The following is a 144,179-nucleotide window of genomic DNA, read 5'->3' on the forward strand; positions in this document are numbered from 1 at the left end:
GCCACAACCTTCACCTCCACGCAGAACATGACCCCTCCCACCTCACCTACCACACCCCTTCCCCTCTATCACATCAATGGCTTCCTCCAGCCAAATCCACTCATGCTGGCTAGATCGTGTCCCAACATGCTACCTATGAGCAACACTACCGTTGTCTGGAACATCGGGCAACTAGTCCATGTCAGGGACTTATCCAAGACCTCGTTGTATCTCCTGAGCTGGTATCGCAGTTGTCTTAGGATCACCTAGGATGAGCTCAAGCGATAAGAACCTCCTGCCATGCTGATACCACCAATCAAGGTACTTATGAGAAGGTCCTGGATCCGTAACAACGCCAAACTATAGCACGTGATCTGCCCTGTTGGCCCAATAAATGTGCCAACTCTATAGTATCAATGGAAACCAACGATCGAGCCCCGTCCATCCTTCGACATCAGAAAATCTATGTTCAGGGCAGCACGAGGCCTACCCTGAATCCCACCAAATTGAGGAAGCACCCGATCTACTGGATGCCACTCAATGACAGCAAAATAGATCAATGCTATCACAGCCCTCCACAACGCCATATGTCGTAGCTCCAATATCTCAGTTGTATGACCTGCAAGGCCTCCGCCAGACTATATGGCATCCACAAGAACTACGCATACAAGTACTTATCGTTAGTCACCACAAATAACAAAAGATGCAAATATAACATATGCATGGAAATGAAAAACCATCAACCACAAATACTCACATCCCCGGGCTGGAGTAAATCAATTCTCAGCCTCCAATTCGCGACACAAGGCCCCTTGTCGCTCAAGCTCGGCTAATAACCTAACCGCTGATAACCACAACATTTAATTAACAATAAAGTGAAATGCTAAAAAATGGAAAAAAGTCTGCATAACTAAAGAGAGATGACCTCAATGCCAACGGCTAATGAAAAACATCAAACACATCCGGCCGGAATCCAGGAAACCTTCAGAAGATCTACGACTGGAGGAGTTGCAGTAGACCAGCCACTTGATGACATTTTTGTTCGCCACACGGCACATGCACCTGTATAGCCATAACAGTGCAGCAGACCCCCAACTGTACTGACCCATGTCCTCTAGCCTGGTGACATACGGTAGCCCTCGGATGTGGAGGTGGGTACCTGACTTGTCCCCAAACAGCTGCATCGATAGGAGCATCATGATATACGCACGTGCATACCTCCTAACCGTCTCTTTGTCTGCTCCCTGCAGAAGCTCACTAAACGTCTCCTGAAACCATGTGCACTTCACTGTGAACTTGTCGATGCGATTTGCAGGAGGTAATACCCACATCATCACCTCAAACCACACCCATGTTAGCCGGCAACCCTTTATATATCGTGGAAAGTCTGTCAGACATCCGCTAACATACTGATCGTCGATCGATAGCCTGAGCTAGTATCCTACATCCTGGAGGATAATCGTGCACTCTCCAAACGACATGCGTCTTAGGCCTCCATCTCTCTATCAATGCACTAACTAACGGCTCGTCCAATCGAAACAAACTCACGTTCAGTCTTGCAAGATGGTAAAAATTGGCCATCTACAAGTACAGAACGATCCTGTCATCTAACATCATACTGTGTTGCCGTCTTATGCTGCTGATGCATCGATGGGGCTGCATAACGATAGAAAATTCCTTCTCAATTTTGGCACACAAAACTGTTCAATGCATAAAAACTTCTAACTACCACACACATTGCATGTGCTAACCTTAAAAACACGTTTAAAATAACGCCCAACCAATTTTTCATTCGTAAAAACACTAATCACTTCGTAATTCATGATTCAATTCATAAATCTATAGTTAACCCAATTCATAAATCTATAGTTAACCTTATTCATAAATCTATATCTAACCCTACTCTATAGTTAATAACTCAATCTAACATGAACTAAATTCAAATACCCGCTTTTTATTTTTTTTAATAATCCCAAACTAACATTTCTAACCAACTACAATGACTACTTTATTTCAAAAAAAAAGAAAAAAAATCACTAACCTCGACGTGGACAACACCAGCAATATGCGCGACTCTATGTAGCCGATACAGACGATTCGGATTGTCCTCCATGTGGTCAGATTCGGTTATTCCCAGTTTGCTTTCAAAGATTTTTGGATCTGGTGGTGGGGTTGGGTGTGCGGTATGTGGTTTCTTAGTTCGAATGAAATGAATTCGATTTGTATATATAGAGAAGATCTATGTAAATCAAATCTATTAGATTCGAATTATGGAAGACGTTGGATACATGTAAATCGAAATAATGAGGTTCGATTTACAAAACCAACAAATCAAATCCAATGTTTTCGAATTACCTTGGGTGTTTTATCCGTTGGCTAAATCGAATCTTCTTAATTCGATTTACATCTATTCTTAAATCGAATTCATTGCATTCAATTTATTACCATCTTGTTCATGAACGCAATTCGAATCAATTTGATTCGATTTTCATACAACAAAATTTTTCACCTAATTCGAATCCAATGGATTCGATCTACTATGTGTTTCATTAAATCGAATTCAGTCAATTCGATTTATATAGAAATGTGCTTTGGGATTTTCACGTTACATTTTTTGGTTTGGGACATCCAGATAATATTGGTGTGCACTTGGTTTATTGAGGTAATTTGCCCTAATTCTTATATACTATTTACAACATTTTTTAATTTTAGTGGGAGCACTTGTCTCCACAATTATATAAGTGTATCCACTCCTGTACACTATCCTTTTTCCTTATCATTCTTTATACATGTATAATTATTATTGTCTCACTGTCACTATTATATTACCTTATTTTATTCACGTTATTTGATTTCTTCTTCTATTTACTCCAACCGTAATTAATTACCACTATGTATCATTCTCGTAACTCTCATTTTTGTTTATCACTTTGATCTATAGCTAGTCATTGTGTTAATTTTTAAGTTGTCGAAGATTTCTTAAAAAAAAACTTTTTTTTGTTTGATTTGGATATCTAGATGTATAACTATTATAAAGATATTTATTTTTCACATTTACTTATTAAGTCATATTTTATTATTTTAAGAAAAAATTTAAGATATCAAGCATTTCAAATTTTTTATTCAAATTATCAAAATTTGTCAATAATTATAAAAAAGAATATCAAATATATTATATCTTCTTACTATTTTAGCTACTATCAACATATACAATTAACTTATAAAAAATCTGACATTGTTAGGTAACTCCTCTACTCTCAACACTACTTGTAATAATTCTTAATTTTTCTTTGAATCTAATATGTGAGCTTATATTTCTCCAAATAATAAAATTTTTTAGGTTTTTTAAAGTTTTGTTTAATTTAAAAAAAAGCAACTACCGTAACACCCTAACTTTTAGCATCTCATGATCGCACTAAAAGTTCGAGCGTCACCTACCTCTACTCCTTCAATGTCATACTATATTTATTTAATATTGAGCCTTTGCGAATACGACCCGAAATCCTTAATTAAGAAAACAGAATGTTTTGACTTTTAATCACACACACACACATATATTCACATATCATTATATACATAGACTAAGAACATCAATTACAAATCCTACTCTTCTAAAAACTAAAAATAATAAACGATGAGGGAAAAATAAATTCTAACAACTCAACTCGTGAATATAATCTACTATGCTCCTGTAGCTCCACTTTAAACCTTCGCACCTGTAGCTAAGGGGTAGAAATAGGGAGTAAGAACTTGGGAGTTCTTAGTAGGATCGGGGTAGTTAGTTAAGTCAGAATTATCACAGCTCAATTTAATTCATAGCCCAACACAAGGACCTAGAACAATCACCAGTTATAGAAGTTCAAATTAACAAGCAATGAAAATCACAAACACACTCAAGCAATCAGAAACAATTTACAATATCGAATCAAATGCAAAATATGCAAACAAGGATAATGCATGCCTACTCCTATCGCAAGTAATGAGCTCATTTATTGGTTTCGACCCGCACCCGACGCAATCCGACTCGCAAGTCAGATAAGGCATTCCAACGGCATAACCTCTGCAAGGTTCCAACCTCTTGCAGGCGGTAATTCTCCAGCTGTAGTATGCCGAGCATGACCTCTGCAAGTACTTGCAGGCGCTGATTCTCCAGCTGAAGCATGTGACCCATGTTCCTGGAAGCCATTCCACATTTACGGGCATCCCCGCATAGTCATACACATACAAAACCCATGGCTTATTAACATTTATTCTTCGACACTTTAACCATACTATCGTCACCCTCTCGTGACCTCCCCATAATCACACGTGCCAATCTATCTTTTCTTTTTCTTTTAAAACCAAAACCACCTCTTTATGACATTCTCCAAAACCTTTAAAACAATTTCACTTAAACCAATTCTTCTTTCAAAAGACAAAGAAAAACCATTTATTAGTTAAACCTCTCGGCAAAGCCTCTAAACTTTAGGGGAGCAACAACCAATCTCTGTTTTATCCTTAAAATGAATTCTTTTCAAAATAAATCGAACTCAAAACATATACTTTTCTTAAATGAACTAAACTCAAAACATAACTATTTTCTTAATAAATAAAAAATTAAATAATACAACTTCTCAAATCCAATCTTTTTCCAAATAACATTTTAAACAAAGTCTTAAATTTTATAACAAAATTTCGACAGTATCTCCCATAAAACTCGGACTTGCCACCCTTCTCGGGTCCTATCCAAATTATTTCTCAAACTCTTTCAAATCGTTTCCAAATAAATCAAAACCATTTCTAATATCAAAATATTTATAAAATTAATCCAGTTAAAAATCTAACTGCTTCTAAAATAAAACCATTTTTATATCTCAAATCATGTCATTAATTCATCAAATCATTTCTTATTGAAAATCAATGTCATCATCAAATCTCGCCAATTTTAATCAATAATTCTCATTTACATACAATAGTCCTAAAATCATCAAAATAACCCCAACTGGGTTGTTTTTCATGGCCGAATCACAATTCACAAGCAATAACAATAATTCAACATAAACTCATTCAAACTCAAACAATAATCAACTAAATTAACATTCACTTATCAAATTCACATTTAATTATTATAAAGTTACCAAACCCTACCTCTGTATGAAATCAAAATACTCGAGACTCTGAAGAAGCTTTCTGACTAAGCTGCTAAAGAAAAAAATGTCAGAAATTATTTGTGCCTCCTAGAACTTCAATTAATCAAACTTAAAAAAAAAGGGAATTACATCACCATCAATTTCTACCGAATAAAAATAACACCAACACGTACTAGAGAAAAATACAAATATTTTTACCGAATTATATTTTTATTAGAATTACGAATCTCAAAAAATTGTTCGAAAGATTTGGTGAGGATTATGGTTCCATGAAAGCTCCCTCTCTCTCTCTCGTCTTTCTTTAATTTCTTCTCCTCGCGGACAAGTGAATGAATGAATGAATAGAAAGGAATATGTGAATATTATGGTTAATAACAATTTGTAGTGTAAACCTTATTAGGTGTCATAGCTGATCAATGAAAGAAAGCATGTGTATGTCATGCTTTTATATATATATATATACACACTAAGCCACGCTTCTAATTTTCTTTCTTTTGCTCCCTTGGAGGCTGCGGCCAAATGATGATGATTAATAAAAAAAAAGGTATATATATGTTATTAAGTGTCCGCATATCAAGGATATATATATAAAAGCCAATTTTTTTTTTTTTTTCAAATGGCTTCGTTAGAAACTTTTTCATATGTATATATAATGGATTCATATAATAATAATAATAATAACTAATTTAATTTTATCTATTAAAATAGTTTTTGATAAATAATTTAAACTAATAGAATAAGTTATAATTAAAATAAATTTCAATAATCATAATTTTTTTAATTACTTTTGTTAAAAAAACTCAATATAATATAATAACTCATAAATAACTAATTATTTAATTTTTAAAAATTTGAAATAGGTGTTACAACTACTATATTATTAGCTTTTTTCTAATATTTTTAAAAAATTAATTTTTATGTTTTTAAATTATAAATTTGAGATTAAAAATTAAAAAAATTAATTAATAAAAATAAAAATATTATAAGTTATTTAAATTTTTTTGATATACAGAGTAATTAAATTTAAACTAATTTAGGTATAATACTAAAATCATTACGTTGTTATTATTGTAACAATCAAGATAAAATTTTATAAATTTTATTTATTTTTTCAATCTTATTTAATTTGTAGTAACTATAAAAAATTATATCTAAAGCACTCTTCTCTCGCATAATTTTAATGGCTAAAATAACTTTTATTTTTTTAGTTTTATATTCAACATCTTAAATTATCTTTAGTTTAATTATTTTTTTAAAACTTTTAATTTTTATTTTCATAATTTTTTTTCTTACTAGTCTTTATTCACATATCTATCATAATCTCATTACCACTGTTATATTGGCTTATTCTCTCTTCCTTCCTCTTTTTTTTTTTTTCTTTTCCTTCTACCTTTTCTTCCTCGATCACAATTAATATAACTCTTATGCGAATCATCTACACTCCTATAAATATAATTAAGGAGTAAATTTAACTTCTTCTATTATGAGTATTTTTTTATTATTTGCACAAAAATCACATCTTTTTTATTATAAAATTTAAAAATTAAAGTTAAATGATAACAATATTTTTTGGATTAATAAAATTAAAATAAAGCACAAAAATAAACATAAAAGCTATAAAAAATAAAGGGCTCTAGAGAACGATAATGTTAAATTTTATATCATTATGAATGAGAATACTATGATTTATTATAATATATCTTTTTTATATCACATAACAAAAAAGTGAAATTTATATCTACTTTTTATTATTTATTTCATTTATTTATGACTTTTTAAATTAGACTTTATAATTATCGAATCATATTTGTTTTAGCCATAAAAAAATAGTTATCTAGTCATTTTCATTTTTTTATTGGAGTACATCTATTACATCATAATTTTAATAATTAATGTAAATTTAAAAATTAAATAAATTTATATTTAATAATTTCGATTACATTCAAAAGTGAAACATATTTACTTTATAATTAAGAAAAAAACTTAACTTCTTCTATAATAAGTATTTTTTTAATTATCTAATTTATAAAAAGTCACATCTTTTTATTTATTTTAAAAGTTACAAAATTAAAACTAATATTAGTACTTTTTTATTAATAGAACTAAAATGAAATACAAAAATAAATCCTGAATAAACATAATAATACAAAATTTTAAATTTCAAAATATAAAATGTTTATAAGATAAAAAATACTTAAACATCATTTTTATAAAATACTTTATGAATGAATGAATATAGAATGAATACATATAGACGCAAAATAAACTTTGATATTCTAATTTGAAGCTGTCCACCACTACAAAAATAAAATACAACACATAAATAAACAATTTTAAAAAAAAATTCAATAAATGACATAGCCAATACTCTTTATTAAGAAAACTCAATAAAAAATAAGATTATTAATTAATTTTTACTAATCGACCACCTTGAATAATAGCCATAGAGTTTTACTTTCTCTTCAAATTAGTATTATTCCAATATTGAGAAGATTTTGAGGTGTTTGGTGGATATGAATTAGGATCATATGGAAGTATTTGGTGGTAGGGGACTTGTGAGTATAGTGGTTGAGGGTCATATTAAGGAGAAAGTTCATACGTATATGGTGGTGGTTATTGACAATTATAAGGAGGTCCACTATATCCATTAAATTGGTATGCATCATGAAATGATTTTTGATCATAGTACATTGGAGGTGGTTGTTGCCATGAAGATTGATTATATGCTTGAGGCTCCTCCCACCTTTGATTGTCCCATCTTTGATGCATGTTCTCATTGTAATTCCTATTTTCTACAATATAGTTATAACCACACTCATAGCTAAAAGGGTGAGAATTCATAGTAGGAATAGAAAATAAAAACAAACACTAATAAGAACTAATGAAAATAAACTTTTAAAACTAGCAAAAACTAACAATCAAACCAAAAATCAAGCATATTCATAATATTCACATATATACAATAACCAATAATAAGCACACATATACAAATACTCCCCGGCAACGGGGCCAAAAACTTGATGAAGGGAAATCGTCGGTTAGAAATTTTCACAAAAGTAATTCCGTCGAAATATAGATCCAAACCAAACAAACAACTCTCAATCAAAGTTTAATTTTGTTTGTCACTTAAGTCAAACCCAATAAAAATCGAGAGTATTTAAACTTTGGGTCATCTCTCAAGAAATTACAGAAAAGTGTGCATATTATTGGTTATGGTTGTATTTTGGGGTTTTTGTAATAAGGGACAAGAAATGTAAATAACAAAATAAATAAGCTAACAACTAAGAAAGGTCTTGGCAAAGAATGAGAATTAAAATTCCTATTCTCATTATCATCCTTAATTGTGATGGTAATTGTCTCTTGCTCTTATTTAGTCATCCTCTAACAATTGAAGGAAAGTCAAGTGAGAAAGGTCAACTCTAATCTACAAGTCCTAATCAAAGATTAGATTTAGTGGAATTCAAACCAACTAGCAATTCTCAATCACCAATCAACAAAAGAGTTTGATAACTCAAGAGTCTACAATCACTCAACCTAAGCCAAGAATACAAAATTTTACACTAAAATTCAACCAAATATTTTATCAAATACTTTGAAGGCATAAAAGGAAAGCATGGTAAATAGCAAGAATTAATAAAATCTATGACTATCAAATACAAAATAATAATAATAAGGTTTAATTACTCTGCAGGTCCCTATAATTTCACCGAATTTTCAATTAGGTCCCTATACTTTTTTTCTTTTTAATTGGGTCCCTAAACGTGATTTTTTTTCAATTAAGTCCCTGTTAACGTTTAACGTTAAAAAAACGTTAGTGAGTTGTGAAATGACTTATTTACCCTTTTCTTCTCCCTATAAACAGATCTGTGTCTGAGTTATTTGAGGTTTCTCTTCTTCTCCATTTTTCATTTTCAATTTTCATCTTCCCCAAATTTATGGCTCAAAGTCAAGGAACCTCATTCATTCTCTCTTCGTGAAGCTGTGTTTCCAGGAGCTCCAACCCGAAGCCAAGAAGACACCTGTGTTTCTGTGGAGAGACAGTAACTACCTGCCATTCTTCATCCATTTCTGACCATGGTAGGAGGTATATTACTTGTGGAAAGATACCAGAATGCAACGTTTTTGAGTGGATTGATGATTTTGAGTGGAATGAGGTTGATGACGGTGCAAAGAATGGGTGGCCAAAGGAAAAGGAAAGGCGTGTTCACTGTTTTTGTAGTGACACTCTCAGTCTTCAAATTTCAGGAACAACAAAAAATCCTAATAGAAGATTTATTTCTTGCCCTAACAAAAGATGCAAAATTTTTGAGTGGGTTGATGAAGTTGGTGCAAGAAGTAACGTGTCTGCTGTTGCTGTTGGAGTTGTTGGAGCACAAAATTCTGCTAAGTTAGAGGATGAAATGTGGAAATTGGATGCACAAGAAAGAAAGATAGACAGACTAAACATGGAGATAGAGAAATTAATTGTTGAAGCCAGAGAAATAGATGCTTGTGTGGGTAGATTATGTGATGAGTTCAATAATCTCCAAGAACAAGTTGGGAGATTGGATGACAATATGAAAATTCAATGTAAAATGCAATATATGCTATTTATGTTTTTGCTAGTTTTAATAATTGGAATGTGGTTTGCAAGATTTTAGAGTTATCTGTGCTATGAAATTCTATGTAAGAGATTCTATGCCTTCAATCCAACTAAGCTAATTATGTTTAGTTTGAATGAATTTTGCATTTTGATGTATTTTGTGTGTGTATAACAATAAAATGATAGTTGGGAAGAAACTTTATCAATGTGAATATTTAAAGTTTCACAATTGACAACAACTTGCAGAAAAAAATGGCCAGATAATATGCCACATATATTTTCATTAAATAAGTGTTCTTGTACCCCTTACTTACACAAAATATCACAGCATAAGTGGTCATATATGGCACATACCTAGTCTAAAATAAAGGTCCAAGAAGTACAATAATTAAAAGTGGTCTAACCTAATTCCAAATATCAAAATAGTAGTCCTATCCACATAATAAACAGTAGCCACAGAGACACAATTTAAAACAAAATATACTATATAATAACAACCCCAACAACCCTAACTATAAATTTAATCATACTTCAGTCATCAGTTAGGTCTATATGTAAATAGGTGTCCCTTTTTGCTTCCTCACTCCTAACTTTAGCCGCCCACTTCTCCTCACACCAAACACCTTTGTCTTGGATAAAAGTTGAGAAGATGCTCTAGGTGGTTGCTGAGAATTTGTACTTGCCACAACTAGGAGAGTCTGGGAGACTGGCCCTTCAAGAGGTAAGGCTTGTTGTGAGGTGGCTGTGGTTGGAGCCACTGCACCGGTGGCTGTGGTTGGAGCCTGAGAAGCTGAAGTTACAAGTATGGGAGGTGGTTGAGTAGAGGCAGCAACAACAGGTGTGGTGGGTAGCTGTTGTGAAGATGCAGGTGTGATGGGGAGTGGTTGTGAAGATACAGCTCTACCCCTTCTTCTACCCCTTCTGCTGCCCTATCACTACATTAATAAAAAAAGAAACAAAATTCATTTAAAACAGTATCATCACAGCAACAACAACCAACAATCAAGAATAAGCAAAATTCATCATCCAATGCCATATTTTTAAAAATCTACTCCTATGCTTGCTTTTCTTTTATATATTATTTTTCAACCATAATAGCTCCATTCAAGTATATAATTACAAAAAGTTTTATCATAATAGAAGTCATTTCAATTTAGCATACATCCAGAACATGAAAAAGAAGTAAGGCAATGATTGTAAAACTATCAACACAATTTATTATTTAAACATAGAAACTATCATTGCTTTTCCTATCTTGCTTAAAGAAAAGAACAGAAAAGAAAAGTAAACAAAAAATAAGTCCAAAAAGCTTGTTATTAGCACCAATCAATTTAAAAGCAATGATACAAGATGAATCATCCAATGAAAAGAAAACAAACAAGAAATAAAACCCCAAAGAAAAGAGATATAGATATTAGATACCAATACTACTCCCAAATTAGAGCTTAGGCAGCATATTAGCATTACTTTTAATGAGTGGGTGTGGGGCTTTCAAAGACCAGACCAATGTGATCAATATTTTCAATTGACTTAACATGAGCACATAATTCACTTTGACCAAACAATAATATGAACACACAATTCACTTAATGTACGCGCGCACACACACTTCACTTTAAATTCAATACTTCATCATGATCATCAGCTATATCCATCTATGAATGATCATGACTTTGGAGAGCATGATATATATGTTCAAACCGGTAATGCTTATATATTCAAAAAAGAACCTTCGAATTATGCATCTTCCAGAGCAATTTGCAAACTTGAGAGTAACGCTCCAAATCAATTAACGCTGTTAAGAGAAACAAAACTAAACTATTGCAAACCATTAAATCAAAACAATTCCTATACATAAATATTGATATTGTAAACCCTAAATAAACCATTAAATCAAAACAATCCAGAAATTAATTCAACAAATACATAATCAACCAATGCCATAATTTTAAAGAAATAAAATTAGCATAAATATTAAATTTTAAAACTGAAAAAAGAGACTTTTTTTTACCTGTTTGCAGACAGTTCGAGTGCAGGGAGAATGAGTAGAGGCACAACGCGGGAACGGGAGGCCAGGCGCTACGAGGCTCGGCACGGTGCGGCACGGTGACGCCGGACGAGGGGCTTCACTGCGAGGGACGGCGACGCCTTGGACGAACAAGCGCAGAGGGAAAGAGGCGACGGACAGCACACCACCACGTGTTCGTTGCAGTTGATGCCAGACACGGACGCCGCCGACGGACCGACACAAAAGACGCAGGAGACACAGGAGACGAGAGCAACTTAGAGTTTTTTTCTTTGGGATGAAATGTGAGGGGTGCTTTTGGTATTTGGAAAAAATTCATATTAGTTCACCTGGCCACTCCAGCTAAATGAGAGGAATATTCTTTTTTATAAAAAATATTCTGTTATGTTAAGCATTATAATGACGGCAGGGACTAAATTGAAAAAAAAATTAAGGTATAGGGATCCAATTGAAAAGAAAAAAAAGTATAGGGACCTAATTAAAAATTCGGTGAAACTATAGGGACCCGCAGAGTAATTAAACCTAATAATAACAACTCAAATAAACGTCAATAAATAAAGAAACATCAAAATTGCATTAAAGAAAATCAAGATTCAACAAGAGTTCATAAACATAAAAATGACCAAAATAAGAAATTAACAAGAAGAACTAAAAGAGCAAAGATGTAGCAACAAGAAATTGTAAGGAAACTAAATCAAAACAACAATTAAAACCTAAATATAAGAGAAACTTAACTAATCTAACCTAATTCTAGAGAGGAGAGAGTGCTTCTCTCTCTAGAATATAACCTAAAGCATGTTTCTATCTATTCCTAATTGCCCCCTTCATCCTCTTGAATTTGGCCTCTAATAGCTCCAGAAATGAGTTAGATTTGGGCCTGATGCAGCTCAGAAATCATCAGTCACATTTTCTTTAATAAGTCGCATGCTGCTTGTCACGCGTACGCATGGGTCACGCGTATGCATCGCCTTGGCAGATTTTCTTTTCACGCGTATGTGTGGTTCTCGCGTACGTGTGGCATTGAATTTAAGAAATCATTGTTTCTTCATGAATTCTCCACTTTGCATGCTTTTTCTTCACTTTTTCAATCCACTCCTTGTCTTATACACCTGGAATCACTCAACAAACATATCAATGCATCAAATGGAATTAAAGAGAATTAAAATTAGGAAATTACGAGTCTAAAAAGTATGTTTTCAACCAGAAAGCACAATTAGGAGAAATTCATAAAACTATGCTATTTCATTGAATAAATGTGAGAAAGATTTGATAAAATTCACCAAATTTAATATAAGATAAACCATAAAATTGTGGTTTATCAGGGCCAAAGATTGTTGAAGTCTTGATTGCCGTCCCACACCATTCCTAGCGTGCCACGCCTCTTACTTTCATTTAAGTTGGGTCATTCAAGTAGGACACACATTTGGCATTCCACGCCAATCCTCAACATTCCACGCTATTGCTTCAATTGTTCAATTTTGGTGCCAACTTCAAGGTGCCGTGGCATAGCAACATAAGGCCTTCCGTACTATCTTCCGCTAGACCAACCATTGCATTTGGGAGTTTAATTAATCATTCAAATTGGTGGAATTATGGAGTAAATTTACTTTTCTAATACTCATGAGTTGTGTTGAGTTGAATTGGAACTTAGACTTGGCATTGGATGAAAATTTGAAATGAAGATGAAGGGCAAAAGAAGGAAGTATAAAAGGGAGAAGGAAAGCCTTGAAAAGGGGATTTTTACCATATTTTTCACTTTCAAACATTTTGAATTCTGTAATTCCAGAGCAATGAATCACTAATGCCTTCTCATTGAGGAGAAAAGCTCTGTTAATCTCTAATGGAATCAATTCATTGATTCTCTATCTTTAATTCATGTGTTATTGCTTCTTAGAGAGATTTTTTATTTTTAATGATTCAAATCCACTGAGAGGTGGTTTAAATCTGGGTTGAATTTCATGATCAACTAAAAGGGTAATTTATGGAATTAAGCTTGAAGATCCTCTCTCTCAATTCCTATGACCTTGTGTTTAGATTTGATATGTGACATATAATCAACTAAATTTAGATCTTAAGAGTTGTGTGGCTCTAAATCAGAGACCAATCTTTATCTCTTCTCATGAGCAATTAGATCAAGACATTGGCAATTGATCAAGTTAAAAGAGGTTTAATTACCAAGAGATCGGAGCTCAACCACTTAAGATTTGCTAGATATCAATAATTACATGATTAAGATAGAGTTGAGATCTATAATTTTAGAGGAGTTAACAACTTTGAACCTTAATGTTCACCATCATATAATTCTCTTATTTGCTTGATTTTTGCTTTCAATTATTATCTTAATTCAATTCTATAGTTTAGATCTATTCTTTGTTCATGTGCTTAATCCATTTATTACTTTTAGTCATTTATCATTCAGCCATTTACTTTCTCGCTATTTAGTTCCAGTCATTTACTTTATAGTCATTTACTTTACAGCCACTTATCTTTTTAGAAAATGGATGAAGAAGCTCATGAAGAGTTTATTCTATTTTTTGCTTATACAATATTATTGTAGTAGCTTAGTGATTATTTTCCCTCGCTTTTAATTATATTTTTGTAAAGAGTGATAGGATTCGTGATTGTAATGTTGTAAGTTATTTGTATAAAGGACTTTTATTATTTTGTATTAAGTGTTGTAATTGGTTTAGTATGTATGTAAATTTTCAAGAACAAGTATTTCCGATTTTTCAAAGAAAACATCGATACGATTTCGGTTTAAAAAGGCTCCTATTTTATTATTAAGTATATGAAATTTGTCGTAATATCCTAGCTATCAGAGTGGCACAGCCAGAAGCGTGACATTCTGGTAGTAAAGGTGTTACAAAATGTGCATACCAAGATGATTTATTGTGCTTGGATAGTCCATGTGGCACATCCAACAATACCCCCGTATCAAAATGTAGCCAGAAATATAGGAAGGGAAATCAAAGAGATACAAAAGCAACACGCCGATTGGAGAAAAAGGGAACTAGCAATGTGAGGATTCTGGAATCCAAGAGGGAAACAACCAGCTACTGAGGAGGTGGGAAATGATGAAGAAGAATGAGTGAATGATGATTAGGGTAACAATGGAGATTAAAGTGGTCACATTCTTTTATGTTTTTTTTATTTTTATTTTTTTATCTTTTACTTCTTTTCTGTTTTATCTTTCCTTTTACATTATTTTTGTTTTCTTAGTTTTATTTTGCTCCTTCTTCAGCTTGCTACACTCAGCAAGCATGACTCATGTATTACAAAGAAAATGTGAAGAAAAGGGTTAAGCAAAACTATAAAAAAAAGTATGACTATTTGGGTATGGAAGGCCAAATTAACTGAAATGTTCAGCACAAAGTGAATATCACTGTTTGGGACTTCAAACTAGAGGATTATTATGGAACCATCACATTTGGCAAAACCTTGAAGAAGCAAAAGCAAATAACTAAATAAAAACTAAGTAAATGAAAAAGGGAAAGAAAGAGAAGGCAAAGGCTCTGAGTACCACTGACTGGGAAAGCTAAAAAGAAAATATAAACTCAAAGAGTTCCCTGGTCAAGTGTTTATGGTGTTTCTGTGTCGAAAAAGTTTGAGACAAAATATTTAGTCACAGCTAAACTCAAGGTGCAAAGCACCTCCATGAAAGAGAGGCTTAAGGCTTTGAGCACCACTAACCGAAAAAGCACCCCCCCCAATGAAATGAGCACAATGGCGTGCACTCCCTCTCTCTACTTTGCGAACTCCTTCTCTCTCCTTATTGCGAGCTCTCTCTCAATACCTCCCTCTCTTCGGCTCTGCTTGATGGCAACAGCGGCTCCCAGCCCTCAGGCGCTGTCCCTGATGCATCCGCATCTTTAGTTTCTTTTCCCTTAGATTTTCATTCAATAAGCTAATGATTATGGTTTAATAAGCAATGATTTCATGCTTTAGTGAGCACTACTTTGAGTTAGTTTTGAACCATATCACTAAAGAGAAATAGTAAGGATAGAAAGAGCCAAGCAACCATATCACTAAGGAGCAAGGGATGGAGGAAGCAAACAGTGAAGCTTTTGAACCAAGCAACATGCCATGCATCTAATGCATGAACCATACGTTCAACGCATGTAAGAATTGAAGCCCCTGACTTGCTAAGAAAGCCATATGTCTAACGCATGGTGTGGTGCGTCCAACACACCAAGAAAGTGCACCTCTAATAGCCAACCAAACCCATGCGTCTAACACGAGAGCCTGCGTCCAACGCACCATTTTGGCAACACACCCATGCATCTAACGCACAGGCCTATGCATTCAATGCATGACCAAATTGTCCCTCCAGTGGCTACCCACTCAATCATGCGTCTAACTCACTATGCCTTGCGTCTAACGCATGGAAAGTAGAGGCCAAGGGTCCTTAATTTCAAGCCCATGCGTCCAGCCCAAGGAGCATGAGTTCAACGCATGCCAAAGGCCCAACTCCCAAGGCTTTGAATCCCTCACTAATCCTTCCAAATCCTTCACTAATCTTTCAATTCTTTAATCACTTAATTGGATGATTCAAGATTAGCACAAGGCCATGAAATCAAGCTTTGATTGTTAATTATGAAGAGAAAAATCAATGGTTTAACTTGAGAGGGAAAACCATTTGAGAAGACTTAATTAGATTTGATTTGATTTGATTTTGTTTTCTTTTTTATTTAGTTTGAATTCTAAATTAGTTTTAGGGTTAGTATTTAAAGAGAAAGAGACGCACACGTGCTCCTCCCTTCCTTTAGCTATTTTTAATTCATTGTTTTTAATTTTCAAGCATACTATAAGTCACTAATCTCCTCAATTAAAGTTAGGAGCTCTGTTGATCCTAATTGAATAATGTTATAGCTTTTCTACTTTTGATTAATGCATTGATGCTTTCGTAAGAAAAGGTTTTTGTTTTTCATCACAAGAATTTGAATATATTGAAAAATAAATCTAACCTGACATGAATTCTATTATCACCTTGGAAAAGTTGATCATTGGAATTAAGCTTGAAAAATTCTTCTCGTGATTCTTTAAGTTTTAAAACTGGATTTGATAAGTGACATTGAATTAACTAGGTTTAGTTCTTAAGTATTGAGTAGCGTTAAATAAGTGAACGTACCTCACCTCTTATCATAGTCAATTGACCAAGGAATTGACAATTTATTAAGAAACGAGAAATTGAATTACCAAGGGATTGGAATTTGGTTATTTATGGTTTATCATAGATATATCCTTGCATGATCATGGTAGAGAATGAAAAACATTCTTCTTAAAGTCTTAACATGTTTGAAACCTTAACTCTTTTAATCATATTACCTTCCCAACTGTTTATAACTAGCTTTTATTTTATTCATTGTTTTTATGCTAAATACTTCTAAAATCCTAGTTTTTGATTGTCTAACTAGAATAATCGATTAACCATTGCTTACTTAGTCTGTTAATTCTCGTGGGAACGATAACCCACTCCCATGGTATTACTTGATACGACTCGGTGCATTTGCCGATAGTTTGGAAATAATCCATGATCCTTTTCCTCTCCTTGGTCTCTTGATGAGCGGATAATTTGTACGCTTTTTGGCATTGTTTTTAGTATGTTTCTAGTAGGATTTAGTTAGTTTTTAGTATATTTTTATTAGTTTTTAGTTAAAATTCACTTTTCTGGACTTTACTATGAGTTTGTGTGTTTTTCTGTGATTTCAGGTATTTTCTGGCTGAAATTGAGGGACCTGAGCAAAAATCTGATTCAGAGACTGAAAAGGACTGCAGATGCTGTTGGATTCTGACCTCCCTGCACTCAAAGTGGATTTTCTGGAGCTACAGAAGTCCAATTGGCGCGCTCTCAACGGCGTTGGAAAGTAGACATCCTGGGCTTTCCAGCAATATATAATAGTCCATACTTTGCCCAAGATTTGATGGCCCAAATCGGCGTTCAAAGTCACCTTCAGAATTCCCAGCGTTAAACGCCGGAACTGGCACCAAAGTGGGAGTTAAACGCCCAAACTGGCACAAAAGCTGGCGTTTAACTCCAAGAAGAGTCTCTACATGAAAATTCAATGCTCAGCCCAAGCACACACCAAGTGGGCCCGGAAGTGGATTTTTATGTCATTTACTCATCTTTGTAAACCTTAAGCTACTAGTACTCTATAAATAGGACCTTTTACTATTGTATTTTCATCTTGGTTCTTCTGGTTCCCTCTTTGGGGCCGAAGCCAATGATCACTCTTGTTCTTATGTATTTTCAACGGTGGAGTTTCTACACACCATAGATTAAGGTGTGGAGCTTTGCTGTACCTCGAGTATTAATGCAATTACTATTGTTCTTCTATTCAATTCCGCTTGTTCTTGTTCCAAGATACTCATTCGCACTCAAGAACTTGATGAATGTGATGATTATGTGACGCTCATCATCATTCTCACTTATGAACAAGTGACTGACAACCACTTCTGCTCTACAAGCAAATAAGGCTCTAATGTTTATCTCTTGGGTTCTTTAACCGGAATCTTCGTGGTATAAGCTAGAATTGATGGCGGCATTCAAGAGAATCCGGAAGGTCTAAACCTTGTCTGTGGTATTCTGAGTAGGATTCAATGATTGAATGACTGTGACGAGCTTCAAACTCCTGAAGGCGGGGCATTAGTGACAGACGCAAAAGAATCACTGGATTCTATTCCGGCCTGATTGAGAACCGACAGATGGATAGCCGTGCCGTGACAGGGTGCGTTGAACATTTCCACTGAGAGGATGGGAGGTAGCCACTGACAACGGTGAAACCCTTGCATACAGCTTGTCATGGAAAGGAGTAAGAAGGATTAGATGAAGACAGTAGGAAAGCAGAGAGACGGAAGGGACAAAGCATCTCCATTCGCTTATCTGAAATTCTCACCAATGGAATACATAAGTATCTCTATCTTTATCTTTATGTTTTATTCATATGTCATCCATAACCATTTGAGTCTGCCTGACTAAGATTTACAAGATGACCATAGCTTGCTTCATACCAACAATCTCCGTGGGATCGACCCTTACTTGCGTAAGGTTTATTACTTGGACGACCCAGTGCACTTGCTGGTTAGTTGTGCGGAGTTGTGATAAAGAGTTGAGATTGCAATGAGCGTACCATGTTGATGGCGCCATTGATGATCACAATTTCGTGCACCAAGTTTTTGGCGCCCTTGCCGGGGATTGTTTCGTGTATGGACAACTGACGGTTCATCTTGTTGCTTAGATTAGGTATTTTTCAGAGTTTTTAAGAATGAATTCTAGTGTTTCAAGGTGATGTTCTTATCATCACCAAAGCTGATTGATTCTCATCAATTTAGCTCTTGAATGCAATGTCCTGCTGAAGCTTGGCTATCCATGTCTAATTCCTTTAGACTGAAGCTTTAGACTAACATTGCATGATTCCTGGAATTCTCATTAAGAATTTTGAATCCTTTATTTTACTTTTCCACTTAATTTTTGAAAAAACCAAAAAAATTACAAAATCATAAAAAAACCAAAAATATTTTATGTTTCTTGTTTGAGTCTACTGTCTTATTTTAAGTTTGGTGTCTTGCATGCATTGTTTATTTGATCTTGGTTCTATTTTCAAGTCAATAGTACAGGGAACTGAAGATTCAGAACATGCAGCAGAGGAATTACACAGAAAAAGCTGGGCGTTCAAAACGCCCAGTGAAGAAGGACAGACTGGCGTTTAAACGCCAGCCAGGGTGCCTGGTTGGGCGTTTAACGCCCAAAAAGGTAGTGCATTGGGCGTTAAACGCCAGAATGTGCACCATTCTGGGCGTTTAACGCCAGGATGGCACAAGAGGGAAGATTCTGTTTTTAATTCAGATTTTTTTCAGGTTTTCAAAGTTTTTCAAAATCAAATCTTTTTCAAATCATATCTTTTTAAGCATATCTTTTTAAAACATAACTTTTCAATCATATCTTTTTAATCACATCTTTTTCAAAAATAGTTTTCAATCATATCTTTTTCAAAATCTTTTTCAAAAATTACTTGATTTCTTTCCCACTCTTAATTTTCGAAAATCAATTAAAGTTTTTCAAAATGTTTTTAAAATCTTTTTAATTTAATTTTCGAAATTTCCTCCCCTCTTCTTACATCCTTCTATTTATGGAGTACCACTCCTCCTCAATGCACAATTCGAAATCTATCTCACTAAGTTCGAATTCTTCTCCCTCTTCCTTCTATTTTTCTTTTTCTCTGACACCTCAAGGAATCTCTATACTGTGACATAGAGGATTCCATATTTTATTGTTCTCTTCTCTTTCATATGAGCAGGAACAAAGACAAAGGCATTCTTGTTGAAGCTGACCCTGAACCTAAAAGGACCTTGAAGCGAAAGCTAAGAGAAGCTAAGGCACAATTCTCTGTAGAGGACCTAACCGAATTCTTCAAAGAAGAAGAACACATGGCAGCCGAAAATAACAACAATGCCAACAATGCAAGGAAGGTGCTTGGTGACTTTACTGCACCTACTCCCGACTTCTATGGGAGAAGCATCTCTATCCCTGCCATTGGAACAAACAACTTTGAACTTAAGCCTCAATTAGTTTCACTAATGCAACAGAATTGCAAGTTCCATGGACTTCCATTGGAAGATCCTCATCAGTTTTTAGCTGAATTCTTGCAAATCTGTGACACTGTCAAGACTAATGGGGTTGACCCTGAGGTCTACAGACTTATGCTATTCCCTTTTGCTGTAAGAGACAGAGCTAGGACATGGTTGGACTCACAACCTAAAGAAAGCCTAGACTCATGGGAAAAGCTAGTCAATGCCTTCTTGGCAAAGTTCTTTCCACCTCAAAAATTGAGTAAGCTTAGAGTGGAAGTCCAAACCTTCAGACAGAAGGATGGAGAATCCCTCTATGAAGCTTGGGAAAGATACAAACAATTAATCAGAAAATGTCCTTCTGACATGCTTTCTGAATGGAGCATCATAGGTATTTTCTATGATGGTCTCTCTGAACTATCCAAGATGTCTTTGGATAGCTCTGCTGGAGGATCTCTTCATCTAAAGAAGACGCCTACAGAAGCTCAAGAACTAATTGAAATGGTTGCAAACAACCAATTCATGTACACTTCTGAAAGGAATCCTGTGAACAATGGGACAAGTCAGAAGAAAGGAGTTCTTGAGATTGATACTCTGAATGCCATACTGGCTCAGAACAAAATATTGACTCAGCAAGTCAATTTGATTTCTCAAAGTCTGTCTGGAATGCAAAATGCACCAAGCAGTACTAAGGATGCTTCATCTGAAGAAGAAGCTTATGATCCTGAGAACCCTTCAATGGAAGAGGTGAATTACATGGGAGAACCCTATGGAAACACCTATAAGTCTTCATGGAGAAATTATCCAAATTTCTCATGGAAGGATCAACAGAGACCTCAACAAGGTTTCAATAACAATAATGGTGGAAGAAACAGGTTTAGCAATGGCAAGCCTTTTCCATCATCTTCTCAGCAACAGACAGATAGTTCTAAGCAGAACCACTCTGACTTAGCAACCATGGTCTTTGATCTAATCAAAACCACTCAAAGTTTCATGAATGAAACAAGATCCTCCATTAGAAACTTGGAGGCACAAGTGGGTCAGCTGAGCAAGAAAGTTACTGAACTCCCTCCTAGTACTCTTCCAAGCAATGCAGAAGACAACCCAAAAGGAGAGTGCAAGGCCATCAACATGGCCGAACTTGAAGAGGGTGAAGAGGCAGTGAACGCCACTGAGGAAGACCTCAATGGGCGTGCACTGGCCTCCACTGAGTTCCCCAATGAGGAACCATGGGAATCTGAGGCTCAAAATGAGATCATAGAGATTCCATTAGACTTACTTCTGCCTTTCATGAGCTCTGATGAGTATTCTTCCTCTGAAGAGGATGAGTATGTCACTGAAGAGTAAGTTGCTAAATACCTTGGAGCAATCATGAAGCTAAATGACAAAGTATTTGGTAATGAGACTTGGGAGAATGAACCTCCTTTGCTCACCAAAGAACTGGATGACTTGTCTAGGCAGAAATTACCTCAAAAGAGACAAGATCCTGAGAAGTTCTCAATACCTTGTACCATAGGCACCATGACCTTCAAGAAGGCTTTGTGTGACTTAGGGTCAAGTGTAAACCTCATGCCTCTCTTTGTAATGGAGAAGCTAGGGATCTTTGAGGTGCAAGCTGCAAGAATCTCACTAGAGATGGCAGACAACTCAAGAAAACAAGCTCATGGACTTGTAGAAGATGTTCTGGTGAAAATTGAAGACCATTACATCCCTGCTGATTTCATAGTCCTAGAGACTGGGAAGTGCATGGACGAATCCATCATCCTTGGCAGACCCTTCCTAGCCACAGCAAAGGCTGTGATTGATGTGGACAGAGGAGAATTGATCATTCAAGTGAATGAAGAATCCTTTGTGTTTAAGGCTCAAGGATATCCCTCTGTCACCATGGAGAGGAAGCATGAAGAGCTTCTCTCAAAACAGAGTCAAACAGAGCCCCCACAGTCAAACTCTAAGTTTGGTGTTGGGAGGCCACAACCAAACTCTAAGTTTGGTGTTGAACCCCCACATTCAAACTCTAAGTTTGGTGTTGGGAGGTTCAAACATTGCTCTGAGCATTTGTGAGGCTCCATGAGAGTCCTCTGTCAAGCTACTGACATTAAAGAAGCGCTTGTTGGGAGGCAACCCAATGTTATATTTTATCTATTTTCTTTTGCTATTTTATGTTTTCTGTAGGTTGATGATCATGAGAAGTCACAAAATCAATTGAAAAAGCAAAAACAGAATGAAAAACAGGAAGAAAAATAGCACACCCTGGAGGAAGAACCTACTGGCGTTTAAACGCCAGTAAGGCTAGCAGATGGGCGTTCAACGCCAGAAAGGGGCACTAGACTGGCGTTAAACGCCAGAAAAGGGCAAGCACTTGGCGTTAAACGCCAGAAATGGGCACCAGCCCGGCGTTTAACGCCAGAATTGGCTCAAAACGCATTTTTGCATGCCATTTGGTGCAGGGATGACTTTTCCTTGACACCTCAGGATCTGTGGACCCCACAGGATCCCCACCTACCCCACCACCCTCTCTCTTCTTCTTCACCCATTCACCAATCACCTCAACACCTCTTCCCCAAAAAACCTTCACCCATCAAATCCTATCTCTCTCTTCACCACTCACATCCATCCTTCATAAAACCCCACCTACCTCACCATTCAAATTCAAACCACTTTCCCTCCCAAACCCACCCATAATGGCCGAACCCTACCCCTCCCTTCACCCCTATATAAACCCATCTTCACTCCTTCATTTTCACACACCCTAAACACTACTTCTTCCCCCTTTTTGGCCGAACCACACAACCTCCTCCATCTCCTCCATTTTCTTCTTCTTCTCCTCTATTCTTTCTTCTTTTGCTCGAGGACGAGCAAACCTTTTAAGTTTGGTATGGTAAAAGCGTTGCTTTTTGTTTTTCCATAACCATTTATGGCATCCAAGGCCGGAGAAACCTCTAGAAAGAGGAAAGGGAAGGCAAAAGCTTCCACCTCCGAGTCATGGGAGATGGAGAGATTCATCTCAAGGGTGCATCAAGACCACTTCTATGAAGTTGTGGCCTTGAAGAAGGTAATCCCCGAGGTTCCTTTCAAACTCAAAAAGAGTGAATATCCGGAGATCCGACATGAGATTCGAAGAAGAGGTTGGGAAGTTCTCACCAACCCCATTCAACAAGTCGGAATCTTAATGGTTCAAGAGTTCTATGCCAATGCATGGATCACCAAGAGCCATGATCAAAGTGTGAACCCGAACCCAAAGAATTGGCTTACAATGGTTCGGGGGAAATACTTAGATTTTAGTCCGGAAAATGTGAGGTTAGCATTCAACTTGCCCATGATGCAAGGAGATGAACATCCTTACACAAGAAGGGTCAACTTTGATCAAAGGTTGGACCAAGTCCTCACTGACATTTGTGAAGAGGGCGCCCAATGGAAGAGATATTCAAGAGGGAAGCCGGTTCAATTAAGAAGGCATGACCTCAAGCCCGTGGCTAGAGGATGGTTGGAGTTTATCCAACGCTCAATCATTCCCAGTAGCAACCGGTCTGAAGTTACTCTAGACCGGGCCATCATGATCCATAGCATCATGATTGGAGAAGAAGTAGAAGTTCATGAGGTTATAGCCCAAGAACTCTATAAGGTGGCGGACAAGTCCTTTACCTTAGCAAGGTTAGCCTTTCCCCATCTCATTTGTCACCTCTGTTATTCAGTAGGAGTTGACATAGAAGGAGACACCCTCATTGATGATGACAAGCCCATCACTAAGAAAAGGATGGAGCAAACAAGAGACCCCTCTCATCATGAGATCCCTGAGATGCCTCAAGGGATGCACTTTCCTCCACAAGACTATTGGGAGCAAATTAACACCTTCCTAGGAGAATTGAGTTCTAACATGGGACAACTAAGGGTGGAGCACCAAGAACATTCCATCCTCCTCCATGAAATTAGAGAAGATCAAAGAATCATGAGAGAGGAGCAACAAAGACAAGGAAGAGACATTGAGGAGCTCAAGCACTCCATAAGATCTTCAAGAGGAAGAACAAGCCACCATCACTGAGGTGGACCCGTTCTTTAATCTCCTTGTTCTTTATTTTCTTGTTTTTTTTCGAATTTTCATGCTTATGTTTATCCATGTTTGTGTCTTATGATCATTAGTGTCTTAGTGTCTATGCCTTAAAGTTATGAATGTCCTATGAATCCATCACCTTTCTTAAATAAACAATGTCTTAATTGAAAAAGAGAAGAATTGCATGAATTTTGAATTTTATAACAGATTAATTATTTTGATGTGGTGGCAACACTTTTGTTTTCTGAATATATGCTTAAACAGTGCATATGTCTTTTGAATTTGTGGTTCATGAATGTTGGCTCTTGAAAGAATGATGAAAAAGGAGACATGTTACTGAGGATCTGAAAAATCATAAAAATGATTCTTGAAGCAAGAAAAAGCAGTGAATACAAAAAAAAAGAAGGAGAAAAACGAAAAAAAAAAGAGAAAAAGAAAGAAAAAAAGGAAAGAAATAAAGTTGTGATCCAAGGCAAAAAGAGTGTGCTTAAGAACCCTGGATACCTCTAATTGGGGACTCTAGCAAAGCTGAGTCACAATCTAAAAAGGTTCACCCAATTATGTGTCTGTGGCATGTATGTATCCGGTGGTAATACTGGAAGACAGAGTGCTTTGGGCCACGGCCAAGACTCAATAAGTAGCTGTGTTCAAGAATCATCATACTTAACTAGGAGAATCAATAACACTATCCGGATTCTGAGTTCCTAAAGAAGCCAATCATTCTAAATTTCAAGGGATAGAGTGAGATGCCAAAACTGTTCAGAGGCAAAAAGCTAAAAGCCCCGCTCATCTAATTAATACTGATCTTCATAGATGTTTTTGGAATTCATTGCATATTCTCTTCTTTTTATCTTATTTGATTTTCAGTTGCTTGAGGACAAGCAACAATTTAAGTTTGGTGTTGTGATGAGCGGATAATTTGTACGCTTTTTGGCATTGTTTTTAGTATGTTTCTAGTAGGATTTAATTAGTTTTTAGTATATTTTTATTAGTTTTTAGTTAAAATTCACTTTTCTGGACTTTACTATGAGTTTGTGTGTTTTTCTATGATTTCAGGTATTTTCTGGCTGAAATTGAGGGACCTGAGCAAAAATCTGATTCAGAGACCGAAAAGGACTGCAGATGCTGTTGGATTCTGACCTCCCTGCACTCAAAGTGGATTTTCTGGAGCTACAGAAGCCCAATTGGCGCACTCTCAACGTCGTTGGAAAGTAGACATCCTGGGCTTTCCAGCAATATATGATAGTCCATACTTTGCTCAAGATTTGATGGCCCAAACCGGCGTTCAAAGTCACCTTCAGAATTCCCAGCGTTAAACGCCGGAACTGGCACCAAAGTGGGAGTTAAACGCCCAAACTGGCACAAAAGCTGGCGTTTAACTCCAAGAAGAGTCTCTACACGAAAATGCTTCAATGCTCAGCCCAAGCACACACCAAGTGGGCCCGGAAGTGGATTTTTGTGTCATTTACTCATCTTTGTAAACCTTAAGCTACTAGTACTCTATAAATAGGACCTTTTACTATTGTATTTTCATCTTGGTTCTTCTGGTTCCCTCTTTGGGGCCGAAGCCAATGATCACTCTTGTTCTTATGTATTTTCAACGGTGGAGTTTCTACACACCATAGATTAAGGTGTGGAGCTCTGCTGTACCTCGAGTATTAATGCAATTACTATTGTTCTTCTATTCAATTCCGCTTGTTCTTGTTCCAAGATACTCATTCGCACTCAAGAACTTGATGAATGTGATGATTATGTGACGCTCATCATCATTCTCACTTATGAACAAGTGACTGACAACCACTTCTGCTCTACAAGCAAATAAGGCTCTAATGTTTATCTCTTGGGTTCTTTAACCGGAATCTTCGTGGTATAAGCTAGAATTGATGGCGGCATTCAAGAGAATCCGGAAGGTCTAAACCTTGTCTGTGGTATTCTGAGTAGGATTCAATGATTGAATGACTGTGACGAGCTTCAAACTCCTGAAGGCGGGGCGTTAGTGACAGACGCAAAAGAATCACTGGATTCTATTCCGGCCTGATTGAGAACCGACAGATGGATAGCCGTGCCGTGACAGGGTGCGTTGAACATTTCCACTGAGAGGATGGGAGGTAGCCACTGACAACGGTGAAACCCTTGCATACAGCTTGCCATGGAAAGGAGTAAGAAGGATTGGATGAAGACAGTAGGAAAGCAGAGAGACGGAAGGGACAAAGCATCTCCATTCGCTTATCTGAAATTCTCACCAATGGAATACATAAGTATCTCTATCTTTATCTTTATGTTTTATTCATATGTCATCCATAACCATTTGAGTCTGCCTGACTAAGATTTACAAGATGACCATAGCTTGCTTCATACCAACAATCTCCGTGGGATCGACCCTTACTCGCGTAAGGTTTATTACTTGGACGACCCAGTGTACTTGCTGGTTAGTTGTGCGGAGTTGTGATAAAGAGTTGAGATTGCAATGAGCGTACCATGTTGATGGCGCCATTGATGATCACAATTTCGTGCACCATCTCTTCTCTTCTCTTCTTCCATGGTTCACTTTCTCCTTCTCTGTTCACGTTTGTGTGTGAAAGTGGGTGGCGGCACTGAAAGAAAAATGAGGAATGGTGAGTGTGTGTAATGAAATTAGGATTAGGGTATGTGTGTTAGGGTTAAATTAGGATTTTGGGTAGTGTATGAATTTTAATAAAATTAAAGAGTAAAGTAGTAATTGAAAACCAAATACAGTTCAATATAGTTACTTTTGAGAGTATTATTTATTTATCGATTTGCAAAAATTATTTTCAAATAAGTACTCTAATTTTAAATTAGAGACAACCAAATAAATTTTTCTTAAATCATAAAATAAAACTCAAAATCTCAATATTCAAATTAAATCATATAAAATTTTTATTATTTTTCAACTACAAACGTTTTAAATTCTAAATAAGAAAATACCCAATAATTATGAATATTATATGAGTTCTAATTAATTTTAAACTTAAAATCTCATAACTTTGATTTAATTTCTTTTGGTAGATAACTTTCTGAAAATAAAATCATAATTAAGTATAATAATTCACAAATAACACTGTACTTAATTTCTAAAAATCCGGAGTTTTACACCAGTAATTTCAATATATAAATTACTGGTATTGACACACATTCTGCAGAATCTTTTCAGCCACACCAAAGAGCTCATCAATTTGTAAGCCTCGTAAATTTTTCTCTACAAATTGTATGACTCTGAAAATTTAACTCGTCACTTGGACATAGCTTCTTCCATTAGCCATTGGAAGTAACTCCAAAAGCATGTTAGAATTAAAGTTATGAATATTGGAAGTTTATGTTTTAAAACTGAAAATCTGGTTTGACAGCTTTGAGCGACAAAATCTAAACCTTTATAACTTCCAATCCACAACTCCAAAACTTGTGAAATTTGGTGGCAAAGAAAGAGACATTGTTGCGGAATTTACAATCCACAACTTACCGGCAAGTGCATCGGATCGTACCAAGTAATAAACTCAGGTGAGTAACTATCGATCCCATGAGGATTAACGAATTAAGCAAACAATAGTCAATTGACTATTCTAGTCAAACAATCAAAATTTAGGGTATTTTCAATAACATAAAAACAGAGAATTAAATAAAAGCAAACTAAATATGGTTAAGAAAATAATATGATAAAGATAGTTAAAGTGTTAGAGATATTTAAATTTTTGGATTTAATATTCAATATCAACTACCTTAATCATGCAAAGATTATGTTTATGACAAACTCCAAGTGATTAAATTCCTATTCCTAGGAAATTCAATCTCCTCTAATACAACCAACCTGAATTCCTTGATCACTCAATTGCACTAGAAGGTGAAGTTTAAATTCTGATTTATAAGCCACACAACCCTAAGAACCCAAAAGTATAATGCAGTTATATGTCACGTACCACATTAAGTCCAGATAATTAGGAATTATGAAAGATTGGTTTCAAGTTATAATTCTAAAGATATAACTTTTTCAAGACTCCAATAGAATTGGGGTTGAATTAGAGTTATTTTCCAATAATTACTAATTTGTAGGATGAAGAACGAAACTATTTCTTAAACTTAAATCATTACATTAATCAAGAGTAAAAGAATAAATAATTATTAATCTATCAAAGTAAATAGAATTCCTAACCTTGACAATGGAAGATTAGTTGTCCATACTATTGTCTATTGAATTTTTATTACTATATATATATATATACACACGTGAGTGTTTTCATTTGCAATTTTATTTTACTCATTTTCAAGCTTCTCGATTAATAATTCCTTTCAAATATATATTATATATAAATCCACCTTGAGTCGTACAACTTTATTATCATTGACTTATGACTCGAGTATAAGGATTTGGATATTAGCGTGTTACAGCGCTAATCTTAGCAAGTGCAGCAAATCGCCTCAAGTAATACTACGGTGAGTGGATATCGTTCCCACGAGGATTAAGAGATTGAGCAAAAAAACTTCTAATTGAATCTTCTAATTAGATCAACTGACCTTTGCAAGAGGAAGGATGTAAATCTTGAAAATAAAGAACAATAAAATAGAGTGTTGGTGTGAATGAATGCTTATGAAACAAATAGAGAAATAAACAGGAAATAAAGATGTTAAAGGCTTCACAGATATTTAACATTCAGAAAAGGAAATCCTCATGTTTATTAACTTTGATTTATGCAAAATACTTTCATGACAAATCATATATAATCAAAATCTAATTCATTAGCAATTAAATTTTTTTTAACTTATTTAATCGCCAATTTCTCGATCAACTATTTAAGAAAAGAGATTAAGTACAATTTCAATTTAACATTGCACAACTTTCAAAATACTTTCTTAGCCAAGTTAAAAAATTATGAGAAAGAATTTTAAGCTAATCCCAATGTTAAATTTTTCAAAATAATAATAGAATCCAAGATAGAATTGTAATATTTTTCAATACTTCTAACTTTTAAGATAAAGAATGAAACTCAATTTTTGAAAAAGTATTAATGCAAAAATCAAAATAAAAACAATCACATTACCAATCCATGATAATCAAACAGAGCTTCTAACTCTTAATAAAAGAGAGTTAATTACTCAAGATAAACAAAACTAAACTAATAAAAAAGATGTTGGATGATAGATGATCGAGATCCGAAAATCCTAGATGATCCTCACTGAAACCATCACTTATTAACAATCTAAATCCTAACCTAACTTTTAAACTTTAAACTAAAACTAATATCTTCTCAAAGGATAAGATAACAAAAATAACAATTCAAAATTTAAATTCAAAGAAAGAGAGGCAATCTATCCAAGAACAGGTCAATCTGTCAATCTGATGCTCTAGACCAAGTCATGGTAGTTCAAGAAGAAACATGGCTAGATTCTACACAACTATGCACCTCTTCTTCATTTATTAATGAAGAAGTACCAAATTATCAAGTTTATAAAGATCCACTGCCAAAAACATGTGAAATGCTACAGAATGGTTATACAGGAGGTGAATTCTTCTCTGGAATGTTCACTGAAGGGAATAGTTGGCAACTTAATGTATTGTCACATATTCCAGTTGTACAAGGTGGTTATTCAGCTGATAATTGCAGTCAGAGATTCAATTCACAAATGATTCCTATAACTTTAAGTATTAGATTCCTTGTTTGGTTTCCTGGTAGAATGTGTAAAAATGTTTAGGTTATAAGTTCCTTGAATATGTTTAATGTTAGTCTTGAATCTTTAATTTCTTCCACTTGGATTAGTTGATTTAAAATTATATATGTAATTTTTTTAGTCATTATTTGAATTACTTTTTTAAATTATAATTTAAAATTATATATAAATTTTGTAAGGTTTTAATAGAAAGATTAATGAAAAAAGAGAAGAATATATTTTGAGTTAATTTATAGCCAAGTTTAAAAAGGATGGCCATATTGTACAGTGGTGCTCAATAGCGTAGTCATATCTTCAACTATTAACATGCTTTAGAAGTGTAGCTATATCTTTAACAATTGACACGCTTTAAAAATGTGGCTATATATTTACTAGAGGGCATGCTTTAAAAACATAGTTGTATGTCTGTCAGAGAGTACACTTTAAAAGCGTGGCTATAAGGTTATACATATGGCTTTGTTTTTAAGCGTGGCAATAAATAAAAATGTGCCAATAGATCAATAAAATTATAACGATAGAACAACTGGCATATTTGTGAGGATGTGACTCTTTTAAAAATGTGTCAATAACTTAAAAAGTATGACGAGAAGCTATCATACACTTCTTTTATTTTTCGATACGTTTTAAAAGCATGGTAATAAACTATTTTTTTATAGTGAGATTTGATTCTCATCAAATTTAAATTGATTTTTGGTATATTTAATAAAAGGAAATATTTGTAAAAAATTAATTGTATCAATTAATTAAAGAGAGTGATCTACGTTCTCTTATAAATGAAAATGCTATTAAATGTATATTTTTTGTTTATTGTTTGTGATTTTTGGCTATGTATCATTACTCAGCATACAAAAATAATGATATTGCTATCATCATGAAAAGACAAAATATTTCAATATTTCATACTTTTTAAAAGTAAATCAATTCATTACACAAATCAAAGAATTGGGTTCAAATATAAAAAATCTCAGGACCTATCAAAGACGATGAGGATTCTCATCCTGAATAACTATCTAATCTTAATTGTAAACAAGGAAACGGATTCTAAATACGAATCAAATATTAGTGGCAGATTCATTTTGGCTTGAATCGGATATCTGAGAATTTTTCTTGTGCTGCTGCTTAGAAACCCATGATGAGAAGCACCCAATTGACTTTGGAACTACTCTTTCGGTTGTATCAATCTTCATGTTAGTGTTCTTCTCTTCTCTTTCTTCTTGTGCTCTGTTCTTATTCTTGTTCTTCATCTTTTCATTGTACACCTTCCTCATGACGTATGTTTCAGCGAAACCAAATCCTACTGATGAAGCCATGGCGCCAGCAACAATGATTGTACTAATACCGGCAATTCAAGATTTGTAGTTGTAGAAGAGTTTCTTGAAGCAGGAAGAGAGATGAGTTTGGCTTTTATAGAGTTTGAATTGGCTTTGGAGATGGATTAAGCCATAAAGGAAATTATTATAATTAAAGAAATTAAAGTCAACAAGTATGGATGCTTTTGTTGACTAAGCGTTACGTGATTGGCGAAGGGTCAAAATTTTGACAACGATAAAGGTAGCTGCCAAACAAATCAGTGCGGTTCCACGAAGAGACATATATCTATGGTGTGGCTTCCTTGCACCATCCAAAAGGAAATTAGTAAACCTCTCAAGTTAGTGTGCCACAAATTCTGTGTCACAATTCGCAAGTTTTTATTACCCTTGAAATCTCTAATTGTTTAAATTGCCTAAAATCTCCTGATTGGAAGATTAAATTAAATTATGGAATTAAATTTGGACTCCTTGAGAGACCCAATTTCATCAATTAAAAATTGAAAAATCCAACTGAATTAAAAAAAATTAATCTACCTTATGTCTTAAAAATAAATATTAAAAGTATTATTAATAAAAAATTTTAAATATTTTATTTTAGTAAATAAATAATAAATATATTAAAGGTTTTTTTTAAAAAATTAATTGATAATCTTAAAATGTGCTTTTAAAACACAGATTAATTCAAATTTTGAGGAACTTTTATGTACACTAAATGAGCAGTCCTTATTACCTTCCACAAGAGATTCCATCCCTTGGTAATTTATTTGGTCTATAGCGTTGAGCTCTAGCTTGGACTCCAATCCTTATTTTCAGATGTTGACCAAAGATTTATGAGTAGTCAAGAATATAGCAAATAGTTTGAGACAAATTTATAACAATTATATTATTATTTATTAATATTAATAATAATAAATGTTGTCATAAATATGTATTTTGTTTCTGAAAATTATTGAATAGAATTATTTCTATTTTCTTGTTTTATTAAGTATTTATATAGTAATATAAATTATTAAGTATTTATATTATAAATTAATATAATATAACATTATTAAACTAAACACACTTTTCTTAAGAGAAAGAAAATTAAAGAATTTTACTAAGAAATCAATTTCTTTTACTTAATATATTTAAATTTTTTTAATTTTAAATTTTAATTTTAAATTTTAAATTTTATACCATAAATTTTAATATTAAATTCTAAATGTTTTAAAAATGAGATTAAAATAATAATTTTGTAATAAAAAAATATTACCTACTTAAAAATTAATAGTTATATTTTTTTTTTGGTTTCCTATAGTATTATGCAACTTGATAGATTAAGAACTAATCCGTCGTGAATCTGAATTTTATTTAAAAATTTGTTATTGATCAATAAATTACTGCACACATAAAACAAAATTCGAACGGACCACTCTAACTCAAGTTAGTTAATATTTATATAAGAAAAGTGTTAGAGGGCTAATAAGTTTTGTTATTTGTAGTTATTAATTAGTCATTATTGATATTTTTAATGGTACGAAATTTTATTTATAATATGAAATTATTTATTTTTTTTACTGGTTAAAAATGTTAATTAAATTTTAATAAAAATATTGTTTTTCTAGAATTTTTCTATATATAATTTTAAAATTAAAATAAAACATTGTTTCGATTATCTTTTGACCCTTTCCAAAGGAACAGTCACCGTTGGACACCCAAGACCATGTAGTACGATCAAACGTGGCAGGCTAGGAACCCACTCGTATATTTCCTTTGGCCTTTTGGGTGATGCAATAATACCAATTAATATTGCAAAATTTTTTATCCCACCTTCGCAAGCACCTACGTTATGAAAAGTGTTCAAACTATGGACGGCTTTTCTTGCTTGATACCCAAGCCAATTCAACTGTATATAAAGTTAACCAAGGGTATCTTTCTTGTTACTGAACAATACATCTACAACTTCTTAACATTATTGGTTATTGATACTCTGTATTGAGACCTTTGTAAACCTTCAATTACTACTTGACTATTATTATTTTTATTGTGATAGTCATGGCTTCGATAGGATTTGGTACTAGTCTCGCCGAAGCATACACGATTCGGAAGATGTATAAGGAGAAGATGAAGAAGATGGAACAAGAAGAAGGAGAACGAAAAGAAGACGGGAAGAGCAGCAACATGAAGATTAATAATACAATCACAACCAACAGAGTTCCGAAGGACGAAATTTCTTCAAGTGGGTGTTTCTCATGGGTTTCCAACAAGCAACAACGCAAGAAAAACTCACGGATATCTGATTCAAATGATGAATAATGAATCTGCTACTGTTTGGTTCATATTTTGAGATCCGTTTCATTTTGTGCTACCTTGTCAAGCACATAACAATAACTGGTTATTTCAATTTGTCATCTTTATTTATTGATCCTAATTAAATATTTTATTATGTAAAGACTAAGATCCATTTTTTAGTTTTGAGTAGTATTGAAATGAAATATCTGTACGTAGCACAGTGGTTCTTATTTATGTAAACTGAACAATTCTTTGATATATCAGTTTTTCAGCCTATATAACATGAAATAAATTTTATGTTGATCTTATAGCAATTCTGACAAATTCTGAAGTACGTGTTGGTTAAAAATTTGGCTATTTCCTATTATATACAGAGGCTTTTGATTTTTTTTTTTTAACTTGTTTATAGTATTTTTTTCTGTAACAATAAATCTTAACTAAAAGTAAGAGATACCATTTCACCATAGAATAGTTAAGGCATAATTTGCAGAAAAAAAAAATCGGTTTAATGGTTTATGAATTGAGATAACATTGAGTCACCAATTGATCTATTGATTAATTGTCATAGCTATTTTAACTCTAATCCACTTATAAAAATTCTATTGATTAATTGATTAGAACTTGTTGTTTGGAATAATTCATTTTAATTAATTTTCTTTGTTAATAGAGATTAACTTATATTGATTATGTTACATATGTGTAGAATTTTTTAGAATTTTTATGATCTTGTTTGATAAAAATAAATATTTAGATATTATAATAAAAAAGTCTAAAAATTAAATAAATAAAATTAAATATTAAAAATATTTAAGATTTTTTTTTAAAGATATTAAATTTATTCATTATAAAATGAGTAAACATATGTCTAAGTTATAGGACAGTAAAGAGAGAAAGTGGGGTTCTTCCAGTAAGCACTAATTGCCTCAATACATTAGCTATACTAACAAAAAGAAACTGCAATAAAGAAACAGAGAGAGAATAGGAAAGGGAAAATAGAGGTTGAGTTAAAGAGCGATGACAGATGATCTTTGGTCTTCACCAAGTAATTTCAACGAGGCTGAATAAATTTCCAGTGAATCTGAGTTCTGATTCTCGAAGATTAGTCTATTTTTTGCTTTCCAAATATTCCAACAAAGACAAGCAAGAAGATCTATCTTTCTCCCACCTCCATGGCTATTTTGCAACGCTGACAGTGACATTTTCCACCATTGACGGAAGCTTGGAAAGTTGTGGTTGATCGTGTTAGTGTTGAATGAGCTCTGCTCCCAGAAGAACCTCGTTCCAGGGCATTGGGTCAGGTAGTGATTGATGGTTTCTTCTTCCAGTTGACACCTCGGGCAGTTAGGGCTTGTGGAAGGGAATCGTTGGTGCAGAAGGGATAAGACCGGTATCCGTTCGTGGAGGCATTTCCAAATGAAAACTTGGACTTTGTGAGGAATTCTTCTCTTCCAGAGATCTTTCCAAACTGAGGTACTTGGGTTCTCTCCAAGTTCTATTTCTGGTTCTGCATGAAAAAATGATATGCTATCTGATAGCCTGAAGCCACATCATACAATCTGGATTTATTAAGTGACCATTGCAGAACATCGTTTTCTTCTATTGGCTTAATTGATTGGATTCTGCTTCTTACTTCAGGTGAAAAGATTTCATTTAATATGTCCCGTTTCAATTTTCTATTTTCTGTCAAAAGATCCCTAACCCATATGTGCTTACCAGAATTAGAATGTGTGCTCATTTCAGGAGCAATGCTCATTGGATATGGAGGAGGTAGCCAAGGGTCAGCAAATATTCGAATTGTAGAGCCGAAACCTACTCTCCAATTGAGGCCTTTCTCAACAACCTTTCTGCCCTCCAACATACTTTGCCATCCCCACGAAAGTGAGTTTCCTGCTTCAGCATTCATTGAATTGCCATATCGATAGTACTTTAAGATTAGTATCTAAAAATATTTAGGTTAATATCTAAAAATATCTAAAATTTAGAATTATCTAAAAATTAAATTAAAGAGCCTATAAATAGGCAATCATGAAGATCATTGTTATAAACTAACAAACGCATCAAGTCTCATTAGCCTTTGTATTTTCTCTCCTTAATCTATCAATAATATAACTATAATTTTTTTCAAACGATTCATCCAAATTACTCCTTCATCAAAATTATCCTTGGTATTCTTACTACACAATTTAAGTCCATAATACACTAAACCAATATCAAACTATTTCATAAAACTATCAGTGACATCAGAGTTACGTTTAATTATCTACTAGGTGTAGAATCTTTCTTTCTAACCTATCAACTTTACATATCCACCACATTATAACTCACTCAAACAAATTTCTTTATAACAATGATTATCTCAACTACAAATATTCTCTTGCCTATATTGTTAGAAGACAATTATGAGGACTGGCCTTCTCAAATGAAAACTTCTATAAGCACAAGACTTGTAGGATGCTGTCCACGAAGGGTTTACCATGCCAAAGAATCAAGCAACACTTTTCACTGCAGAAAAGAAGAAATTGAAGAAAGAGAAATAAATAAATTATATTACTGTATGCTTCCTCCAACAAGCTGTAACAAAGACAATCTTCTCAAGGATAAGAGGAATACTGTCAGCTAAGAAAGTATGAAAAATTTGGAGCAAGAGTACAGAGGCGACACAAAGGTATGCACAATCCTCCTCCAACCTCTAAGAAAGCAATATGCAAATATGAAAATGAAAGGTTATGAGAAAATAAAATATTACTATACAAGATTAATGAGTTTAGTAACTGAAATGATTAAGTACTTTTTTCGTTTCTAAGATTTTGGGTCAAAATTAAAATCGTTCTCAACCTTTTTTTCTTATTAAAATCACCTTTAACGTCACAAAACATTAAAAAAATCATTTTTACCCTAAAAAGACAAATTTAACCTTGCAAAAAATAAATTATGATATAAAAAAGTAAATAAAAAGTAAATTTTAAAATTAAAAAATAATAATTACTATCTTTTTGTTGAAAAAAAAAAAGAGTAATTACCAATTCCCAACATCATTATCCTTTTCCTCCAGCCACTTCATCTTCATTCTTTCATCTGCGTCATCATCCACTACTATTCAACTTCATCCACTCACCGGTGATCCACTGAACCTCACCTACACACCAGTAATCTATTGAACCTCACCCACCCACCACCATATGCACCAATCACCCACACCATATGCACCGATGATCCATTGTTAAAGCACCAACGGTCCCAGAAAAAAAAAATAGGAACACCACCATCATTAAGCTTCCTTCAATTAACAACGCCTAGGAAATGGAAAATAAAAGATGTCAACCATCCAGAATTTTACATTATTAATTATCTAGATCATTCTAATTATGTAAGTTTTTATTTTTTAATATTTGAATTTAATAATAATAATAATAATGTTATAGTAAAAAAATATACTGCAATAATAATTATTAAAAAATTCGAAAATATTTAAACAAATAGTGAATTAAATATTATTATGAGTATGTTATTAAATATTTAATTAAAGATTAATGAGTAAAATAGAATGGTATAGTTATAGTTACTTGAAATGTTTGTATTAGAATAGAATAGAATGGTATAATTATAGTTATAGATATGGTAGAAATAAAAAAGAAAGAAAACTTTAAAATTGTTTAAATATAATATTTGTTAAAAGTGAATTAATTAAGGAGTAATGAAGTGTTGTTGTGTGTTATTAGATTAGATTAGAATAGTTAGTCAAGAATGTTTATTTGTTTATTACGTTGAGAGTGGACATGTTAAAATTGGTTAGATAGAATAATTATTGAAACTGATAATTAGGATATTATTATTATTATTATTATTATTATTATTATTATTATTATTATTATTATTATTATAGTACCATGAACAATGAAAACTTAATATTTCAATTTAGTGTAATTTTGGTAATGAATTAAAATTTAGTAACCCTAAATTTTAGTAATGAATTTAATAAATTATTTATGATTATTAATAAAATTTATATGTATAATAATACACTTAATTGAGGTGTTTAATTTTTTTTAAAATTATTTTGGTTATATAAATAGAAAAAAATGAATAAAAATTATTATTATAAAATAAATAGATTGAATGTTGTTTTAATGTATAGTAATAATTAGATTTATATTTAAGATTCCTGTAAGGTTTGCAAAATAGATTTAGTATATTTTGAACATTTAATAATATAATTGTTAATATGATTAACTTTTACTGGTTACCTGATGTGATATTGTGAATTTGATTTTGTCAAATTCAATTTGTTAATTAAATTTGGATATCGCTGTTTTGTTTAATGTTATATACAGTTATATTTTGTAGGGCTCACGAATGTTGGAATGCGACTACCTAATGCTACCAGATCCGTACAATCCAATTGTGGAGGGGCATATATGGAAGACTGGTTTTTATCACATTTTTCAAATTGGAGTTGTCCAATGTCAGTCAGCATTGATTAATGCTCTAGTCGAGAGATGGCGCCCCGAGACTCACACATTCCATTTGCCGGTTTGTGAGTGTGTTGTGACGTTAGAGGACGTGGCACTAATTCTTGGTCTTTCGACGAATGGTCTGCCAATTACAAGACCGAGTCTCAGTAGTTTTGAGGCCATGGAAGCCGAATGCTTGGATCAATTTAGTGTTGTACCTATGAAATCAGAATGTCAAGGAAGTTTCATAAAGTTAACGTGGTTCCAAGGACTGAAAGATCGTTTAGTGTTGGCCGATGATATTCACATTCAGAGGTACGTCAAGTATTACATAATGTTATTATTTGGGACAATTATGTTTGGAGACATGTTTGTGACAGCTGTGCGCTGGAAGTTTCTGCCGTTGCTCCGTAACTTTGCTGGGATCATACAATTTAGTTGGGGATCGACATGCCTGACACACCTGTATAGAGCATTATGCAGGACATCATGTGTCGACTGCAAGGAAGTTGATGGTCCATTGACACTGTGGCTTACCTGGGCTTGGATCCGTCTATCATTTCTCGCGCCAATTCCTGGCAATCCTCGACTGTTTCCGATTAGGTAAATATAGTTATTATTTGCTTTGAAATAGTTTAACACATTTTATTTTTTAAATTTGAATGTTAAGAGTTAATTAACGGATTGTCTGGTATCAGGTGACGCAACTGGGATCGTTATAATCGGTCTTACAAATGAGTTCCGTCTACCTACACGAATATCAAGAACCAAGTCATCTCCCTGGTACGCAGGCATCGTTTCAAAATGAACGACTGCTGATGACTCCTTGTGACACATGGCCTCGAACCATATAGGCAAAGCTTCGTACGAAGTTTTCCAACCTCCAAAAATTAACTCTACTGCCTTTTGATTTGCCAACCATACTTTGCGATAACTTATGGTGTAGTTAAACTTTGACTGTACTTCCGCAATCACTGATTTCATCTTTATAGATGGGTCAACTTCTACCAATGGCTTTATTGTTACTGCAATTGTGTTGGAATCCAACTTCGAATGATCTTGAGTAATAGTGGCCCTAGTACAAGTGTGACTACCATTGTACCTCCTTACCTCTCAACAGTACTTCCTGGATATTTTACTAACTCTGATCAGCCAATCACAACCTGTACCATACTGGATACATTTAGCATAGAATGTCGTCGGTTCTGACTCATGCACCGGATAATCTACACCTCTACGGATGGTATAATCTTTCATCGCCTTAATTATTGACTCCCTAGAATTAAATTCCATTCCCATGGTAAATTCACCATCCGTCATAACAGGAAGCTCTGCTACATTCATGCCACAAAATTTATTTTTCAATAAATAATTCTTAAATACGTGTGTCATTAATAAAATCTATCTATAATCCCTAAATCAATAATAAATCATTCAAAATTTAATAAATTAATTAACTAGTCCATCAAATGCTATATAATAAATTAGTAATCACACAAGAATTCGAAATACTAAATTCCTCAACATACATGCTTACTTGATAATTAAAAATTAAACAATTACTAATTATTACATACCTGCATTTATATATTGAAGAAACTCCGGTGCATGCATGGCCTCCAAATCTAACGACTGCATGAAAGTCGGCTCCTCAAACGGTTGCTGGTTAGTTAGTGTATTTGCCACATCCGCCATATCTGCCGCCATAGCATCGTCAGCTTGATCTTCGTCTACACCCGAATCAATGAGATCATAGTTACTTTCAAACACTTCTTCGCTATCACTGTTGTAATCTTCCAATTCAATATCTTAGTCCGTTGTAGATTGTTCAAACTCAATATACAGTTTGATGAACGATATTTGTGACCGACTTTCAAAATACACAGAAAACATTTCTTACATGCTCGTTTCATCGGTCACGTATTTCGTTTGAAATTGAACGAACCCACCAAATACAGATATAGGATTCTGTACAGAATACACGATGAAATGGAGAGTTCGGTAATGGAATTGGTATATATAATGTTGAAATCGGATCATCCAACTGCCTGTTTGACTGGTTCAAATTTTTTGGAAAACAAATCGGACAGTCCGATTTTAGGAACGGCCCGCCAAAAAATTTTGTGTGCTTCAAATCGGTGGATCCGATTTCACTTGATAAAAAAAATCTCAGCCTTAAAATCAGTGGGTCCAATTTCTTTGGACAAAAAATCTTCATTCTCTCTACTTGAAATCAATGGGTCCGATTTTTTTTATAAAAAAAAATTAAGCCCAGCACAAATCGAACGGTTTGATTTGTATATCTTCTCACTTCCAACTAATCGAACTGTCCAATTTCTTTCCTTCATTTAACTGCCGTCTCAGCCGTGTAAAAGATCCTATCTTCTATAAGCCGACGTTACACCAATCCAAGTGCCATATCGAACAAATTAGTCATTTGCGATCCGCATATTGTTTGCCTATGCTGACAAGTGCAGTCACATATTATTTCGAATTTCAAGTATAGTCAAACTGAAGTGACTTTCTAGTCCTAAACTCTTTAATTTGGTAAATATTATGATGTCTATCATTTTATACCTTAAATAAATAATATTTAATAAATTTTACATAATTTATTTTTTATTTTAAATATTTTTTTTATTTTAAAAAATAATTTAAACACCATAATAAAAATACCATAAAAGTGACCCTTTAATTTACATTGTTCCAACATCAAAACTGGGAAACCGACCAAAGTTGTGAAAGTCGAACAATCACTGAGCTCCACACACGCAGCATTTAGTTAAAGACACCAAAAATTAATGAGAAACTATATAAAAAATAACGGGTACGGGACTACGGGCCTATCTCTTCAATTCAGGTGAAGAAGCACCCTTACACGCCTGACGCCACACTAAAGAGGAATATATTAAAAACAATAAAAAATCTGTGATTAAAATTTCATTCATGCATTATTTATTTAATCTTATTAGGTAACTAATAAAAATTTAGTCAATAATAAATTAATAAATACTTTTAAACTGTATTTATATTAATTAATTATTATTAATTACTAATTATTTAAATATTTCTTTTAAAATATAAAATATAAAATTATTAATTATAATTATTTAAAATTAATTGTTTAAAAAATATTTATCTATATTTTTCCTTATTTATGAGCACTATCACAACATACCCTTCTTTGTAACAATCTCCAAACACCTTTGTCACCAAAAAAAAAATCTCCAAACACCTTTGTAATTTCCATCCTCACAAATCCCCATTCCCATATTCCGTGAATTGTTTCATTATTAATATTCTTGTGATCATTCATCTTCGTTTGGAGAATTGAAAGCGAGCAGTGATGGGAAGCGAAGGGGATGAGAAGAGAATTATAAAGAAACCAAGGTTCCTATGCCTTCATGGATTCCGAACAAGTGCAGAAATCCTTAAGAAACAGGTTCATAAGTGGCCCCAATCGGTGATTAACGAACTCGATCTCGTTTTCTTGGACGCTCCTTTTCCCTGCCAAGGCAAATCCGATGTTGAAGGAATCTTTGATCCTCCCTATTACGAGTGGTTCCAGTTCAACAAGGTTATCTCAATTCTCTTAATGGGCTTAGTTTGCATATTCATGTAATAATTATTCCGTTAATTGATCATGTTGATGGATTTGGGCATGTAATTTTTCAGAATTTTTTTACTTTACAACTATTTAGTATTTACTGTTTATTTGTATGTTCATGTGTTTATGGTTCAACAGGAATTCACAGAGTACACCAACTTTGATGAGTGCTTGCAATATATCGAGGATTACATGATCAAGCAAGGTCCTTTTGATGGTCTTCTAGGTTTCTCACAGGTGGTAAAACTTGAAAAGAAAAACAGCTTTAAATAAATAAATATATGATTTAATTTTTTGTTTAATTATTTTGTTAGTCTCTATAATCTTCTAAAATTTTTAATTAGATCTCTATTTTTTTTTAATTGAGTCTTTATACTATTTTTTTTAATTAAGTCTCTACACTTTTTTTTTTATTAAGGTCTCTGTACCAATTTTTTTTAGTTAAATCTTTATATAATTAAGCCAATTACTATAAAAAGAACCTAATTAAAAAAAAAGATACAAAAACCTAATTAAAAAATAATATAGAGACCTAATTAAAATTTTTATAAAACTATAAAAATCAATAAAATAATTAAATCTTAATTTTTCTTGCTTCTCGTCTTTTTGAACTTCTGTCCGAGTTAGAGTAATGTTTGCGTTTTTATGTTTGCAAAATCTTTTTAAGTCAGTAAGTTTTAATACTTTTTGTCATTATTTGATTAACATAAATATTAAATTATATTTAATAAATAAATTTTAAAAAATTTAAATATAAATTAAATTAATTTATATATATATAATTTTAATAAATATAAATATAAATTATATTTTTTTATATATAAAATATCTATAAATATAAATATAAATTATTATTAATTATGTGTTGATAAAAAATAATAATATTCATTAATCATGTATTTTTGTTTATTTTTACAAATCAGGGGGCAATATTATCAGCGGCACTGCCAAATCTCCAGGACAAGGTATGTGGAAATTAAAATGAAACTTTATGGTCAAGTCATAGTTACTGATTTAGACTAATTTACAGTTAATTTAATACAGCTATATATTAAATTTGAATTTGTTTAAACTTTTGGAGGGTGTGGCACTGACGAAGGTTCCCAAAGTGAAATTTCTAATAATAATTGGAGGAGCTAAGTTTCGATCACCATGGGTGGCTGAGAAGGCATATTCCTCTCCCATTCGCTGCCCCTCCCTTCACTTTCTTGGTACTTTTATTATTGTCTTTCTCTTTCTCGTCGGTGATACTAACTAATTTCTATTTCTTGTCATAGCATGCTGTGTACTTATATCTTTCGCTCCTTTTTTTTTCCGTTGGTAGAAATTTTTTTGCCGAAAAACTGCGATTGTTTTTGAAAATACAATAGAATAAGATATTTTGAAAATAAGATATAAAAGATAGAGATATCAAATTTTATATTTTATTTGATAATAAATATTAAATTAGAATAAATTATAAAAATTTAATTTTTTTTATTTTTTTATTTAAAAAATTTGAGATAAAAATATAATAATAAAAAATATAATTATGAAAAATTAATAAGAATAATAAAAAAATAAAAAATAAGTTGTATCATTTGTTAGTGTCTATGTGTCTTTCTTGTTAGGATGGACATAAAATATACTAATTTAGTGTTTTTGAAAATATTGTATTCCTGTCTCAGTGTCCTATTTTTATAAACAAGCGCAGCCTAAATGAATTATTTCGTTTATTGGGTTTGAAATTAGGTGCATTTTCCCTTTTTTTAAGAAAAAAAAATTCAAAAACACAGGAAAAAATAACTCATTTTTTATAAAAATATTCTCAAAATATTATAAAATACAATAAAATAATTAAAATAATATTTTTTATAAATGATAAATAATTTTTATATTTAACAAATTGTTTATGTATTTAATCGAAAATTTTATAAGAGTATTTAGATAATTATTTAAAAATTATATAAAAAAAATCTGATAAAAATTCGACTTCTAGAATTTTTTTATTTTTTAAAAGTATTATTGGTCTTTGATAAAAATAAATTGTAAAAAAAATATAATCAGCATAAAATTATATTATTTTTCTAATAATGCTTGCAAAAAATAACGTCAACATCTAATTTCTAAAATTTTTTTTAATATATATATATATATATATATATATTCTTATTGCGTTTTAAATTTTTTAAAGATATTTTTATTGTTAATAAAAATAAAAACCATTTTTATCAACGTTTTGATAATTCGAATGCGAAATTGGTGGTTAAAGTTCATTTTCTTTTTATTTTAAAAAAGACTTCAACAAATTTTTTGGATTTGGTAATATATTGGATTTGATAATATATTTTGGTGATTTTTTCAATATCCAACTAATTTGAGAGTATTACATACTCTTCTTACATGTTCTAATTAATTGGTGACAAGTGTATTCATTAATTTCAATCAGCAAATGAATTTTTAATTTTTAAAAATTAAAAATAATAAATTTAATACATGTATTAAATACTTTATATATACATATCTTAATACATTGTACATATGTTTAACTCTGGTTAAATTAAATTATTATACGTGGTAAATCTTAAATAAATTATTTAAAAAAAAGAAAAAGAAATACAATTAGGCTGTTGTATATACTGTTGGAAAAAGAGGAAAGAACATAGAATCCTAATCATTTTCATCTAATTTTGTCTTCTTCTCTTTTCTATATTGACAGAAAAAATTTGTTTTCGTCTTTTTCCCTCTCCTTCTCTCTTAGGATATACCTTCTTTTTCCTCCTTTTTTTTGACGAAAACGAATTTTTTCTGTGAACATAGAAAAGAGAAGAAGACGAAATTAGATGAAAAGAATTAGGGTTCTATGTTCTTCCCTCTTTCTCCAGAAGTATATACAACGGCCCAATTCTAATTCTTTTTTTTCTTTTAAATAATTTATTTAAGGTTTACCACGTATAGTAATTTGATTTAACCAGAGTTAAACGTATGTTCAATGTATTAAGATATGTATATATAGAGTATTTAATACATGTATTAATTTATTATTTTTAATTTTTAAAAATTAAAAATTTATTTATTTATTGAAATTAATAAATACACTTGTCACCAATTAATTGGAACATATAAAAAGAGTATGTAATACCCTCAAATTAGTTGGATATCGAAGAAATTATCATATATTTTTTATCATATCAAAATAATCCAACTTTTATACAATAATATAATATTTTTTAATGAATTCCATTAACATCAAATACATGCATATATGGTAACTGATTTTTAGATTTTAATATAGTTAAAAGAAATTTAAAATTAAAATTGATGAGAAAACTACTCTGGTTAATTTTATAAAAAAGAGCTAAAGTTATTGTTTACAATTTTTTCAATTATATATATATTTTAAAAGTATACAAATGTGTAAGAACTGATGTTTTATGAAAACAAAACACCGAAACCTTTTTTCTTTGTTTTTTACTTGAAACTGAAACATTTTTTTTTTAGAAACAAATTATATCGTTAGTTTGAAACTTAAACTATTCGCTTCATATTGGAAGCTAATTAGGACACATCTTATTGTTTAGTGAAGGATCCAATAAATATGGTTACTGTTCCAAAGCTTACTTGAAATTGAGTTGTTTTTTAACATGAATGTGAGATTTAGACTCGTTTTAAAATAGTGCCTAATTTCTATTAGTGTTGAGATGTCGCTATCCGTATTTTCGTGAGAAGGTGAGGTGGTATCTGTACAAGAGACTCTGATATTTAAGTTAGCAAGAGTTTAAAGCAGCTTTTAGTAGATTGAATTCTGAAAATACCTGAGATTTTCAGTGTATTTATAGTAGAATAGATAACTACCTTTTAGTGTAGTTTCACTCTTAATGGTGGATAACCATTCCCTTTTTCTAGGAAATTTGTTGAGATCTCCCTTCTAGATAAATGAGAGATATCTTGCGAGTTAGTAGCTTATTTGAATAGATAAGATTGGACTCCTGTCGTCGCGTCCGACCTCTATGAAGTCGGGTAGGTATAGGGAAGCCAGGATCTTCTTGTTGGGCCTTTTATTCATTTTGGGTTTGGTTTTGTTTTTGGGCCAGGGTATAAACATGCCCCTGATTGAGTCCGAATTATTGGATTCCCGAGTTATATGTCAGATTTCTATTTTTGAAAATTGAGCTAATTGTTCTCGTATTTCTTTTAAGTGCTTCTTCATGTTGGGATCTTTAACCTGATAAGTCCCATTAACTTGAGAGGTTATTACTTGAGAATCACTAAATACAATCAACCTTATTGCTCCAACTTCTTTGGCTAGCCTTAAGTCAGCAAGTAAGGCTTCGTACTCGGCTTGATTATTGGAGGTTGGAAACTTGAATTTCAATGAAAGTTCTATCCGAGTTCCTTTTTCTTTCTCCAGAATAACTCTTGTTCCACTTCCAATTTTATTAGATGATCCATCTATATATAAGTTCTAGGCTGCAGGGCTTCTATGAGTTTCAGTGTATTTGGCCGCAAAGTCGGCTAAAAATTGGAATTTGATTGTTGTCCGACTTTCATACCTTAAGCCGAACTCAGACAACTCTATTGCCCATTGTAGCATCGATCTGTAGTATTCATTTTTTGTAAGATGTACTTCATAAGATGATTAGTTTGGACTTTTATAGTATGAGTTTGAAAATAAGGTCGGTACTTTCTGAAAGTGATAACAAGGGCATATACGAACTTCTCTATCTTTTTATAGTTTAGCTCTGACCCCTGTAGAGTCTTACTAAGAAAATTGATTGGTTGTTGTCCATTCTCATCTTCTCAGACTAAGGCTGAGGCTATGGCTCTGTTTGCAGCTACTAAGTACAACACGAGCTTTTTTCCTAAAACAGGTCGGGTGAGGATTGGTGGTTGACTCGGGAAATTTTTGAAGTCTTGAAATGCTTGTTCACATTCCTGAGTTCATTCAAATTGGTTCCTGTTCCGAGGGTTACCTGAAACTGTAGGTCGATCTTGGACGAGATCTTCGGTACTTGGTCGGAGCTGTTGTATCTGACCTGTTGACGGCGGCTGGAGCCGCTGTGTCCGACTTGTTGGACATGGTGGTGGTGCTGATCCTTCGTTCTCGAAGGGTGGGGGGTACCTGCAAGGGACTCTGATGCTTAAGTTAGCAAAGGTATTAAGCAGGTATTGAGTAGAATCAGAGTATGAGTTATACCTGGGTGCTCCAGTGTATTTATAATGGCATAGAGTGACCTTCTTAGATAAGATAAGTTAGTTATCTTATCTTATCTTTATCTTACCTTTAATTGAGGTCATCTTATCTTCAAGGGAACCGCCCTTCTTTCTATAGGCTTGGACTGCCTTAGGATTTGGAGTGTGTTCCTCCGTTTGGGCCCTCTATTGAGGCTTCCTGTGATTTGGCCGACCTTTTTGAGAAGAGGTCGGGTCCTCTTAACCTTAAAGAGGTCGGTCGCTTTGTCTGTAGAACATCCCGGGTCGGAGAGCTCGACCCAGGATATGAACAGTGTCCATGCTCGAGCTCGGTCTTTATTTAGAGATAGAGTCTTAGTTTTTAGGACTTCGAACCTTCAGGTGAAGCCGAACTCGAGCATTTTGTCGATTTCGCCCTTGTAGGTGTTCCTTTTTAGAATGCAGAACGTTTCGCTTCCTTTTGAAAACGCGCGCTTTGGATTAACGTCCTGGCGTTGGGAACGTGCGAGGGTTTTTAATGCCCCATTAATTGGTTTTCGATACTCCGTTTTCTCTGGGTCTCTTTGTTTTTGAACTTCATATCTAAAAAACGGTTTCTTTTCTTCGTAACCTTCTTTCTCTCTTTTCTTGTTTTGTGATTTTCTCATTTCTGCGATGTTTGCTTGGTGATCATTTGGTGTTTGTTTTTGGAGTGCGATCATCTTTTTCAGGTTGATTCTTTTCCCTGCTTCAGTTCGATTTTGCCTGTATCTATGTTGGAAAGCCTGAATCTTTTCGTATTGCTATGCTTGACTGCCGCTGTGATGTACATGTTTTGGTCCTCTTTTCGCCCTTCCGTTTAGTGTCTCTAGGGTTTTGCATGTTGCCGCTGCTTGAAAAAGGTTGTTCCTTTAGTGGTTTTAGGTTCTGTTGGTAGTTTTTCTTTTGGTGAAGACGATGTTTTCTTTGATGATTTCTGCTTTGCTTGTTGTTTCTGGTTTGAAAGGGGAACGTTGTTGCTGGGGTGTGAATCTTGTAAATCTCCTTGGGTTCTTGTATTGTGGCTTGCCCCCAAATGGTGCCCCAGGATTTTCAACGTAAGTCCTGGGGACTCCTTTTGTTGCTTGTAATATGCTGGGTTGTGTGGTTGAGTTGTTTTGCTGCTGTCTGAGATGTGTTTTAGTAATTCGATATTCTTTTCTTTATTGTAGGACTAGTTGGTCTTATGGCTTCTCGCAAGAATATTGTTGAGACGTCTTCCCGAGTCCCTGAGGGCATGGCCGATTGGGTAGATTCCATGGTTCTTCTATGTCTTTCAGTGGTGGATTCCGACTTCTGTAGAGAGCTGCGAAAACACTATAGGGTCTGTGGTAGTGGTGCCCAGGAAGGGAACTACGAGCTGGTAGCGCCTGATTCCAATGAGAGAGTTTGTTTTCCTACTTCTGTTAAGGGGGAGCGTCCCTACTTTTATGCTTATGAATACTTCTTTAGTCCGTTGGACATTACTTTTCCTTTTTCCGCTTTTGAGACCAACCTGATGTGGTCTTGTAACATTGCTCCATCCCAGCTTCATCCCAATTCGTGGGGTTTTATAAAAATTTTTCGGCTGCTGTGTCAAGAGTTAGGCATCAAGCCTTCTCTAACTCTTTTCCTCTATTTGTTTGTTTCGGCCAAGCTTGGAGCCTCTTCAAAAAAGAAAGCTTCTTGGGTTTCCTTTAGATCTGCCCAAGGGCACAAGGTCTTTGCCATGTATGATGAGTCCTTTAAGGATTTTAAAAACTATTTCTTTAAAGTACGAGCTGTCGAGGGGGTTCACCCCTTTTTTCTTGATGAAAATGATGAACCTGCTTTTCCTCTTGAGTGGCAAAAGAATGTCATAGTGTCTCGGTATACTTGGGAGATGTTGGACGGGGTCGAATAGGCCTTTGTGAGCGTATTGGAGGATATTTGTGGGGAGCCTCCGCATCTGGATACTAAGAAATATCTGGGGGACCCCTCTTTGGTCCGAAAAGTGTTGGGTATTGACTGACGTGCTATTTTATTCTATTTTATCCCTGTGATCCATGACTTTTATTTGCTGATTATGTTTTTTCTATTTTTCAGAAATGTCGAAAAATAACGACTCCATGAAGGCTTTCAAAAAAGCCAAGAAGGCAGCCGCTGCACAAAACATCTCGGTCAAGGCGGCACAGGAGGGATCTTCTCAAACCACCATGAAACTGCCTGTACCAGGTTCCCCTGGGCAGAGGAGGGTGATCCCTACTCCTCGGGTTCGCCTGGTAGATCCTCCACAAACTTCTACTGCTGCTTCTAGTGCTCCTTCCTCAAAAAAGCAGAAAATAAATGAGCCATTTAACCTGGATGCCCCGGATTTTGATGCTGTCGAGTTTGTCGACCAGCAAGTTGCCCCTTACGGTACGCTTTCTACGGATGACGTGTCCCTTCTTCAGCATTTAGACTTCATCACCAGAAACAGTGTGAAGATGGCACATATGGGTGCGGCTATTTTCCGAACTGTTCAGGGTATCCCGATTCATGCTACGAAGTCTTTCATGGAAGAGGCTAAATCGGAGTTTGATCGGATCAAGGGTCTGAAGGAGGAATTGGAGGTGAAGTTGGCGAAGGTAGAAAAGGAACTGGAGGGTGAGAAGGCTAGCTCTATCGCCTTGGCGGCTTCCTTGAAGTTGGCTGAGGACATGGCATTGAAGCACAAGGATAGCTATGTCTCAGCTTATAGGGAGTTGGTGCATCTCTGAGATGACTTGGAAACTTCTCGGGTTTATTATGCCGAGCTCCAGGGTCACCTTGTGGGCAGCGTGACTGCCGCCTATGAGAAACTGATGGAGCAGTTACAGATTGTTGCCCCTGATGCCGATTTGACTCTCGTTAGTCTTGATAACGTAGTAAAGGATGGCAAGATTGTCCCGGATGATCCCGATGATGACATTGAACCTCCTCCTGCGCCTTCTCTTAAAGCTTCTGCTATGCCGGTTTCTTCAGCCCCCTCGACCGTAGTTGAGCCAGATCCTGATTATCAGAACTTGAATCGAGGTGATGGGATAGTGGATGCGGTGCCTCTCCAGACTCGTTGTCCTTCACCTCATGTTGATGCCACTAGTGGAGGACCTCCGAATTTTCTTTAATTATCTTTGGTATATTTTGGTATAGCCCGGCCCGTGGGCTTTTGAACTTTTTATTTTGTAACGCCTGCTTTTGACTTTGGGTACTTCTCCAGTTGCTTTCGCTTTAGCAACTTTATTTTCGTTAAACAAAGTAGTCACCAGACTTGATGGTTTCTTGAGTTTGTTACTGCGCCTTGTATTTGGATTGGACCTTTATTTGCTTTATGTTTGTAGCCCGACTTCTTGTTAAGTCTGAATCCACCTTGTGTGTTGGTCTTCTTTCTTTGTCCCAAAGTTATCTTCAACAATCCATTTCTGTTGGACCTTTTCTGAGGTCTCTTATTAGGATTTGCTTTTTGAGGTTTTCGGGTGGCCATCATGTCGAGCTTTTATGAATCCTTTCTGTAATTCTCCTACCTGGCCCTTGTTCAATTCTCTTTTCAGAGATTACTTGATAACTCTTTGTCTTTTGTGCCGACTTCGTCATGTCGAGTTCTTTTGAGTTATTTTCTGTAGCTTTATTTTTCCAGACCGACTTTGTCACGTCAAGCCCTTGTCGAGTTACTTGATAATCCTTTTTTTTGGACCTTATTTTAGGTCTCTTTCAGGGATCGTCTTTTTGTAACTTTATCTTTCTGGGCCGACTTTGTCACGTCGAGCCCTTGTCGAGTTACTTGATAATCCTCTTTTTTGGACCATGTTTAGGTCTCTTTCAAGGACTATCTTTTTGTAACTTTATCTTTCCGGGCCGACTTTGTCACGTCGAGCCCTTGTCGAGTTACTTGATAATCCTCTTTTTTGGACATTGTTTTAGGTCTCTTTCAGGGACTATCTTTTTGTAACTTTTTGTAGGAGTCCGACTTCATCATATCGGGCTCCTCGAAGTTATAGTAATCCTCTTTTATAGGGTTGGCCAGACCTCTTTCCAAGGCTTTACTTATAACTTGGGTTGTTGTGGTTGGTCCGACTCTTCGTGTTGGCCAACCTTTAAGTTATTTTATAGCAATCCACTTTAGGACTCATCAGGTCCTTTCTATGGATCACTTTCTATAACTTCTTGTATTATTCTTGTTTTCATCTTTGCCGATTTTGTAGAATTTGGATTTTTAGTCCCTTTTTTTGTCGTGATCGCGCAATGAATTTGGTTTTCACTTTTTGTTGATCTGTAGCTTTATAATCGGGCGATGAATATTTTTAGAATAATACAACTTGATTGTTTGTAGAGAATCTGAAAAAATTTTATTAAAAAAGAATGCAAATATTCATGAGGAGTTAACTTCCTAAGTCTGGTGATTTGTAAGTCTTGTCGGGGCGCCTCGTTAAAAAACCCTTTTCAGGAAAAAGAGTGCGTTTCGTCCAAGATCTTTTATCATCCTTAGCTATAGTACCTTCTCAGGTTGCAGGCGTGCCATGATCTAGGAAGCTCTCGCCCGTCGAGTTCGGAAAGTTTGTAGTAGCCCTTTCCCAATACTTCTATTACTCGGAAGGGTCCTTTCCAATTTATTTGCTGCCAGCTTTTCTTCTCCGGGTCGAGTTGTTCCTATGTCGTTTCGGATTAGAATAAGGTCGTTTTCAACAAAGACCCACTGTATCTCGCCCGTCGAGTTCGGAAAGTTTGTAGTAGCCCTTTCCCAATACTTCTATTACTCGGAAGGGTCCTTTCCAATTTATTTGCTGCCAGCTTTTCTTCTCCGGGTCGAGTTGTTCCTATGTCGTTTCGGATTAGAATAAGGTCGTTTTCAACAAAGACCCACTGTATTACTTTTCAGTTATATTTGGAGGCCATTCGTCTTTTCAACGCCTCTTCCCTTATTCGAGCTTTCTCTCGGATTTCTGGAAGTAAATCGAGCTTTTCCCTTTGAAGTTGGCAATTGACTTTTTCGTTAAAATGAATTACTCTGGGTGATCCTTCTTCGACCTCCACTGGGATCATTGCCTCCATTCCGTAAGCTAATCGGAAGGGTGACTCCTTTGTCGTGGAATGTTGAGTCGTTCGATACGCCCATAGGACTTGTGGGAGTTCCTCAGCCCAGGCTCCCTTTGCATCCTGTAATCTCCGTTTTATCCCTGCTAATATAACTTTGTTAGCAGCTTCGGCTTGCCCATTGGTTTGGGGGTGCTCAACAGAGGTGAATTGTTGCTTTATATTTAGGTCGGCCGCTAGTTTTCTAAAGCCTGTGTCTGTGAACTGGGTACCATTGTCTGTAATGATGGAGTATGGGACTCCGAACCTTGTGACGATGTTTCTATATAGGAATTTCCAACTTCTTTGAGCTGTGGCATTGGCTAGGGGTTCTGCCTCGATCCATTTTGTGAAGTAGTCTATTCCTACTATGAGGAATTTGACTTGTCCTGACCCTTAAGGGAAAGGTCCGATGAGATCGAGTCCCCATTTTGCAAATGGCCAAGGTGAGGTTACGCTGATGAGCTCCTCTGGCGGAGCGGTGTGGAAGTTGGCATGCTTTTGACATGGCGAACATGTCTTTATGAATTCAGTGGCCTCTTTTTGTAGAGTTGGCCAATAGAATCCTGCCCGAAGTAATTTTTTGGCTAGTGCTTGCGCTCCGAGATGATTGCCACAAATGCCACTGTGTACTTCTTCCTGGATATCCTTAGTGTTGGAAATTGGCACACATTTTAGCAATGGTGTTGAAATCCCTCTTTTGTATAAAGTATTGTTTATGATGGTGTAGTATTGTGCTTCCCATTTTAACCTCTTTGCCTCTTTCTCATCTGTAGGGAGGGCCTCTATCGTGAGGTAATTAATTATGGGGGTCATCCATCCCTGATCGTGACCTGTTATGGCTAGGACCTTTTCTTCGTCTGAGATTGATGGCTTTTGTAGAGTTTCTTGGATAAGGCTTCTATTGTTGCCTCCTGGTTTGGTGCTGGCTAGTTTTGAGAGTGCATCGGCCCGGGCATTCTATTCTCGGGGTATGTGTCGGATCTCATACTCTCCGAGTTGTCCGAGCTGTTCCTTGGTTTTGTCCAAGTACTTTTTCATAGTGGGATCTTTGGCTTGGTAGCTTCTTGTTATTTGTGAAGTGACTACTTGTGAGTCACTAAAGATGGTAAGTTTTTGAGCTCCCACCTCCCCAGCTAGCTTCAAACCAGCTAATAGTGCCTCATATTCCGCTTGATTGTTTGAGGCAGGGAACCCGAATTTGAGGGAGAGGTTGATTTGGGTCCCCTAGTCGTTTTCAAGTATGACGCTTGCGCCACTTCCCGTTTTGTTCAAGGAGCCATCCACATATAGATTCCATACTACGAGGATTTCCGGTGTGTTCGTAAATTCTACAATGAAGTCGGCCAGATATTGAGATTTGATGGTCGTCCGTGCTTCGTATTGAAGGTCGAATTCGGACAACTCGACTGCCCATTGCAAGATTCTGCCTGTCAAGTCTGTTTTCTGTAAGATTCTTTTTATGGGCTGGTTGGTCCGAACTTTAATGGTGTTAGACTGGAAGTATGGACGAAGTCGTCGAGATGTTATTATGAGAGCGTAAGCGAATTTTTCTATTTTCTGATAGTTCTGTTCGGACCCTTGTAATGCTTTGCTGATAAAGTATATGGGTTGTTGCCCACTGTTGTCTTCTCGGACCAGTGCTGAGGCTATTGCCCGATTTCCTACTGCGAGGTACAAGATGAGTGGTTCTCCTTCCCGTGGCCGACCTAATATAGGTGGTTGTCCCAGAAATTTTTTGAAGTCTTGGAAGGCTTGCTCACATTCAACTGTCCATTCAAATTCCTTTCCTTTCCTTAGAGTGGCGTAGAAGGGGAGAGATCGTATTGCTGATCCCGCCAGGAATCTGGACAAGGCCGCCAACCGCCCGTTGAGTTGCTGTACCTCTTTGATACAAGTCGGGCTTTTCATGTCGAGTACGACCCTACACTTGTCCAGGTTCACTTCGATTCCTCTCTGTGTGATCATAAAACCCAAGAGTTTACCAGCTTCCACTGCAAAGGTACATTTCGTGGGATTGAGTCGCATGCCGTGTCGTCTTATGGTGTTGAATACTTGTGTCAGGTTGGATAGTAACATCTCTTCATTTTGCGTCTTCACTAGCATGTCATCCACGTAGACCTCCATGATCTTTCCGATGTGATCTGAAAAAACTTTGTTCATTAGCCTTTGGTAAGTGGTTCCTGCATTTTTGAGACTGAAAGGCATAACGATGTAGCAGTAATTTGCCTTTGGGGTCAGGAAAGAGGTTTTTTCTTGGTCAGGTGGGTACATCGGGATTTGGTTATATCCCGAGTATGCGTCCATAAAGGAGAGGTATTTGTATCCGGAGGAAGTATCTACCAGTGCGTTGATGTTTGGGAGTGGATAAGGATCTTTTGGGCAAGCTTTGTTGAGATCGGTATAGTCAGTGCACATTCTCCACTTTTTATTTGACTTTTTTACCAAAACGACATTAGCAAGCCATAGCGGGTATTTGACTTCTCTTATGAAGCCTGCCTCTAGTAGAGCTCGTACCTGTTCTTCTACTGCTTGAGAGTATTCTGGTCCTAGCTTTCTGCGCATTTGTTGTACCGGCAGAGATCCTGGGTTTGTGGCACATTAGTTTGGGACTATGCCTGGCATATCTGCGGCCTTCCCCGCAAAGAGGTCGGCGTTGTCGTGTAGAAACTGTATGAGTGATTTTTTTATGTCCCCTTTTAGGAGTATGCCGATGTTGGTTGTTTGGTCTGGGGTGTTTCTGATCTGGATTTTCTCTACTTCTCCTTCAGGTTGTGGGCGGAGCTCTTCCCGCCTCTGAACTCCTCCGAGCTCGATTGTATGGAATTCTTCTCCTCTGCATCTGAGGTTTAGACTCTCATTGTAACAGCGGCGCGTCATCTTCTAATCTGCCTTTACTGTAGCTATTCCTTCGGTGGTCGGGAACTTCATGCATAGATGTGGGGTCGAGACTATTGCGCCGAGTTGATTTAGCGTTGCCCGACCTATTAGGGCATTGTAGGCTGAGCTTACGTCAACGACGATGTAATCTATTTTGAGTGTCTTTGACTGACTTCCCTTTCCAAAAGTTGTGTGGAGCGGGATGTATCCCATTGGTTGAACCGAGGTGTCTCCTAACCCGAACAGGCTGTCTGTATATGCTCTGAGTTCTTTTTCTTCCAAGCCGAGTTTGTTGAAAGCGGTTTTGAATAAGATATCGGCAGAGCTCCCCTGGTCTATCAGTGTGCGATGAAGATTTGCGTTTGCTAGTATAATAGTGATGACCATGGGATCGTCATGCCCTGTCGCGATGCCGGATGCGTCTTCCTTGGTAAAAGTGATCGTCGGGATGTCGGGTGCTTCCTTCCTTTCTGCGACGTGATACACGTCTTTGAGATGTCTTTTGCGGGATGATTTGGAGATTCCTCCCCCGGCGAATCCGCCGTGTATCATGTGGATATGTCTTTCTGGCGTCTGGGATGACCGCGCGATTGGTCCGACGTCTTCTGCTCTTCTTCTTTTCCTTTGTTCATCATCATGGGTGGCCAGGTATCGATCTAACTTTCCTTCTCGTACGAGCTTTTCTATGACGTTTTTTAAGTCAAAACACTCATTGGTGGAGTGCCCGCGGATCCGATGGTATTTATAATATTTAGCCCGGTTTCCTCCTCCTTTTTTGCCTTTGAGTGGCTGAGCTGGTGGTATTTTTTCTGTGTTGCAAACCTCTCTGTAGACATCCACAAGAGACACCCGAAGAGGGGTGTAGTGGTATTTTTTTATTTTCTCTCCATGGCAATCTTCTTTCTTTCTAGAATCTTTGTCTTTATCTCGAGAGGTGAACTCGGCCTTTGAGGTCTCTCCTAATCGGGAGTTTTCTTCCATGTTGATGTACTTATCCGCTTGTTCTTGCACCTCGTTCAGAGACGTAGGGTATTTCTTTGATATAGATTGACTAAAAGGCCCTTCTCGCAGGCCATTAATGAGGCCCATGATAGCGGCTTCTGTTGGCAGGTCTTGTATATCCAAGCAGGTCTTGTTGAATCTATCCATGTAGTTGCGCATGGTTTCCATCTCTCCTTGTCTGATTCTTAGTAAGCTCAGCGCATGTTTAGCTTTGTCCTTTTGGATGGAGAATCTGGCCAGGAACTTCTTGGCCATGTCGTCGAAACTCGAGATGGATCTAGGAGGGAGGTTATCGAACCATCTAATTGCTGTTTTTGTTAAAGTAGTTGGAAAGGCTTTGCACCGAACTGTATCTGAGGCGTCTGTGAGATACATTATGCTTCTGAAGTTGCTGAGATGATGGCTGGGATCCGTAGTGCCGTCGTACAAGGTCATGTCTGGGAGTTTAAATTCTTTTGGGATTCTTGTCTTCATGATCTCTTTGGTGAATGGATCTTGCTCTTTGCGGGTGTTATCTTCGGGAGTGGAACGGCCGGCTTTAGTCTTGACATCGGCTTCAAGTTATAGGAGTTTGTTCTCCAACTCCCGGCGTCGCCTTATTTCTCTTTGCAGGTCCTTCTCAGCCTCTCGTTGGCGTAGAGCTTCTTCCTCAAGTTGTTTTAGCCGATCTTGAAACGCATCCAGGGCTCCCTCGTTTGGGGAGTTCTTTTTGTTGATTTGGGGAGTATCTTTTGGTGTAGTGTCTGCATTTTTGTGCGGTGTTCTATCCTCTAGATCTGAGCCGTGGTTGTTGTCATGGTCGTCCGCCATGGTGCTGGGTTGACTTCCAGGTTCCCCGGCAATGGCACCAATGTTCCGAAGGTTACCTAAAACTGTAGGTCGATCTTAGACGAGATCTTCGGTACTTGGTCGGAGCTGTTGTATCTGACCTGTTGACGGCGGCTGGAGCCGCTGTGTCTGACTTATTGGACACGGTGGTGGTGCTGATCCTTCGTTTCCGGAGGGTAGGGGGTACCTGCAAGGGACTCTGATGCTTAAGTTAGCAAGGGTATTAAGCAGGTATTGAGTAGAATCAGAGTATGAGTTATACCTGAGTGCTCCAGTGTATTTATAATGGCATAGAATGACCTTCTTAGATAAGATAAGTTAGTTATCTTATCTTATCTTTATCTTATCTTTAATTGAGGTCATCTTATCTTCAAGGAGACCACCCTTCTCTCTGTAGGCTTGGGCTGCCTTAGGATTTGGGGCGTGTTCCTCCGTTTGGGCCCTCTATTGAGCCTTCCTGTGATTTGGCCGACCTCTTTGAGAAGAGGTCAGGTCCTCCTGACCTTAAAGAGGTCGGTCGCTTTGTCTGTAGAACATCCTGGGTCGGAGAGCTTGACCCAGGGTATGAACATTTCCCTTTCTTGAGTATTCAAAACAGGGGTTGAGACTTCAGAGCTGATCCTGCCGAGAATCTAGATAAGGCTGCTAACCTTCCATTTAATTGTCGGACTTCTTTAAGATAACTCGGGCTTTTCGTCTCCAATATTGCTTTGCATTTGTCCGGGTTGGCTTCAATACCCCTTTGAGTAAGCATAAAGCCGAAGAACATTTCGACTTCCACTACAAATGTTCATTTTGAGGGATTTAGTCTCATCAAGTGCTTCTTGATTGTGTTAAATACTTTAGCTAAGTCGGACAAGAGGTTGATGTCTTCTTTAGTCTTGACAAGCATGTCATCCACACACACTTCTATTATTTTTCCATGGTAAGGTGAGAACACCTCGTTCATTAATTGTTGATATGTGCCTCCAGCATTTTTCAATCTAAAAAGTATTACTACGTAAAAATAGTTTCCTTTTGGAGTGATGAAAGAGGTCTTCTTTTGGTCTGCCTTGTGTATCTCGATTTGGTTGTAACCCGAGTATGCATCCAAAAAGGACAGGTACCTATATCCTGAAACTGCGTCTACGAAGGCATCAATGTTGAGAAGAGGGTATGGATCTTTCGGACAAGCTTTATTAAGGTTGGTATAGTCAACACACATTCTCCATTTTTCATTCTGTTTCTTTACCAAGACTACATTCGCTAGCCATAAAAGATATTTTACCTTCTTTATGAACCCGGCTTCTAATAAGGCTTGTACTTGTTCTTCTATGACTTGTGCTCTTTCAGGGCCGAGCTTCTGTCGCTTCTGTTCAATAGGTCGTGAGCCCGGGTCAAGGTTTATCCTGGGCATATCGAAGGCTTTTCAGACAGCGAGGTCGGAGTTTTGTTGTAAGAGCTTAATGAGATCTGCTTTTAATTCTTCCCCAATGTTGGTTTCAATACTTGTTATTTTCTTTGCATGGTCTCTAATTTGTACCTCTTCAATTTTTTTCACCAAGTTATGGTCGTAACTCTTCTCGTGCTCGAACACCGCTGAGCTCAATAGTGTTGACTGCTTTACCCTTTATGTTTCTCCGTAAATTCAAGCTCTCATTATTGCATTTTTGTGCGAACCTTTGATATCCTCTTATGATGGCAATTCCCTTTGAAGTCGAAAATTTTATGCAGAGATGAGGGGTGAAAACAATCGCAACTAGTCGGTTCAACGTTATCCGATCTATCAATGCATTGTAGGCTGATACTATGTCGATTACAATGTAGATTATGCTCAAAGTTTTGAACTTCAACGCCTTACCAAAAGTGGTATGCAAGGGGATGAAGCAGGGGGTTGGATGGGTGTGTCTCCTAACAAAAAAAGATTATCGGGATTTGCTCTTAGTTCTTTCTTTTTTAACCCGAGTTTGTTAAAAGCAAACTTGAATAAGATGTCGGGCGAGCTTTCCTGATCTACCTGAGTTCTATGGAGATATGCATTGGCAAGTATCATTGTAATCACAACAGGATCATCATGCCCTGGGGTTACTCCTTGAACATCTTCTCTGGTTAATGAGATTGTGGAAAGGTCAGAAACTTCGCATTCTTGACTAACTTGGTAAACTTTTTTAGATGTCTTTTGCGACAAGACTTGGTTACCTATCCTCTTGAAAATCTTCCAAATATCATGTGGATTTTCCTATCAGGGATTTGTGGTGGTCGATCTTGTCGATCCCTATTATCATCACCTTTCTTCCTTTTTTTCGGATGGTCCAACCTGTCAACGAGGTACCTCTCTAACCCATCTTCTCTGGCTAGATTCTCTATCAACTCCATTCCTTCTGGTGGGAAGTAGTCTAGGGTGCCTGCGAACGAAGAGCTGAGACATCTCCTGCTACTCGCGCGGCGGCTTATCAGCCCGTAGCTTGCTTGCAGGCCCTTGAAGAAGGATCAAGAAAGTCACCATCGGAAGTTGTAGTTCGCTGGAACCTCTAGTGGTGGAATTCACTGAAGCAGTGGGCGTGATTTTTTAGATCATAGCAATCATTGGTAGAATGACCATATAGTTTATCATGCTCACAATATTTCGTCCGACTTCGAACTTTCTTGTGATTAATAGGACAAGGAGGTGGAAGTTTTTCAGTGTGGCAAATTTTTCTGTAGATGTCGACAAGAGAAACTCAAAGTGGGATGTAGTTATTATATCTTCGACGTTTCTCTAAGCTGTATTCCTCTTTTTTCTTCGCTTCCTTATGTTTGTCCCAAGCTTGATAGGGAGGGTTTTGCCTTAGAAATGGCTCTCTAAGTCAAAAATTCTTCTCCATGTTAATGTACTTCTCCGCATGTTCTTGTGCTTCATAAAAAGAAGTCGGATGTCACTTGGATATAGATTGAGAAAATGACCCTTCTCTGAGGCCGTTAACCAACCCCATTATTACTGCTTCTGTGGGTAAATTTTAGATTTCCAAATAGACTTTGTTGAATCCTTTCATGTAAACTTGGAGAGTTTTTCTGACTTTTTGTTTGGCCCCCAGTAGGCTAGGAGCATGTTTGACTTTATCTTTCTGGATTGAAAAGCGGGTGAGAAAATTTCTTGCTAGGTCGTCGAAACAAGTTACCGACCTAGGTGGTAGACTATCAAACCACTTCATCACCGCTTTGGTTAACGTCGTCGGACGCGTTAGCCAAATACATCCGACTTTTAAAATTGTTGAGGTGGTGTCTCGGGTCGGTCGTTCCATCATAGAGGTCCATGTCAGGGATTTCAAAGTTCCTAGGAACCCTAGCCCGTGTGATCTCTTCAATGAACGGATCTTCTCCTCCAAGAGGGCTTTTCTCCGAATTTGCCCGATTACTCCGACTTCGAAGGTTGGCCTCTAGTTTTGAGAGCTTTTCTTCCAGCTCTCTTCGTCGTCGTATCTTTTTTTGTAAATCTCTTTTTACTTATTTGTTGCTCAATCTCCTGCTCAAGTTGCTCTAATCAGCAATGATGCTTGTGTACAAGTCCCATGATCTCTGTTGGATGAGGAAGATCTTCATTCTCGGATGGATGAACTTCTGAATGGATTTGCTGCAGCCTGCAGTGGAGGATTTCCTGATGTACCCCCTCCATGGGGATCACTTGCTCTTTCATGTCGTGGAGGAATCATGAGTGCTCAGTCATCGTTGTGAGGTTCTGATTCTGACACAAATGTTGTTTGGTCGCCTTTGAATTGATTGTATTAGGTGTAGACTTCCAGGTCCCCAACAACGATGCCAATGTTCCAAAAGTTACCTGAAATTGGGTTGTTTCTATGCCTGAATATAATGTCCAAACTCCTTCTAAGGTAGCGTCTGACTTCTGCTAGTGTTGAAGTGCCGTCATCCGAGTTCTTCGTAAGGAGGTGGGGGTGGTACCTGCAAGAGACTCCGATGCTTAAGTTAGCAAAGGGTTTGAACTTTGAAGCAGCTTTTTTAGTAGATTGAGTCCTGAATATACCTCAGGTTGTTAGTATATTTATAGTAGAATAGATAACCATCTTTTAGTATAGTTTCACCTTTAATGGTGGATAATCATCCCCTTTTTCTAGGAAAGTTGTTGAGATCTCCCTTTTAGATAAATAAAAAATATCTTGAGAATTAATTACTTATTTAGATAGATAACATTGGAACCTTATCGTCAAACCCGACCTCTATAAAGTCGGGTAGATGTAGGCAAAAACAGGATCTCCTTGTTAGGCCTTTATTCATTTTGGGCCTAGTTTTATTTTTTAACTAGAATATGAACAATTAGTTTTATATTTTTTGGTCTGAATAAAATGGTAAGTTAGTCTCTTTTTCAAACGCATAATAAAATAGAATTTCTATTCATAAATTATTGAAAAAATAAAATTCTAATTTATTTATGCACATTGATAATCTAAAAAGAGTAATTTTTACTATTAAAAAAATTATAAGATGATTTTTAAATAAAAACTACAATTTATTAAAATAATTATTTTCCAGGATTTTGTGTCTTTCCTGTAGGCTTATATATATGGAGTATTTTCTTTTTCGTTAAGGTTTTCCTTTTAAAAAAATTGCTGACATTTTTTCATGCCTATTGCAGGGGAGACAGATTTTTTGAGGCAATATGGGAGTGAACTAATAGAATCTTGTGTTGAGCCTGTGGTTATTCACCATCCAAAAGGACATACAATACCTAGATTAGGTACGTAGCTAATTATAAATTGCCATATATATTTATTTATTTCTATTATGTATTTGGTATGTATTAATCCATGTTGATACTGTATAGGTTATCATTCAAATGTGTGATCTTATGTTATATATGTACTCCTCCAGTTATGTGAATATTTTTCTCTCTTCATTTCCAGATGATGAGAGTTTGAAGACCATGATGAGTTTCATTGAAAAAATTAAAAAACATATATGAAAATGGGAGATGGAGTTAGAGAACTTCAAAAGGACTTTCGGTTGATACAATTTTAATTTCTGCATAAATTATTATTGCAATTTTTGAAAGTCAAAAACGCTGTTGAAATATTAAAAAATAGAGTTTCTATAAAGGATGGACAGTTTCTTAATTTATCGTGTTTCTGTATCGGATATATTTTAGACACGATACACATTGACGTTCGTTTGATACGCTGTTTTTTGTGTCCAATTGTGTCTTAATAAAAAATAAAAAATTTTTATCCAAACACGCTTGGACACATTTAAATATTATCACGTGTCAACGTAACATGTATTCTTAAAATAAGTTTATAAATAGTATATATTATTAATTATTAAAATAAAAATATATTTTAAATCTTTTATATAATTAAAAAATTATTAAAAATAATTAAAAAATTAATTTATATTTTAATATCAATAAAATATTAAAATATCATTACAATTATTTAAAAAATATTTTATATTTTATATATATATATATATCGTGTTTCTATGTCTTATAAAAATTTTAAATTTATGTGTCCACATATCTCATGTGGTATTGTGTCGTATCAGTGTCCATGTTATGGACCATTAAACTCTAGGTGCTCATGTTTTATAGGTTAAACTACATATTCCTAGTAGCATTATAATGTTTATCAATAATTTTCGTTCTAGCTTTGGCTATTTTTCCAATATGCAAGATTCAGTGGAATTTATATTTAGTAGCAAAATAGCTTGAATTATATTTGTGACCAACAACTCCAAGCGTAACTGCTTGTGCGATTATACATGAAGATTTGCAAATTAAAATATTTTCATCGATCGGTCGCTTTTCTATTTTAGGTTGATTGAAAAATTAAGGTATATAGAAATAAAGAGTATGTCTAGGTTTATTAATTTTTTAATAAACCAAAAAATAAAAGCAATAGTTTTTTTTTTTTTTAAATGGAGGGAGTAATAATTTATACTTGAGATCTTATTATTTTTGTGTTGTCTTTCATTAGTTGAAAATTAATTATTATAGAGAATTCCAGTATCCATTAGCACTTCTCTTTTTGAATAAAGTCAAAATCATTTTTAAAAATAAAAAAATAATTTTTAATTAGTTAATATTAATTATTTTTTAAATTTAAAATTTAGAATTTAAAATTTATGATTTAAAATTTAAGATTTGACATTTAAAATTTATGTTCAAAGAATAACTTTTAAAAAGTTAGTTGATATTGACTGAAAAATAATTAGTTTCCTAATTAAATTCTACTAAAAAATTATTATTAGTTGGTTTTCACACTTAAATTGATCCAGTTTAGATTTACGATAAATTAGTCCTTAATTTGTGTGAGAGATCATATATCTATGGAAAAATACTATATATACCCATGCCATGAACTTTGTAAATACAGACAAAAATAGGGTCAAAGAAAAAAATAAACATATTCATAAAAGATAAATTTTTTTGTAACAAAACTATCTAAATCCTAAATTTTATTGACTTTTTAATAAAACTTTTAAATTACTTCCATGTTTTATCTTCATCCTCACTCTACAATATCTCTTTTCTAAATTTCAAATTTTACATCTTTCCGTTACTTAATCACCTTTTCTTTTTTCGACTATTCTACACCGCCACCACCATCACCATTATAACGGCATCAACATCAACTACTTCAACCCTTCCATTCCTTAAGCCCATCTTCTTCTTTTTTCACTGTCGCAATTATAATCACATCATCCTTTAACAACAACAACAACTGTAAGCAATCAAACCACAAAAACAGTCAGAATTTATTTTTCAAAAAAAAATCAAGGGAAGAATGATGGAGAGAGATCGAGGGATCTAGGATACCTTAAAAAAGGTAGTACCATTGACGACGTTGACGTTAACGGAGGAGAGATCAACATTGATTGTGTCGCGTATGACATGGATACTAATCCAGCCATAAACATACGCGCGCACACACATACATACACACATCCTATTAACAATAAATTTAATAATATTTCAAAACAAAGATTAATAAAGAGATGTTTTTTAAAAGAATAGAGACCAGAAAATGAGATTAAGAGAGGGGCACAGAGAAGAGGGAGCGAAGATGGAGATAAAGGAAGCAGAGACAAAGGCGAAAAAGATGAAGCATTGGCGATGAAGGTAAAGATGCGACACAATAGCGATTGATAGAAATAAGAAAAGGCGGCATCAATAACAATGGAGAGGAAGAAGAAGAAGTGGTGCAATGGAGGTAGAGTTACGACGACGCAGATATGGAATATGGGTAGGAGAGGGAGGAAGAAGAGAAGTATTGCGATAGAGTTAGTGACTTAACGGCTAAATCTGAAAAGAGGAGGAAAATGGGCTAAGGTAAAGAGGAAGAAAAATAGCTGCGCTTCTACCGTGCACGGCTAAAATCACAAGAACACCAGCAGATAGTGGCAGTTGCCAAACCAATCGCTAATTATCCGCCGCTATCTTCTATTTTAGTGCATTTCATGTTCTTATGTCAAAGTAGTCGTATTGTCTCTAAGACTTGGTGAGGATAAAGGAAGGTGAACTATTCTCATCTTATACTAATTTTGTTTGGTTGAATCTAATTGTCTCATGGATATCATTATCAATTTACTCCATATACTTATTTTTCTTATACACCTTTAGTTTCACTCATTTTTAGCTTACTTTATTTGTCAGCATTTCAGTTTCTGGTGTTAATACTTTCAAAAGTATTTTCTTTTTGGCTTAAAAAGGGAGAAAATTAAAAAAGAAAAAAGAGTTTGGTAAATGGATTAAAATGGAAATTATGGGATGCTTTTGTATAGTTTTCATGATTTAAAAAAAATGAAAATCAAGTTTATTATTCTAATACAAATTGGATTGTATCTGGACTTAGATTTCTTAGTAAGTTAGACTTAACTTTTTTTTATTTTGTTGATATTTGTTTTCATTATTATTATTATTATTATTATTATTATTATTATTATTATTATTATTATTATTATTCATCCTTAATTATTTCTTTTGCTCACTTTTTTGGTACAGAAAAATACCTTTTGGTTTATTACTAGCGTTTAGCAAATACCTTTGAGATGCTTCTTATTAAATAAAGCAGAAGTTTCTGCTACTCTTTAATTCTGTTTTGAACTCTTATGTCATTGAGAGTTATCATATGTGTTGCTAACTTACTATGCTTTAATTGGCATGTGGTAGAAAGCTTCATTCTCATGCGTTTGTTTATCTGTTTTTGCATTAGTATCATGGAAGGAACTTCTTAGAAAAACGTTTAACTTGTCCTTTGCTATGAGAGATGTGGTAAAGTGTTAAAAAAAATTCAAGAAAAAGAAATGTTGTAAATAATATATATGATATAAAAACAAAAATGATTCAAATTAATTTAGAATTGGAATGTTTAGTCAATGATATCTAGCTTTTTTTATTTATTCCTTAGACATTAAACCTTGGTAACAATTGAACAATAAACTCTTGGAAAAGAGATTCTCTCAATAACTGTTTCTTTTTTGATTTTGATGAGAACAATTCAAATGATTGAAGGTGAATAACATATACTAGTAATTTATGACTGAATCACCATAAAGTCAAAGAGGGTCGGTTAAGACCGGAAGAAACTGACCTCTTTAAGTGGACAATGTTCTGGCAATTGTTAACTATTAATTTACATTTTTAATTGCTAAATTATTTAGGCTAATTTTTAATTTACATTTAGAATTGTCTTGTTGTAATAGACTAATGAAACGAGTGTATGTTGTGGACATTGGAAAATCTAAATAAACATGTTTCTTTGAAGTAATGTAGTTGGTAAATGTGATATATTCTTTTATTATAAAACTGAGATCATATTATTATTGATTGGATTAGTATGCCACCATCTTTGCCCCCAAATTCCCAAAAGAATATATGAGTTGGTGTGTATACTCATGTTGGTATCTTTATGTTTTTTTTTTTTTTTCTGGCAAGATTGTATTTTTTCTCTATGGCTTTTTCAATCTGTGATAGTACGAGGCATATTTTCCTTGCCTGATCCTACAATGCCTCATGGTCGCCAAGTAAGATATTCTACAAATTTACTATTCAATTTACCAATGAGATAGTTCTTTTTTGTTAATATATTATGGCTTTTCATATAGGACGTGATAGAGTGGATTTGTGGGCTATAGGTTAAATATTTGGAGGTACGACAGATTATTAGAAGTTGTGCTTTTAAACTGGTGCAGTTCTGATCTCCGGAAATGTTCTCACCATCCAAACTACTTTGGCGAGGTTAGTCCTCTCTTTCTTATTGCTTTTAAATCAAACTTTGAGAATTCCATGTTTACGTTAACTCTACTACATGATTATAAGAAATGTCCTCTCCTAACTTTTTAAACTGTGAAAAGTTGTTTATATGAATAATTTTTTGGAGCTAGCTTTTTTGTATATTAATAGCTTAAATGTCTGTACAGAAAAAAGTGCATATACTACTATGGTAGTGGATCAAAAGAGAGGAATATTTGTCGTTGATCTTCTAAGCTATCATTAGAAAGTGAATAAAAGCTATTATGAAATGTGTGTACCTTAAGCCTGAACAAAGCATTTGATCCCTTATGTAGCGTTTGTTTGCAGGTACTAAGACAGAGACTGAGAGACTGAGACTCAGTATTGTGTTTGTTAGTTCAGAGACTGATACTAAAATGTCTGTCTCTGTCTCCAAAATTTCATTATTTCAGTACCTCCAAAAAGTAGGGACACAGGGGACTGAAATTTTTAGAGATGGAGACTGAAACTTTAATAACATTTTATACCTTAAATACTTTCATTTCAATTAATTAATTTCAATTTTATCATTTGTGCAAATTAAATTAGAGTTTCATTCTTGTTTCAATTTCTGTCTCTCATTTTGCACCAAACAGAATACTGAGATTTGTTTCAATCCCTGTCTCTCAGTCTCTGTCTCTCAGTCTCAGTCTTTCTGTCTCTGTCTCTCCACCAAACACTACCTTATTGACATCATCTTGGAAGACTTTTAGTAAAGATTTCGTATAAAGTCAAAAGCAGAAGCAAGGGTGGGTAGTTGTTACCTCAAATTTTTTTTAATCCCTTTTTTAGTGCATCTATTTGTCATTGAATTATATTTTAATACATGGTATTATGACTTAAAATATTTTAACATTTTAAGTTGTTTTCTTGCACTGCAGCTATTACCTGATATTATGATGCTCTTTCTTTGTATTGCAACCAAGAGCTAATGTGGTTGTTATCACACCACTTGCATTGGCTTCTCAAAGTTTGAATGTGAAATAATATGTAACAATGATTGTGCTCTATTAATAATATCTGTTCTGTCTGGAGTGAGCTTCCGAGATGTGGTCGGCAATGCGACACGGGATTAACTCGGAAACGTTATCCTGAGAACCGTCGACCTCGGCGTGGAACCTGCAAAAAAGGACTCCAACGCTCAAGTCAGCTTATGAATTTCAAAACCAGAAAGGATAAGATAAAGTAAAGTAAGGGGAAGAGTAGTCTGAGTAGAGGGTGGAAGAAGGATCCTTTTGAGTTTATAACTGTTCCTGCTCTTTTTTCTCTGCCTCCTTGAGTTGTAGTTCGTTTGTTTAAATAGAGCTTGTCAGTTGAGCAATGCTCGGTATTTGTTAGGGTTTGTTGATAGGATTGAGATTCCCAATTCCGTTGGAACGAGAATCTCGGTATGAGTGAAGTGATGGACTTGTTATTCGTTCTGTTTGCCGAGGATATTGGAAGGTTTGGCCGAGGATATGGAATGTTTGGCCAAGGATATCGGGAAGGTACACAGCCCCAAGCTTGGCATGAAGAACGTGTTGAGCTTTTTGCTGTATCCTCGGCCCTTATTGTTTTCGATTTGTTGGTGTGGTTTTATTGCCTAGGGATCCCCCAAGCTCAACGTGTTTCCATTGCCCAGTTTGTGTTCTAATGGGCTTTGTTAAGTGGGCTTGGTGTCATATATTATGTTGTTTTTTTTTTTTTTTGTGGCAGGAAAACGGGGCTGTCGCTTGTAGTTAATGGGAAGTGGAGGGGTTACGTGGGGTGTTGTGTCGGAGTAACCTCCTGTCTGTTAGGCTCCTTATGCTTTTGGATTTGATTTTTCTCGAGTTGCAAAAATGAGTAAGAAAGGTAACTATTTTTACTTTTCTTTTAGTTTCTTGTTACTGTTTCTTTTTCGCTTTCATGGGTAGGAAAGGAGTTACCGTAGATGAGGGTGACCCTTATGGCTTGGTGGATAGTGATGTGAGGTCTCGGGTTTCTGTGTTTAGCAGTGTTGAGATGTTGTCGCAGTTGAATGAAACTAGGTGGGTGAGGGGTAGTGATAGTTTGAAGGTTAGGTTTTTACCGTGCGATAAGGATGATAGAGTTTGTGAGAAACGTGGGGATTGGTCGTACTTCTATGTGTATACCTGTATGTTGACCGAGTTGGGTGTACGATTTCCCTTTACGAACTTCCAGTGTGGTGTGTTGTCACTGCTAAATTGTGCTCCTACGCAGCTTCACCCAAATTCGTGGGCATTTGTTCGAGCTTTCGAGTGTCTCATGGAGTATTTGGATTGTTATCCTTCATTGGGTGTTTTCTTTTCGTTATTTCAGGCGAAGGGAGTTTGGAAAGGTGGCTGGGTGAACTTAAGCAGTCACCCAGGTCGTGCCGTCTTTAGCCTGTATAAGTCTTCTTTTAAAGACTTTAAGGAAATGTTTGTGAAGGTTCAGGTTGGCGAGGATTTTTATCCCTTTTTTCTTGATGCTTTATTAGAGGAGAGGTTTCCTGTGTTTTGGTCTGCTGAACCTCGTCAGGTCTTGGAATGTGAGGATAGGGTTAAGAGTGAAGACTATATACTTGGGTTTCTTATGTCGGCAATGTCGTCTTCTGACCTTCTGTCTATTCCTGGATTGTTGAAGCTTGAAGGGGATAGGGAAGCGTTAGAGGAGTACCTAGGTATTTTTTATTTGTTTGGTTTGTTAGTGGTGTGATGTGTTATAGATTTCTGATTGTTTTGTGGTTTTTGCTAGGTGAAAAGGCGTCAACCCTAACTACTGCAAATTTGAAGGCTTTCGTCTCTAAGGCTAGGAAGAAGGAGAAAGAGGGTTCTTCGACTAATGTGGCGAAGGAGGGGGGTGGGTCCGGTGGTCAAGAAATTCCTCTTAAGAGGAAAAGAGGTGGGGGGAATTCGAGGGTGGTGGATTTGACTGGTGTGAAGGATGATAATGCTGTTTTTACAGCGGAGGAGATTGATGCAGCTTTTCAAAGTCAGGTTGGGCTTCACGGCTACAAGGAAGGGCCGAGTAATTCGATGTGGTCGGCTTCTTTTCCTTTCATGGCCGTGGCTGATGAATTTGCCCAAGTCGATGCTGACGTCAAGACGATCCATGAGGCTGGAAAGATAGGGGTGGCTCGCTATTTGCAGGTTATTTATGTAATTTGCATTGTTTTTTCGCTTAGTAGTTGTAATACTGAATGGTATGGTGTTTGCTTAGGTGATTGGAGCTCGTTTGTTGTCGATTGGTCGGACTTCAGAGCTGGATGTGATATTGGATGCTGATAATGTTGTTGCTGTGAAGAAACTAAAGGAATCGTTGCAAGAGAGGGATTTGAGAATTGATAAGCTGAGGTCTGAGGTTAAAGCTCTTAAGAAAGCTTCGGAGGCGGAGGTAAACAAGTTGAAAAAAGACTTAGAGGTGAATGTTGCTGAGACGGAAGGCTTAAAGGCTAGGGTTGCCGAACTAGAGGAGGAAGTGCTGACTGCCTTTACCTTAGGTTTTGATCGGGCTGTGGCTCAGATTAGGGTTGTAGCTCCTGAAGTTGATACTGATTTGCTTGATGTAACAAAGATTGTGAGTGGAGGTCGCATTATGGATGATGGGACATTGCCTGAAAACCAGGATGAAAGTGTGTCGGTTGAGAAGGGAGCGGATTAGGATGTGTTGTCCGTCTTTTTGCATTTTGTAATTTATTTTTGTCTTTTGGATTTGGAATGTTCTCTACATGTGTAGAGGTTGGTATTTTGTGTTTTTGATGTGCGCGCGCTAATATGTTATCTGACAGTTTAGACTATAAATATATAAATGACATAGCTATGCTCGGTTTGATATGTTTTGTAAATAATGTATTTGATTTTGTTTATTTTGAGTATATGGAAAAGATATGGGGTGGGGACCTCATTAAAACCTCTCCAAGAAAAACCCTGTTTTGGGGAAAAACCTTGCGAGTAGGAAAAAGAGTGTCTCCCCTTGGCCATATCTACTCATGATATGTAAGCTTTTAGTGATGATACATTCCATATTCCAGGGATATCAGTTCCCTGAATTGTTTGGAGTTTGTACGCTCCTTTGCCGAGTACTTTAGTAACTCGGTAAGGGCCTTCCCATGTTGCGGCGAGCTTTCCGTGGGTTGGTGGTTTCCGTGCTTCCTCTGTACGTCTTAGGACGAGGTCTTGTTCGCCGAATGATCTGGGTTTGACCGTTTTGTTGTACTTTCGCTTTATTATGCTTTGCATTGCCTTGTGCTTTAACTCGGCTTTGTATCTCTCCTCCTCTATTGTGTCCAGCTCGATTTGCCTGATGTTGTCGTTATGTGTTGCTGGTATGATTTCGGATCTTGTTGTTGTGAGGGCGATCTCTATTGGAATCATCGCGTTTGCACCGTAGACAAGTCGGTAGGGGGTTTCATTGGTAGTTGTTTGCTTCGTGGTATTGTAACTCCATAGTACTTCTGGTATTAGTTCTGCCCATTCTCCTTTAGCATCTCCGAGCTTTTTCTTGAGTGCAATGAGAATTACTTTGTTAGCTGCCTCCGCAAGTCCGTTCGATTGCGGGTGTTCTACTGATGAAAAGTGATGCTTAATTTTGAAACCCTGTAAAAATTCTGCCAAGCTTTGATCGGTGAACTGCCGACCATTGTCAGTAATGATAGCATGGGGTATGCCGAAACGGCAAATGATGTTTTTCCAAATGAAAGTTCATATTTTTTCAGCCCTTATTTTTGCCAAAAGTATGGCTTCTATCCATTTTGAAAAATAGTCAATTGCAACGAGTAGATATTTTACCTGTCCCGGGACCTTTGGGAATGGGCCGAGAATATCAAGCCCCCATTTGTGGAATGGCCAGCTTACCTCCGAACTGTGCAGGTTCTCGGCCGGGTTGTGGATAAGTGGTGCGTGTTTTTGGCAGCTTTCACATTTTCTTACTTTCTGAATACAATCGCTTTTCATTGTCGGCCAATAGTAACCTGCTCGGGCTACTTTTGAGGCCAGGCTTATTCCTCCGATGTGGTTCCCGCACACTCCCTCATGGGCCTCGTCCATGGCGATTTTGGCTTCCTCCGTAGTTAGGCATCGGAGCAGTGGCTGAGAGAAACCTCGTTTGTATAGTGTTGTCCCGATGAGTGTGAAAGATGATGCTCTCCTTTTGAATGCTTTGTTGTCTTTGATTGTTGATGGAATGTGCCCCGTTTGGAGGTAATGTTCGTAAGCTATCCTCCAATCTTCTTCCTGTGATATAGAATAAATTCTCTTGTTGCTGAAGCTTGGTTCAGCAAGTGTTAGTTGAGATATTACAGATTCATGCATATTTTTCCTAGTTGTTGCTAGTTTAGATAATGCATCTGCTCGAGTGTTTTGTTCCCGAGCTATGTGTGTGATTTGTAATGAGTTAAATTGAGAGATGAGTTCTCTTACTAGTGTGTGATATTTTTCTAGCAGTTGGTCCTTTACCTGGAAATTTCCGTTTACCTGTTGTACGATCAGCTGCGAGTCGCAGTATACTTGTAGATGCGTGATGTTTAGTGATTGTGCCAATCGGAGGCCGGCAAGTAAAGCTTCATATTCGGCTTGGTTATTACTTGTTTGAAAAGAGAACCTGATTGATTGTTCGGCTTGTAAGTCGTGTTTGTTTGTTAAGTATACGCCCGCTCCAGATCCTTCTGCATTTGAGGCTCCATCTACATACAATTCCCAGCTATATTCCTCATTTGGTTGTCCTGTTAATTCGGCTAGAAAATCTGCCAGGAATTGTGCCTTAATTGTTGTTCTCAGCTCGTATGCTACATCAAACTCGGATAACTCTATCGACCATTTGGTAAGTCGTCCTGAGACTTCCGGTCTAGTGAGGATCTGCCGTAGAGGTTGGTTTGTTTTGACGATGATTTTGTTGCTTTGGAAATAGTGCCTTAGCCTCCTTGCTGTGAGTACTAGTGCATACGCCAATTTTTCCATAGGTGGGTATCTTAGCTCGGCATGTTGCAATGTTTTACTGACGAAGTACACTGGCTCGTATTTGCCTCTTATCTCGGTGACGAGTACTGAGCTGATTGCATTTTGAGATATTGATAAGTATAAGGATAGTGGTTTTTCTGAGTTCGGCTTCTGCAAGATCGGTGGGGATAATATCATTGATTTCAGTTTTTGGAAGGCTGTTTCACATTCTGAGCTCCAGTTGAATTTTGTTTGCCCCTTGAGTATGTTGAAGAAATGTTGTGAGTGTGAGGATACCGCGGGCAGGAATCGAGAGAGGGCGGCTAGTCTCCCATTTAATTGCTGAACTTCTTTAATTGTTCGGGGACTTCGCATGTTTATGATTGCTTCACATTTTTCGGGATTGGCTTCGATTCCTCGTGATGTTAGCATGAATCCGAGGAATTTGCCCCCTTTCACTCCAAAGGCACATTTTTCTGGATTAAGTCGCATGTTGCTCCTTCTTAATTGGCCGAATACCTCTTGCAGGTCGAGTTCATGGGTGTGTTCTTGTTTGGTTTTGACGACCATGTCGTCGACATATACTTCCAGATTCCTTTCTATTTGCTGATTAAAAACCTTGTCCATGAGTCGTTGATAGGTAGCCCCTGCATTCTTAAGTCCGAAAGGCATAACAGTGTAACAGTAGTTTCCTAATTCTGTTATAAAAGCTATTTTGTCCTTATCTTTTGGATGCATTAATATCTGGTTATATCCAGAGTATGCGTCTAGAAAGCTTAAAGTGTTATATCCTGATGCATTATCTACAAGTTTATCTATGCAAGGTAGTGGGTAAGCGTCTTTAGGGCACGCTTTATTCAAATTGGTGAAATCAACACACATTCGCCACTTACCTGAGGTTTTTCTTACCATAACAACATTTGATAGCCATGTTGTGAAGCGTAGCTCTTCGATGAATCCTGCTTGGAGGAGTTTTTTAGTTTCTGCAAGGCATGCTTCGCGCTTTTCGTCTCCCGTGTTGCACTTCTTTTGTGATACTGGCCGAACTCTTGGATCGATTTGCAATTTGTGGCATATAAGGCTCGGGTTGATGCCGGGCATGTCTGCTGGAGTCCAGGAAAATAGGTCTGCATTCTCCTGGAGTAATTTTGTTATTTTCTGTTTTATACCTGGAAGAAGTGAGGAGCTGATGTGAGTATAATGGTTAATATTGTCATCTAGCTGTACCTTTTCAAGCTCGTCTATTGGTGTTGGTTTGTCCTGGAGATCTCCTCTCGGGTCAAGGTCGGCCGTATCTGAAATGCTGGCGATGTTGTATGTTTCTTGTGTAAGCTCGGCTCGTTGTTGGGCTTCTGCTTTGATTCTTAAACTCTCATTGTAACATCTGCGAGCCTCAATGTGATCTGAATGTATTGTTGCTATCAGGTTCTCCCGTACCTGAAATTTCATGCACAAATGGATTGTGGAAACAATGGCACAAAAAGTATTTAGAAAAGGTCTACCCAGAATGATGTTATAAGGGCTTATGCAATCGACTACTAGGAATTGTAAATCCTTTGTTTTACTCATTGGATGTTCTCCCAGGGTTGTCTTCAGCCACACACTGTCGAGGATTGATACCCTTTCTCCCGAGAATCCTATTAGTTCGCCTGAGGATGGCAGCAGAGTTTGCTCACTAAGTTTCATTTTCTTGAAGGTGGAGTAGAAAAGGACATCGACACTACTGCCAGGGTCAAGTAGAGCTTTTTTAACTAATAGATCTCCTGCTTGGATGGATATGACCACCGGGTCGTCTAGGTTATCCGACCTTGCTTGGTAATCAGAATGCCTGAAGGAGATTTCCGGTGTTCGAGGTTTGTTGGTTGGCGTTTTATTTGTTTGTTGTAGTGTTAACATTTCTCGGAAATGGCGCTTGCGTGCCGAGCTGGTTTGACCACCACTTGCAAATCCTCCTGAGATGCAATTTATAACCCCTCTTGGTGGAGGAGGTTGTATTTTTGGATTTTCTGGTGTGTTTTGTCTCCGTTCTTGACGTCGGTCGAGGGAACCTTCTGAACTTGGTCGGGCTTTGCTTATGTACTTATCTAGGTGTCTTTGCCTTGCCAGTCTTTCCAGGAGATCCTTTGCTATGACGCATTCGTCGGTTGTATGTCCGAACTTTTGGTGAAAGGCACAGTGCTTTGTCTTGTCAACGAACCGCTGGTCTTGATATGATCCGGCTTTGTTTGGAGGTTTGATGAGCTTGTTATGTAGTATTTCTTTTAGGATGTCTTCTCTCTGCGTGTTGAACCTCGTATATGAATCATACTTCGGTGTTAACCTGAAAGGTCTCTTAGGGTCTTTTGTTGGGGTTTTATCCTCCTCTTTCCGGTGCGGTTGTCTTTCGTATCGCCTGGTTTCTCGAAGTTCTTCTATTTCGATCTGCCCTGTCGCCTTGTCTCGAAACTCTTCCAACGTCTTTGGCTTTGCAACAGCTATGGCCTCTTGGAACTTACCAGGTCGGAGGCCACTCTTCAGAGCATGGAGTTGTACTTCAGAATTGAGGTCTGGGATTTCCATGGCAGCCGTTGTGAAGCGCGTCATGTAGTCCTTCAGACTTTCGTGCTGTCCCTGTCTGATTGTGCTAAGGTAGTCGGAGTCCCTCACATAGATCTTTGAGGCTGCAAATTGATTGATGAATAGCTTGGAGAAGTCGTCGAAGCTGGATATTGAACATGCAGGTAAATTTGAAAACCATAATAACGCAGCCCCGTCTAAAAATGTGGGAAAGGATCGGCACAAAATGGGATCGGAGTCACTGTTCAGGAACATCATTGATTCAAACTTTGTGACATGAATTTTAGGATCTCCGATCCCCTTGTATGGTGCCAGAGTCATAGGTAGTGTAAAATTTTGAGGCATCTTAAAACTCATAATCTCATCAGAAAAAGGGTTAGCTCGTCGTCTCCCTGTTTTTGGGGGCATTTCCTCTGTTTTTGCATTAGATTCCGACTGATGTTCTTCGTTTTGTTCGGCGTTTGTTACTTTATTGACGTGCTTTCGTTCGCCCCTGTTCTGCATTGTAGCCAATAGTTCAGCCATACGCTGGTTTTCTGCGAGTAATGCGGCATTGGCTGCCATGAGATCAGCATCGGTCCGAGGATGTTGCTGGGTATCTGACTGATCCTTCATGTTTCAACTTCTGAAAAGAAAAACAGGATACGAGGTGCGTGAATTAGTGTAATGAAAAAAATAAAAAGGGGTCACTTAAATAAGGCCCCACGGTGGGCGCCAATTGTTCTGTCTGGAGTGAGCTTCCGAGATGTGGTCGGCAATGCGGCACGGGATTAACTCGGAAACGTTATCCTGAGAACCGTCGACCTCAGCGTGGAACCTGCAAAAAAGGACTCCGACGCTCAAGTCAGCTTATGAATTTCAAAACCAGAAAGGATAAGATAAAGTAAAGTAAGGGGAAGAGTAGTCTGAGTAGAGGGTGGAAGAAGGATCCTTTTGAGTTTATAACTGTTCCTGCTCTTTTTTCTCTGCCTCCTTGAGTTGTAGTTCGTTTGTTTAAATAGAGCTTGTCAGTTGAGCAATGCTCGGTATTTGTTAGGGTTTGTTGATAGGATTGAGATTCCCAATTCCGTTGGAACGAGAATCTCGGTATGAGTGAAGTGATGGACTTGTTATTCGTTCTGTTTGCCGAGGATATTGGAAGGTTTGGCCGAGGATATGGAATGTTTGGCCGAGGATATCGGGAAGGTACAATATCCATAGATTGTTGATTGTTTTATTAAAATGAAGTAAATTTTACTGATAATATTTTTATTAGATAGATGTGTTTATTGGCTATATCTAGATAGTTAAAAGTCTGTGACTTATAATCCTCCTTATTGGTGTTTCTAGATTGAATATTGGTGATGATATTTAGTTTCAGTTGGATGCCAAGAAAACTACATCTGTTAGGATTTTGTGTTTTGATCATAAATTGAGTCTAAAGCCTGCACTTAACTCTTTCATTGAGGACTCTAAGAAGAGTTCCATGTGGACACGGGAAGAGTTAATTTTCTATAAGCAAACGTCCAATGAAATGCTACTAGACTTTGAGGAAAAAAAAGAAATAATGTTGCACCAATTTTGTCAGATTGATAAAAAGTCAGTTTTTTTTAAGCTTTAAAACTTGCAACTTGGGACAAATTTCAGGAATGGGACACTCCAAGGAGTTTCCAAATTTAACAAGAAATCGTAAACTGGGATAGAGCCTTCCGAAGCTTCAGCGTGTAAGCAGCTTCATCACCACCAATGTCATTTGATGAGTACAAAGTATGAACGTAAGAGAACCAATACTAGCTTTAGTTTTCAACTGTAATGTGAGGTTTGCCATTGAGGTTTAAATCATAATGAAGGAATGTCATTATTATATATGATAAATTTAAAACTATAATAATGTCAACACTTTTTCAAGTCCTTAAACCTCTTTATGTCCCAATTACGGTTGATATATGTAAATAGAAATCATATCACTACAAGAAAAAAGACCTGTCTGGCATACTTTTTTTTGCCACGCTTTTAAAACGTGCCAAAAAGTGGTCTTTGTCCACGCTTTTGCGAAGGTGGCCATTGATTTGTGATTTGGCCACGTTTTTTTGCCACGCTTTTTGGTAAAATCGGCACATTTTTATGAGAGTGTCCACTTATTTGAAATTTGGCCATGCTTTTTTACTGTCACGCTTGAAAAGCGTGGCAATAGAAGGAAATCGACACTCTTTTACGAGAGTAGCCACTGATATAAAATTTGGTCATCTTTTTTTTGTCACGCTTAAAAAGCATGACCATAAAAAGAGACTGGTACGCTTGAAAAGCGTGGCTATACCGTATTTATTTTGGCACCGTAAAAAATGTGCCGATAGAATTTCCTCCCCTAAAATTTAGTTTCCCAACTATTTTTCCCACACTTAACCTTTTTTTTTTCCGAGTTATCAAATTTTACTCTAAAAATGATAACAGCAACACACACTAACTTAACATTGTTATGAAATTCACTTTTAACTAAACATGATAACAACAACACAGTAACTAAAAATAATGAAACCCTAAAATTTCACTTTCATACCCTAAAAAGCTGAGGCGCCGTCGTTCATCCATCTTCTCGAACCCCGCTTTGGCCATCTTCAGCGTCTCGAACCCAGCCTTGGCGTCGTTCATCCATCTTCAGCGTCTCGAACCCAGCCTAACGACGTTCAGCCTCATCTTCTCGAACCCAGCCTTCGTCGTTCATCCATCTCCATCGTCATCTTCATCACTGCCCTTCATCGCACCCAGAAAACCCTAACCTCCATCACGCCGCCATCTATCTCACTGTCGCCACCCTTCTCGCCATTCCTCTTGCTGTCCTTCTCGCCGTTCTGGTCGTTGTGCTGCTCGCCTCTCTCTGTCGCGGTTCTGCTCGCCTCTCTCTGTCGCGGTTCTGCTCACCCAGAAGGTTAGTGCTCAGTTGTGCTCTTGCTTAGTGGTTAGCTCTTGCTTTTTTTTGAATGATTTCTGCTGTTTTCTGTGTTTTAACTGCATTCTATAATTATTGATGTTATTGTTCTTGGATTTGTGCTTACATTTCGAAATTGAAATTGAATGTTTGTGTGTTTTTCAGACGATAAATCTGGCTGCAATTTGCACCCCTGCGGATTACAATACCCGTCCCCTTGACGATATATTCTTTACCCTTTTTCAAAATTTTGAATAACTGGATAGTACAAGTCTTTTTATTTTTTTCAATTTCACTAATTTCAATTAATTTTTTCAGCTAGCACATGTGTGGTACAGTATTTAGTTTTATTCTTCCCTTGGAATAAACGATTTTTTTTTTTAATTTTCTCTTGAAACAATGAAGAAGAAAGGACAAGAGAAACAAAGTGTAACCAGGCCTAGTTTTCTTCAATTTGTTGTAACAAGATGCAGGGGATAGGAAGACAAATAAGCTCAAAAGTGAAACAAGTAAGATTAGAAGGCAGGTAGGAAATGAAAGCGGTGAGTGCTGACCATAGCCAAGTAAGATTGAAGTCATGGAAGCCAAAATGGCACAAGCAAAAGCATACTTGTTCCTTTTAGGCTTCTTCTTGTGAGGATCGAAATCTGCATGGTGGTTAGTGTTGTTGTTAGTTGCTGCTTCAACTGCTTTGGCCTCAGTCATTTTGACTAAAATTGTTGCTTATAATGGGTTTTCAAAAATCTTTAGAAAGTAAAATTGGGGGAAGTTGCATTTATTCTGCCTTGCAGCGGTCAGTAACTCTTCATAACTTAATTGTTATCAGATCTCATTTTCCTTTTTGTTGCTGCAGCTATGTTATTAGAACTCCGCACGTGATCTTGGTGGAGTCTGGTGAGGTATGCAGTAGGATAACTGAGACATAGATGAAGCTAATGATTATGAGTTCTATATAGTCTACAAATCACTGATATTAACTAATTATCTCTCTTAGTTGCATTTTTTTTGGGTTTTGATTTTGAGCAAGTAACTATTTGGTTCAATGGTGGATGCTTGAAATAGAAGCAGAGTTAATACTTGAAATAAAAGGTGTTTTCATTTCTTATTTTGAATTTTTCCTTCACATAATACTAAAAATGAAACAAGTTTGTTGGAATAATTTGATTCACATCACATTCATGTTTACCCCTTAAAATTTATTTTCAGATTCACTGTTTGGACTTATGGCTGTTTGTTTTTTGAGAAGGAACTAGGTTTCTCAGGATCTTCCATTCCATATGGCTTTAAATTTATATAAAGATTTAAAGATGTCATTATTTGACATTGTTGGCTGATTACATTATTATGCATATAGGTTTAATAATTCTCTTCACTTGATGTTTTCATTACAGGGCCGATTTGAGATTATATTTGCTGGATTTTGGAATCAAAGAGTTTGTTTCTGACTTGGTGAGTTTTACTTTTCTTGATATCAGTGTTAAATTGGACGTTTTTGCAAACAATTACAGTAATAAAGGTTTTAACCATAAATTATTTGATCCACATGAAAATTGAAGGGTTAAATTATTTTCTAATTTCAACAAAAATTATATCTTTTTTTGTCTGCTGTCCACGGTTCTTGTTTCAACAATGTTACTAACTATTTCAACAAAAGTGATGAATCAACTATTTAGTTTCTATGTTTTGGTTCACGTCTTTTTTCTGTTTCTAACTTTTTAGGGAATCAAACACAGTAGGTGACCAGAAAAAGGGGCTAATAAGGTAAATTTCCTTCTCAATCAGTGGCTGCTTATTTTGACCCCAAAAGATACTTTGATCATATAATTATATAATATATAGTTTTAGCCTTTTCGGTCCAAATACAAAAAGAAACTTACAATCTTTTTTCTTTTTTTTCCCCTCTCAATTGTCCTTTTTACTGCTTTGTAGAAACATCATTGCTACTGATTAATTTTTCAAATCATTGCATTGCTCTCTCCATTGAAAAACAAGTGTGAACTGATATGAACACTGTAGTCCTTGTGAAGGCAATACTGGAGTAATTTATCAGGGATGTCATTGTCTAATTTGCTTACTATATGCCTGCAGTGCAAAAGGCCAAAAGGGGCTATGGTTGTTGTTTGTGTCTGAGAGTGGCTATGGAAAATGGGTTCCTTTAAGCAGTTTCCGGATTCCACCTTTGAATCAAGTTGGTTTGATTGGATACAAGGTAATTCAACCATCACTCAGTTGTCAACTTCAACAGTATGAACTTGTCTATTCTTTTAAAACATGCGGTTGGTTTTGTGCTTTCTTACTGTTACTTGAGATTAGGGTTTGAAATTATGCAAATTTACTTTAGATGAAGTTCTTTCATACAGTTACTGTTCTGTGCATAGTTCATTATTGAGAGGGGGTGGTAGATTTACAAATCAATTTTCTTCTTTCTAGATACTAGAGAGGGAGCAATGTCTTTTGATTATACCAGTGAACTTTATTGTAACTTGTATGTTGTTCACTTTTTTTGTGTTGCTTTTGCTTATGCTGAAATTAATAGAATAGGTCTATAATTACTACATATAGTGGCAACTTATGTTCTAAACAATTTTTGATGATATCTGCAGGATGATGAGAGCCACAATCACACACACACAGTTTTAAAGCAAATGGTATCAAGAGTTCTTCCCACATCCACTTCTTGTTAATCATAGTTCTACTGTATATCACTTTTGTTTTTCCATCCTTCATATCTTTGGGAACATTACAGTTTTAATTTAAATTATTATTATTATTATTATTATTATTATTATTATTATTATTATTATTATTATAGCATGTAAATAATTCATGTAAATCAATAAAAAATCAATTCTTATGCCTTCTAATTTTATCTTTTTAATTATTATTATAGAATTATAATTTTTTAATTATTATTATGCATTCTAATTTTCTCCTTTTTTTTAATTTGACAAAAAAGCGTGGCAAAAGGTTTTAGTGGGAAAGCCACGCTTTTAAAAGTGTGCCTGTATGTGTTCTATTGCCAAAACCAACTTTTTTGGCATGCTTCAAAAGCGTGGTGATACGTGTACTTTTCGGTTAAAGCGTACCGATAGATTAACACAAGAATTGAAAGGGTGGCCAAAGAAAGCGTGCCGATAGATTCACAAAAGCGTGGCAATGGAGCAACCAGCAAGCTGGCGGATGTGACCCTTTCAAAAGCGTGCCGATAACTTGAAAAGCGTGGCAAAAAACTATTGGCACGCTTTTTAGCATTTTTCGGCACGCTTTAAAAGCGTAGGAGAAAGCTTATTTTCTTGTAGTGATAGAAATGTTTGCTTTGATTTATGGATTTATTGAATTATTCCATTGGAACTTGGAAGCGAGTTCTAATTGGTTAAAAAATTCAAGTTATAGAATAGCATAGAAAAATGATCAAGCTGCAGAATAAATGCTTGATTTGATGTTTTCAATTGATTTTTTTTTTGAAAGGGAGCGGCAGCCGTCCTTGTCTGCGGTGGAGGTGAAGGCGGAGGGCTCCGGTGCCTTCGCCATTGCATTTGGGTTCACCCGTGTTATTTTGGTGGTGGTGTTGAGGTTAAAGATAAAGGTTGGGGATAATTTAAAAATTTTATTAAAAAGTCAACAAAAAAAATTAGGATTTGGGTATTTTTGTCACATGGAACTCATTTTTCATGGATACAATATTAGTTTTCTTAGTTCATAAATACTTTTGTCAGCGTTCGTAAAGTTTATGAGTACAAATAATTGTTTTTTTATTTTTTATAATTTTCAAAGTCATTCTGTTTATATGCTGGTTCAAAATGGAAAACTCGTTACATTTTCAGGAGTACCCTCCTGGTACCTATGGAAAGTAGAACAGCAAAACCTTTTATCACAACAAACTTGGTTGTATTTGCACTTGCAAATGCTTCACATGATTGTGAGGATAATAATTTTATTGCATGTGGAGATGCACTAATTGTTGATCCAGGATGTTTATCAAGATTCCATTGAGAGGTATACTTTCACATGACTATTGAACAATTTATGTGTAAACATGCTTTTCTATTTTTCCTCTGTTTCCTATTTCTTTTATGGATCTGTGGCTTGGAGTAATAATTAATTTCTATATTATCAAATTTGTTTTACTAAATCGTAACTTAGGACTCTATAATCATCCGTTAGAGAAAGTTGTTACTACTTTGCCAAGACGACTAGTGGTCTTTGTTACTCATCATCACCATGACCATGTAGATGGTAAGTCTTTCCTAGAATATAGCTGTTTATGATCCTTTAGTGTACATTGCATTGAGTACACAGTACAGTTGGTAAAAATGTAAGCAGTTTATAAGAAGCCATTTCACTTTGTTATTTCTGAACTAAATCTAAGTGAGCAACAAAAAGCATCTAAGTTGAGGATATGATCTAATATTTGTTAGCTCTGCACTCAAGTGTACCTCATAAATTATCACCTTTTTTTTTTTCTATTTTCTGATAGAAGTTATTGTTTGTTCTGAGTTAAGCCTTCTATGTAGAAACTGATATTTAAGATGTTATTATCTGCAGATTATTTTCATTCTTGTATATTGTAAACCTTTATGACAGGTCTATTAATGAATGTGAATATTATTAAAATGTTTATTTTTTTTTTGTTAGTATGAGGATGTGATGTGAAAAAAATATAATTTTTGATAAAAATATGACATGTGACGGATTTCTTATATACTTTAGTTATCTAAATGTAATATTTTGATAACTTATGTATTTTTTTTTATTAGACTTTACTCGGTATTACATGTAGTGGATATAATATAATATATTCTGATTTGTGTCGTTTGGACTAAAAGCATATTTAGTTTGTAATGTAAATTTTATAATTTAGATTACTTGAATTTGTCCTTTTTAGACTTATTTTGTGATTATCATAATTTTTGGATATGATTATGTTTTAAAAAAAATCTTACAAAATAAAGTAAGCTATGGTCACAGTTTTAAAATATGGTCACGCTAAAACTATGATCATAAATTAGGCTAAGGTCACGGTTTGAAATTAGGGTGACCACAGAGTAAGTTATGGTCGCGGTTTTAAAATAGCATGACCATAGATAAGTTATGGTCACGCTAAAATTGTGACTATAGATTAGGATGTGGTCATGATTTAAAATACTGTGACCATAGAGCAAATTATGGTCATGGTTTTTACGCTATTCTATGGTCACGGTTAAAAAATGTGGCTTAAAGTATCAGATAGAAAACACTACAACCGTGACTATAGATAAAAAAGCTGTAACCATAGATCTTTGGCTACGTCAGAATAGGTCACGGTTGAAAAAACTGTGATCTAAAGTAAAAAATAGTGACTATAGATCTATCGTCACCTTTTTCCTAGCTATAGTCACAACTTTTTACCGTGATCATAGACCAAATTTTTTGTAGTGTTGTGTTAGCCGTTTTGTTTTAAACCCAAGAAGAGAGCATTGGAGTGTTATAAAATGGATAATGAGATATTTTTATGGTACTTCTTGCACGAAGTTGTATTATGAAAGTGAGAACTTATTCTAGTTGGAGATATTAGCCACATAGTATCAACTTTGTTTTTTTGGTATTTTCATCTTCTTGATTCTTGTTTGTATGATTTGATGTTTGAGTTGTTTAGCTTGTTGTATGTGCATTTTGTACGGTAATTTGTGATTCTCTTGTATTCTATTGTTCACATTAAAAGTCTTGATGTCCTGTCTCTATTTTTCTGGTTTTTTATGCTTTTTTTATTGCATTAATGTGTTAATTTGTTGCTACCATTTATTTGTGAGTGGGTGTTGTTTCTCTAATTTTTAGAAGTAAGAAATTGTGTATTTTATTCTTGTCACCAGGAATATATATTATTGTATCTATATCTCCTGTAAATATAGACAGTAACTAAACATTACATGAGAGTTTAAGTTGTTAAAAGTAATATCTTTTGTTATGAATGTTTTCTCTATGCTAGATCTTGCAACTTTGATGTCATAAGTCCATTGAATAATTTGTTTCCATGACTTTCTGTTTCTTTAACATTGTTTTTTATGCTCCGATATAATGGTTGGTTGATGAAGGAAGGGAAGCCTTCAAGTAGATTTTGACTTGTTTTTATGAGACGTGAATGAAATCAAACAGTAGAATTAACTAATGATATTTGCATTAGCTTAGATTATTCATATTATATTTTTTAGTTGAAATTTTTTCTAGAACTCTTTGTAACGTGAAATACTTTGTCCCGTATTGTCCTCTATATTCTTGCTTATGTTGGGTCAAGAGGATTTGTTTTTCTATACTTCACATATCTTTATTTGAATAGTAAAGATGATTTGTTGTGCTCCTATATAAATAACAGAATCAATTTTAAGGGTTTTTAGGTTTATAAAACATTAAAGTTAATAATTATGTGTCCTAATTTCCAGAAAAATAACATTTTTGTTCTGTTGGTAAATGGCATCAACTATATTGGATATGTTATTCAGATATATGTATACCAAGAAAAAAAAATTGTTATTCACATATAAATTGCAATGACAGATTGGATTTTACTTGGGGCTGATTTGGACATAAATTGTTGTAGCAATTACAAGTTGTTTTTTTTTTCTTTTTTGGTCAAGAGCAATTACAAATTGTTTAGAAAAGTCAAAATCCACGTTGAGCATATGCAATTGAATTGGGCAAACTTTTGGCAAGAATACCTCAAGGAAGGCCCAAATGACCCAAGAGACCCAACTGATGAAGAGGGAAGGAGTGAAATGGGAGGCCCAAGTGAGGAAACATCAACTTCAGAGAAAGGAATTGGGCGAGAGTTGAGAGCCTAGAGTGATCTGCCTAAGATAGCTCCAAGGTGGATGAAGGATTTTGTGAGGAAGTGACCTGCGTAACGTTGAATCATAATCTGCTGAACAGGAGTAAAAAGCTTGAAAGACACCCAAATTCCCTGGTTAGAAAGATAAATGAGGTGAAAAAGAAGGAATGTTTTTTTTTTTTTTTTTTTTTTTTTTTTTTGGTACAAACTTATAGAAAAAGGCAATAGATGTGTCCATTACCTAGGTAGTAAGAATATAGAATTAGAGTATGGTTTTTCGTTCTGGGATTATCCCTTTTCAAAATTAGCTAAAATCCTCCAAAAAGATTGTAGAGGAATTACCTTACTCCGTTCTGATTGTATTTAGCTTCTCTTTGTAGTTCTCTTTTGGGGTTTTAGTCCTGTTTCAATAAATTTTGTCAGATTCTTTGAAGTTGATTAGGCAGTGAGCAATATTGGATTTCATTCCATATGAGTTTCCTCCCCTGATCCGAAGAAGGAGGGGCTCAGTATGCATTTCTACATTTTCTCTAGCAGATGTTCTCATCTCTTTGGACTCTGCTACTCTATCATATTTGTTTCTTTTATTTGACAATAAACAAAATTTTTTTACAATAAACTCATAAATTTTATAATAAAAATACAGAAAAATATAGAAATAAAATACATAAATTTTGGGCTTTTGTGTTTATTAAATACGTTTCTGTATTTAGTTTTTGTAGGATATTTATCAAATTGAGTTTTTTTATACAAAATTTATGTTTGTATAGAAATTTAAGTGTTTTATAACTAATAATTTTGTTTTTTTTTATTTTGTCTAAATAACTACTATTATGTGTGCAACTTCACAAAGTTTTATATATTTTATTGAATTTTTTGTTTTACATTTTTTAATTTTGGGGACAAATTTTTTTTTTGAAAAATGGTTAATTTTTTTTAAAAGACACAAGTTTGTGGATTAAAAAAAGAAATTTTGCATTTTTTTCTCCTACTCATTGCCTTCTTCATCATCTTCATTTATTTCTATTTCTCTTCTTTTTTTTCTTCTTTTTTTTGTTTTAACGTTTTTTCTGTTTCTCTTTTTTATTCTGTTAAAAAAAAATAGGAGGAAAAAAAAACACACAACATAAAAGAAAAAGAAGCAAGAACAACACAAAAGAAGCAGCCAAAAACACAGAGCACAATAGTAAAAGAAAAATAATTAGAAAAAGAAACAAAAAAGTAAACGTAGTAGCAATAGATGAGTGAATTTCGCAGCATATTTGTATTAGAAGCTTTTGTTAGGTCATTAAGTTAATTGAACCAATTTAATTTAACTTAGATGCTTGTAAAACTTCATTCATATAATAATAATAGTATCGAAATGATAACTATAAGGACCAAACTTAACCAACAATTTTATGAGTACCAAAATCTTATTTAAGCATTTAATATTTGTATAAGTCAGACAAAATCTCATAAAGTAGCTTTCATTCATAGATCAAAGAAGGCTTAAAACACAATAGTAGAACTTAGATGATTTTGATACCCCAATAATCCCAGAAGCTTTTTCTTCATATAACAGAACTGGATCGGAACAAAACAACATAATCGCTACAGAGACTCAAAAGAAAACAATGGACTATATTTTGTCCTTATTGGAACATAAAAGATGGGAAATCACAACAATGACACATCCATGGTGGTTCTTACACAATGTTGTTGGTGGTCAACGTTGACCTGAAAGACCAAGATAAAATATCATTTGCTTGAGCGTATTGCCCAGTGGAACCTGAGAACCCAACCCTAACCCATTCAGGAACGACATTATTCAAGTCAACATTATGGGTAAGTGTTACTGGAGCAGCATTTGGATATGAACATATAACACTTAGTGTCTTTGAGACAGAGTTATATGATATTTTTGCAGTGGCTACCACTCCACTTTGGACAATCCACCTGTTTGTCACAGATGATTTGATAGAGTTGATATCAATTCCGATGTGGATAGAATCGGGATCTTCAATATCGCGGTTAACATAGGTATCAAACTCAACAGCAACAATTGTATCGGTTGTTATACCTGGTCCGTCGAAGAGACCGAGGAACTTACCACCGGAATTAGGAGGGATGGTGGTGTCGGTCGGAGCGATGAAGAAGGCAAAGCCGTCACCGGGAGCATTGGATCCGTTTTGTGAGACTTTAAAGGTGAAGGTGGTTTCAAAGCTTGATGCCAAAGCAGATTTACTAAAGATGTGAATAGGGGCAGAGTATAATGCTCTGCCTACACTGCCATTTTGTGGTAATCCATTTTGGTCTACATGGGTGAGGTGTAAGACATTTTTATTTGAAATGGATGAGTCTCCTTGGAGGATGAGGTCTTCCTGGTTAGGCTCAAATTTATTGAAGGTGAATGAGACAGAAGACATGGTTTGGGTTGTTGGATATGATTTTTACTATATGGTTTGCAATGCTGAGTTTGGGATAAAAGGTTTAGTGCCCCTCCACTGTCTTTATAGCGGTGGAAAGAGTAAACCAACAAAGAATCTCAAAAAAAAATTAAGTGGAATGCAACGGTTAAGGAAAAATTATTTATTTTTTAAGTAGTTAGTGAATAATATTTAAAAATGTAAATTAAAAATATATTGTTGGACCTTTAAAATAAAAATATTAAATTAATAGTTAAAATGTTATATGTATACTTGTTTTCAGTGGAATTCGAATAACAAATTATTTTAAATTTTTATATTTATCACCACAAAAATTATGTATTTTTCAGTCAATGAATTTTTGTATTTTTTAATATATTATTTTAAAAAATTATTTCTTTCAAAAAAAAATATATTTATCAGAACATAATATCTGTGATAAAAGCATGTGTTTTATTTCTTTGTTTATCTTCAAAGATTATATCTACTTTAAAAAATATTCTGCGTCTTTTTTCTTAGTTTTCTATAATAAAAATTATGCTTACCTTAAAGAGTAAATAACTATTTTTTATCACCAAAAATTTAAATGCCCATAAAATTAACTTTAAAAAAACTAATTATTATTAACTTTAGAGTTAATGTGAATTAAATTTTTCTAAAATTTTACAAACTAGCTTATTATCATTTTTTTTATTCCACTATGGGTATCCAATATTTTGCCACATAAATTGTAAACGCCACTAAAATTAGTAAATAATTAATTAATAAATCGAATTTTAATTAGAAAAATTAGAAATGTAAATCTAATATTAAAATAGAATAAAATTCTTTAAAATAAAAATTTTAACACTAATTTCAAAGAATTTGATTCAAAATTGGGCCGAACGGGCCGAACCATTGAACTGAATCTAAATCGGACCCGTGGGCCCAACCGGACCGAACACTTAAATGAGTTTCAGCTCATCACTTCCCTTTCATTCCTCATTTCGTTCCAGCAGCCACAGGAGGAGGAAGATGAAGACCAAAAACCTAACTTCCACTTTCATCCACCATAACTTCTTCATCCGAGCTCCGATCGCCGCACTATTTGCGGCTACGCGTCCAGCGCGTTGAGATCTACAATTCTATCAGAACAATTTCTTTGGTAAGTTACTCTAACACTCCAGCCTCTCCTTCCCCCCAATTTTCAAAAAATTATGTAGCGGTGTTGAATTTCTTTACTTTTTGATGTATTAGGATCCAATTAGCTTGAGAAAAATATTCACTTTTGCTTATACAAAGTTTGGGTAAGGTGAGGAAACCATAACTCTATCTAATTTTTGAATTTGTGCAATAGATATTGAGTTTGGGTATATATGTGTTATATATTTGTATTAGGTGGTGTGCATGTAATTAGAACTTGAAATTGTGGACATTGGAGGCCTTGTATTGGTGTCAATTATTGGTGATTTTGTGAATTGTGGAGCTGTGTGTGTGGCTTAAGTGTTGCCTTGGACCAAACGTGAAAATCGGCCAAGGTATGGTTTATGTTTCGCGTATTTAATATATAATGCTTTGTGAAAACTTAGGCTAGACGATCCTAGGATAAGTTGGAATGCAAAGGAACATGTAATGTTTAGTATCCTTGTTGTTGAATTATATTATGAGTTGTGTATTGAGTTATTGTTGTGGATGATGATAGTAGGATGTGAATCGATGAACTTATGATTATGAACTTCTTAAAAGAATATATGAATGTCTTGGATAGGTGGATGACAAATTTGTTGATATATTTGCAAGGTTGATATATGATATTGTGGAATTCGGTTATGGTAGTTATGAAAGGATTATTGTGGTAATGGTAAAGTGATGTTGTGTTGATTTTGGTGCATGAAAGATGAGGTTTGGATTGAATTTTTAAGGAAAATGAAGTTTTGAAACATTTCGTGAAATTTGGTTTTTGGCCGAATTTTGGCGACCTATAACTTGGCTTCTGGACCTCCAAATGATTTCAAACTTATTTTGTATGAAAGTTGGGTTCGTGAAGTATATGCCATTCGAAGAACGGAGGAAAAATGTTTTAAGACGAAAAAGTTGTGCGCGTTGGAAGTTCGGGGTTTCAAATGTAAAATTATGCAGCTTTTGACTTAACCAGAATTTTTAACCAAAAACCTATGCATGCGTACGCACACCTGCGTGTGCATACGCACATCGCCAAAAAGTGGGGGCTACGCGGGCAGGTGCACGCGTACACGTCTTGGGCTAAAAAGAGACCTGTGCGTGCGCACACCTCAGTTTTCAAGAGATTTGTGCATGCGCACACATGTGTATGCGTACGCACACCCCTGTTTTCAGCAAATCAGTATTTTGCATTTTCAAAACCAATTTGACCTCCGAAACCTCTATTTTCATATTGTTAATTCTAAACGTGATTAGAGAGTTTAGTAATGAGATGAAGCTAGGAAATTGAGTTAACTTGGGGATGAAGAAAATGGATAAACATGATGAATTATAAGATAATAATGTGAAAGTTAAATGAATATATGTTGCTATAGCTAAGATGAATGATTATATAATGAATATGAATGGTTATGAATATTATGCGGATTATGAATTTAATGATATATGAGATACAAGTTTCCCTAGGTAATAGAACCGTGGCTTGCCACCACGTGTTTTAGGTTAAAACTCGATACTCTGTTGACCCTACGCCGTAAGGGTGACTGGGCACGTATAAATTCTAAGGAATGGATATCCCCATCGAGTGAGATATAAATGAATGCATGAATGTATGAATTATGAATGAATGAGAAAATCTATGCATAGACTCATGTGGATGCGCGATGAGGGACAATCTAAGGGTTTTGGACTGGTCGGATTGGCTGGATAACCGACAGATGAGCCTCATTAGCCATATGATAGGCATACATCATGTGCATTCTATTGATTGTCTGCTATGCATTACTTGGGATTGCCTAACTGAATATTTATTATGCTAATTGTTATATTTGCTACATGCACTACCTGTTTTCTATTGTTTCTTTTATTATGATAACGTTAGGTTTAAGTAAGTAAGTTTAGAATTCCTTAGAACACCTACCCTTTTTATGGCTTCTGTTTAGAGTTTAAGTTTTATAACTGAGTGTTGGCATTCCCAGGACCTTATATATTATATGCGTGGCACCTTTACCATGCTGAGAACCTCCGGTTCTCACCCCATACTGTGTTGTTATTTTCAGATTCAGGTCGAGAGGCTCCTCGCTAGGTGTCTGGATTCCTGAAGCGGAGTGGTCCCTGGGTTCTTTTGATTATCAGTTTATGTACATATGTGCTTAGCATTCTCTCCAAGAAACTTGTTTATTTTGTCCCTCTTAGAGGTTTAAGGAGAGTTAAGGCCTTATTTCTGTATTTTGGGTATTTTGGGATACTTGTATATGTATGTAAATATTCTCTGGCTAGTCTTGGCTTCGTAGGCTGAATCAGGAGCTACTTATGCTGTATTCTTGGCTATCTATCCACTCTTTTGCTTATTCATGTCTATGATCTTTAGGTTTCTTAGCATGCGAGTAATCCGTTTCCTGAGTGTTGCATTTTTTATTTTACAATTTTGCTTTACCCATTTTTCAAGGCTCCTAGTATATTATATTTTTATGCTATTATACGTATGTATTTTTTTTAGAGGTCCGTAATACCACACTACCTCTGTTTTACGGCTTAAGCGTAAAACTCTGTGTAGCAGGGTATTACATAAATCATAGGGCAAATTGATCTCTTATAATCATCAAGTGGTGAACGCAACATTACCGGTGGATGCCTCACATCCTTGATGCCCTTATCATATCTAAACTTCTTAGTCAAAACATGTTTATTAACCCAACCATCACCATCCTTTATGTGATGTTGAGCAAGTTGGTGAAAGCTTACATTTTTCAACCTACTAGCATTAACATTGAAGCCAAACCCAGATTTAGTTTTAAATGGAATTGGAAGTGGAACATGATGGCGTTTTTGTTGGTCACAGGAAAAGGAGAAATGTGAGACCTTTGGGCACGACAGTTGGAACAGAAAAGTCCTGTTGTTCTTGCGATAATGGCTAAACTTGTGTCAAAGTTGTTTTGGAACGAAGAGATATTCTTCAATTTGCGGAATTAATTTTGGTGTGGTTGAGGAATAGGCACCTGAAGAAAGAGTGACAATTGTGTAATGTGAAGTAGAGTTAAAGGATTGGGTAATGGTGCTGAAGGAGGTTGGAGAGTTAGGATGAAGAAGTTGTAAAATGTATAATTTGAAAATGATCTCTGCTATTTTACCAACAACATACGTAGTTAGCTGCCAACTATGAATATGTAGGGTATTGTGATTGGTGTTTGACTGAATTATCCTTGATGGGTTTATTCCATTTTGACGCACTCTTTCACCTCTCTCTCACTAAACTGATCTCATTCACCTCTCTCTTGACCTTTTCCCTCAAAACTCGTTTCCCCTCAAAACTTAAATCCGTCCATTTTGATTTGTACCCAAAGAATATATTCACTTTTTTCTTTCTCTACGAAATGAAAAGCTATGTACACTGTTTATCCTTCTCAACGCCACAACAAAATCACAGCGCCACAACAAAATTGGGGTGTGATAGTTGACTCCCTTGGCGATTACGTTATTGCCTTTGAGGTATATAATCTCTGACCCTCCGCTATTTTATGCTACTTGTTATTTTACCTGGCTGAAATCAATTTTGAGATTCGAGATTTGATTAGATGATTATATCAATACCTGTGATTTTGATGATTTTAAAGTTTTAGTTCAATTGTTAACGGAGTTTGGTGGGAAAAAACACGGAGCAGTTTTACACAGCCAATTTTTGGCTTTCATCCATTTAATTTGTATTTGATTTAGGATTTTATCAATTTAATTTGTGTTTGATGTTAGTTCTGTTAGACGGGACACCCAGGAGGTTCCGTGGGCTTTCACACGGCATGTGTGAGAAAGTGGTTCTCTTTAACACGACCTGTGCAAGAGGTCAGATGGTTGTCACACGACCCGTGTGAGAAAGCGGCTCGTTTTGACACGGACCATGCGAGAGATCAGATGACTATCACACGGTCTATATGATAGGTTAGAGGGCTGTTACATACACTATGTGAGAGATTATATGGGAGAGGACTATGGCATGGCCCGTGTGAGAGATCAAATTGATGTCTTATGGCCACTATTGAGAGAATAGAGTTATTTTTTTAGTTTCAATATTAAATTAACCCAATTAAGAAGCCGCATATGGAAATTACTTTGGATAGTTGCAACCAATATAGTGGCTGAGAAATAGTTTTGTTAGGTATTAATCATTGGTGAGTTTGGAGGCAGAGTTTTTCGGTTATTACCTGGAGCAGAACATGGTTATTTTGCAAAGTAGTCAGTTGGTTTTCAACGTAAATTCTTTCGGTTGCATTTCTGTGTATTGATGAAGAAGTTTAATGCCGGTCTAGATTTTCTCAATAGAATTTCGTTGCAATCATAGTCCAAACCGACGATCAATCCTCACAATCAAAGTTTAGAGTAAAGAATGTCTTATAATACAAACCAAAATAATAGAGAATTTTAAATCCCGGGTCGTCTTCCCTTAGACTGGCAATTAGGAGTGCACAAATTTGGTTGTAAAATAAGAGAATTTTCAAGCATGGAATAGAAATGTAATAGAAACTAAAGAATAAATGAACTAACAATGGATCAAAAGACAATTAATGCAAATTAGAAGAAAATAAGATCAAAACTAGTGAAAATGTGATTAATGCATAAAAGAGCATTGACTTAAGAATGAGAGTTATTCTTGTCATAACCACAACTATGACAATTACAATGAGTTAATCTTACTTCGTCAACCCTAACATCGAGGATAAGTCAAGTGAGCATAATTGGCCTTAATCCATAAATTCCAAGTAACTTACTAATTAACTTAGTAAAAAGCTAGCGTTAGGAAACAAGAGCAACTAACATCCCAAAATCACCACTAAATGTTGGACATTATGACTCTAGTATCCTAGATACTCATTTTCCAAGCCAAGAAGTGAAAATTTACTCAATATCCATAATTGGTATTTTCACAAACACTTGGTGGGGATAAAAGCAAAACATAGCAAATTGCAAAAGATAATGACAACTATATCCAATCTATGAACAAAATCAACAATAGAAACTCAATTAAGCATATATAAATCATAAAACATCAAATTCATCAATAAAAACTCAAAAGTAACGAAATTAAACCAAAGTAACTTCAATTATAAGAAATTAAGAAAAAATGTAGTGTAATTAAAGAGAGAATTAAAAGCTACTTACAACAAGTGCAAGCTATAATCCAAGATCAAAATTGAGAATGTAAAATTCTACTATAAACCTAAATAAACCCTAAGAGATAAATTTCTAAAACTAAACTAAATCTACTCCTACTCCTAATAATGTTGTGTATTGTGTGTAATAATTCCCTCCCCATTTGTTATGGAATGTTGCCCCTTTGATATAGCCTCCAATTTAGCTTCAGGAACTCCAAAATTGGGCCAAAAGGCCCCCAAAATTGCTAGCCATGTGACTTGTTAATGAAGTCATGCATTGGGACTTGTGCATACTCACAGGATGATGTGCGTACACACACCGCGATGTGTGCATCTCCTTTGTTTTCTTCATGAAATCTCCTATTTTGCATGCTTCCTTCCACTTCTACCTAGCCATTCTTGCCTATTGGACCTGAAATCACTCAACAAAACATATCACGACATTGAATGGAATAAAAGTGGAATTAAATTGATTAATTTAAGAAAAAAAAGTATGTTTTCACAATTAGGCACAATTTAGAGAGAAATCACAATTCGGGTTTATGTGATGAAATCCATTCAATTCAAGTCAAAATTTATCATCAAATATAGACTCATCAATTCTCCCACACTTAAACAATAGCATGTCCTCATACTAATCATAAACAAGGAGAATGATCAAAGGGCAAACAACTTATTGAATGAAACTATTTATATGCATGCAAGTATACTAATGGATGCTGTCTATTTCTATCTACACTATAGTATTCTATTGATTTGGTAAAACAAACAAATAAATTTCCAAGCAAGCATATAGACATATAGTGCTAAACAAAGAAATATTGCAATGCAATCACAATCCAAAGAATTGATTCGAGTTTAAAAAAGAAGCAACTCGCAAGATAACACAAACTAAGAGGTGGAGACATAAATTGAGCAACCGAACTCCTCATTTGATGTGTATACACTCTAATTACTCAGTGTTTAGGGTTTAAGCACTCAATTATCCTCTAATCATGCTTTTTAGGATTTCTCTTCATCTAACAATCAACAAGTAATTGATGCATGAATACAAATGTCACGAGGACTTTAGAGGATTGTAATGGGGTTAGGGTTAAGGTAGGATGAATATGGTCAAGTGGACTAATAAATTGAATCTTTGATTAGCTCAAGTATCTCACTCAATCAAAATCAACCTAATCACTAAAATGCATTTTAACTACCCATTACTTTCTATACACATTCATGTATTTGTTCTCATTCAATTCACATATGCATTCCTTATTCAATTTTCTTTTTTTGGGCAACCTTTCTCTTCTTTTTGTTATTATTTTTTTCATTTCATTTTTTTCTATTTTTTTCTTTTTCTATGACAAATGCATATGGTTAAAGCAAATTGACACATAAATGTGCACCCATTTTTCAAATTTTCAATGAATACCCAAAATAATTTTTTATTTTCTACCAATATTTTTCTGTAATTCCCCCACACCTGAATGACATACACGCTTTAACCTAAGCTAATCAAAGATGCAATTCAAGGTTATTCGGGTCGTCTCTCAAAGTAATTGCAGTGAGGTATGCGTGTCATCGATTTTGAGGTTCAAGGGGGTTTGCATATAAGAAGACAAGAATTTAAATGACAATCAAGTAAATCAAATAACTAACGATAACAATTACTAAAGAGATATTCGTGGCAAGGATTGAGAATCAAGGTCTACTATCCTATTCATTAATTATAATACAATAATTTCCAAGAGCTAAGCATATTACATTAGCCCCATATTAAGAGAAAGTCAAATAGGCCTAGTTAATCTCAATCCACAAGTAGCATCAATGGAAACAAATAACAACTTTAGATCACCAACATAAATTGGATATTAATGACTCAAGAGTACCTATTTTCCCTTTCAAAGCCAAGAATGCTAAAAAATCTTCTCTAAAACTAAGCCAAATATTTTATCAAACACTTGGTGTGCATAAAAGAAAAGCATATTAAATTGCATGAATTGATAAAATCTACAACTGCCAATTGCAAGATAATAATAATAACAACTCAATTAAACAATAAGAAACATAAAAAGGCATCAATTGTATTAAAAGAAATTAAAATCAACAAGAGTTCATAAACATAAAACTGACATAAAAGGAAAATTAATTAACAATATAAATTAAGAAAATTAAACTATTAGAGCATGAGAATGCAAAGAGAACTACACTAAAACATGATTAAAATCTGAAATTAAAGAGAAAATTAAACTAAGAACCCTAATTCTAGAGAGAAGAGGGAGCTTCTCTCGCTTGAAAACTACCCTAAAACATGTTTCTAACCTAACCTAATTACTCTTTCCTTGTTCCATCTTGAATTTGGCTTCAAATACTTTAGAAATGAGTTGGATTTAGGCATGAGTGAGCTCAGAAATTGCCAGCCACGATTACTTTAAATGAGTCACGTGCCGAGTGTCACGCGTACACGTGGGGCACGTGTACGCGTGATGAGCGGATATTTTATATGCTTTTTGGCATTATTTTCTTAGTGTTTTAGTTATGTTTTGTTGAGTTTTATTAAGTTTTAGAAGGTTTTAGTGCAAAGTTCACATTTTTAGATTCTACTTTGAGTTTGTGTGTTTTTTTATGATTTCAAGTAATTTTTGGCTGAAGTTGACGAGTTTTGGCAAAGTCCGATTCAGAGGCAAGGAAAGCATAACAGATGCTATCAGATTCTAACCTCCATGCATTCAAATGAGCATTTTTGGAGCTACAGAAGTTCAAATGACGTGTTCCCAATGGCGTTGGAAAGGTAACTTCCAGAGCTTTCCAGCAATATATAATGCTCGATACTTTTCTTCAAAGGAGACTGCCTATATTGAGCGTTGAACGCCCAAATCACTCCCTTTCTGGTGTTGAACGCCCCAAGAGGACTCAGGCCAGTGTTGAGCGCCCAAATGACCCTCTTCCTGGCATTCAACGCCACCAAAGGAGTACAAGGCAGCATGGACAACCCCCTAATGGGTGTTCAACTCCCATTCCTCAAGATGGACGCAGGACGCCAAGCTCTGCCCAAGCCCTAAACCAAAGTGGGACCAAGAGTGGACTTTCGCACCTCTAGTCCAGTTTATCCTATTTTTGTACTTCTTAGTTGTTAAAGTAGTATATATAGGAGAAGATCAACCATGTTTAGGATCTTCTACCACCACTTTCGAATTACACACTACTTTCTGTACAGTATGAGCCACTAAACCTCCTAAGTTAGGTTAGGAGCTCTACTGATTCTCATGGATTAATAATATTACTGTTTCTATTTCAATATTTGTTTGATTATTCTATTCTATGATGCATTCTCGTTCTTCAATCTTATGAATTTGAGGTGAAATGTGACATTCATCCTTTTTCTACATGGGTTTGCATGAGTCCTAACCGGGATAGTGGAAGCCAGAGCTTGAGGATGCATCACAGGTTCCAAGAGAGTTATCTGGGCTAATCGGGGGTACGTGACATATAATCTTGTTAGTTCTGGGTAGATGAGGTCTCTGTGGCACTAAGGCTAGATTTAGAAAAATGCGTTCTCTGATATGGAAGATTCGACATTGTCTGTGGCGTTTTGAGTAAGATCACCTAAAGGGAAGTGGATTGCTTAGTGCTTCACCTTTGGCTATAGTGAGAAACCATGAGCTAACTTGATGAGAGGATATGAGTTACTCAAATATGGTAGATTGATATGGTTTAGAAGAGATTAACTTGATGAGAGGACATGAGTTAATCACTTACGGCTTCCATTGAATGAATCATTCGTTATTAAGATAGACAGTAACCAAAGTTAATCTGGAAAGATAAAGCATCTCCGAAGCTTTAACTGAATCCTTATCATTGTTTTCACATCAATCTGATATTTCTTTCTTTATTATTTTGTTTATGCTTTCAAACAACAACCATCTTTTCTAATCGCCTGACTAAGATTTGCAAGATAGCCATTGCTTGCTCAATCCGACAATCCTCATGGGATTCGACCCTCCCTCACTTGAGGTATTTCTTGAACGACGTGGTGCACTTGCCGGTTCAGTTGTGCAGAGTTTAATTCCTCGCACCAAGTTTTTGGCGCCGTTGTCCGGGATTGTTCGAGATTGACAAACTACCGGACTATCTTGTTGCTTAGATTAGGTACTTTTTACGGTTTAATTGCCCTTTTAACTGTGTTTCTTATTTTCTTGTTCAAAAAAAAAACCAACAAAAATAATCTCATCTTTTCTTTTGTTTGAGTCCTATGCCAGTCTTTAAGTTTGGTGTCTCTTAGTGTTTTTCTTTTCTTAAATTTTTGAAAAGTGTTCTTGTGTGTTCTTCATTGTGTTTGAATTGTTCTTGGTATTTTTCTTTGTTTAATTTTAAAATTTTTAAGTTTGGTTTCCTTTTGTGTTTTCCTCAAAAATTTAAAAAATTAGAGTCTTTTGATTTCAAAAATTTTAAGTTTGGTGTCTTTGAGTGTTTGTCCTTTTTATCTTTCAATATTCAAAATTCAAATTTCAAACTTCCTTATTTATCTTTTTAGATCTCTATCGCATCTTTTTCTTAATTTCAAAATCTTATCTCATAATTATTCAATTTCAAAATTCAATTTAAAAAATTTAAATTCAAATCTTTCAAACCTTATCTTTCCTTGTTTGACTTTTTCTTTCCAATTTTAAACTTCAAGATCTTCTTTTGACTTTCCCTTTTTAAATTTCAAAGTTTAAAATCAAATCTTTTATTTTCAAATCTTATTAGTTAATTAGTTACTTGTTTGTTTCATCTTAATTTTAAAAGTTTGATTCTTTCTAATTCTTATTTCTCTCTCTCTTTTAGTTTCAAAAATCTTTAACTCCTTCTCTCTCTTCTTTTTCGAAAACCCTCTTCTTTTTTCTCTCTATTTTCAAAAATTCATATCTCTCTTCTTTTCTTTCCTCTAACTCTATCACAAGGAGATCTATATACTCTAGCATAGAAGATTCCTTTCTTCTTTTTCTTTTTTTGGTTTCTTTCTTCTTATTTATGAGCAGGAATAGGGACAAAGAACCTCTCTTTGAACCAGATCTTAAACCTGAAAGACCACTAAGAAACCGATTGCAAGCTCAAGCTAGCAGAACTAGAGGCTATCTCACAGAGACCTTCGAACAGGAAGCTGAGAATTCCCCAATGGCAGCTAATCCGAATGATTATGACAACCCAAAAAAGGTCCTTGGATCTTATACTGCACCTAATTCTAATTTCTATTGGCATAAATCTCTATTCCTGCCATTTGTGTAAATAATTTTGAGCTGAAGCCTCAACTGGTCACTCTAGTTTAATAGAACTGCCAGTTTCATGGACTTCCACAGGAAGATCCAAACAAATTCATATCTGACTTTCTGTAGATATGTGATACTGTCAAAACTAATGGAGTAGATCCAGAAGTTTACAAGCTTATGCTCTTTCCCTTTGAGGTTAAAGACAGAGCAAGGCTATAGTTGGATTCTCAACCTAAGGAAAGCCTAGATTCATGGGAAAAGGTGGTCAAGGCGGTTTTGACCAAATTTTTTCCACCTCAAAAGCTTAGCAAGCTTAGGGTGGAAGTTCAAACCTTCAGATAAAAAGAAGGTGAATCCCTCTATGGAGCTTGGGAAAGATACAAGCAATTGATCAGGAGATGTCCCCCTGACATGATATTGGACTGGACTATGTTAGATATTTTCTATGATAGTCAATCTGAAATGTCCAAGATGGCATTGGATCATTCAGCAGGTGGATCCCTCTACTTAAAGAAAATACTTGAAGAGGAGTAGGAGCTTATTGACATGGTTGCCAATAACCAATACATGTACACCTCTGAGAAGAACCCTGTTAAATATGGGGAAACTCAGAAGAGAGACGTCCTAGAGGTGGATACCTTAGATGCCATTTTGGCTCAAAATAAGCTTATGTCCCAACAAATCAACATGATCTCTCAGCATTTGAGTGGGCCACAAAGTTCAGAAGCCTATTGTCCAGAAACAACATATGAAATAAACACTGATGACAACACTTGGACCACCATAGAGGAGGTGCACTACATGGAAAACCTTCCCAGAAACTCTAATAACAATCCCTATTCAAAAATTTACAATAAGGGATGGAGGAACCACCCTAACTTAGGGTGGAGAGATCAGCAGAAGCCTCAAAAAGGCTTCAACAACAATCAAGGTGGCACGAACCAAAATAGGTTCACCAATAAACCATTTGATTCCTCTCAGAAACAGATGGAAACACCCAAGCAGAGTCTCTCTGACTTGGCTACCATAGTCTCCAATCTCTCTATGACCACTCATAGTTTCAATGCAGAAACTAGATCCTCCATTAAGCATTTGGAAGTGCAGATTGGGCAGCTAAGCAAGAGGATCCCAATGATCCCATCCAGCACTCTTCCCGGTAACACAGAGATCAATCCAAAGGAAGAGTGCAAAGCCCTCATTGTAGAGGCTGCAACCGAACCCAATAAGGAGCAGTCAATGGCGTTGAACGCCAAAACGGGAGAAGATGGGCATCCAACACTCACTGAAGACCATCCTATTGAGAAACTAAATGAAATTAAAGCTCATGAGAAGACCATAGAAGTCCCCTTGAATGCCTTATTGCATTTTGTGGAATCTGAAGAATACTCCTCCTCTGATGAGGAAGAAGAAACTAGGGAAGAGAAAAATGCTCGATACCTAGCAATCCTCATGAAACTGAATGCCAAATTCTTTGAGGCAGTGGCATTGGAGAAGAAACCTCCAGTGCTGACCAAGGAGCTCAATGCTCTGGTTCAGAAGAAGCTACTTGGTGCACGAAATTGTGATCACTACTTTTCACAATTCAAATAATCCCCGGTAATGAATCCAAAAACTTGGTGCTCAATACCATGGTATAAACACAACTTCGCACAACTAACCAGCAAGTGCACTGGGTCGTCCAAGTAATAAACCTTACGCGAGTAAGGGTCGATCCCACGGAGATTGTTGGTATGAAGCAAGCTATGGTCACCTTGTAAATCTTAGTCAGGCAGATTCAAATGGTTATGGATGATATATGAATAAAGCATAAAGATAGAGATACTTATGTATTTCATTGGTGAGGATTTCAGATAAGCGAATGGAGATGCTTTGTCCCTTCCGTCTCTCTGCTTTCCTACTGTCTTCATCCAATCCTTCTTACTCCTTTCCATGGCAAGCTGTATGTTGGGCATCACCGTTGTCAGTGGCTACAGTCCCATCCTCTCAGTGAAAATGTTCAACGCACCCTGTCACGCACGACTAATCATCTGTCGGTTCTCAATCAGGTTGGAATAGAATCTATTGATTCTTTTGCGTCTGTCACTAACGCCCAGCCTTCAGGAGTTTGAAGCTCGTCACAGTCATTCAATCATTGAATCCTACTCAGAATACCACAGACAAGGTTTAGACCTTCCGGATTCTCTTGAATGCCGCCATCAATTCTAGCTTATACCACAAAGATTCCGATTAAAGAATCCAAGAGATAAACATTCAAGCCTTGTTTGCTTGTAGAACGGGAGTGGTTGTCAGGCACGCGTTCATAAGTGAGAATGATGATGAGCGTCACATAATCATCACATTCATCAAGTTCTTGAGTGCGAATGAATATCTTGGAATAAGAACAAGCTGAATTGAATAGAAGAACAATAGTAATTGCATTAATACTCAAGGTACAACAGAGCTCCACACCTTAATCTATGGTGTGTAGAAACTCCACCGTTGAAAATACATAAGAACAAGGTTCAGGCATGGCCGAATGGCCAGCCTCCCAATGATCTAAGAACTAGATGTCCAAAGATGATCCTAAGATCGAAAATGATCCAAAGATGAAAATACAATAGCAAAAGGTCCTACTTATAGAGAACTAGTAGCTTAAGGTTTACAAAGATGAGTAAATGACATAAAAATCCACTTCCGGGCCCACTTGGTGTGTGCTTGGGCTGAGCATTGAAGCATTTTCGTGTAGAGACTTTTCTTGGAGTTAAACGCCAGCTTTTGTGCCAGTTTGGGCGTTTAACTCCCATTCTTGTGCCAGTTCCGGCGTTTAACGCTGGGCAGTTTTGAGCTGATTTGGAACGCCGGTTTGGGCCATCAAATCTCGGGAAAAGTATAGACTATTATACATTGCTGGAAAGCCCAGGATGTCTACTTTCCAACGCCGTTGAGAGCGCGCCAATTGGGCTTCTGTAGCTCCAGAAAATCCACTTCGAGTGCAGGGAGGTCAGAATCCAACAGCATCTGCAGTCCATTTCAGTCTCTGAATCAGATTTTTGCTTAGGTCCCTCAATTTCAGCCAGAAAATACCTGAAATCACAGAAAAACACACAAACTCATAGTAAAGTCCAGAAAAGTGAATTTTAACTAAAAACTAATAAAAATATACTAAAAACTAACTAAAACATACTAAAAACAATGCAAAAAAGCGTACAAATTATCCGCTCATCACTACTTCAGATGCTACCTGATCTTGGAAGTTTCCTGATTCCCTGTACTCTAGGGACAATCACCTTTGAGAAGACATTATGCGACCTTGAATCAATCATCAACCTCATGCCTCTCTCTGAAATGAAGAGGTTGGGAATTCTAGAGGTGCAAGCTGCTAAAATCTCATTAGAGATGGCATACAGGTCCCTAAAAAGGGCGTATGGCATGGTGGAGGATGTCTTAGTGAAGGTTGAAGACCTTTACATCCCTGCGGATTTTATAATCCTAGACACTAGAGAGGACAAAGAGGAATCCATCATCCTTGGAAGGCCTTTTCTAGCCACTGCTAAAGCTATAATTGATGTGGAAAAGGGAGAGCTAATCCTGCAGTTTCAGGAGGACTGCATCTTGTTCAAGATGCCCAACCTTAGCTCTCCCTTTGATAAAAAAGGTACCATTGTGCAGCACATAGTGTTCGAACCTTCCCTTTCTGTGCAGAGCTATATAGAGCCCCCAGACACCAACTCTAAGTTTGGTGTTGGACAGCCATCATCAAGCACTGGGAATGGAGGTGCTACGGAGAAGGTACCTAAAGGCTGTAGGGACAAGAAGATTCCTACTAAAGGCCTCTCACCTGGTATGAGGGTTGTCTTCACTAGCAATCCAATCATTTCACACACTGTGAGCAGAATCCTGTCTCTAGAGCATGTGGAGCTCATCCATGAGGGCACAGGAAGAAAGTTTACTGTAAGGGGAGAAATTCTGAGCCACTATCTATCTCCATAAAGGAGCTGCCCGTCAAGCTAGTGACAGTAAAAAAGGTCTTGTCGGGAGAGAACCCAACCATGAGTAGTATTTTTTATATACTTCTTTGTTTATTTTCATTTAAGTCCATTTCTAAGTTTAATTTCATAGTTTCCCTTTGATTTAGACATTTATGATCATGTGCAGTACCAAGAACAAAAAAAAAAGCATTCAGAGATGGAAACAGAACACTTTGTGAAATTCTCCTTGCTGGCGTTGAACGCTAGACAAGGAAGAAAATGGGCGTTCAATAATTCCCAAAAAGGAGCAAGGAAGCTGGCGTTGAATGCCAGAATGAGAGCATTCTGGGCGTTCAACGCCTCTTAAAGGAGCAAGACCTGGCGTTGAACGCCAGAGTAGGACCACTCTGGGCGTTCAACGCCATTCAGGGAGCAAGTCTTGGTGTTGAATGCTAGCCAGAGAGCAAAGCTGGGCATTCAATGCCCCACATGGAGCAGCCAACGCCACTCTTTGACCCCCCTTGGGTGTTCAACACCCATTCCTGGCATTGAACGCCAAGTAGGGGACAACAATTTCGAAGCTTCAAAACTTCGGGCCAGTGGGACCCGCAGAATCTACACCTACCCTATTTTCTCTCTCCTACTTTCTAAGCCTTAAAACTCACACTCCTTTCCCTCTTTCCAACACACACTCTTCCCCAAAACCATCATAAATCCCAACATATTAATTTCCACCAACCCCACCCAATTCAATAACCTTTCCCCCCATCTTCCCTCCCACCCAACCGAACCCTACCCCCACCAACCCTATAAATACACCCTCTTACTTCCATTCATACACACAACTTCCACACTCTTATTCTTCCCTACCCCCTTACTTGGCTGAATCCCCTCTCTCCCCCTATCTCCATCACTGAAGAACGAAACTCTCGCGTGATCTAGAATTTTGACAAATAAATTTCTGTTGTAAGTATAGCTTCTAGACCGACAAGAATTCCTTTCTTACAAACGTTTTGTTTGTCACTTAAGCAAACCCAATAAAATTGATAACCGAAGTATTCAAACCTCAGATCATCTTCTCAAGGAATTTCAGGGAGGTGTGTTTTATTATTGGTTATGGAAAACAATGTTTTTGGGTTTTAAGAAGGGTTGAGCAAGAGAAATAAATTGCAGGAATTAATAAATCTATAATTGTAAATCTCTTGGCAAGGTATGAAAATTAAAATTCCTATCCTAGTTATCCTTATCAGGTGTGCTGAGAATTGGGTTTTAATCCCATTTAATTATCCCTTTTTAAATAAAGGAAAGTCAAGTAGACTAATTAAATTGATCCTCGAGTTTCAGTCAACTTTTAGAGCGATCCAAATTAATTAGCAATTGCCAATTTCAACCACTGCTGAGTTTAATAACTCAAGTATTACGAATTATAAACCAAAGCCAAAAGGGGAAAATAAATCATAAATAGAGCAGAACAATCATGAGTCTGAAGTACCTCAAATTATATTAACTAAGAAAATCCTAACATGAAAAGTTCATAAGTCAATTGGACAACATAAATCAGATACAAATAAAAGCATCAGAGTAAATAAAAGTAGAAGAGAAACATAAATTATTGAACCTGGTATGAAGAAAAAATCCTAATGACTAAAAGGAATCCTAATCCTAAGAGAGAGGAGAGAACCTCTCTCTCTCTCTAAAAACTACATCTAAAAATATGAAAAGGAATTATGATCTGATATCCTGAGTCTCTGCATTTTCCGTGACTTTAATCTGTGTTTCCGGGCCAAAATCTGGGTCAAAACGCGGCCCAAAACTGTCTCCAGCGTACGCGTCATTCAGTGATCTTCCTCTCCACGCGCGCGCGTCAAGCGCGCACTCGCATTGTTTGTGCGAACTCCAATCCACGCATACGCGTCAAGCACGCGTACGCGTCGTTGTGATTTTGTCTAATTTGCGTACACGCATCAGCCATGCGTGCACGTCATTGTCCGCTGGTTGTTTCCTTTATTTCTTGTGCTCTTTCCCTTTTTGCAAGCTTCCTCTCTATTCTCTACGCCATTCCTGCCCTATGAAACCTGAAACACTTAACACATAGATCACGACATCGAATGGTAATAAGACATGATTAAAATACACAAATTAAAGACTCTAGGAAGTAAGTTTTCAATCATAGAACAATTTGGGAGGGAATTGTAAATACATGCTAATCATATGAATAAGTGGGTAAAGACTTGATAAAAACCACTCGATTAAACACAATATGAATCATAAAATAATGGTTTATCAACCTCCCCACACTTAAACATTAGCATGTCCTCATGCTTAACTTAAGGAGATAAAACAAATGAGTAGGAAAAAGCAAGACTCATGCAATGCAACCTATGAATGTGAATGCAACTTACATGCTAAAATGATTCTACATACTTGGTGAAAAAGTAAATAAATCTCTCAAGAATGAATAGGAACTGGATTTCGCTAATTCAAATCACAAAATAAAGTATAAATAACTTGCAAGAAGAAGATTGCTCATGAAAACCGGGAACAAAGAATCGAGCATCGAACCATCACCGGAAGTGTATGTACTCTAATTGCTCGGGTGTTTAAGGTTAGATTCTCTCAATTCTCTACTAATCTTGCTTTCTAAGGCTTACTCTTCATCTAACAATCAAAAAAAATTTAATGCACCAATACACAAATCAAGAGGTCTTTTAAGGGTTGTAATGGGGTTAGGGTCAGGGTAAGATTGTATTTGGTCAAGTGGACTAAAATCTGAATCCTTAATTAACCTAAACTTCCCACCTAACTTAAGACAATCCATTTAATTAAAATACAGAATCTAACTTCCCATTAACTGTGTTTTCCACATATTCATGCATCCTAAATTTGAGTACAGTACATATGCATTGATACCAACACTTACTTTGGGGTATTTTGTCCCCTTTTATTATTTGTTCTTTTTCTTTTCTTTTTCACTTTTTTTTTTATTTTTATTTTTATTTTTCTTTTCTTTTGTTTTTCTCAATGCATACGATTAAGGTATTGAATGCATAAACATGTTCTCAACATTTTTCACATTTTCACAGAAAGTCTAACATACTCAATTCTCAAACCAAGTGTTTCTAAACCCACTTTCCCCACACTTAATTCATGAGAACTTTCACTAGTCTAAGCTAATTAAGGATTCAAATTAAGGACATTATTGTTTTTTGCTTAGAGTTAGTGATGAGCTAAAGTAAAGAACAAAGGGGTATAATAGGCTCAACATTGGTTTGCAAAGGGTAATGAAAGGTAAGGCCATATGGGTATGCAGGTTCAGTGAAACAAAGGCCTCAATCATATAAGTGCATGCATACATCAAACAATGGAAATATAGAATTAAACAAGACAAAGATCGCAATTTTAGAGAGAAAAATACACACCAAAAATAAAATATTGGCTGATAAGATGCAACCAATCAAATAGGCTCAAAATCTCACTGGTTTTGTGTGTTCGAGCTCTAAACCTTGTTCCAAAATAATATTTCTTCAGACAAGTTTAACAAAAATTTTAATTCAAATTAGTGAAATGGTCTAAAAAGTTTCTTGAAAAAGAAATTTTTACTTTAACCAAGTGGTGGTAAAGTATGCAATCAAACATGCAAATACACATGCAAATGCAGCAATGAACTAACATAGAAAATTAAAAATTGGTGTTGAGAAGGGACTAACTAACCTGTGGAGATCGGTATCGACCTCCCTACACTTAAATATTGCACCGTCCTCGGTGCATGCAAAGATGTGCAGGTGGGCGGGGGTTGTGGTTCCTTAGCTGTGCTCATTTTAGAGGCTTTCTCTTTATCTTTCCTGGTGGCCATCCTGAAAAGGGAGAAGAGAAAGGGACATGAAGTCAAAGGGATAGAGCAAAGAAGAGGGCAGTACGATTGATAATCATGCCAAAGTAAAGAAGAGTGTCGTTAACACATGGTCGCGACTCCATGAAATTAGGACATACATGGAAATATAGCATGATAAATTGAGGCAATTAAATGCAAGATGTTTATTGGCATGCTGGCAAAGGCATGAGTAGCTTAGATCAAGCATTAAAAGCCAAAATGTATTATCAATCGTAAGAAACTAATAATAATATTTGTATTGACAATTATATTTAATTAATAAAATATTGGAAGGGTTTGGTGAAAAATAGGCATTAGAGTAGAAGGATAGAATAATTAAGAATTCACAATGCCATACGGGCTTTTCACAAACACTTGGTATGCATGTAAAAATCCAAAATTAATATTAATTGTCAAATCACTCTTGATGATATCCACAAGCTCAAGTATAATAATATAAGACCCAAATAAAGTTCCAACACCAACATAAAATGCATGAAAATGAAAAAAAAAGAAGAAAGAAGAAAGAATTAGGATTGAGAGAGAAGTAGGATTTGGGGAGGGGTGGGAAAGAATAAAAACTGGTGGCGCTGGGACATAGTGGTGCGGCGCAACCGACGCGGACGCACACAGTGCGCGGACGCGTGGTTCGTGAAAAAGGGAAGTAGCGCAGATGCGGCATGGACGCCGACGCGCGACAGTGATTGTGCCTCTAGCGTGAATCCAGTGTGAGGCCAGCACATCTTTCGGCCAAAATAGGGTTTACGCCGATTTTTCCGACCACGCGGACGCGCCAAAGGCGCGGACGCGTGGGTTGCCAAAAGCGAAGATGGCGCGCACGCGTACAGTATGCGTGCGCGTGGGTTGGATGATGCCTAAGGCACGTTTCCAGCCCAGCTCCCGCGCGACTCTCTGTTCAAACTCACCAACGTCGTATGCGCAAGGGACGCGTCCGCGCACTGTGCGCTGGTACGTCCATCTCCCTTTTTTTATGTAGTATGCAGAATTCAATGCTAATTATGAATGTTCTGCACAATGCCAGGTTCAATCAAAACTCAAAAATAGACTAAAATAGAAGAGGAACGATCATACCATGGTGGGTTGTCTCCTACTTAGCACTTTTAGTTAAAGTCCTTAAGTTGGACATTTGATGAGCTTCCTGCTATGGTGGCTTGTGCTTGAATTCATCCAGGAATCTCCACCAATGTTTAGAATGCCAGCAGCCTCCGGGGTCCCAAACAAGGCACGTAAAGCCTTTGAGCAGTATCAAACAGGTTTCCAGGCTCCCGGGGTGTTGAATGTCATAACAGATTCCAGGATCCCAAACTTTACTTTTACACCGTTTTTGTCTTGATCTACATTTTTCTAGCCGGGTGGTGAGCAATCTGAATTCTCACTGCAGCGACCAAACAGCTTCTGAGACCCATACAATTGAACTTGACACCAATCCTTGCACCTTAAGTTGAAGTGTGAAACCTCATTGAATCTCGCATACCAGCTCTAAGTGCGAGTCATTTCCCTTTTAGACTTAAAGCCGCAAAGAGCTCTAAGCTGGCCATCTATTTTAAGTAAACCATATTCAAGTGGAAAAGTAAAGATAAAAGTTAAGGATTTTACCACTTGAAGTTGGAGTTGGGTGGTAGTGGCCTTGGGATAAGTGTTTCCAGTGGTTCTGCAAGCTCTACTCCCTTGTGTTCTTCTGTGAATTCTTCCACTTCTTTGCAAACTTCTTCAATTTCAACCATGTCTTGATCAAAGTCTTCGATATCTTCCTCATCACTTGAGTCATAATTGGGAGGTTGAGAAAAGTCTACTTCTGCATCATCTTCGTATTCACTCGGGGAAGATTTTCCTGTCTCAAAGAATTCACTTGCGGATGCAAGTTTATTACTAAGAGAACTTGACTTGTGATCATCATCATCAAGGAAACTTACGTCTTAGGTTGTTCCGTCCAGTTCCTCATAAGATACCTGCCTTGGGGGTTGTGCACTATCCTCCTTAGCGTCAATTGTAACGTCCTTGAAGGAATTCTCCACAACTCTGGATTCCCATGGAGGTTCAGCATCTCCTAAATCTTCAACCAGTATGTCTTCTTCTTGGATAATTTGGGCTTCCTCCAATTTTTCCAGAACAAAGTCATGCTCCTTATTGTTTACTGGAGTTTCTAGTGTTTCCTTCGTACTACGTTCTTCATTAGATTCTCCACATGAAGCTGTGGGGATTCCTTGAGTGTCCGAATGTCTGGAAGATAATTGATTTATTGCTTGCTCCAGTTGATGAAGGGTTGCATGAAATTGATCTATTGATTCTTCGAAGTGAGCCTGTGATTCTTGAGGCGATAGGTATGGACATGGTAAATAGGGAAGTTGTGGTTCTTGGGAGTAATTGGATTGGAATTAGAGTGAATAAGGATCATACGGTGGTGAACGGTGAAAAGGAGCTTGTGAGTGTGGTGGTTCGAAGCTATGTTGAGAGGATGGTCTATGAGCACAGGGTGTGGTTTGTTGATAATTACAAGTGGGTCCACCATATCTATCAGCTTTGTATACATTGTAGAATGGTCCTTGTCTATGATATCTAGGAAGGTGTTATTGCCTAAAGGGTTGATCATATCCTCTTGGCTCCATCCATCTTTGATTGCTTAGACCTTGATGTATATTCCTGTTATAGCTTCCACTCCTTTCAACAAATTTAGAACCAAACTCAAAGCGAGAGGGGTGGGAACTCATAGTAGCTATTAGAAATAAGAAGGGAAAACAAAAACAAATAAACAAGTAAAGGAAAAATATTTACAATAATCAATAATAAGGCACACGTTTGCAATTCCCCGGCAACAACGCCATTTTGAAGAACAAAACTCTCGCGCGATCTAGAATTTCCACAAATAAATTCCTGTTGTAAGTATAGCTTCTAGACCGACAAGAATTCCTTTCTTACAAATGTTTTGTTTTTCACTTAAGCAAACCCAATAAAATTGATAACCAAAGTATTCAAACCTCGGGTCGTCTTCTCAAAGAATTGCAGGGAGGTGTGTTTTATTATTGGTTATTTTAAAATAGTATTTTTGGGTTTTAAGAAGGGTTGAGCAAGAGAAATAAATTGCAGGAATTAATAAATCAATAACTGTAAATCTCTTGGCAAGGTATGAAAATTGGAATTCCTATCCTAGTTATCCTTATCAGGTGTGCTGAGAATTGGGTTTTAATCCCACTTATTATCCCTTATTAAATAAAGGAAAGTCAAGTAGACTAATTAAATTGATCCTCGAGTTTTAGTCAACTTTTAGAGCAATCCAAATTAATTAGCAATTGCCAATTTCAACCACTATTGAGTTTGATAACTCAAGTATTAGTAATTAATTAACTAAAGCCAAAAGGGGAAAATAAATCATAAATAGAGCAGAACAATCAAGAGTCTGAAGTACCTCAAATTATATTAACTAAGAAAATCCTAACATGAAAAGTTCATAAGTCAATTGGGCAACATAAATTAGATACAAATAAAAACATCAGAGTAAATAAAAGTAGAAGAGAAACATAAATTATTGAACCTGGTATGAAGAAACAATCCTAATGACTAAAAGAAATCCTAAATCCTTTAAGAGGAATCCTAATCCTAAGAGAGAGGAGAGAACCTCTCTCTCTAAAAACTACATCTAAAAATATGAAAAGTGAATTATGATCTGATATCTTGAGTCTCTGCATGTTCCTTGACTTTAGTCTGCGTTTCTGGGCCAAAATCTGGGTCAAACGTGGCCCGAAACTGTCTCCAGTGTATTCTGTAATTTCTGCAGATCGCGCAGGTCACGCGTACGCGTCGGTCACGCGTACGCGTCATTCAGTGATCTTCCTCTCCACGTGTGCGCGTCAGGCGCGCGCTCGCGTCGTTTGCACGAATTCCAATCCACGCGTACGCGTCAAGCACGCGTACGCGTCGTTGTGATTTTGTCTAATTCGCGCGCATGCATCAGTCATGCGTGCGCGTCACTGTCCGCGGGTTGTCTCCTTTATTTCTTGTGCTCCTTCCCTTTTTGCAAGCTTCCTCTCTATTCTCTACGCCATTCCTGCCCTATGAAACCTGAAACACTTAACACATGGATCACGACGTCGAATGGGAATAAGACATGATTAAAATACACAAATTAAAGACTCTAGGAAGCAAGTTTTCAATCATAGAACAATTTGGGAAGGAATTGTAAATACGTGCTAATCATATGAATAAGTGGGTAACTTATCAATCACTTTCTTCTTTTTTCTACTCTTTTCTTTCCTTTTGTTGTTCTTTGCTCAAGGACGAGCAAAGTTCTTAAGTTTCGTGTTGTAAAAGCTTCGCTTTTTGATTTCTACCATTCTTAAGTATGGCACCTAAAGTCAGAGAATCTTCTAGAAAGAGGTAAGGAAAAGCCATTGCTTCCGCCTCCGAAACTTGGAAAATGAAGATATTCCTCACCAAGGCTCATCAATATCACTTTTATGATGTGGTAAAGCACAAAAGGGTGATCCTTGATGAGCGGATATTTTATACGCTTTTTTGCATCATTTTCATACTGTTTTAGTTATGTTTTGTTTAAGTTTTATTATATTTTCATAGGTTTTAGTGCAAAATTTACATTTTTGGATTTTACTTTGAGTTGTTGTGTTTTTGGATAATTTCAGGTAGTTCCTGGCTGAAATTGAGGATTTTTGGCAAAGTCTGATTCAGAGGCAAGGAAAGCATAGCAAATGTTGTCAGATTCTGACCTTCGTGCATTCAAATGAGCATTTCTAGAGCTACAGAGGTTTAAATGACACCGTCTCAACGGCGTTGGAAAGCTAACTTTTAGAGCTTTCCAGAAATATATAATGGTTTATACTTTTTTTCGAAGGAGCATACCCATATTGGGCATTGAATGCCAATGAACTACCCCCTTTCTGGCATTCAACGCCCCAAGAAGACTCAAGCCAGCGTTGAATGCCCAATCACCCCCTTTGGGGCGTCTAACACCACTCAAGGAGTACAAGGCAACGTGGATCACCCCCTAATGGGCGTTCAATGCCTATTCCTCAAGTTGGACGCCAAGATCAGCACAAGCACTCAATCAAAGTGGGCCCAAGAGTGGACTTTTGCACCTCTAGCCTAGTCTATCTTATTTTTGTACTTATTAGTTATTAGGTTATTATATACAGGAGAAGATCACCCATGTTTAGGATCTTCTCCCACCCTATTTTTGAAAGACTGTTTTTTGTAAGCTATGAGCGACTAAACCTCCTAAGTTAGGGTTAGGAGCTCTGCTGATTCTCATGGATTAATACTATTAGTATTTCTATTTCAATACATGTTTGTTTCCATTCTCTTGTACATTTTCATTCTTCATCTCATGAATTGAGGATGACCCGTGACAATCATCCTTGTTCTACATGGGTTCCGTGTGAGTCTTGACCCGGATAGCATTGAACCACAGCTAGAGAATGCATTGCAGATTCTAAGAGAGTACATGGGAGACATTGGATAAGTGACATAAAATCCCATTGACTGTGGGTTACTGAGGTCTCTGTGGCGCTAAGGTTAGAGTATGAGAAGCAGCACTCTCTGATCCGGAAGATCCGACCTTGTCTGTGGCGTTTTTAGTAGGATCGCGAAGGGAAGTGGATTGCTTAGTTCATCACCTTCTGCTATAGTGGGAAGCCATGAGTTAACTTGATGAGAGGACATGAGTTGTTCGGATATGGTGGACTGCTATGGTTTATAATAGGCTAACTTGATGAGAGGACATGAGTTAGTCACTTACGACTGCCATTGAATGAATCATTCGTTATTGGAGTAGACAATAAGAAATGTTAATCTGGAAAGAATGCGCATCTCTGAAGCCTTAACTGAATCTCTATCATTGCTTTCACACCAATTTGGTATTTCGTTTCCTTTACTATTACATTTATGCTTTCAAACAACAACTATCTCTTCTAATCACCTGACTAAGATCTACAAGATAGCCATTGCTTGCTCAATCCGACAATCCTCGTGGGATTTGACCCTCACTCATCTGAGGTATTACTTGGATGACTCAGTGCACTTGCCGGTTCATCTGTGCAAAACTTGCGGAGTTTAATTTTGTGCATCAAATTTTTTGCGCCGTTGCTGGGGATTGTTCGAGTTTGACAAACTATTGGACTATCTTGTTGCTTAGATTATGTACTTTTTATGGTTTGGTTACTATTTTGTTTGTGTCTTTTGTTTTCTTTTTCAAAAATTTTTCAAAAACATTTTCTCTTCTTTAGTAATTTTTGTCTTTTGTTTGGGTCTTGAGTCAGTTTTTAAGTTTGGTGTCCCTTTTGTGTTCTTTGTTGTTCTTGGTTGCTCTTCTTGGCATTCGAGTTGTTCTTGTTAGTTTCTTTATTTAATCTTAAAATTTTTCAAGTTTGGTGTCTTTTTGTATTTTTCTTTTAAATTTTTGAAACTTAGTGTCCTTTGATGTTAAAATTTTAAGTTTGGTGTCTCTTAGTTGTTTTTCTTTTTCCTTAATAATTCGAAAAATAAAAAAATATTTCTTTCATCTTATTTTAAATTTTTGAAATCCTAGCTATCTTTTCTTATCTTGATTTAAAAATTTAAAGTTTGGTGTTTTCTTGTTGGTAAAGTTTAGATTTTAAATTTTAAATCTTATCTTTGCAAATCTTTTTCAAATCTTTATCATATCTTTTTAATTTTAAATCTTTCCTATCTTATCTTCTTTCAAATCTTAAATTTCAAATTCTTATCTTTTTAAATCTTTACTATCTGTTAAATTTGATTTTCAAAACCTTTGTTTTTCTAAATATTATCTTTTCCTAGTCTTTTTAAATCTTTATCTTATCTTTCCTTTCAAATTTGAAAACTTACTTATCTTACCTTCTGTTTTTTTTTTAAATTTAAAACTTTTAAATTTTAAATCTTTGCTTTCTTTTAAATTTGAATTCAAAGTCTTTATTTGACTTTTTCTTTCTACTTTTTCAAAAACCATCTTTTAATTTTCAAATCTTTTTAGTTAATTAGTTGTCTTAACCTTTAATTTCTTTATCCTTTTCGAATTAATTAAATTGATGCCAGGGCATCTAGGCCAGTTTCACTAACCTTTTCTTTACTGTTTTAGGGTAGTTTCATGCATTTTCTTAGAGAATAAGGCAAGTTTTGGATGAAAATACACTCACACCTTGATTCAAGCAACTATTGTGAATTTTACATGATTTCATGAGAATTTTGCAAGAATTGAATGACAAATTCATGATGCATAATCTTATGACTTTGGCTAGAGCTTTAATGCACTTTATTTGCTTGATTTCAGGACAAAGGAAGCAAGGAAGAACCATGTTAGTAGCCATGTTAACCTAGTTAACGTGACCACTAATGTGGAATGGGAATGAGCTTGCAATGTTAATAAGAAAAGTGATCACCAATAACGCCTGTGAAGCCATCATAAGCCCACGTTAATTGCCACGTTAACTAGGTTAACGTGGTAGTTGACGTGGAGACAAAGAGAGCTCCAATGTTAGTGGTAAACGTGAACACCACTAACGCTCAAAAAATTGGCAATGAGCCACGTTAAGAGTCACATTAACTTAGTTAACGTGAACTCTAACGTGGAAGAAGAGGAACAATGCCAACGTTAGTGACACTCACCTTTGTCACTAACGTTGGATCAAACTAGCATTGCCCACGTTAGTGGTCATGTTAAGACCATTAACGTGAAAGTTAACATGGAGCTAAGATTGATGAGCCAACATTAGTGACACTCACCTTTGTCACTAACGTTGAAGATGGCATTCACTACCACGTTAGTGGCCACGTTAACTTAGTTAACGTGAGCTCTAAGTGGAGAGTAGGGGCACTTGGAGCGTTAGTGACAAAGGTAAGTGTCACTAACGCTCTCGAAGATGAGGCATACCCACGTTAAGAGTCACGTTAGTTGAACTAACGTGAACTCTAACGTAAGGAAAGAGGGGCACAAGGCAACGTTATTGGGAAAGGTGAGTCCCAATAATGCTTGCGAAGGTTCATAAGGCAACGTTAGTGGTCACGTTAGTGCCACTAACGTTGGAGTTAACGTGGGCTATATGGGGTTGGAACGTTAGTGAAAAAGGTGATTGCCACTAACATTCTCGAACCCACAATTTCACTTAATGTTAACATCACTAACACCCATGCCTAACTCACACTTTTCTGCAAGCTGAGCCCAGTAAAGATTGTAACTGCTTTAACTCAAGATCTAAGGCCCACATCCAGGACTTGGAAGAACTCACTAGAAGATCAAGAAGAGTAGTATATATAGGAGTAGTTTTGAACTATAGAGAAGCTTGGCACTTTAGAGAACTACCCTTTGTATATTTACTTTTCTGCACTGTTAGCTAAGCATGTATTATTTTCTGCCATTTTCCATTTCTAGTGCTATGAACAACTAAACCCCTTTCATTGGGTTAGGGAGCTCTGTTATAATTTGATGGATCAATTATAGTTTTCATTCTTCTTCTTCTTTCCTCTCTTTTGATTTACTAGAAAGCTTTCGATCTTAATTCAATTCATTAGTTGTCTTGGAAAAGAAACTCTCCATAATTGGATCTCTTCTGAGCCTTGGAAAAGGGATGAGGAGATCATGCTAGAAATGCTTTCTCGTGTTGTACCAAATTGGGGTATGGGCGGATATAGTGACATGTAATCCTCCCAACACTTTGATTTGGAAATACATGTGGTATAATCAGTGACCACACTTCATCTCTTCCCATGAGCAATTAAATCAAGGAATTGGGAAATTGTTCAAGTTTAGAGAGATTGGGTTGCCAAGAAATTGGAACCCAATCACCTAAGATTGCTAAGGAGATCAATAGATGCTTTGATTGAGGAAGAGATAAAAATGAATTTGATCTGGAGAATACAACATCTCTTGAGCCCAATGAATTCCCCATTTCTGATCTCACCCATTCTCTTTACTTTCTGCCATTTATTTCCATGCTCATTTCCCCAAATTCCCATTAAGATTCTGCACTTTATTTTCTGCTATTTACTTTCCCGCCATTTAAGTTTCTGCAACTCTCAACTATACTCTGTTTAGCTCAACTAGCATACTCTTCCAACTAAAGTTGCTTGACCAATCAATCCCTGTGGGATTCGACCTCACTCTATTGTGAGTTTTTACTTGACGACAATTCGGTATACTTGCTGAAGGGAAATTTGTTGAGAGACAAGTTTTCGTGCATCATAAATCAACAAAAATAAAAACAAAAATATTTTAATTTTAATTTCCCTTTTTACTTATAAAAGATTCAAAATCTCCTACCCGTCTATTTTCGAATTCCACCTCATCTTCTACATGCATTCTTCTTCTTCTTAAGATATATCACAGGGAGTTCTCTATACTGTGACATAGAAACTCCCATTCTCCTTCTTTCTTGGTTTTCTTTTTCTTGTTTATGAGCAGGAACAGAGATAAAGAACCTCTCTTTGATCCTTATCCTGAACCTGAGAGGACTCTAAGGAAGCGCCTATAACAAGCTAAAGCACAACATTTCGGAGGAAACCTCACAGAGATTTTCGAACAAGAAGCTGAAAATACAGACATGGCAACCAATCCTAATGATGGAAGAGACACAAGAAAGGTTTTCTTGGTGGCTTTATTGCACCCACTTCTGACTTCTATGGGCACAACATCTCCATACCTGCCATTAGTGCAAATAGATTTGAGCTAAAACCTCAACTGGTTATTATAGTTCAACAGAACTTCCAGTTCCATGGACTTCCATAGGAAGATCCCAACAGATTCATCTCTGATTTCTTGCAGATCTGTGATACTGTCAAGACTAATGGAGTGGATCCTGAGACTTACAAGCTTATGCTTTATCCCTTTTGCTGTAAGAGACAGAGCTAGGCTATGGCTGGATTCTCAGCCTAAGAAAAGCCTAGACTCTTGGAAAAAGGTGGTCAATGCATTCTTACCAAGTTGTTTCCACCTCAGAAGCTAAGCAAGCTTAGGGTGGAAGTTCAAACCTTCAGACAGAAAGAGGGTGAATCCGTCTATGAAGCCTGGGAGAGGAACATGCAACTGATTAGAAAGCGCCCTCCCAATATGATCTCAGACTGGACCATGCTAGATATTTTCCATGATGGCCTCTCTAAATTATCCAAGATGTCACTGGACCACTCTGCAGGTGGATCTCTCCACTTCAAGAAGACACCTGAAGAGGCACAAGAACTCATTGACATAGTTGCTAACAACCAATACATGTACACTTCTGAGAGGAATCCTGTGAACAGCAGGGTGATGAGCGAATATTTTATACACTTTTTGGTAGTGTTTTCATATAGTTTTTAGCATGTTTTATTCACTTTTTGTTATGTTTTTATTAATTTTTATTCAAAAATCACATTTATGGACTTCACTAGGGGTTTGTATGTTTTTCTATAATTTCAGGTATTTTCTGGCTGAAATTGAGGGACCTGAGCAAAAATCTGATTCAGAGCCTGAGAAAGGACTGCAAATGCTGTTGGATTCTGACCCTCCTGCACTCAAAATGGATTTTCTAGAGCTATATAAGCCCAATTGGCGCGCTCTTAATTTCGTTGGAAAGTAGACATCTTGGGCTTTTTAGCAATTTATAATAGTTCATACTTTGCCCGAGATTTGATGGCCCAAACTGGCGTTAAATGCCAGCCAGAAACCCTTTTCTGCGTAAAACGCCAGAACTGGCACCAAAACTGGAGTTAAATGCCCAAACTGGCACCAAAGCTGGCGTTTAACTCCAAGAATGGCCTATGCACGTTAAAGCTTCAAAGCTCAGCCCAAACACTCACCAAGTGGACCCCGGAAGTGGATTTCTGCACTATCTACACTTAGTTACTCATTTTCTGTAAACCTAGGTTACTAGTTTAGTATAAAAACTACTTTTAGAGATTCATTTGGGGACTTATGACATTTTTACATTTCATATTTTATTCTTGATGGCATGAGTCTCTAAACTCCATACTTGGGGGTGAGGAGTTCTGCTGTGTCTTGATGGATTAATGCAATTACTACTGTTTTCTATTCAATCACGCTGTTTCTGTTCTAAGATATTCACTCGTACTTCAATGTGATGAATGTGATGATTCGTGACACTCATCATCATTCTCAAATTTATGAACACGTGTTTGACAACCACTTCCATTCTATCTGAGCTCAACGTAGTCATTGGGCGACAGCTTGAGTGCGTATCTCTTAGGCTCTTGATTCATGAGTTTGATTGCCTCTCTTGACAATAGAGCATTCAAATCCGTGAGATCAGAATCTTCATGGTAGAGGCTAGAATCAATTGGCAGCATTCTTGAGATCCAGAAAGTCTAAACCTTGTCTGTGGTATTCCAAGTAGGATCTGGGCAGAAATGACTGTGACGAGCTTCAAACTTGCGACTGTTGGGCACAATGACAGTGTGCAAAAGGAAAAATATATCTTATTCTGACACAAGTGAGAATCGACAGATGATTAGCCATGTATAGAAAATGTGCATGGACCATTTTTACTAAGCGGACTGATGCCAGGGCATCTTGGCTAGTTTCACTGACCTTTTCTTTACTGTTTTAGGGTAGTTTCATGCATTTTCTTAGTAATTAAGCAAGTTTTGGATGAAAATACCCTTACACCTTGATTCAAGCAAACATTGTGAACTTTACATAATTTCATGAGAATTAGGCAGGAATTGAATGATATAATTGATGATGCATAATCTCATGACTTGGAACAGAGCTTTGATGCACTTTAATTGCCTGATTTCAGGACAAAGGAAGCAAGAAGGAGCCACGTTAGTTGTCACGTTAAGCTAATTAACGTTACAACTAAAGTGGAACGGGGATAAGCTTGTAGCGTTAATGAAAAAAGTGATCGCCAATAACGCCTTCGACGCCATCATAGCCCACGTTAGTTGCCACGTTAAGTACATTAACGTAGTAGCTAACGTGGAGGAGAAGAGGAGATCCAACGTTAGTGGTAAAAGTGAATGCCACTAACGTTCCACAAAGGCACATTTAGCCACGTTAATCCAATTAACATGAACTCTAACGTGGGGGGAGGAAGCAATCGCCAACGTTAGTGACACTCACCTTTGTCACTAACGTTGGACTAAGCCAAGAGTGCCCACGTTAGTGGTCACATTAAGACCACAAACGTGAAGAGTAACGTGGAGCTAAGCATGATGGGCCAACGTTAGTGACACTCACTTTTGTCACTAACGTTGGGGATGGCAATCACCACCACGTTAGTGGTCACGTTAATCCAATTAACGTGAACTCTAACGTGGGAAGGAAGGGGCGTTTGGAGCGTTAGTGACAAAGGTAAGTGTCACTAACGCTCTCGAAGCCTAGGCTTGCCCACGTTAAGGGTCACGTTAGTTACACTAACATGAGTTCTAACGTGGGGAGAAGACCCAAGAGCCAACGTTATTGAAAAAGGTAAACGCCAATAACATTTGCGAAGGACCAAAAGGCAACGTTAGTGGTCATATTAGTGCCACTAACGTTGAAGTTAAAGTGGATCATTAGTGGGTTGGAACGTTAGTGGAAAAGGTGATCGTCACTAATGTTCTCGAACCCACATTTTCACTTAACGTTAACACTACTAACGTCCATGCCTAACTCACACTTTTCTGCAAGCAATGCTGAGCCCACTAAAGATTGTAACTGCTTCAACTCAAGATCAAAGGCCCATATCCAAGACTTGAAGAACTAACTAGAAGATCAAGAAGAGTAGTATATATAGGAGTAGTTTTGAACTAGAAAGGGGCTTGGCAATTTGGAGAACTACACCTTGTATATTTACTTTTCTACACTTTTCTAGTTACTGAGGAATGTACTCTTTTCTACCATTTTCCATTTCCATTTCCAGAGATATGAACAACTAAAACCCCTTTCATTGGGTTAGGGAGCTCTGTTGTAATTTGATGGATCAATTATAGTTTTCATTCTTCTTCCTCTTTCTTTTCTCTTGATTTACTAGAAGGCTTTTGATCTTAATTCCATTGGTTAGTTGTCTTGGAAAAGAAACTCTCCATAATTGGATCTCCTCTGAGCCTTGAAAAAGGGATGAGGAGATCATGCTAGAAATGCTTTATCATGTTGGACCAAATTGGGGTTTGGACGGATATAGTGACATATAATCCTTCCAACACTTTGATTTGGAAATACATATGGTATAATCAGTGACCATACTTCATCTTTTCCCATGAGCAATTAAATCAAGGAATTGGGCAATTGTTCAAGCTTAGAGAGATTGGGTTGCCAAGGAATTGGGATCCAATCACTTAAGATTGCCAAGGAGATCAATGAATGCATTGATTGAAGAAGAGATGAGAATGAATTTGATCCGGAGAATGCAACATCTCCTAAGCCCAATGAATCCCCCATTTTTGATCTTACCCATTCTCTTTACTTTCTGCCATTTATCTTCATGCTCATTTCCACAAATCCCCATTTAAGATTCTGCAATTTACTTTCTGCACTTTACTTTCCTGATATTTAATTTCTGCAATTCTCAACGCAATTTCTGTTAGCTCAACTAGCACATCTTTCCAACTAAAGTTGCTTTACCAATCAATCCCTATGGGATTCGACCTCACTCTATTGTGAGTTTTTACTTGACGACAATTGGGTATACTTGCCGAAGGGAAATTTGTTGAGAGACAAGTTTCCGTGCATCAAGTTATGGCGCTGTTGTCGGGGATTGATTTTGTATCGACAATGATTAAGTTGGAAGTTCACTAGATTGTGCATTTTCTTTTCATTATTTATTTTACCTAGTCAATTACCTTTAGTTTCAGTTATTTTCTTCCTCATCCCCTCTTCCCTCTGTATTTTCTTTTTCTTTGTTATTATTTACAATTCTACTCACTAACCCACTAACTATTTGATAATTTGCACCATTCATACTAACAGCCATTCTAACAAGAATAACCTCTTCATTTTATTTCTTACTGTGTGCTCAGTTAGTTGTATGACAGGGAGAAGAAGTGGAGCTTTAACTTCCTTTGATTCGGAACCTGATAAGACCTTCCTTAGATTAAGGAGGGAAGCAAGAGGGAAAAGAGCTGTTGGTACTGAGAAAAAGAAAGAATACTTTGAAACAAATATGGAGGAGAACATGGAAAATAACCATGAAGGAGAAGCTCATAACCATGCCAGAGAGGGCCCTGTGAATCATTCTGGGCAAGAGAGAAGAGTTCTAGGCTCTTACATCAATCCAAACCCAGGAAATTGTGGAAGTAGTATCCAAAAGCCAACCATACATGCCAATAACTTTGAATTAAAATCCCAGCTTGAATTAAAATCCCAGCTCATCACCCTTGTTCAGAACAACTGTTCATTCAGAAGAAGTGCCCAAGAAGACCCCAATCAACATCTAACTACCTTCCTAAGAATATGTGACACTGTGAAGTCTAATGGTGTTCATCCGGATGTCTATAGACTGCTTTTGTTCCCTTTTTCACTCAGGGACAAAGCATCTAAATGACTGGAATCTTTCTCGAAGGAGAGTTTGACAAATCGGGAAGATGTGGTGAACAAATTTTTGGCAAGATTCTACCCCTCTCAAAGAATCAACAGGCTGAGAGCTGAGGTACAAACCTTCAGGCAACAAGATGGTGAAACTGTCTATGAGGCTTGGGAGAGGTTTAAGGACTTAACAAGAAGGTGCCCACCAGACATGTTCAATGAATGGGTTCAACTACACATCTTCTATAAAGGTCTTTCGTACGAGTCAAAGAAGGCCATAGACCATTCATCAGGGGGCTCTCTAAACAAGAAGAAGACCATTGAAGAGGCCATAGATATCATTGAGACTGTAGCTGAGAATGGCTACTTCTATGTTTCTGAAAGGAGCAACACTCGAGGAGTGATGGAGCTAAACCACATGGATGCACTGCTGACTCAAAATAAGATAATCACCAAGCAGTTAGTTGACCTTACCAAGAAGGTGGAAGAGAACCAAGTTGCAGCAATCACCACTTCATCACCAGCTCAAGAAGGAGTGAATGCAGGAGAAGAAGGCGATTGGGAAAAAGCCAATTATGTTGGGAACTCACCTAGACAGATCCATGATCCATACTCCAAAACTTACAATTCTGGTTGGAGAAACCACCCTAATTTTGGGTGGGGAAATCAATAAGACCAAGGCTAAGACCAGAGATGCCACAACCATAATCCCAACAACAATGCAACTCACCAACACCTCTCACAGAGATCATATCAACACCCACCTAATCACCCTTCTCAACATCCTAACCTCAACCCATCATCACCAACTGAAGATAGACTCTCCAGAATTGAGGCTTTACTTGAAGACATATGTAAGGAAGTCCAAAACAACAGAGTATTCAAGGATGAAGTGCGAGCCAATATCAAAAAACCAGGGAGACACCATCGAAAGGCTGGAGTCCTAAGTGGGGTATCTATCTCAACAGTTTCCCAAACCTACCGATAGTTTTTCAAGTGACACAGAGAAGAACCCAAGAGGAGAAGTGATGAGCGGATAATTTGTACGTTTTTTGGCATTGTTTTTAGTATGTTTTTAGTAGTTTGAGTTGAGTTTTTAGTATATTTTTATTAGTTTTTAGTTAAAATTCACGTTTCTGGACTTTACTATGAGTTTGTGTGTTTTTCTGTGATTTCAGGTATTTTCTGGCTGAAATTGAGGGACCTGAGCAAAAATCTGATCCAGAGACTGAAAAGGACTGCAGATGCTGTTGGATTCTGACCTCCCTGCACTCGAAGTGGATTTTCTGGAGCTACAGAAGCCCAATTGGCGCGCTCTCAACGGCGTTGAAAAGTAGACATCCTGGGCTTTCCAGCAATATATGATAGTCCATACTTTGCCCAAGATTTGATGGCCCAAACCGGCGTTCAAAGTCACCTTCAGATTTCCTAGCGTTAAACGCCGAAACTGGCACCTAAATGGGAGTTAAACGCCCAAACTGGCATAAAAGCTGGCGTTTAACTCCAAGAAGAGTCTCTACACGAAAATGCTTCATTGCTCAGCCCAAGCACACACCAAGTGGGCCCGGAAGTGGATTTTTATGTCATTTACTCATCTCTGTACACCTTAGGCTACTAGTTCTCTATATATAGGACCTTTTACTATTGTATTTTCATCTTCTGATCTTTGGAATCTGTTGATCTTTAGATCTTTTGATCACTTTGGGAGGCTGGCCATTCGGCCATGCCTAGACCTTGTTCTTATGTATTTTCAACGGTGGAGTTTCTACACACCATAGATTAAGGTGTGGAGCTCTGCTGTACCTCGAGTATTAATGCAATTACTATTGTTCTTCTATTCAATTCCGCTTGTTCTTATTCCAAGATATCACTTGTTCTTCAACTTGATGAATGTGATGATCCGTGACACTCATTATCATTCTCACCCATGAACGTGTGACTGACAACCACCTCCGTTCTACCTTAGATTGGGTGGATATCTCTTGGATTCTTTAACCGGAATCTTCGTGGTATAAGCTAGAACTGATGGCGGCATTCAAGAGAATCCGGAAGGTCTAAACCTTGTCTGTGGTATTCTGAGTAGGATTCAATGATTGAATGACTGTGACGTGCTTCAAACTCCTGAGGGCGGGGCGTTAGTGACAGACGCAAAAGAATCACTGGATTCTATTCCGGCCTAATTGAGAACCGACAGATGGATAGCCGTGCCGTGACAGGGTGCGTTGAACATTTCCAATGAGAGGATGGGAGGTAGCCACTGACAACGGTGAAACCCTACATACAGCTTGCCATGGAAAGGAGTAAGAAGGATTGGATGAAGACAGTAGGAAAGCAGAGAAACGGAAGGGACAGCATCTTCATACGCTTATTTGAAGCTCTCACCAATGATATACATAAGTATCTCTATCTTTATCTTTATGTTTTATTCATCATCTATACCCATTTGAGTCTGCCTGACTAAGATTTACAAGGTGACCATAGCTTGCTTCATACCAACAATCTCCGTGGGATCGACCCTTACTCGCGTAAGGTTTATTACTTGGACGACCCAGTGCACTTGCTGGTTAGTTGTGCGGAGTTGTAGTGATCACGATTTCGCCCACCAAGTTTTTGGCACCATTGCTAGGGATTGTTCGAGTATGGACAACTGACGGTTCATCTTGTTGCTTAGATTAGGTATTTTTCAGAGTTCTTAAGAATGAATTCTAGTGTTTCAAGGTGATGTTCTTATCATCACCAAAGCTGATTGATTATCATCAATTTAGCTCTTGAATGCAATGTCCTGCTGAAGCTTGGCTAGCCATGTCTAATTCCTTTAGACTAAAGCTTTAGACTAACATTGCATGATTCTTGGAATTCTCATTAAGAATTTTGATAACTTTATTTTCTTTTCCACTTAATTTTCGAAAAGTCCAAAAAAAATTTACAAAACCATAAAAAACCAAAAAAAAGATTTTATGTTTCTTGTTTGAGTCTAGTGTCTAATTTTAAGTTTGGTGTCTTGCATGCATTGTTTATTTGATCTTGGTTCTATTTTCAAGTCAATAGTACAGGGAACTGAAGATTCAGAACATGCAGCAGAGGAATTACACAGAAAAAGTTGGGCATTCAAAACGCCCAGTGAAGAAGGACAGACTGGCGTTTAAACGCCAGCTAGGGTGCCTGGTTGGGCGTTTAACGCCCAAAAAGGTAGTGCATTGGGCGTTAAACGCCAGAATGTGCACCATTCTGGGCGTTTAACGCCAGGATGGCACAAGGGGGAGGATTTTGTTTTCAAATCAATTTTTTTTCAAGTTTTCAAAGTTTTTCAAAATCAAATCTTTTTCAAATCATATCTTTTCAATCAAATGTTTTCAAAATCAATTTCTTTCCTTTTTCAAAGATACTTGCTATCAATTAATGATTTGATTGAACATTTCAAGTATGTTGCCTTTTCTGTTGAGAAAGGTTTAATGTTTGAATCATATCTTTTCTTGATAGCCAAGTTATTAATTTTTAAAATCAATTTAAAATTGTTTTCAAATCATATCTTCTCAATCACATATTTTTTTTTAAAACCAATCATATCTTCTTAACCTCATCTTTTTCAAAATAGTTTTCAATCAAATCTTTTTGATTTCTAATTTCAAAATCTTTTTCAAAAATTACTTGATTTCTTTCCCATTCTTGGTTTTCGAAAATCAATTAAAGTTTTTCAAAATGTTTTCAAAATCTTTCACTTAATTTTCGAAAATTTCTTCCTCTCTTCTCACATCCTTCTATTTATGGAGTACCACTCCTTCTCAATGAACAATTCGAACTCTATCTGATTAAGTTCGAATTCTTCTACCTCTTTCTTCTATTTTTCTGTTCCTCTGACACCTCAAGGAATCTCTATACTGTGACATAGAGGATTCCATATTTTCTTGTTCTCTTCTCTTTCATATGAGCAGGAGCAAAGACAAAGGCACTCTTGTTAAAGCTGACCCTGAACCTGAAAGGACCTTGAAGCGAAAGCTAAGAGAAGCTAAGGCACAACTCTCTGTAGAGGACCTAACAGAAATCTTCAAAGAAGAAGAAGACATGGCAGCCGAAAACAACAACAATGCCAATAATGCAAGGAAGGTGCTGGGTGACTTTACTGCACCTACTCCCAACTTCTATGGGAGAAGCATCTCTATCCCTGCCATTGGAGCAAACAACTTTGAGCTTAAGCCTCAATTAGTTTCTCTAATGCAACAGAATTGCAAGTTCCATGGATTTCCATTGGAAGATCCTCATCAGTTCTTAGCTGAATTCTTGCAAATCTGTGACACTGTCAAGACTAATGGGGTTGACCCTGAGGTCTACAGACTTATGCTATTCCGTTTTGCTGTAAGAGACAGAGCTAGGACATGGTTGGACTCACAACCTAAAGAAAGCCTGGACTCATGGGAAAAGCTAGTCAATGCCTTCTTGGCAAAGTTCTTTCCACCTCAAAAATTGAGTAAGCTTAGAGTGGAAGTCCAAACCTTCAGACAGAAGGATGGAGAATCCCTCTATGAAGCTTGGGAAAGATACAAACAATTGATCAGAAAGTGTCCCTCTGACATGCTTTCTGAATGGAGCATCATAGGTATTTTCTATGATGGTCTCTCTGAACTATCCAAAATGTCTTTGGATAGCTCTGCTGGAGGATCTCTTCATCTGAAGAAGACGCCTACAGAAGCTCAAGAGCTAATTGAAATGGTTGCAAATAACCAATTCATGTACACTTCTGAAAGGAATCCTGTGAACAATGGGACAAGTCAGAAGAAAGGAGTTCTTGAGATTGATACTCTGAATGCCATATTGGCTCAGAACAAAATATTGACTCAACAAGTCAATTTGATTTCTCAAAGTCTGTCTGGAATGCAAAATGCACCAAACAGTACTAAGGATGCTTCATCTGAAGAAGAAGCTTATGATCCTGAGAACCCTTCAATGGAAGAGGTGAATTACCTAGGAGAACCCTATGGAAACACCTATAATTCTTCATGGAGAAATCACCCAAATTTCTCATGGAAGAATCAAGAGAGACCTCAACAAGGTTTCAACAACAATAATGGTGGAAGAAACGGGTTTAGCAATGGCAAGCCTTTTCCATCATCTTCTCAGCAACAGACAGAGAATTCTAAGCAGAACCCCTCTGACTTAGCAACCTTGGTCTCTGATCTAATCAAAACCACTCAAAGTTTCATGACTGAAACAAGGTCCTCCATTAGGAATTTGGAGGCACAAGTGGGACAGCTGAGCAAGAAAGTTACTGAACTCCCTCCAAGTACTCTCCCAAGCAACACAGAAGAAAATCCAAAAGGAGAGTGCAAGGCCATCAACATGGCCGAATTTGGAGAGGAAGGAGAGGAAGTGAACGCCACTGAGGAAGACCTCAATGGGCGTGCACTGACCTCCACTGAGTTCCCCAATGAGGAACCATGGGAATCTGAGACTCAAAATGAGACCATAGAGATTCCATTGGACTTACTTTTGCCTTTCATGAGCTCTGATGAGTATTCTTCCTCCGAAGAGGATGAGTATGTCACTGAAGAGCAAGTTGCTACATACCTTGGAGCAATCATGAAACTAAATGACAAGTTATTTGGAAATGAGACTTGGGAGGATGAACCCCTTTTGCTCACCAAAGAACTGGATGACTTGTCTAGGCAGAAATTACCTCAAAAGAGACAAGATCCTGGGAAGTTTTCAATACCTTGTACCATAGGCACCATGACCTTCAAGAAGGCTCTGTGTGACTTAGGGTCAAGTGTAAACCTCATGCCTCTCTCTGTAATGGAGAAGCTAGGAATTTTTGAGGTGCAAGCTGCAAGAATCTCACTAGAGATGGCAGACAACTCAAGAAAACAAGCTTATGGACTTGTAGAGGATGTTCTGGTAAAAGTTGAAGACCATTACATCCCTACTGATTTCATAGTCCTAGAGACTGGGAAATGCATGGATGAATCTATCATCCTTGGCAGACCCTTCCTAGCCACAGCAAAGGCTGTGATTGATGTTGATGGAGGTGAACTGATCATTCAAGTGAATGAAGAATCCTTTGTGTTTAAGGCTCAAGGATATCCCTCTGTCACCATGGAGAGGAAGCATGAAGAGCTTCTCTCAAATCAGAGTCAAACAGAGCCCCCACAGTCAAATTCTAAGTTTGGTGTTGGGAGGCCACAACCAAACTCTAAGTTTGGTGTTGAACCCCCACATTCAAACTCTAAGTTTGGTGTTGGGAGGTTCCAACATTGCTCTGAGCATTTATGAGGGTCCATGAGAGCCCTCTGTCAAGCTACTGACAATAAAGAAGCGCTTGTTGGGAGGCAATCCAATGTTATATTTTATCTATTTCCTTTTTGTTATTTTATGTTTTTTGTAGGTTGATGATCATAAGAAGTCACAAAATCAATTGAAAAAGCAAAAACAGAATGAAAAACAGGAAGAAAAACAGCACACCCTGGAGGAAGAACCTACTGGCGTTTAAACGCCAGTAAGGCTAGCAGGTGGGCGTTTAACGCCCAGTCTGGCACCATTCTGGGCGTTTAACGCCAGAAAGGGGCACCAGACTGGCGTTAAACGCCAGGAAAGGGCAAGAACCTGGCGTTAAACGCCAGAAATGGGCACCAGCCCGGCGTTTAACGCCAGAATTGGCTAAAAACGTGGTTTTTCATGCCATTTGGTGCAGGGATGACTTTTCCTTGACACCTCAGGATCTGTGGACCCCACAGGATCCTCACCGACCCCACCACTCTCTCTCTTCTTCTTCACCCATTCACCAATCACCTCAACACCTCTTCCCCAAAAACCCTTCACCTATCAAATCCCATCTTTCTCTTCACCACTCACATCCATCCTTCATAAAACCCCACCTACCTCACCCTTCAAATTCAAACCACTTTCCCTCCCAAACCCACCCATACATGACCGAACCATGAGCCCCTCCTCTCCTATATAAACCCTTCTTCACCCCTTCATTTTCACACAACCTAACCACCACTTCTCCCCCTCTTTGGCCGAACACAAAGCCATTCCCTTCTTCCTCATTTCTTCTTCTTCTACTCTCTTCTTTCTTCTTTTGCTCGAGGACGAGCAAACCTTTTAAGTTTGGTGTGGTAAAAGCATTGCTTTTTGTTTTTCCATAACCATTTATGGCATCCAAGGCCGGAGAAACCTCTAGAAAGAGGAAAGGGAAGGCAAAAGCTTCCACCTCCGAGTCATGGAAGATGGAGAGATTCATCTCAAGGGTGCATCAAGACCACTTCTATGGAGTTGTGGCCTTGAAGAAGGTGATCCCCGAGGTCCCTTTCTCACTCAAAAAGAGTGAATATCCGGAGATCCGACATGAGATTCGAAGAAGAGGTTGGGAAGTTCTCACCAAATCTTAATGGTTCAAGAGTTCTATGCCAATGCATGGATCACCAAGAACCATGATCAAAGTGTGAACCCGGATCCAAAGAATTGGCTTACTATGGTTCGGGGAAAATACTTGGATTTTAGTCCGGAAAATGTGAGGTTGGCATTCAACTTGCCTATGATGCAAGGAGATGAACATCCTTACACTAGAAGGGTCAACTTTGATCAAAGGTTGGACCAAGTCCTCACTGACATTTGTGAAGAGGGCGCCCAATGGAAGAGAGATTCAAGAGGGAAGCCTGTTCAACTAAGAAGGCATGACCTCAAGCCCGTGGCTAGAGGATGGTTAGAGTTTATCCAACGCTCAATCATTCCCACTAGCAACCGGTCCGAAGTTACTCTAGACCGGGCCATCATGATTCATAGCATCATGATTGGAGAAGAAGTGGAAGTTCATGAGGTTATAGCCCAAGAACTTTATAAGGTGGCGGACAAGTCCTCTACCTTAGCAAGGTTAGCCTTTCCTCATCTCATTTGTCACCTCTGTTATTCAGTTGGAGTTGACATAGAAGGAGACATCCTCATTGATGAGGACAAGCCCATCACTAAGAAAAGGATGGAGCAAACAAGAGACCCCTCTCATCATGAAATCCCTGAGATACCTCAAGGGATGCACTTTCCTCCACAAGACTATTGGGAGCAACTGAACACCTCCCTAGGAGAATTGAGTTCCAACATGGGACAACTAAGGGTGGAGCACCAAGAACACTCCATTCTCCTCCATGAAATTAGAGAAGATCAAAGAATCATGAGAGAGGAGCAACAAAGACAAGGAAGAGATATTGAGGAGCTCAAGCACTCCATAAGACCTTCAAGAGGAAGAACAAGCCGCCATCACTAAGGTGGACCCGTTCTTTAATCTCCTTGTTCTTTATTTTCTTGTTTTTCGAAAATTTATGCTTCATGTTTGTCCATGTTTGTGTCTTATGATCATTAGTGTCTTAGTGTCTATGCCTTAAAGTTATGAATGTCCTATGAATCCATCACCTTTCTTAAATAAACAATGTTCTTAATTGAAAAGGAGAAGAATTGCATGAATTTTGAATTTTATAACAGTTTAATTATTTTGATGTGGTGGCAACACTTTTGTTTTCTGAATGTATGCTTAAACAGTGCATATATCTTTTGAATTTGTGGTTCATGAATATTGGCTCTTGAAAGAATGATGAAAAAGGAGACATGTTATTGAGGATCTGAAAAATCATAAAAATGATTCTTGAAGCAAGAAAAAGCAGTGAATACAAAAAAAAAGAGAAAAACGAAAAAAAAGGGGAGAAAAAGAAAAAGAAAGAAAAAGAAAGAAATAAAGTTGTGATCCAAGGCAAAAAGAGTGTGCTTAAGAACCCTGGACACCTCTAATTGGGGACTTTAGCAAAGCTGAGTCACAATCTGAAAAGGTTCACCCAATTATGTGTCTGTGGCATGTATGTATCCGGTGGTAATACTGGAAGACAGAGTGCTTTGGCCCACAGCCAAGACTCAATAAGTAGCTGTGTTCAAGAATCATCGTACTTAACTAGGAGAATCAATAACACTATCTAGATTCTGAGTTCCTAAAGAAGCCAATCATTCTGAATTTCAAAGGATAGAGTGAGATGCCAAAACTATTCAGAGGCAAAAAGCTAAAAGTCCCGCTCATCTAATTGATATTGATCTTCATAGATGTTTTTGGAATTCATTGCATATTCTCTTCTTTTTATCTTATTTGATTTTCAGTTGCTTGGGGACAAGCAACAATTTAAGTTTGGTGTTGTGATGAGCGGATAATTTGTACGCTTTTTGGCATTGTTTTTAGTATGTTTTTAGTAGTTTGAGTTGAGTTTTTAGTATATTTTTATTAGTTTTTAGTTAAAATTCACTTTTCTGGACTCTACTATGAGTTTGTGTGTTTTTCTGTGATTTCAGATATTTTCTGGCTGAAATTGAGGGACCTGAGCAAAAATCTAATCCAGATACTGAAAAGGACTGCAGATGCTGTTGGATTCTGACCTCCCTGCACTCGAAGTGGATTTTCTGGAGCTACAGAAGCCCAATTGGCGCCCTCTCAACGGCGTTGGAAAGTAGACATCCTGGGCTTTCCAGCAATATATGATAGTCCATACTTTGCCCAAGATTTGATGGCCCAAACCGGCGTTCAAAGTCACCTTCAGATTTCCCAGCGTTAAACGCCGGAACTGGCACCTAAATGGGAGTTAAACGCCCAAACTGGCATAAAAGCTGGCGTTTAACTCCAAGAAGAGTCTCTACACGAAAATGCTTCATTGCTCAGCCCAAGCACACACCAAGTGGGCCCGGAAGTGGATTTTTATGTCATTTACTCATCTCTGTACACCTTAGGCTACTAGTTCTCTATATATAGGACCTTTTACTATTGTATTTTCATCTTCTGATCTTTGGAATCTGTTGATCTTTAGATCTTTTGATCACTTTGGGAGGCTGGCCATTCGGCCATGCCTAGACCTTGTTCTTATGTATTTTCAACGGTGGAGTTTCTACACACCATAGATTAAGGTGTGGAGCTCTGCTGTACCTCGAGTATTAATGCAATTACTATTGTTCTTCTATTCAATTCCGCTTGTTCTTATTCCAAGATATCACTTGTTCTTCAACTTGATGAATGTGATGATCCGTGACACTCATCATCATTCTCACCCTTGAACGTGTGACTGACAACCACCTCCGTTCTACCTTAGATTGGGTGGATATCTCTTGGATTCTTTAACCGGAATCTTCGTGGTATAAGCTAGAACTGATGGCGGCATTCAAGAGAATCCGGAAGGTCTAAACCTTGTCTGTGGTATTCTGAGTAGGATTCAATGATTGAATGACTGTGACGTGCTTCAAACTCCTGAGGGCGGGGCGTTAGTGACAGACGCAAAAGAATCACTGGATTCTATTCCGGCCTGATTGAGAACCGACAGATGGATAGCCGTGCCGTGACAGGGTGCGTTGAACATTTCCAATGAGAGGATGGGAGGTAGCCACTGACAACGGTGAAACCCTACATACAGCTTGCCATGGAAAGGAGTAAGAAGGATTGGATGAAGACAGTAGGAAAGCAGAGAAACGGAAGGGACAGTATCTTCATACGCTTATCTGAAGCTCTCACCAATGATATACATAAGTATCTCTATCTTTATCTTTATGTTTTATTCATCATCTATACCCATTTGAGTCTGCCTGACTAAGATTTACAAGGTGACCATAGCTTGCTTCATACCAACAATCTCCGTGGGATCGACCCTTACTCGCGTAAGGTTTATTACTTGGACGACCCAGTGCACTTGCTGGTTAGTTGTGCGGAGTTGTAGTGATCACGATTTCGCCCACCAAGAAGCACAGAAAGTAAGATGGGATGAATGCAAGATGATCACTCTAAGTGATGAGAGGAGTGTGGAAGAAGCAAACACACAAACAGAACACTTCCAAGATAATCCAAAGGAAAAGCATGAAGAGAGAAATCAAGAGGAGCTAAAGAAAGAGGAGACTCTGAACCCATATGCACCTTTTTCCCAAAGGCTCAAGGGTGGTGTAGCAAGGAGAGTATATTCAAGGTTCCTCGACATGTTTGCATCTCTTCATGTGAACATACCGTTCATTAAGGCTCTACAGCAGATGCCCTCATACATCAAGTATATAATGGAGCTGCTAACCAAAAAGAGTTCACTGAAGGGTGGGCAAACAATAGTGATGAATAAGGAGTGCAGTGCTCTCATTCAAACAGAGCCACCTACAAAGAAGAAGGACCCAAGAAGTTTTCACATCCCCTGTGCTATAGGAGAAGCAATGATTGATAAGGGACTCTGTGACCTGGGAGCAAGTATCAATTTAATGCCTCTACCCCTCATGAAAAAGCTCCAAATCAATGAGCTAACATCCACGGACGTAATCATCAAACTGGCCAACAAAACTCAAAAACAGGCAATAGGAGTGGTTAAAAACGTGTTAGTGAAGGTTGAGAACTACTTCCTTCCCACAGACTTTGTTATCTTGGAGATGAAAGAGAATCACATCCATCTCATCATCCTTGGGAGACCATTCTTAGCCACATCCAGGGCACTTATAGATATGGAGCGAGGAGAACTAATATTGAGGATACATGATGAACAACTCACCTTCAATGTCTTCAAACCCTCACAAGAAGCAGATCATGATAACAAAGAGTCAACAGAAGAGCACAATAAGGAACTGATGGAAGAGACAAGCACAAGAGCACAAGCACCACACCTGAGAATCCCTATGGTTGACAAGCAACGTGGTCAGAAGGAACAACAACCAAGTGTAACCTAAGAGGAGCTAGACCCACCAGAGTCACATGAGACAAGAAACAAAACCATCCTAAAAGAAGGAACCACAAGGAGCAAAGTAACATCGAGGGAAATAAGGAAAAAGGCCCCAAGGGTATGGAGGAAGAAGAAGATACCTACAGAGGATTTTTCTCCAGGAGATGAAGTGGTCTCTGCTTATATTCCACCTATCCCACCTCATCTTCCCATCATCCCATCTCAGCTGCCTCAAGTGTATACCATCAGCAAAATTCTGTCCTTAAAACATGTGGAGCTTCTTAACAAAGCCAATGGAGATAGATTCACTGCAAGAGGGGAAGATTTGAAGCACTACCAACCACCCTGACAAAGGCCAGACGTCAAGCTAATGACGTTAAAGAAGCGTTTCATGGGAGGCAACCCATGTTCTATATCCTTTCCTTTTAATCTTTGATAGTAGTTAATAAAGCAAGGTTCATGAATCCTAAACCAATTTTGACAAGCACTTATAAGAACCTCTACATGCAGTATATAGTGAATGACAAGTTTGGTGTTCAAGGCACACTAAGAGAGCTTGAACATAATTCATATTATGTCAACCTTAGAGCCTTAATCAAAATTTTCTTTTTCACCACATGATCACAAGCTAAGTTTGGTGTCACTAACGTTGCATGCATGAGTACTTGATTGGTCGGTTGGTTTACATTCATGAATGGCTCTTAGTTAATCAAAAGCAAAAAAAAAAAGGGGGAGGGGGTGGCTAGCATCCAAAATTTTTCCTCCCGCCACAATTCAAACTAATCTCTCTTTTCTCTTGTCTTGCAAGGATATTAAAGGGAATGTTGGAAGAAATTGAAGGGACAACCAATTGAAGGGGGTTCGGCCACTTCACCAAAGGAATCACACACTTGTCTTCAAGGGGAGTACCTTGGGAAGTGTTGCCATGCAATATTGGGAGCAGGATAGCCTTGGAAACTGAACCAAGAACCTCATAAAAGAAGTGATCCTTGTGCCCATCCAATGCCAAACCCCAACCGTCCACTATTAAGCCGTACCATCAATCCACACCCTTCAATCACCCATCATCTTCCTATATAAATGACCCCCACTCTATACTACTCTATATTCAAGTATCCGTCCATTCCATTTCTTTTTCTTCTTTCTTCCGAAACTTTACACCTTCACATCACCAATTCTTACTCATGGCATCATCAAGCTCCAATAGGCGAAAGGGGAAGGAGCCTATAGAGCAATCCCCTTTTGATGAGAAGAAATTTAGAACCTTTCACCATGCATTACAATTTGGGTGGATGGCTGAGAAAGAGATCATATATGAGTTAGGCTTCCAAGTCACAAAAACTGAGTGCCCCGAAATCACAGAGAAGGTGGTAAAGAGAAGATGGCAGCTCCTCACTGATCCGGTCACAAGAGTAAATGCAACTCTTGTAAGAGAGTTTTATGCAAACACGGTCAGGTATGATAGAGCAGATGAATCGTACATAAGCTTCGTAAGAGGGATGATGGTGGATTTTAGTCCCATGAGCATCATGAGGGTGTTAAAGCTACGAATCATACCATTCATAGAAGAGAGCTATCAATCCAGACTGGATAGCAGTACTAATTATGACCAGATTGTAAAAGATATCTGCATACCAGGAGCAGATTGGGTAAGAGATAAGAAATCCAAATTCATTAAGAGAGGGGATCTCACCCCTTAAGCAAAAGGGTGGTTCGCAATTGTAAGGAGATCCATCCTCACCGCCGGAAACAACTCAGAGGTAAACCTTAAGAGAGCAACAATGGTACAATATATACTCAATGGGGGAGAGATCAAGGTTCACGAACTCATAGCTCAGGGCATTCGGAAGTTTACTGAGAAAAGTGATTCCGGAGGAAGATTAGGCTACCCCAGCACCATTTTCCGTTTATGTGCAAAGGCTGGGGTGGTGTTCGAAGATGGAAATTCTGAGTGGATAAAAGTCGGCATCCCAATTACCCTTCGACGGATGCATGCCGTTGCACCTCCCCTACCTCAACGAAGACTAAGAAAGAGGCCAGCCCATCAAGTGGAAGAAGGACGAAATCCAGAGGAACAAGCCCCAGCCACTTTAGACATGCATCAATTACACGAAGCTATTGATGGCCTGTCTAGGCAATACATGGAGAATCAAGGGGCACAAAAGGAGCTTCAATTGCAAATGATGGATCGCCAAGAAGAATCACTCTCTAGATGGATGAACCAACAAGGGGAGTGGCAAAAGCAATTGATGGAGCAGCAACTGGAACAAGGGAGACAGTGGGTTGAATCCTTCCACAAGTTGAACCAAAAGCAAGACCAACAACAAGAAGCCATCCAAAAGCTAATCAACATCTAAGCACATCAAGGTGCACATATTCATGAGATGCATCGGAAACAAAGAGAACAGGCAGATCTTTTCGATAAATACAGAGTGTTCTCGGAAAGAGTCTATATGAGTGAAACCGGTTACCATGTAAACACTCAAGCCAGGCTCGGATACTTAGTCGGACAACTGCCTGTATTGCACCCTGGGATCACAAGGTATGAGGACGTAAAGGATGAATTAGCACGAGTGGAACGAGAGAGAGCCGAAAAGAGTCATGAATCAGTAAAAAAGGCACGAGAAGATTGGAAAATAGCCAGAATGAATCGGATGCAAGGAAGTGCAAGTGGACATAAAGAGGACAAACAAGGGAGAGAGCATGAACATTCCAATAAGTAAAAGGTGGTGGAGCTCCCTCTTCGTTTTTATCTCTTTCAAGTTTCAAATAAGGAAAATCATGTATGAAATAGAACATGCTTCCATAGTAGCTTAGGAACTTTCAATCTTGCCTTTAAAATTTCATTGTTCAGGTCTAAGTGTGTTGGTCTAGGTCCCTGGCTTTCCATTGTCATCTTGCTCATATGTAGGCTTGTCCTTTTAAGTCAATTAAAAAGAAAATGTTATGAAAAACAAGAGTGGGTTTATCTTGTGAAGTGAGTTCTTAAGTTTGTGGTATGGTAATTAATTAGCTAAGTTGGTTCACCAACAAGGTAATTAGGCAATTATATGCTCTAAATCACATGTTTAGAACACATCCTATTGAGACTAACCAATTAACAAGATCCTAATAAGAAAAAGAGAAAGAATAATAAGATTATAAAAAGGAAAGAAAAGTCATAAGAAATGATGCTAGGCACCAAGGGTTTGAATATTGAGGCATGTGTCTGTGGTGTTCCTGTGCAAGGGATATGCTTGGATGAATAAGCTCTCAGGGGTGCCTTCTCACTTGGTAACTTGGGTTAACTAACCCGAGATTATCAGCTGAAAGTCCACTATCAAGAGCAACCTTTGCTACAGAGCACTTAGTAACCCAAAGAGGTGCTGGACACTAACTGTGGTGTGCATGTATGGGGTAAAGAGACTTGAGGGAGTAAGTCCTTAGGGGGTATCTCAACACCTAGCACCTTGAACCAACTTGTTCGGGAGTGTTGGCTGAAAGCTTATCTTAAAGAGTCTCCCCCTCACAGAGCACTTAGCCTAAAAAGAATGCAATAAACCCTGGAAAAGAAGGGATGATCAATAAATAAGAAGTCTCAAAGGATGCAATCAAGCAAGTATTCAAGGGCAGTATAAGGATCTGCAGACCAGTGAAGGAATGAACCTAAGTTGCTAGGCATGAAACTCCATAAACCAATAATTTGACTTCTATAACAATGGATTGTTTATCTTGTTCTTTCATTCATTTTTCCTATGTTTTAGTACTTGCCTAGGGACAAGCAAGCTTTAAGTTTGGTGTTGTGATGCCAGGGCATCTTGGCCAGTTTCACTGACCTTTTCTTTACTGTTTTAGGGTAGTTTCATGCATTTTCTTAGTAATTAAGCAAGTTTTGGATGAAAATACACTTACACCTTGATTCAAGCAAACATTGTGAACTTTACAGGATTTCATGAGAATTAGGCAGAAATTGAATGATATAATTGATGATGCATAATCTCTTGACTTGGAACAGAACTTTGATGCACTTTAATTACTAGATTTCAGGACAAAGGAAGCAAGAAGGAGCCACGTTAGTTGTCACGTTAAGCTAATTAACATAACCACTAACGTGGATTGGGGACAAGCTTGTAGCGTTAATGGAAAAATTGATCGCCAATAACGCCTTCAACGCCATCAAAGCCCACGTTAGTTGCCACGTTAAGTACATTAACGTGGTAGCTAACGTGGAGAAAAAAAGGAGCTCCAACGTTAGTGGTAAAAGTGAATGCCACTAACGTTCCACAAAGGCACATTTAGCCACGTTAATCCAATTAACGTGAACTCTAACGTGGGGGGAAGAAGCAATCGCCAACGTTAGTGACACTCACCTTTGTCACTAACGTTGGACTAAGCCAAGAATGCCCACGTTAGTGGTCACGTTAAGATCACTAACGTGAAGAGTAACGTGGAGTTAAGTATGATGGGCCAACGTTAGTGACACTCACCTTTGTCACTAACGTTGGGGATGGCAATCACCACCACGTTAGTAGTCACGTTAATCCAATTAACGTGAACTCTAACGTGGGAAAGAAGGGGCGTTTAGAGCGTTAGTGACAAAGGTAAGTGCCATTAACGCTCTTGAAGCCTAGGCATGCCCACCTTAAGGGTCACGTTAGTTACACTAACGTGAGTTCTAATGTGGGGAGAAGACTCAAGAGGCAACGTTATTGAAAAAGGTGAACGCCAATAACATTTGCGAAGGACCAAAAGGCAACGTTAGTGGTTACGTTAGTGCCACTAACGTTGAAGTTAATGTGGATCATTAGTGGATTGGAACGTTAGTGGAAAAGGTGATCGTCACTAATGTTCTCGAACCCACATTTTCACTTAATGTTAACACTACTAACGTCCTAACTAACGTCCATGCCTAACTCACACTTTTCTGCAAGCAAAGTTGAGCCCACTAAAGATTGTAACTACTTTAACTCAAGATCAAAGGCCCATATCCAAGACTTGAAGAACTAACTAGAAGATCAAGAAGAGTAGTATATATAGGAGTAGTTTTGAACTAGAAAGTGGCTTGGCAATTTGGAGAACTACACCTTGTATATTTACTTTTCTGCACTTTTCTAGTTACTAAGGAATGTACTCTTTTCTACCATTTTCCATTTCCATTTCTAGAGCTATGAACAACTAAACCCCCTTTCATTGGGTTAGGGAGCTTTGTTGTAATTTGATGGATCAATTATAGTTTTCATTCTTCTTCCTCTTTCTTTTCTCTTGATTTACTAGAAGGCTTTCGATCTTAATTCCATTGGTTAGTTGTCTTGGAAAAGAAACTCTCCATAATTGGATCTTATCTGAGTCTTGGAAAAGGGATGAAGAGATCATGCTAGAAATGCTTTCTCATGTTAGACCAAATTGGGGTTTGGACGGATATAGTGACATGTAATCCTCCCAACACTTTAATTTGAAAATACATGTGGTATAATCAGTGACCATACTTCATCTCTTCCCATGAGAAATTAAATCAAGGAATTGGGCAATTGTTCAAGCTTATAGAGATTGGGTTGCCAAGGAATTGGGATCCAATCACCTAAGATTGCCAAGGAGATCAATGAATGTATTGATTGAGGAAGAGATGAGAATGAATTTGATCCGGAGAATGCAACATCTTCTAAGCCCAATGAATCTCCTATTTCTGGTCTTACCCATTCTCTTTACTTTTTTCCATTTATCTTCATGCTCATTTCCCCAAATCCCCATTTAAGATTCTGCAATTTACTTTCTGCACTTTACTTTTCCGCTATTTAATTTTCTGCAATTCTCAACTCAATTTCTGTTAGCTCAACTAGCACATCTTTCCAACTAAAGTTGCTTGACCAATCAATCCCTGTGGAATTCGACCTCACTCTATTGTGAGTTTTTACTTGACGACAATTCGGTATACTTGCCGAAGGGAAATTTGTTGAGAGACAAGTTTCCGTGCATCAAGGACGGATGGTAGCCATTGACAATGGTGATCCACCAACATAAAGCCTGCCATAGATAGAGCCATGCGCGTTTGAAGAAGAAGGCAGTAGGAAAGCAAAAATTCAGAGGGTAAAGCATCTCTGAAACACCAACCTGTTCTCTATTACTGAAAAAAAGTATCATTTATTTCATGTTCTTTTACTTTTTGCAAACAAAACTCTTTTTATTATTAAACTTCTGACTAAGAGTTACAGGATAACCATAGCTTGCTTCAAGCCGAAAATCTCCATGAGATCGACCCTTACTCACGTAAGGTATTACTTGGACGACCCAGTGCACTTGCTGGTTAGTTGTGCGGAGTTGTAAAAGTGTGATTGTAATTTCGTGCACCAAGTTTTTGGCGCCGTTGTTGGGGATTATTCGAGTTTGGACAACCGAAGGTTCATCTTGTTGCTTAGATTAGGAATAATTTATTTTTGTTGGTTTAGAGTTTTCTGTTTGAGTCTAGTTTCATGTTCTAAGTTTGGTGTCAATTGCATGTTTTCATTTTCCTTCATATTTTCGAATTTTTGTGTTCCTTGCTTGATCTTCAGTTTTTCTTGTTTTGTGTCTTTCCTTGTTTTTCTTGTGCATTTTCGAATTATTAGTGTCCAAAGTATAAAAAATTTTAAGTTTGGTGTCCTTTGTGTCTTTATTTTCTTAAAAATTTTCAAAATCTGTTCTTGGTGTTCATCTTGACATTCAAAGTTTTCTTGTTTGTTTCCTTTGTTTTGATATAAAAATTCTAAGTTTGGTGTCATTCTGTTGTTTTTCTCTTTCCTCATTAAATTCCAAAAAAATATCTTTTCCTTTATTTTACTGATCATTTTCGAAATTTCTTAGGTTGACTTAGTCAAAATTTTAAAATTTGGTAGTTTCTTGTTAATCAAGTCAAGATTTCAATTTTAAAAATTTATCTTTTTAAATCTTTTTCAAAACAAATTCTTTTCCAAATTTCTTTTTCTATTTTTATTTTTCGAAAATCTTTGATAAAACTTTTCAAAATCCTTTTCCTTTTTTATCGAATTCCTTTTCCCATTTTTTTAATTTGATTGAAAAATTTTAAGTTTGGTGTTTTCTTGTTAAGAAAATCTCAATCTTTAAAATTTTAAAATCATATCTTTTTCAAATCTTTTCTTTTCTTTATTATCTTGCAAGTAGCAATTTTCAAATATCTTTTTAGGACATATCTTTTTCAAAACTTCCTAACCACCTTCTCTCTCTTCATTTTTTGAACTTATATAAATTTTTTTAATTATTTTATTTTATTTTATTTTCGGTATATATAAATATATATAAAAAAGGGAGAGAAAATTGTTTATTCACAATTCACATCATTTCCCTTTCTCCATCATGGACCTAAGTGGGACTGAATAGTCCAGAAGGACTCTAGGATCATATGCTAACCCCACTACTGCTTCATATAGAAGTAGTATCTGTATATCCTCCATTAGAGCCAGTAGTTTTGAGTTAAATCCTCATCTCATTATTATGGTGCAGCGAAATTGCCAGTATTCTGGTCTTCCACAGGAAGAACCTACTGAATTTTTGGCACAGTTTTTACAAATTGCTGACACAGTACGTGATAAGAAAGTGGATCAGGATGTCTACAGATTATTGCTGTTTCTATTTGCTGTAAAAGACCAAGCTAAGAGGTGGTTAAACAACTAACCTAAGGCCAGCATAAGAACATGGAAACAGTTGTTAGACAAATTCCTAAATTAATATTTTCTTCCTAAAAGGATGACACAGCTAAGGCTGGACATCCAAGGCTTTAAAGAAGAGGATAATGAATCTCTTTATTATGCCTGGGAGAGGTACAGAGAGATGCTAAGGAAATGCCCCTCTGAAATGTTTTCAGAGTGGGTGCAGTTAGACATCTTCTACTATGGGCTTACAACAAAGGCCCAAATATCTCTAAACCACTCAGTTGGAGGATCTATACACATGAGAAAGACAATTGAGGAGGCTCAAGAGCTCATTGATACAGTTGCTAGAAATCAGTATTTGTACTTAAGTAGTGAGTCCTCCATGAAAGAAGAGGCTAAAGCAATATCCACTGAACTTAGTCCTCTAGAACAAGTTGCTGAACTCAATCAGCAATTACTTGCTCTAACAAAATAGTTAGCAGAATTTAAAGAGATGCTACAAGACACTCAAAATGCTAACAAGAATATGGAAGCACAATTGGATCAGACAAGACAGCAATTATCTAAACAAATAACAGAAGAGTGCCAAGCTGTTCATTCGAGGAGTGGAAAGACATTGAATGCCTCAACTCAAACCAGCAGGAAGCCAAGAAAGGAACAACTAACAGAGGATGACCAAGCCACTGCCCAAAATCTCTATGAGGATAGTAAGAGCCCAGAGAGGAATGATTCTGGCGTTCAAACGCCAGAAAAGGGTGCAAAATTGGCGTTAAACGCCTAGTGGATGGCCAATTCTGGCGTCCAAACGCCAAAAAAGGGTGGAAAATTGGCGTTAAATGCCCATCCAGCCCCCAATCCTGGCATTCAAATGCCAATAAGGGATCAGACACCTGCAGGTGCTGATAACAACCCTCTTAAGCAGGCTTCTCCAACCACTTCTGTAGGAAATAAAACTGCAGCAACTAAAGTTGAAGAATATAAAGCCAAGATGTCTTATCCTCAAAAATTCCGCCAAGCAGAACAGGATAAACAATTTGCCTGCTTTGTAGACTATCTCAGGACTCTTGAGATAAATATTCTGTTTGCAGAGGCACTTGAGCAAATATCCTCTTATGCTAAGTTCATGAAAGAGATCTTAAGTCATAAGAAGGATTGGAGAGAAAATGAAAAAGTTTTCCTCACTGAAGAATGTAGTGTAGTCATTTTAAAAAGCTTACCAGAAAAGCTTAAAGATCCCGGAAGCTTTATGATACCATGCACATTAGAGGGTGCTTGTACTAAGACAACTTTATGCGACCTTGGGGCAAGTATCAACCTGATACCTGCATCCACTATCAGAAAGTTGGGTTTGACTGAAGAAGTCAAACCAACCCAAATATGTCTCTAACTTGCTGATGGTTCTGTTAAAATGCCGTCAGGCGTAATTGAGGATATGATTGTCAAGGTTGGGCCATTTAACTTTCCCACTGACTTTGTAGTGCTGGAAATGGAAGAGTACAATAGTGCAATTCTCATTCTAGGAAGACCTTTCCTAGCAACTGGACAAACTTTCATTGACGTTCAAAAAAGAGAGGTAACCTTGAGAGTCAAAGAGGATGAGTTTAAGTTGAATGCTGTCAAAGCTATGCAGCATCCAGACACATCAAAAGACTGCATGAGGGTTGATATTATTGACACCCTGGTGGAAGAGGTCAATATGACTTAGAGACTCGAATCAGAGTTAGAGAACATTTTTAAAGATGTTCAGCCTGATTTGGAGGAACCAGAGAAAATAGAAGAACCTCTAAAAAGTCCTCAAGAAGAGGAGAAGCCTCCAAAGCCCGAGCTCAAACCACTACCACCATCCTTGAAATATGCATTTCTGGGAGAAGATGATACTTTTTCGGTAATCATAAGCTCTGCTTTAGAGCCACAGGAAGAGCAAGCACTAATTCAGGTGCTAAGGACACACAAGACAGCTCTTGGGTGGTCCATAAGTGATCTTAAGGGCATTAGCCCAGCCATATGCATGCACAAGATCCTATTGGAGGATGATGCTATGCCAGTGGTTCAACCACAGAGGCGGCTGAACCCAGCCATGAAGGAGGTGGTGCAGAAAGAGGTCACTAAGTTACTAGAGGATTGGATTATTTATCCTATTTCTGATAGTCCCTGGGTGAGCCCTGTCCAAGTTGTCCCCAAGAAGGGAGGCATGACAGTGGTTCATAATGAAAAGAATGAACTAGTTCCTACAAGAACAGTTACAGGGTGGCGTATGTGTATTGACTACAAAAGGCTCAATACAGCCACCAGAAAGGATCATTTTCCTTTACCATTCATAGACTAGATGCTAGAGAGACTACCAGGTCATGATTACTACTGCTTTTTGGATGGCTATTCAGGTTACAACCAAATTGCAGTAGATCCACAGGACCAAGAGAAAATGGCATTCACGTGTCCATCTGGGGTAGTCGCCTACAGAAGGATGCCATTTGGTCTGTGTAATTCACCTGTAACCTTTCAGAGATGCGTGCTCTCTATTTCTCTGATATGTTGAAAAAATTTCTGGAAGTCTTCATAGATGACTTCTCAGTATTTAGAGACTCATTCAGCTCATGTCTTAACCATTTAGCACTTGTTCTGAAAAGGTGCCAAGAGACTAACCTAAGTTTAAACTGGGAGAAATGTCACTTTATGGTGACTGAAGGAATTGTCCTTGGGCACAAAATTTTGAACAAGGGAATAGAGGTGGATCAAGCTAAGGTAGAGGTAATTAAAAAATTACCACCACCTGCCAATGTTAAGGCAATCAAAAGCTTTCTGGGGTATGCAGGATTCTATAGGAGGTTTATAAAGGATTTTTCGAAAAATGCAAAGCCTCTGAGCAATCTACTAGCTGCTGACACACCATTTGTCTTTGACACAGAGTGTCTGCAAGCCTTTGAGACTCTGAAAGCCAAACTAGTCACAGCACCAGTCATTTCTGCACCAGACTGGACATTACCATTCGAACTAATGTGTGATGCCAGTGACCATGCCATTGGTTCCGTATTAGGATAGAGGCATGACAAGCTTCTGTATGCCATTTATTATGCTAGTCGTGTTTTAAATGACGCATAGAAGAATTACACAACCACAAAGAAGGAGTTGCTTGCAATGGTTTATGCCATTGACAAGTTCAGATCTTATTTAGTAGGATCAAAAGTGATTGTGTACACTGACCATGCTGCTCTAAAATATCTCCTCATAATGCAGGATTCAAAACCCAGACTCATAAGATGGGTGTTACTTTTGCAAGAGTTTGATATAGAAATAAGAGACAGAAAAGGGACAGAGAATCAAGTAGCTGATCATCTGTCCCAGATATAACCAGTAACAGGAGCGTCCATCCCTCCTATTGAGATCTCTGAAACCTTTCCAGATGAGCAATTGTTTGCCATTCAGGAAGCACCATGGTTTGCAGACATTGCAAACTATAAAGCTGTGAGATTCATACCCAAAGAATACAGTAAACATCAAACAAAATATTTGGTTTCTGATGCAAAGTACTACTTGTGGGATGAACCATATGTCTTCAAAAGGTGTGTAGACGGAATCATCTGTAGATGTGTACCTAGAGAAGAGGTATAGAAGATCCTATGGCATTGCCATGGATCGCAATATGGAGGACATTTCGGAGGTGAGCGAACAGCCACTAAGGTTCTCTAGTGTGGCTTCTACTGGCCTACTCTCTATAGAGACTCCCGAGAGTTTGAACATAGCTGTGACAGTTGCCAGAGAGCTGGTAATCTACCTCACGGTTAATCCACAGACAATGGGCAGGCTGAAGTCTCAAATAGAGAACTGAAACAAATTCTGGAACAGACTGTAAATACCCATAGAAGGGATTGGGCAAGAAGTCTAGATGATGCTCTGGGGGCATACAGAATCGCATTCAAGACTTCTATAGGAACCTCTCCATACCAGCTTGTGTATGGAAAAGCATATCATCTGCCAGTAGAATTGGAACACAAGGCCTACTGGGCAACCAGGTTCCTAAACCTTGATGCCAAGGTAGCTGGAGAGAAAAGATTACTCCAGTCGAATGAGCTAGAGGAGTTTAGACTCAATGCTTTCAAAAATGCAAAAATTTACAAGGAGAAAGCAAAAAGGTGACATGATAAGAAGTTATCATCTAGAGTCTTTGAGCCAGGACAGAAGGTTCTGCTGTTTAACTCTAGGCTCAGATTATTCCCTGGGAAATTAAAATTCCGGTGGAAGGGACCATATGTGATTACAAGTGTGTCACCATATGGATATGTAGAGTTTTATGATATTAACTCTGACAAAAAGTTCATTGTTAATGGGCAGAGAGTCAAGCATTATCTTGAAGGCAATGTTGAGCAAGAATGCTCAAGACTGAGACTAGATTAAGGCTCAGTAAAGTCCATCTAAAGAGAATAAAGAAGCACTTGCTGGGAGGCAACCCAGCCATTAGCAAAGTTGTTGTTAGTCAAATAATAATTATACGAGTTTAATATAGTTTATTTTTAAGGTTTATGGTCAATTGCAGAGGTTTATAGAAAAACAAAGAAGCTAGTGGAAAAGAAGCTTACTGGCGTTTAAATGCCAGTAAAGGTAGTAAACTGGGCGTTAAACGCTAGAATGGCTATCATTCTGGGCGTTTAACGC

The 144,179-nt window shown here is 36.8% G+C and overlaps 5 protein-coding genes and 2 non-coding genes across 10 annotated transcripts; 3 read left to right on the plus strand and 4 right to left on the minus strand.

Annotated features, from left to right (window-relative positions):
- Nucleotides 1-20,545: 20,545 nt before the first annotated feature.
- Nucleotides 20,546-20,653, minus strand: LOC130942847 (small nucleolar RNA R71). The gene has a single exon (XR_009071395.1). It is a non-coding gene; the product is annotated as a small nucleolar RNA R71 (small nucleolar RNA).
- A 17,303-nt stretch (nt 20,654-37,956) lies between these two features.
- On the plus strand, nt 37,957-38,957 carry LOC130940571 (serine/threonine-protein phosphatase 7 long form homolog). Of its 2 annotated transcripts, XM_057868747.1 has the most exons (3): nt 37,957-38,355; nt 38,512-38,643; nt 38,739-38,957. In XM_057868747.1, exons 1-3 carry the CDS (start codon nt 37,964-37,966, stop codon nt 38,740-38,742), a joined length of 528 nt encoding a protein of 175 aa, XP_057724730.1. In that variant the 5' UTR covers nt 37,957-37,963; the 3' UTR covers nt 38,743-38,957. The 2 variants fall into 2 exon arrangements, with proteins under 2 accessions (XP_057724730.1, XP_057724729.1); XM_057868746.1 differs by having other exon boundaries at nt 37,957-38,643.
- Nucleotides 38,958-41,193: 2,236 nt separating this feature from the next.
- LOC130940291 (uncharacterized) lies at nt 41,194-61,677 on the plus strand. 3 transcript variants are annotated; one of them, XR_009070270.1, is made up of 7 exons: nt 41,201-41,617; nt 41,786-41,884; nt 42,571-42,612; nt 42,729-42,858; nt 48,010-48,200; nt 61,200-61,301; nt 61,468-61,677. XR_009070270.1 is itself a non-coding variant. In XM_057868397.1 (6 exons), exons 1-6 carry the CDS (start codon nt 41,387-41,389, stop codon nt 61,524-61,526), a joined length of 663 nt encoding a protein of 220 aa, XP_057724380.1. In that variant the 5' UTR covers nt 41,203-41,386; the 3' UTR covers nt 61,527-61,677. The 3 variants fall into 3 exon arrangements, 2 of the variants coding, with proteins under 2 accessions (XP_057724379.1, XP_057724380.1); XM_057868397.1 differs by lacking the exon at nt 48,010-48,200 and having other exon boundaries at nt 41,203-41,617; XM_057868396.1 differs by lacking the exons at nt 48,010-48,200; nt 61,200-61,301; nt 61,468-61,677 and adding an exon at nt 48,902-50,940 and having other exon boundaries at nt 41,194-41,617.
- An 8,104-nt stretch (nt 61,678-69,781) lies between these two features.
- On the minus strand, nt 69,782-74,899 carry LOC130939916 (uncharacterized). The gene is made up of 2 exons (XM_057867984.1): nt 70,583-74,899; nt 69,782-70,423 (listed from the first exon to the last, which is right to left on the minus strand). The coding sequence occupies exons 1-2, from the start codon at nt 74,897-74,899 to the stop codon at nt 69,782-69,784; spliced, it is 4,959 nt and encodes a 1,652-aa protein (XP_057723967.1).
- Nucleotides 74,900-85,444: 10,545 nt separating this feature from the next.
- LOC130941523 (lectin CPL-like) lies at nt 85,445-86,440 on the minus strand. Its single transcript, XM_057870063.1, has one exon. It carries the CDS (start codon nt 86,397-86,399, stop codon nt 85,680-85,682), a length of 720 nt encoding a protein of 239 aa, XP_057726046.1. The 5' UTR covers nt 86,400-86,440; the 3' UTR covers nt 85,445-85,679.
- A 38,241-nt stretch (nt 86,441-124,681) lies between these two features.
- LOC130942662 (small nucleolar RNA R71) lies at nt 124,682-124,789 on the minus strand. Its single transcript, XR_009071226.1, has one exon. It is a non-coding gene; the product is annotated as a small nucleolar RNA R71 (small nucleolar RNA).
- A 6,201-nt stretch (nt 124,790-130,990) lies between these two features.
- LOC130939917 (uncharacterized) lies at nt 130,991-131,914 on the plus strand. Its single transcript, XM_057867985.1, has 2 exons — nt 130,991-131,444; nt 131,604-131,914. Exons 1-2 carry the CDS (start codon nt 130,991-130,993, stop codon nt 131,912-131,914), a joined length of 765 nt encoding a protein of 254 aa, XP_057723968.1.
- The last annotated feature ends 12,265 nt before the right edge of the window (nt 131,915-144,179 follow it).

Source organism: Arachis stenosperma, chromosome 7 (genome assembly GCF_014773155.1).
Source record: "Arachis stenosperma cultivar V10309 chromosome 7, arast.V10309.gnm1.PFL2, whole genome shotgun sequence".
Taxonomy (NCBI): Eukaryota; Viridiplantae; Streptophyta; class Magnoliopsida; order Fabales; family Fabaceae; genus Arachis; species Arachis stenosperma.

Bases quoted from the DNA above. Each gene is read 5' to 3' on its own strand.
- LOC130940571 (XM_057868746.1), top strand. From the start codon at position 37,964: ATGCTACCAGATCCGTACAATCCAATTGTGGAGGGGCATATATGGAAG.
- LOC130940291 (XM_057868396.1), top strand. From the start codon at position 41,387: ATGGGAAGCGAAGGGGATGAGAAGAGAATTATAAAGAAACCAAGGTTC. The intron at 41,885-42,570 runs GTGGTAAAACTT...TTTACAAATCAG, and splicing joins GTCTTCTAGGTTTCTCACAG to GGGGCAATATTATCAGCGGC. The intron at 42,613-42,728 runs GTATGTGGAAAT...AAACTTTTGGAG, and splicing joins TGCCAAATCTCCAGGACAAG to GGTGTGGCACTGACGAAGGT.
- LOC130939916 (XM_057867984.1), bottom strand. From the start codon at position 74,899: ATGAAGGATCAGTCAGATACCCAGCAACATCCTCGGACCGATGCTGAT. The intron at 70,424-70,582 runs GTAAAATATCTA...AATGGTCGGCAG, and splicing joins TCCCAAAGGTCCCGGGACAG to TTCACCGATCAAAGCTTGGC.
- LOC130941523 (XM_057870063.1), bottom strand. From the start codon at position 86,399: ATGTCTTCTGTCTCATTCACCTTCAATAAATTTGAGCCTAACCAGGAA.
- LOC130939917 (XM_057867985.1), top strand. From the start codon at position 130,991: ATGATCACTCTAAGTGATGAGAGGAGTGTGGAAGAAGCAAACACACAA. The intron at 131,445-131,603 runs GTATCAATTTAA...TCCTTCCCACAG, and splicing joins ACTCTGTGACCTGGGAGCAA to ACTTTGTTATCTTGGAGATG.